The 132,268-nt window shown below is 39.7% G+C and overlaps 3 protein-coding genes and 2 pseudogenes across 6 annotated transcripts in view; 4 read left to right on the forward strand and 1 right to left on the reverse strand.

Annotated features, from left to right (window-relative positions):
• LOC113425812 (ribonuclease pseudogene) overlaps window positions 1-3,791 on the forward strand; it is a 3,976-nt pseudogene extending 185 nt beyond the window's left edge. Inside the window, exon 2 of the transcript XR_015746111.1 lies at window positions 3,067-3,791. The product of XR_015746111.1 is annotated as a ribonuclease pseudogene (transcript). The remainder of the gene's footprint in view (window positions 1-3,066) is intronic.
• Window positions 3,792-6,396: 2,605 nt separating this feature from the next.
• Window positions 6,397-13,783, forward strand: LOC113425811 (ribonuclease-like). Its single transcript, XM_026688086.2, has 2 exons — window positions 6,397-6,658; window positions 11,303-13,783. The coding sequence occupies exons 1-2, from the start codon at window positions 6,451-6,453 to the stop codon at window positions 11,752-11,754; spliced, it is 660 nt and encodes a 219-aa protein (XP_026543871.1). The 5' UTR covers window positions 6,397-6,450; the 3' UTR covers window positions 11,755-13,783.
• Window positions 13,784-30,591: 16,808 nt separating this feature from the next.
• METTL17 (methyltransferase like 17) lies at window positions 30,592-52,683 on the forward strand. Of its 3 annotated transcripts, none has more exons than XM_026688090.2 (14): window positions 30,592-30,667; window positions 33,011-33,164; window positions 34,721-34,876; window positions 36,412-36,496; window positions 36,852-36,933; window positions 39,337-39,410; window positions 40,022-40,116; window positions 41,358-41,428; window positions 43,538-43,645; window positions 44,313-44,381; window positions 44,985-45,026; window positions 46,481-46,573; window positions 49,236-49,420; window positions 49,572-52,683. In XM_026688090.2, exons 1-14 carry the CDS (start codon window positions 30,602-30,604, stop codon window positions 49,726-49,728), a joined length of 1,437 nt encoding a protein of 478 aa, XP_026543875.1. In that variant the 5' UTR covers window positions 30,592-30,601; the 3' UTR covers window positions 49,729-52,683. The 3 variants fall into 3 exon arrangements, with proteins under 3 accessions (XP_026543875.1, XP_087804345.1, XP_087804346.1); XM_087948219.1 differs by having other exon boundaries at window positions 33,014-33,164; window positions 49,572-50,602; XM_087948220.1 differs by lacking the exon at window positions 33,011-33,164 and having other exon boundaries at window positions 49,572-50,602.
• Window positions 52,684-56,395: 3,712 nt separating this feature from the next.
• Window positions 56,396-88,191, forward strand: SLC39A2 (solute carrier family 39 member 2). Its single transcript, XM_026688093.2, has 4 exons — window positions 56,396-56,993; window positions 72,366-72,496; window positions 73,402-73,458; window positions 86,638-88,191. Exons 1-4 carry the CDS (start codon window positions 56,879-56,881, stop codon window positions 87,232-87,234), a joined length of 900 nt encoding a protein of 299 aa, XP_026543878.1. The 5' UTR covers window positions 56,396-56,878; the 3' UTR covers window positions 87,235-88,191.
• Window positions 88,192-96,725: 8,534 nt separating this feature from the next.
• LOC148129238 (vomeronasal type-2 receptor 26-like) lies at window positions 96,726-107,701 on the reverse strand (annotated as a pseudogene).
• Window positions 107,702-132,268: the final 24,567 nt, after the last annotated feature.

The raw sequence follows: 132,268 nt of genomic DNA on the forward strand, positions 1-132,268 counted from the left end.
AGTAAAATCAAGAATCACAGGGGCAGAAAATGTTTTTGAAGGCATCTAGGGTGGACTCCTAGTCAACCTTGATAATCAATCATTAAACCAAAACTGGAGGGGGCATTTGGATTATTGCATTCAATCCATTCCACAGGATCCACAATAAGATCTTTTTATCTTCCACTTCACTTTTTCTACAGGAGCTGCTCCTTCCCTATTTTGATGTCTAAACTCACTTTCCAGATTTGGCTCAAATCTGTTCCTTATAATTTCGATCTACTGTTTGGAATTATTGATCTCTTGGATCTAGGAAATCTGGGAATTTCTCTTCTCTTTTCTCTGGAACCCTGAAAGCATGTTCAAACTCAGCCTTTCCATTCTTTTGTCTTCCTGTTCATTTGATTCTTCTTCAAAGATTCTCCTGAAAGCTAGGAATTTTTAAGTTAAGCAAACAGTGGCTGATGGGAGTCACCTTAGGAGTAAATAGGTAAAGATTTTATTTGTTTCATTCCAAAGGGTGCTTGATATCTACTTTTATTTATTCATCTTTTTTTTTCTTTTGCTGGTTTGACTACTGTTTTATTGTTCTTGCTTTTTGATACAATCTTGAAGATTGATAAAGAATGTTGAAGGAAAATCCATCTGGTTCAGTTCCAATCTGGGAGAAAGGCACTGGAAATAAAATGGAGGCTGGAGACTGATTGGAAAGAATGATTCCCTTTATTGATGAAGCAAAACATGTGATTCAGGGACAGCTGACAAAATGGAGTTGGGTGGGTTTTTATACCTTCTTTGGGCTTTGTATTTGAGCTTCCTGTTCCTGTGTAAGAACATGTCCTTTAATATTCTATTGGCTGTTGTCTGATTCCTATGGGATCATGGCTGGCTCTACAGGCAAAATGGGAAATGCAAATCCTAGGTGCTTCTCTGAGCTAATCCTCTCAATCCTTTTGGCTTTCTAATTGCTTATTTAGAGTTTCCTGACTGACCCAGTCTTTCTGAATGGATTATTGAATCTGCATTTGTAAAAGCTGGCCTCCTCAGTTTCTGCTCGGGGGCACGGAGACTGCTGCTGGTTTCTGCCTCCCTTAAGATTTTTTTCCCATTTTTCCTTTAAGAGAAATATTCTAGCCTGCCTTTTTTTAATATTTCCCAAAATATTTCATCCTTCTGGGGTAGGAGGACTTCCCACAAGAATATTTTATAAAAGGAATATTGTAAGACAAACTATTTTGTGCAGTTTAACCTTAAAGGGTTCACAGAAAGGGATGAAATATTAATCAAATATCCTTACTCATGTCCTTTTTTCAGTCTTTGGCCTTCTTTATCTGCCCACACTTCCAAATCACAGGTTTACTTTGATATAACATTGTCAGCAGTACTTCAGTAAATAGTTAAGGGGTTTATTGTCTTTGTTATTTTTGATACTAAATTGACAGTTTCATCCCTGTCCGTTAGAGAGAGAACTTAACTAAACTGACTTTTAATTTCCTTCAAAGAAGCTCTTCTATTACAACATTCCAATCATGGTTTTTTTTTAATGTCCATCTAACATACATCACAGCAGCATAACCAATATTTGGAGAACATGATAGTGGTTTGCACTTTGCCACTTAGGGATAGCCAACCTTCAAAGTTTATCTAAAACACCTTTCCTCAATCTAGGTCTCTTCAGAAGTTCTGGAAATCCAAAACCATATAGGTTTGTGCTGATGGATAGTTTGAGATGCAAATGTCAGTCTGATATAACTTCTAAGAACTGTATTATTTTCTCTTATAGGGATATTTGATATTATATCTCAGGTGCCAGTCTACTCGGCATTAGTCTAAAAGTCCATTTCTCCTATGTCACCTTTGGAACTGACTAAGGAAGTAAGGAGGGTCCTTCTGAGAAATTTGCCTTGCTTCCATTCCTTCTCCAAGTTCAGCTGCCTCTTATCTAACCATTGCCTAATCTGTGGCTCTTTCTTCTCTCTCCCAAAGCCATTCCCACATACCAATACAATATCTAAAACACCTTTCAAGGATGTGTGAAGAGCCCTTCCATTCATCAGCAAGAGAAGTCAACTCTTAAACTAATGTAGCTTTTATCTGAATATGAGAATCTGGAAAACTTTCAGTTGCTTGTTTCCACGGCCTTCCTTAGAAATTCCCTGGGCAGATTCTGAAGCAAGTTTCCTCCCTAAGCCTAACATCCCTTAGGACCTCTTGCAAAGATTTAAATGCATATGTCTCTAAATATTATGTCATGCCCCTGTCAGAGTCTGAATCTGAAGAGGAAGACAAACAGCTGACAGAGATTGGGAGTGTGGCTCTGTTGGCTGTGGAGGAGGCTGGGGAAGGGCAAAGTCTGGCTGGGCAGAGCAGGGGAGAGATAGAACAAGGGAGAGGGAGTTCAGAGGAAGACCCAGGCCCACCCCTTCTTCATCCTATGGCACACAGGGAGGAATGGAGAAGAGAACAACATGGGTTGTGTGGCTCATGGAGGAGGAAAGGGCCATGATTCCCTTCATTAGCCACACCTGGGAATGAAAGTTTAAAAGAACTGAATGTTGACTGCAGCAGCTGCTAGGAGCAAACATGACTTTATCCTGTGTTGTCTTTGCTTATCTGTGTTCCTGGCATCTTCCCAACCGTGTGAGTTTTGCCATGCGTTCATGTCTGGAATTCTTGCTCCTGCCCTGCCAAACTAATTATATCAGTTTGGCTTGATTGGATTTATAGTTACAGTTTGTGTTGACCATGTTTTGGACTTAATTCTCTGCAGTCAAAGGCTGTTCCTGGGAGAGTTTTTCTCCAGCCCAGAAGGTAACCTGGACATTGGGGGCAAAGTTGGAGCTAATAATGGGATTCTTGTTGATTATCTGACTGTGTTGCCTTTGTGCCATGACCCGGGTCATCACATATTAGCTTTAAACTATACCCCAATGTGTTTGAAATATATTTCAAGTGTCAACTACTACTTGTCAGTCTGAGGTGCCTTCTCGATATTTTCCATATTGGCAAAAATAGAAAGGTCCAATTTTAATGACTATTATCAGATCAAGATATTCATGCATCTTCTCCCTTCTTTCTGTGGCAGAGCTGATCATGCTGTTCAAGGGATTTGGCCTTGGGTTCTTCGTAGTCCTGGCTGCGGTCTTGATCCTGGGCATCTTCGCTACCAATTATCCAACCTTCCTCAGGCAGCACTACGATAACCCCAAAAGCAATGTGCGCAAAAGTTACTGTAATGCCATGATGCAAAGCCGAGAGATGACTAACCCCAACTGCAAGCCATTGAACTCTTTCATCCATGATACAAAGAACAGAATCACTGCTGTGTGTGGAAGCGAAGGGACACCTTTTGGAAACAGATTGCAGCGTAGCCTGCGGCCGTTCCGGGTCACCACCTGCAAAATGAGAGGATCCTCTATTCTCCCTCCATGTGAATACAGGGAAAACACTTCGCCCAGATATATTGTCATTGGTTGTGACAACGGGTTGCCTGTGCACTATGAGGAAGGCCAGATTTAACAGTGTTTGAAGATGTTCTGAGTGGATCAGGTAGAGTCATCCTCAGGGTGGGTTCTCTTCCATGGAAAAGATCTCGTTTTCTTCCGACCCCGTGGCTCATTTCCCGCAGGCTTCTTTTGGTGATTGGTGCACCATTGCAACCCATTGTAACCTACCTAAACATTTGCCCTACTTTCATTTTGCCTCTTTACCCTCCAGCCAAGCACAAATAGCCTGAATAGCCTAAATGTTACATAAGCCGGCAAGAATTCTTCTACCGCATGATTTTAAATAAATGAATAAAAAAGAGTTGCATTGTATCTCTGTTGTTTGTATAGCCTCATTTCTTTTTAAATATTTTTGCTTTTGTCAAAGAGATGATTATTGTTGACTCTGCATTAACGAGAGCAAAATTTCTGCTCTTATTAAATCATTCTTGATTTATTCTCTCTGAACACATCAGGGTCCTGTTTGTGAAGGCCACCAAATGTTATTCTTTTTCTTTAAAACATGGAACCACACAGCAGCCTGATGTCACTCTTGATTCTTTACTTGGAAGGGATGCAAACCCAACCATCAGAAGGAGAAAGTGTAGTACAATTAACATGCTTTAGCTGTATAGAAGTCCTGGTGAACCAGTGTCAGGCAATCTTAGACCTAGTGGCTATTTTAGAAAGACACTCAGATATCACAATGGCTGACACCACTGCAAACAGAATTGGGGCAGATTTACCTATTGTAACTCCATCTTTCCTTATATTATGCAAGGTGCAAAGAACCAAGGGCAACACAAGCAGCTACTTAGAACAGGGGTCTCCAACCTTGGCTACTTTAAAACTTGTGGACTTCAACTCCCAGAATTCAGAAGCAAAGCTGGCTGAGGAATTCTGGAAGTTGAAGTCCACAAGTCTTAAAGTGGCCAAGGTTGGAGACCCCTGACTTAGAATAGTATCTTTATTATTGTTCACCTACACAAATCTGCATCAGAATTACACACACACACACTGAAAAAGGTTGGAGAGTGTCCTCCTTTTGCTTCATACCAAGGACTCCAGACTGAACTGCCTCTTTGCTCTTTGGGAAGTTACTTTAAGGAGTTACTTCAGAGTAGTTTATTGTTGTTCAAGCTTGGAATCTTGCCAAGAAAAAAGATAAGCTGCACAAGTATTAGATATAACCTTAAAAGGGTTATGGAGGGTTCTGCTTTGTACCACCTTCCACCACATATCACCTCTGTGATGTAGTTGTAGGTGAAGGGGGTAGAAGAAACAGGGTTTTGAACTATTTTCTCGTTTGCTTCTGTTCCAGCTTGGCTTTTTAGGGACTATCTCCAAACATGGGCAGTTTAGGGAGCTCACCTGTTCCCTAAAACACACAAAATTAAATTAACCCTGTTGCTTTAGCACCAAACAATGGATTAGCCATTCCATCTGGACTAATATAATGTGCTGACTATATATTAGCAATCTACAGAGAATACTAAGTAGTCTATAGCACATAACATCATAATAAAATTATAACATCATCCCTTGCTAACCAGTACAGTAGAAATGCTGTTTATATATAGTGCCACAGAGCAAACAAAGAGTCCAGTCACCGTGTGCTTTACTGCTCAATTATTTTAATTGTAACAGGAAACAGGAAACTCTACTTAGAACAAAAATGCATAAAGTATATACCATAGATCCAAATTTGGAACACTACCATCTACTGGCTGAATACTACCATGTTTCTTTTCTTTGAAAAGAAGCCTTATCACATTTTTGAGTGCATGCAATCAAATTAAACCCCACTCACAAAATTAGCCCTAATTCAGACTTTGCCCACCCTGGGGTGCACAGTGTAGGGTGAGGCACACAGGTAAAAAATAAGCTAGGGTGGGGGTAGGGGGCATGGAGCTGCCCTACTTACCAGGCCTCACACACCTTGACACCTTCCTCGGCTTCTTCTGTGGCCACTGCTTCAGGGGCCGCTGCTTCAGGGGCCGCTGCTTCAGGGGCCGCTTCTTCGGTGGCTGCTTCTTCTGCAGTTGCTTGCCACCTCTTGCACGTATTGCCCCAACTTCCATTTTGTCTTCCAAAGCCTTCCAAGAAAGCCCTCTGCAGCAGCTAACAGAACTCTGCAAATGCCTTCCAGAAAGCCCCCTGCAGCTGATAGCAGGTCTGCAAATGCCTTCTGAAAAGACCTCTGTAGCCAATTACAGAGCTCCTGATCGATCCATAGCTCTATTATCGGCTGCAGAGGGCTTTCCAGAAGGCATCTGAAGGCGAAACAGAGGCTGGGGCGATGTGTGTGAGTGGCGCACTCATAAGACCCAGCCTTCTTTTTGAAGAAACACCATTCTATAGTTGGTGCATAAAAATACATTCCAACAATGAATTCCAACAAAGCCCTTGACTTGGAACCATTTGTTTGGTGACCATTCAAAGTTACAATGGTTCTGAAAAAGTGACTTATGTTTGTTTTCACATTTACAACCATTGCAGCATCCCCATGATCATGTGATCAAAATTGGAGTGTTTGGCAGCTGGTTCATATTTGTGATGGCTACCATGTCCTGGGGTCAAGTGATCATCTTTGTCCTCTATGCAAATTTACTATTATTTTCATCCAAAGATGGAGCTTACATTTTTCTCAATGTTAGCTGTACACAAGTCCCATCCCCAGCAGTCCTCCTAAAATTGGCACATAACAACTGTTAAGTAACAAGTTTTCGTGTTTTATTTTTTCCTCACCCACTAAATCACTTCCAGATGTTTTTTCTTTCCATTGTTAAAAGAGAAAACGTTAAATTAGCATGTTTTCTTTAACTTGAACTTTGTCAGTTGCAGAACAGACCATGATTATTACCTAATTTATTATTACAGAGTTAACATTCCAATACATCAAGGGAAATTACAGAAATAATGTAATTATTTCCCAGATGTTCTTGATAACAAGCAATAACTTTTTTAGAAACAACTTTTCTCTTTAATGGTCTTGCCTTCCCACAAGAGGCCCAATTGCAAAATATTTTGGCATTTTAGGATTTTGGGGAAACTTGTTTTCTTCCTTTCTCTTTGTCTCCACCCACCTCTACAAAGGAGAAAAAACAGCTCACAGAGAAAGCCGTGCTTGCTTTTTCCCTGCAAAGCAACTGAGAAAAATCAAAAAGGGGAGCAACCCAGCCTCAGAGTTTTGGGTAAGTTCCTAAAATGTCTAAAAGTTTTTCTCTGAGACATGGTGGATAAAACGGGAAAATAAATCAAGAATCAGAAGGGACAGAAAACATTTTGAAGGCATCTAGGCCGACCTCCTGGTCAACCTTGATGAACAATCAGAAAAGTTGGAAGGAACATTTCGTTTGTTGCTTCCAATGCATTCCATGGGATCCCCAACTGCATCTTTCTGGCTTCCACTTCAGTTTCTGTAGAGCAGAAGTTGCTTCTTCCCTATTTTGACATCTAAATGCATTTCCCAGGTTTGGTTCAAATCTATTGTAATTTCTGCCCACAGTCTGGAATAATTGGGCTAGGAGATCTGAGAATTTCTTTCTACCCTTTGTTTGCTCTGCAACCATGGGGATGCATTCAAATTCTGCCTTTCCATTCTTTTTTTCTTCCTGTTCATTTGATTCTTCTTCAAATACCCTCCTGAAAGCTTGCGGTTTTTAAGTGTAGGGAGAAAAATACATCTGGTTCAGTTCCAAGCAGGGAATAAAATGGAGGCTGCTTAAGAAAGGAAGTTTGTACAAGTAGTCCTTGCCATTTGAAATATATTTCAAATGCAGTCAGAGGTGGCATTCAGCAGGTTCTGACCAGTTCTGGAGAACTGGTAACGGAAATTTTGAGTAGTTCGGAGAACCAGCAAATACCACCTCTGACTGGAGATTTCACAATATCCTTCCCCTACCACACCCACCAAGCCACGGCCACAGAACTGGTAGTAAAAAAATTTAAATCCCACCACTGAATCCCACCAGAGTGGGGTATAGTTCAGAGATATATATTTAGGCAAATAGACATTTAAATCCCTGCAAGTACTCCGGGGGAATGTTAAGCAGGGAGGGCATTTGCTTCAAAATCTTATGCAGGGAATTTCTAAGAAAGGCTACTTCTAAGGAAACAAGCCACTGACATGTAAATGTCTATGGAGATTTTTAGTCATCCAAGAAAGGAAGTTTACTGAAGAATAGAATCACAGCACGTAGTGAACAATGCCTAATGTGAGCTATTTTATAGGTTAATAAATAGAATTTTATTTCTTCTTTTTCAAAGGGTGTTTGATATCTACTTTTATTGATTTTTTCCTTTATTGCTTTGATTAATGTTTTTAATTGATCCTGCTGTTAGACATATTATTGAAGATTGATGAATATTTTATAAAGAAATGTTCTGTAAGACTAGAGATTTTGTGCAGCTTAATCTTAAAGGGTACAGAAATGAATGATTAATAGAATAAACTTACTAGTGTCATTTTTCTTTTTCTTTCAATCTTTGGCCAACTTTCTCTTCCCTCCCTTCCAGCTCAGAGTTACTTGGATAAAAAATTGTCAGCAGTGCACCAGCAAATACTTCACTTATCTCAACAACAAGATCAAAGCCAGTAAAAATAAAATTTTTGCTAACGTAGTACTGCAATAGTAGAGTAGTAAGGAAAATATCAATGCCGCTCCCACTATGGTGCAGGAGGCTGACTAGGCCACGCCCACCTTGGCCATGCCCACCCAGCAACCAGGCAGAGAACTTGTTGCTAAATTTTTTGAAACCCAGCCCTGTTTTTGCCCCATTTTATGAACTTTCTTGTCACCTTTGTTAAGTGAATCGCTGCAGTTGTTAAGTTAGTGACACAGTTGTTAAATGAATCTAGCCTCCCCATTGACTTTGCTTGTCAGAAGATTGCAAAAGGGGATCATATGACCCCTGAACTCTGCAATCTTCACAAATTTGAGTCAGTTGCCAAGCATCTGTTGTGGTTAGCTGGCAGCAGGTGTGGACGGTGGAGAAGACCGAGGACAGATGAGGGGCCAGGACCATCAGGGAGTGGACTGCTGCCTTCAGAGATTGTGGGGGCTGGCAGCAGCGATGAGGAGGTTCCCGAGGAGCCTATGCCAAGTGCGCATGTGCACAGGATTGCTCGTAGGAGAGAGTAGATACAACAGCCTGGGCGACTGGGGAGTAAGGCTGCAAGATAATGGCCCCTCCCTCAAGAGGATAAAAGCCAGGTTTGAAGAAGCGTTCTTTGCAGAAGGCAAAGACGCTCTGAAGCTCAGCCTTGTTGACATCATAGTTAGTATTTGCAAACTCTTGTAAATTAGTTCTTATCTATGGGTTTTTGGCAGCCTTGAAGAACAGCTTGACAAAGCTCTTTCTTGTCAGAGCTAATTACAGCATCTGAATTTTAATCACTTGACTGAAGTGATGCTGCAATGGACATAAGTGTGAAAAATGGTCATAAGACACTTTTTTTGGTGCTGTTGTAACTTTGAATTGTCACTAAATGGGCTGTTGTAAATCAAGGACTACCTCTAATCAGTTGTAATTTTTGGCATTGTTTTGTTTTTGCCACTGTCCATTCTAGGACAAAATATTCTCCAGTGAATTGATTTTTCATTTCCTTCCTAGAAGCTATTCTGTTGTAACAATCTTTTATTGAATGTCTATCTAAGACGAAGAATATCGGAGCAGCTCAGCCAATGCCTGAGGAACATGGCAGTGGTTTGCATCCAGCCACTTAGCCACCATTGCACCATCTAAGCCTCTTAGCCACCATTGCACCATCTAAGCCTTTTCATAAATTCTGGAAATCCAAAACTATCTGGATTTATGCTGATGGATAGTTTAAGGTACAAACCTCACCCCAATATCTATAGAGATTCTCAGTCATCCAGCATTTCATCAGAGATGCTATTCAGCAGGTTCTGACCAGTTTTGGAGAACCGATAGCAGAAATTTTGAGTAGTTGGGAGAACCAGCAAAAACCATCTCTGATTGGCCCCGTCCCCATCTATTATCTGTCTCCCAAGTCCCAGCTGATCAGCTGGATCTTCTCTGGTTGCCCTGCACAGGAGAACAGAGCTGGAAAGCAGGTTAGTGAGGTGGGGAGGGGATTTTACAGTATTCTTCCCCTGGAGTGGAGAGGGAATGGAGATTTTGCAGTACTTTCCCCTGCTATGCCCACCTAACAATGCCCACCAAGCCATGCCCACAGAACCAGTAGTAAAAAAATTTGAATCTCAACATTGCAGCTCATGGTTTTCCCAAAGGTGCTTTTTCATGAGGCAACTGGACTTTCTGATGTGAAATTAATCTCTCTTATTCTTTCATTGAGAAGTTGGAGCGGCACTTTCTTGCAGGATGTTTTCTGCTCTGTGTCCCTTCACTGTTGAGCCCAGACACAACCTGTTGGGGATGAGTCTGTGCTGTCTGCATCTCAAAAGATGTTAGCTGTACACAAGTCCCGTCCCCAGCAGTCCTCCTAAAATTGGCACATAACAACTGTTAAGTAACAAGTTTTCGTGTTTTATTTTTTCCTCACCCACTAAATCACTTCATGAGTCTGTGCTGTCTGCATCTGAAGTGCAAAATGGTTCCTGTAGTCTGTAATTTTTCTGAAAATCCGTTCATGCTCCTGCACCATTTGAAGGGTGTGCATCCCAAAGTGCATACTGTAGTTATTATGGTCCGCCAGCAAGCTCGGACGATGAGGAGGTTGGGGAGAACTTGTGCCAATTCTGGAGCCTGGGGAAGGCTCTGATGGATGCTCAACATCAAACACCAAGATAGAGCCAGAGCCGTCCGGCATTTCTCAGCCGCCAGAGAGGCAGCTGCCTTTGGAGTCAGAGATGAGTGAGGAGGAAGAACAGCTGGGGCCTATTCCAGGTGCACGCATGTGCAGAGCAGATAGGAGAAGGTGAACAACAGAGGACAAGGAGTCAACTCGGGAAGCAAAACAAACATGGATGCTGAATGGCCCCTCCCTGGCTGGAGAATAAATAGAAGGGGAGTGGTGGTCGTAGGAGACAACAGTTTACATTTCTAGAGATTTTAGAATAGCATAGCATAGCACTGGGTAGCATAGCGTAGCGTAGAATAGAAAAACAGAGTTGGAAGGGACCTTGGAGGTCTTCTAGTCCAACCCTCTGCCTAGGCAGGAAAACCTACACCACTTCAGACAAATAATTGTCCAATATCTTTTTAAAAACTTCCAGTGTTGGACCATTCACAAGTTCTGGAGGCAAGTTGTTCCACTGACTAACTGTTCTAACTGTCAGGAAATTTCTCCTTAGTTCTTAGGTTGCTTCTCTCCTTGATTAGTTTCCATCCAGGTTGCTTCTTGTCCCGCCCTCAGGTGCTTTGGAGAAGAGCTTTACTCCCTCTTCTTTGTGGTAGCCCCTGAGATATTGGAACACTGCTATCATGTCTCCTCTGGTCCTTCTTTTCATTAAACCAGACATACCCACTTCCTGCAAATTTTGCTCATTGTGTTTCAAGCAACAAAGACTGCCTTGCCACAACTTAATTTGCAGCCTTTTGGCTGGGAGCTCCCTGGCCTTGCAATTATCATAATAAACTGATAAGGTCTATTGCTGCAGTTAACTCCTTGTTGGACTCTTGCCTGGACTCTCAGTTGGTGAATGCAATTAATTCACAAGAGGTAAATAAAGAGGGGGATTTCTTTGTGAGGAGTCTGTTTCTTGCTTCTGCGAATGCTGGGTCAGAACAAAGCTAACTGTCTATGGAGATTCTCAGTCATCCAGGTCATAGTTGTCCCAAAGGTGCTTTTACAAGAGGCAACTAGACCACCCCAATATCAATTATGTGATCTGTCTTCTTTTCTCTTTTAGGTGTAGTTGACACCATGCCTCGGATGTTGGCCTATTCGGTGTTGGTGCTCTTTGTGGCATTGCTGCTGGGATCCTTGCCAACTCTTGCCCAGAGAGAAACCCGTCATGGCAAATTCCACCGGCAGCATGTCGCTGCCAGTAGCGGATTGGATGCCCGGCTCTATTGCAACCTGATGATGCAACGAAGAGGAATGACAAACGTCAAGTGCAAACCTTCCAACACCTTCATCCATGGGGAAGCCACAGCAGTGGATGCCATCTGCAACTATGGGGGGATTCACTCAAGTGATAATTACTACAACAGCATTAGTGCCTTTGAGCTCACCGTTTGCCGTTTGACAGGGGGAGGAACCGCGCCTCCAAACTGTAACTACCGAGGCAGGGTTAGCACTCAGCGGGTCCAGGTTGCCTGTGTACATGGCCTGCCAGTGCATTTCAAACAAGCTCTTTAGAAATGCCATTGGCCATGGTGGCTAGTTAGGGATTATATATCTTCTGCTGCTTTAGAAGCCAAGAGGATTCCAAGTCCTATTTTTAGTGCAATGGTATATTTCAGTTACAATTTGCTCTTTTTTCTCTCATTTCTTTCTACCTGCCTTCCCTTCTCCTTTCAGTCTTCCTCTCCAACTGTTTTAGACAAGCTGGGGATGGGAACTGGGGACATGGCTGACAGGAACTCTGGGAGATGTAATCCCAATGCAATTGTGGGGGGTCTGAGCTATGGAAAGCCTGCATTTGAACCTGGTGACCAAAAGATGGCTGCAAAGTGATATAGAAAATCTTCTGGGGAATATTAGGTGTTGTAGTTTACATGTCTTAAAATGGCCAGGTCTGAAAAATAGTCAGGTCTGAATTTTTACTATGATCTAATACAGTGGTTGCCAACCAGTGGGCCGGGGACCAATGGTGGTCTATGAGAAAATTTTGATGGTCCACAGAGAAATGTCACCCCCAAAACACCCCCCAAGCTGCACGGGAACACAAGGCTGCGCCACCCACATGGCCTGTGGGAACACAAGGCTTGCATCACTTGAATTGCAAACAATATGAGGTAGTGAGGGAGGAGGGAAAGGGCAGATGGGGGGAACTTGCCCTTCTCGCTCCACGCACCTGGCCACTGGGCTGCTTCTTTCTTCTTCTGCTTTTGACTGCATGCAAGGAAAGCAACAAAAATATCTCTTTCTCTCCCCCAAACTCTGCCAGAAATGGTCCTTGGGACCCTGCAAGGCATCCTGCTCCAAGAGGCTGCGCCAACACAAGTCTCACAAAGACTCATTTCTGGCAGAGTTTGGGGGAGAGAAAGAAAGACTTCTGCTGCTTCTGCTGCTTTCCTTGCATGAAGCCAAAAGTCTCTCTCTCTCTTTCTCTCCCCCCGAAAATGGAGCTGGAGACGGTATCCTGTGATCCCAAATAAAGAATGATCAATTGGTAGGAAAACGGGGTGGGGAATTTTCCTGCAGACTTTTTTGGTGAGATTTAAAATTATGAGTTTGGTGGTCTCTGAGATCCAAAAGGTTGGCGACCGCTGATCTAATAGATGTTCAACCCAAATATGGCAACAATATATATCAATCTCTCTCTTTTTTTTTTGTTCTGTACTGCCTTCTAGTGGCTCTGAATCAAAATGACTGTTGTATCCATCAAAATATTAATATACAGTAGCATCTCTAATCTCATACTTTTAATTTTTCTGCCTTGTGAAGAAAATTGAGGCTAGTAATTCTGGAAAGAAAACTGAATATTGGAGTATTTAGCAGCCACCCAAAACTAGCATTCTTCAGATATATAACTTAAATATCATGACTTCTCACATGATATGTGAGATGTCATGATATTTAAAGTGCTACATGTCCAAAATATGTTTATAGGATCAGAATTTTTGCTAGGAAATGTTTTGCATAGCCATCTTTCATTTTAAAATAAAGCTTTCCTTCCTAGGGAAATATCTTTTGAAGCATAATGCTGGTCTGTGATTGTAATAAAAATTGATTGGTTGAATTGAAGTATAATTTTAGGTATCTGGAAAAACAGGTGCTCTGAACTTCTGTTATAAATATAAAATGTAAAAAGCATAAATTAAATTAGAATTAAATTAATTTTATTTTAATTCAATTAAAATATATTAGGTAAATAAAATTAATTGTATTAATTTTAAATTTTCAAATTAAATTAAAATTTAAGGCAGTTTTCTTAAAAAAAAATTTTTTCTTAAAGAAATAGATACTTTAAAAAAAAGAGAGAATTGAATTTATGAGCCATTTCTTCCTCAGATTGATTCCTGATTAACCTAAAGTTTCTATAAGATTATCAGTCTGGATGTTTTCATCTCTATCGCCAAATGTTTAATGGAAAATCAAGAATGAAACTGTATGTTATTATTTCTGGGATTGATGGAAAGTGGAAAATATCAATTTATAGCTTATGCCTGAATGTCTTTCCTCTAGCAGCTTCATGCAATAAAGTCTTTGTTTACAAACAGAATGGCATTCTATTATGACTATTACTATTACTGTTGTTATTTAGAAGTAAATATCTTTTTTTATCTGCTTTTTCATTCAAAGTTTTAGAAGTCCCTGTTGTTTTGGGCAATAAATATACAACCATTAATAACATTGTTAGTTTAATGAGTTTTTATATTCTCTTTGGATGACTTAGGACAATTTATTTACTACAATTCCCATAGTGATACCCTTTCCTTTAGGGAAAAACACCTTAGATCCAGACTTCAGAAATGAGCTGAAAATTTGCAAAGAGACCAATAGGGAAACCATGAGATTATTTAAAAATAGGGCTACAGATTTGGCTTGCAAAAATATAACCCATCACTAGAGGGCACCACTATTTTTGAAATCCTGTAAAACAGCATGGAAATTAGATACAGGTAGTCCTCGACTTACAACACTTCATTTAACGACTATTCAAAGTTACAATGGCACTGAAAAAAGTGAGTTATGAGCCCTTTTCACACAAGCAAAGTCAATGGGAAAACCAGATTCACTTAACAACAGTGTTACTAATTTAACAACTGCAGCAATTCGCTTAACAAGTGTGGCGAGAAAAGTCATAACATTGGACAAACTCACTTAAATGTTTCACTTAGCAACATAAAAGTTGGGCTTAATTGTGGTCATAATTTGAGGACTACCTGTATTCACTTAACATCTACGCAAGTTAACCTTGAGAATCCCTGGAGAGAGGAATGGTGCCTTCTTCTGGCCTGACCATTAGTGATATCTCTACCAACCACTTGGTTTTAACCTGCCTTGCTCTGTCTGGTCGAAATTGAACAGAATTAAGTGTGATACTGGAAGAAGTGCCTCTATCCTGTATCAGTGGGGATGGAAAGATTTCCTCTTGTTGCAGGGGTGGACTTCAATTTTTTTTTAAGCAAGGGGCTCTCTGCCCTAATGACTGGCTGGGTGGTCATATGGCTGGGTGGGCGTGGCCAACTCAATTTTCCTTCTTTGCCCTAATTACCTAAAAAAAGATATATACCAAAAAGTTGTTTATTATTTTGTGCATTTAATACTTAAATAAAAGACTGGGTGAAACCAGGCTTAATAGCAGTGACTGTGAGAGGGATCTTGGAGTCTTAGTGGAGTTTCTGGTGAGTTACGTCATTCTTATTATTTGGGAATTAATCCCCTCCAAGGCTAGTGGCTATGTTATCTGATTTTCTCAATGGCTCTGCCTCTGAGTGGATTGTTTATCTAGCTTGCAACACTTTTACAAGGTGTGAAATGCTCTTGGCTGAATGCCCAAAAGTTCAATTAAGCCTATTAAGAGCTTTCCCTTGCTGCTTGTCTTTCTGAGCTTATTTGGGGGCTCTCCGAGCCCTGCAAAGTCTTAGCTAGGGGCTCTCCTGAGCCCCTCCGAGCCCCCAGCAGCCCACCCCTGCCTTGTTGCAACTGTGCTGCTGACATGCACATTGTTAAACATAGTGTGCAAGATTGCCTACCACGAGCATTCTCTGATTCTCTAGAACAGGGCTGCCAAACTTGCAGCCCATGGACTGGATGTGTCACACTCCGGCCACACTCATGCCCAGTTTAGCGAATGGGGAAAAAATCACGATATGTCACATGTTGACACGAGTTTGACAGCCCTGCTCTAGAAGATATGCACAAAGCCGCTGCCAGAGGCGATTGCCTGGATTACTGAATTGGGCATCCAGTTATGAGGCCACTGCTATATTCCTGTAGAAGTTTTGTATATAATTATGAGGATTGGGCATATATATGTTTACTTCTCTTTTGTCATGTTCTCATCCTTTGCTAAATAAGAGGGCATATCTGCATTACCATCTTCTATTTCACTTTCCTGCCATCTGGTGGAGCTCGGGAACATTGCAGTCCAGTTAGGTAGCCTTAACACAAGGCTGCAGTGTGGAAAATTAGCTTAGTTTAGTTTACTTTATTGTCATTGCACCTCGTACAATGAAATTAAATACCATTAAATTAAATACAATTAAAATCCCCACTGTCATAGTATAACATAACACAGACTAAAGAAAACAGAGTTGCTTACCTTAAACCAAGACGAGATTAATATTAGTGACTATGTTTGAATAAGTCACATGCAAAACAAGTTGCTTTCCATGATGGACTGAGCATACATAATGTGTTTGTATATGTGCACATACACACATATTTGTGTATAAAAGAAAAAGCTACCATAATTGTCCTGCCACGGCATAAGAATCCACTGGAGGGAAGGGTCACAGAAAGACAAGATGCCAATGAAGCTTCAAAACCTATTTAACATTGCTCACAAAAACCAGAGTTTTGATCATGTAAGTACAAATTTTAATACTGTAAGTGCCATCTTATTGTAGTTGACCATCCCTTCCCACCCCAGAGATGTCCTGCATGAATATCTTACATTTAGAAAAGTTATCTACTGTAAGTAAGGTCAAATATAGTTATAGAGGTCATCATTTTCCCCACTGGCCAGACTCACTCTTTTTTACACATCCTCTCCATAACCAATTTCCCTTTTTATCTTCTGACAGGAGACTTCGAAGTATCCAAAGCAGAATGTCTAGAGATACACTGATAGCTTTGTTCCATATAGAGGTAGTCCTTGACTTATGACCACAATTGAGCCCAGAATTTATGTTGGTAAATGAGAAATTTGTTAAGTGGCTTTTGCCCTATTTTATGATATTTCTTGCCACAGTTGTTAAGTGAATCACTGCAGCTGATAAGATTAGTAACCTGGTTGTTAAGTGAATCTGGTTTCCCCCATTGCCTTTGCTTGTCAGAAGGTCACAAAAGGAGATCACATGATCTCTGGGACACTGCAACCATCATAAATATGAAAACCAGTTGTCATGCATTTGTATGTAAATCATGAGACTGTGGGGTTGCATTGTAACTTTGAACGGTGACTAAATGAACTGTTGAAAATCAAGGACTACCTGTAGTATGAACCTTGTGAACTCTCAAGTCTCTTCTTTCTGCTATGTATACAAAATGGACAGTGAGATAGATGGATGGATGGATGGATGGATGGATGGATGGATGGATGGATGGATAGATAGATAGATAGATAGATAGATAGATAGATAGATAGATAGATAGATAGATAGATAGATAGATAGACAGATAGAGACAGAAAGAGAGAGACAGACAGACAGACAGAAAGACAGAGAGATATAGAGAGACAGAAAGAGAGAGACAGAGAGACAGAAACAGAGAATGACAGATAGAGACATAGACTGAGAGAGACAGAGACAGACAGACAGAAAGACAGAGATAGACAGAGACAGAGAGAAATACAGAGACAGAGAGAGACAGAGAGAGAGAGAGACAGACAGACAGACAGACAGACAGAGACAGAGAGAGAAAGAGAGACAGAGAACTTTTTGTATATATGGCTTTGATATATGCCTTTTGAGAGTGGGCACCAGAATTTCATTTTTAATGTGTGCCAATGTGTTTACAGAAAAAAATATGACAATAAAGGTTATGAAAATTCTACTTCTGTGGGTTGGGTAAATGGAAGAAGTTGAATAAAATGTTTCAAACTCCTGTCCAGTTGAGCTGAACTACCATGAGCCAAGCGTGACTCGTGGCTTGGAAAAAAGTTCGCAATCTCTCATTGCCTAATAAAACCCAGAATGGCATGTGGGAGAAAATATGTTCACAACTGAAAGGAGTTCCAGATTTTGCAATCGCTCATCAGCTAACCAAACCACAATGGCATCTGGGAGAAAATATTTTCACAAATCAAAGGAGTCCCAGTGATGACTCTACATCGGAAGAACATTGCTCGCCTTTCTTTGGCCAAGACCTTTGTTCAAGAAATAAGAAAGGTACTTGACCTATGAAATTCGGTTTTCCTCAGACATAATCTTTAGCATCAGAGTAAGCAGATAAGGAAATAAACACTAGACTCAAAGGCGGCATCAAGAGCTGGATGAACATTAGAGGTGAAAACCAAAGCTGTCCTGCCTTCACTGGATTGTTCCTGTTGCTGTTCTACCTATGACCAAATATTGACTAGTCCAATGGAAACTGACCGAAAGAATAATATGTGCCTTTCTTAAGATAAAGGCTGGGATCATCAGCACTTGAGGTTATTCACTCCAGAATGTCAAGAATGTACTGAATAAATCCCATCAAGTAGGCTGAGAGTTGTATATAATGAAGATCTTCCTTAAGACTCCCTTAAACAGGTTTATCGATCCTGTTCTGGGGAGTTGTGTGAAAACAGCCATATCCAGTCGAGTGCCTTCAAAATATGTGCCTCTGATGGGGGAAGCAACTAAGGGGGCCCCACCGTTATTTTAGGAATGTCATCTTTTCCTTTGCAGTCCCTTTGGCCACACTGGGGGAAGGGGCAGTGAAAGAGGGGCACAGAAGGATGAAGAGTGGCTCCCAATTTTTCTGAAGCAGTTCCAACCTTGATAGAATCATGATGATGATTAAAACTGCACGAAGTGACCCAAAAGTTCTTTTTCAAGAGACAACTGGAGTTTCTTTGAAGACATGTTGCTTTTCATCCATAGACATGCAGGAAGTGACAACCTTCAAATGATAGCCACCTCTCTGTTGTGCCAGGACACATGTGGTTATCAATTATGTCTTCTCAGATGTTGTTAACCTAGCCTTGCAAAGGCCATAAGACATCTTCAATGTGTGGTGAGAAGGTTTAATTTGGAGAAATTGAAGAAGTCCAAGTTTTGGGCTATGGCTATCTGACGTTGATGTGTTCCTATGTTCAGTCTCTAACAAGCCTCCATTCTGCCAGTATTCCCCACCTGGTCATCTTCATCTTCCATAAAAGGAAAGGAAATGCTACCACTTCTCCCTCCATCTTTCCCCCACCTTTCTCAAGAGCAGGGATTTCTAAAATTCTTTACCTTCATGTCTCCCATTAGAGCAAGGGTCTTCAAGCTTAGCAAGTTTAAGTCTTGTGGACTTCAACTCCCAGAATTCCTGAGCTAACATGACTGGAAGAGGAATTCTGGGAGTTGATGTCCACAAGTCTTAAACCTGTCAAGTTTGAAGACCTCTACATCAATGTAATCATACATCTCCTAAAATTCCAAATATCATAATGAACTCAAACGGACAATGAAGAAATACAATAAAACATTGAGAAAGAAGGTTTATTGTAACAATGCATAGTTGAAGGTTCTTCACACCTCCTCTAGACTCTGTCTGCACCTCCCTAAGGGAGGTACTGTCATACTTTGGAAAACTTTAGAGAGATGTTTAACCTGACCTCTTGCAGAAGACTTTGAAATTAGGCCAAGTGGTGCTTGCCAGGTGATTCCACATCTGATCCTTTTGTACAACTTGACACAAATGCTCTGAAATGGTTTATACTTCAGGAATTCTTTATGTGCCTTTTTTTTTTTGCAGGAAGACCCCATTCAGTCCCTCCCCACCCTATTTTTTGACATGGCAAGCTACCCAACCAAGGAAACAAACTCACATTTTTTTCCAATCAATCATGGTCGCCTTTAGCTGAAGGATGTCCAATTCACATGGGCTATGAACACACAGCCAAATGCTGAAATCACCCAGGAGCTTTACAGGTGCTGTAGTTACTCTTTGATGGGTTGCAAAATTATTTCAACAAAGAAGTGGTTTTTATGTAGAAATGTGGTGGTTTTTCACAACCTCCCTTTCAGTTGCTCTTCCATGTGGTTAGAGAATTGAGAAGTATTAGGGAAATCATCCTGTTTAAAAGAAACCACACACATTGGTTCGTTTAATAAAACAGAACAAAGGAAAAACAATGCAACACTGTAAGAGAAAAGAAAGAAGATGAATAGAATAGAGTAGAGTAGAATAGAATAGAGTAATTTAGCATAGCATAAAATAGAATAGAATAGAATAGAATAACTGAGTTAGAAGGGACCTTGAAGGTCTTCTAGGCCAGGGGTCTCCAACCTTGGCAACTTTAAGACTTGTGGGCTTCAACTCCCAGAATTCCTCCTCCAGTCATGTTAGCTCAGGAATTTTGGGAGTTGAAGTCCACAAGCCTTAAACATGCCAAGTTTGAAGACCCTTGAACTAGACATACTCAGTTCCTGCAACCGTTCTTCATGTTTTAGCCTTCAGTCTCCTTATTATCTCTGTTGCTCTTCTCTGCACTCTTTTTAGAATCTCAACATTTTTTTTATGTTAGTAGTGGAAAGAATACAACATCAAAGCATGTATGCATGGAAGTCTTTTCATACATGCTTGGATGTCTACAATGGAACCGCAACCTTGACAAACAAAGCTCCTTCCCTTTTAAAGAGAAGAGATGGTCTTCGATCAACTGGTCACGGTTACCATATTGACTATTTTTGACTCTCCCTTGAGGACATCATGGCATATGTGAATGTGAAGATATAATTTTAATATAAGGTGACTATACATCGTCATAACCATCCATAACCTACACAATAATTTGCACATGTAGGCAAGCTTTCTCATAAGTCACAAGGAACTTCAGAGCTTCAAGCCACTAAGTAATTAGGCAGTGGTGGGATTCTATTTTTTTTACTACTGGTTCTGTGGGTGTGGCTTGGTGGGCATGCCATGGCTTGGTAGGCGTGGCAGGAGAAGGATACTGCAAAATCCCCATTCCCTCCCCACCCCACTAACCTGCTTTTCAGTTCCATTCTCCTGTGCAGGGCAACAAAAGGAGACCCAGCCGATCAGCTGGGACTCGGGAGGCAGAGAATAGATGGGAGTGGGGCCAGTCAGAGGTGGTATTTGCCAGTTTTCCGAACTACTCAAAATTTCTGCTACCAGTTCCCCAGAATTAGTCAGAACCTGCTGAATACCACCTCTGTAATTAGGGCTATATTTGTTATTTTCCCAGTCTTGAACGACTAATTTCATAGCAATAGGAAAGATTAAGAGAATCCATTTCCATTGTCCAGGTATCAATATTCATGTACTGTAATAAATATGTGGATCAAAAGAATATGGACATCTGAAAATATTTCACATTGCCCTAAAGAAGTCAAATGTATACATGTAATTAATCTTCCCATGAAATGTTATTTCAGATTACAAACTATTTATGTTAAAGAGGTATTAGCTTCATTGCATTTCCAAAAATAATTATTTTCAATGCAATGCTGTCACTCCAGTGGTCACAACTGTCTCAGTAGGAATGACTGACTGCAAATTTTATTATCTCATTTTTGTAACTTTGCCCACTGCTACTATAGTTGTGTTGGGAGCTTCTGGGTTGAAAGGATTGAATGGTGACATCACAGTTGTCTACAGAAACATCCAGTTGTGGATTTTCATGTCCCCATTAAGTTGCCCACCAAAGTGGTACGTATTAATGCCTTCAGGGTTGCCCACTTTCAAATTCTGGATTGGCAGAAGCTGGAGCATGTGACAGGAGCTCACCCTATTCCATAGCAGCAACAGGTTCTTGAATGAAAGCCTGCCAATTGTCAGTCCAGCGTCCTAACCTCATTTGCCCACTTGAATTTATATAGCTCTCTCTTTTTCCATCTTTAAAATTAATTAATCCCATGCTTGCATTATTATTCCTATTAGGCACACATTTTTCTTTGTGACATTTCCCAACATGCACATTTTTGTTTGTACTTCCTTCTAATGTGCACCAGGTTTGTAAAGACTTTTGCTAAGCGTTGCTAAAGTAGTAAGCGGTTTATTACTTCCACCAATATTTGTTCATGGATCTTTCCCTACTAAACTTGGGAGAACTTTTTTTGAAGCGTCGATTTTGAAGGACACAATGAGTTTGGGTTTTTTGAACAACGGCTTGGACATGAACATTACATACCTTATTATTCAAATGCAAAGCAAATAAACATCCTTTTAATTCTCAACCTCTTCATCTTGATATGTAGCCCTGGTCATAAACAGCCGGGATTGACTTAATTCCTTAAAAACGGAGTCATTGACTTATTTCTTAAAAAAGGAGTCATTGCTCACATTTCTTCATCAGCTGAAAGGTCAAAGAACCCAAGAATCACATGCCTGGAAAACAAAATTGAAACTCAAGAGAAGGGTGACTGACGTGTTTACTGATTAAGAAACAAACCCTTGAATAATTTGTTCTTCTTAATCCCAATCCTCCTCCTCCTTTAGCCACATGGTATCCACTGGTTCTGTCCAGCTCTAAGTGATCACTGAAGTCTCACCCCAACCCTTGGCCAAGTGATGTATAAAGAGGCCCAGAAAGCAGCAGAAAATGTAGGCATCATTTGGCTTGACTCCCAATTGTGCGAATTCTTTGGAGGTGAGTTCCGTGGGGGGTTGGGGGGTGGAGTGGGGGGTGCTTGCAGCCTGAGAACTCAAAATCAGGAAAAAGTGAGCTAGTGTTCTTCAGATGTTTTATGTTCCTAAGCCTTGGATGTCTTCTACAGCAGGGAGGAGGGGTAGGCGGAGAATACCTGCCTTTTAAAAGAATGTAGAGAGGACTAAATTGTCACTCCCTGGGTTCAAAAGAAAAGTCTTTGTTTCACATATTTAAAACCCAGTTTCATTCAGCCTGGCTAATGAAACGAAACCTGGAACACAGTTATGGTTTCAAAATTTCTTTGCTTGGAGGAAGGGAGAGACTATTTATAATGAATGGGGCATTGTTACAGGATTTTATTTATTTAGATTTAGGTGTTGCCCTACTCCCAAACAATCCTGGGCAGCTCATGTATTCAGAGAAAGAGCAAGATTAAAAACACAGTCCAATGTACATAAAGAAGAGAGTGGCTGCAGTCTTAAGAGTTTCAGCTCTTTCTGTGTGGCCATTACTCATGCTTACCAGAGCCTTTGTAATTGGAGATAGCAACTGTATCCATGCCACCCTTTTTTGGGGTGGGGGAGGGGATATCTTTTCTGTCTGGTCCACCAAGCAGCCAGAGCCCTGTTGTGGTTAAGGTGTTGGACCAGGAATGGGGAAACTCCAGTTCTAGGCCTCCCTCAGCCCAGGGGCTTGATAGCTTAATTTGAGCAAATTTCTCTCTCAGTCCAACCCATCACACATAGGGATGTTGTTGAGAGGAGAGAATGGATGGAGGGAAGTCTAGGCATTGCAATTAATCAAATAAAGGGGAATATTTGTAATGGTTGAAATGAGGGATCCTTGATGCTCTCTGAGATTGGTTGTTTTCTAGCAGATGTTTCATTACCCAAACTAGTAATATCATCAGTGCACTGATGATGTTTCTTTGTTTGGTAATGAAACTGTCTGCAAGAAAGCAACCCAGCTCAGAGAGTACTGCGGGCTCCTCATTTAATCAAATAGCTTGACAAACTTTCCTATTTTCCTCAATCTGTTTCATGACAGATAATCACTTATTCACTGTTGCTGTCCAGCATTAATCATCACAAGGCATCTGTGCCCTTGCACAGACACATTTTTTCATCAAATAATTTTACATAGCATAAAAAATATTAATAATAGCAATAGGTCTTCGATTTACACTGCTTCCCAGTGTTTGACAGTCCTCTCTAAGCGGTTTACAGAGTCAGCCTATTGCCACCAACAATCTGGGTCCTCATTTTACTCGGAAGGATGGAAAGCTGAGTCAACCTTGAGCCGTTCAGGATCAAACTCCTGGAGTGAGCAGTGAGTTAGCTCTGCAGTACTGCCTTATAACCACTACACAAGATAAAGAATAAAGAATAAAGAGAGAATAAGGACAGAAATTTGAAAAAAGTAGAAAGAAAAAGAAAGGGGGGGAACAAGATACAAAAAATGACTTATGACTTCTATTTAAAGAACTCTTACATTTGATTTTTAGTCTAAGTCTATAACAAAATGTTCATGGGGAAAATGCAAAGACACAGTTGTTGTGTGGTGAAAAATAGATTAGGACACCTAGGCAAAATGTCACAGAAACAGATGGCTTCCTCAAATTATTCTCCTCGAATCATGCACCCTGCAATCAAAGATAGTACTTTCCACGCTAAAGAATTTTTTAAAATTATTTTGCACTTTTGGTAAATGACTTCCCTTTGGCTTTATTGCAACAGTGTTAATTTGAAAGCAGGACTTTTGCAATTGATTTTGCAAGGGTTGAAGCCCAACCAAGCATGCACATTACTAGATAGCGTATGTTTGTAAGCTGCCTTGGATGCATCTAACAGAAAAGTAGACATGTCTCTTGTAGGCAATTTTCTGTGTTCACTGTAGTTATTCACTGTGTCGAATAAATTGGTACAGGTAATCCTTGACTTACAACAGTTTACTTTATGACTGTTCAAAGTTACAACCGCACTGAAAAAAGTGACGTATGACCATTTTTCACCATTATGACCGTTGCAACATCCCCGTGGTCACATGATTTACATTCAGATTTCTTGACCACTGACACATATTTGTGATGGTTGCAGTGTCCTGGGATCATCTGATCCCCTTTTGTGACCATCTGACAAGCAAAGTCCATGGGGAAAAACAGATTCACTTAATAACTGTGTTATTAATTTAACAGCTGCAGCGATTCACTTAACAAATGTGACAGGAAAAGTCTTAAAATGGGGCAAAACTCACTTAAGAAATTTCTCACTTAGCGACATAAATATTGGGCTCAATTGTGGTCGTACATTGAGGACTACCTTCACTGTTAAAATAGCCTTCCTGGTTTTGAAGTGCCTAAGAAATACCCTGCCAGAAATACATTAAAATAGGTGAAGCTACCCTTTTCACCCTGTTTTGCTCTTTTTCTACCTTTGCACATCCAGTGGCCCCAAAGGTAGATACTTTAAACTCAAATTCAATTTATCTTTTTGTCGAATTTAGATATTGTCCATTTCACTCACAGAGTGACTCAGGGTGGTGTACAATGAAAACCTAAAAACCACATTAAAATATACTACTTCAGAAAAAAGACAAATATAGCAATAGCAATGGCACTTAGACTTATACACCACTTCACAGTGTTTTACAGCCCTCTCTAAGCGGTTTACAGAGTCAGCCTATTTCTCCCAACAATCTGGGTCCTCATTTCATCCACCTTTGAAGGATGGAAGGCTAAGTCAACTTTGAGCCTGGTGAGATTCAAACTGCCAAATTTCAGGCAGCCGGCAGTCAGCAGTACTGCCTGCAATACTGCATTCTAACCATTGTGCCACTGTGGCTCTTAAACAAGAATTACATTAAAAGGGCATTTGCGTTCAAAGATAAAAGGCAGGGTGAAGACCATCAATCTGTTCAGTGAGACTCATGCAATTTGTCAGCCAGGTGTCCATTTATTAATAACCTTAAGTTCCTATTGACCACTCAAACATGTGGATATAGGTAGTCCTCAACTTACAACAGTTCATTTTGCAAACATTCAAAGTTACAACAGCATTGAAACAACTGACATATGACTGCTTTTCACTTATAGCAACCTCCTGGTCATGTGATGAAAATTCAGACACTTGTAAACTGTCTCCTATCGTTGCAAAGTCATGTGATCACCTTTTGCAACCTTCCGACAAGCAAAGTCAATAGAAGGAAGCCAGTGTTACAAACTTAATAACTGCAATGATTCACTTATTAAGTGATCACCTTTTGCAACCTTTTGCAACCTTCCGACAAGCAAAGTCAATAGAAGGAAGCCAGTGTCACTTAACCACCGTGTTACGAACTTAATAACTGCAATGATTCACTTATTAAGTGTGGCAAGAAAGGTCGTAAAATGGGGCAAAATTCACTTGATAAATGTCTTGCTTAGCAACAGAAATTTTGGGCTCAATTGTAGTCATAACTTGAGGACTACCTATACCAAAGTTCTTCACTAAAATGTTTTTTATTTACTTTTTTCTACTTATCACTATTGTTACCAGCTGTAGTATTTCCTAATGGTCTTCACTCTGCACTAATCGGGTCTGACATTTCTTAGTCTTTTAATAATAGTCAAAGTGAGTTAAATGCTGCCATCTGATGGATATTTATATAATGGAAAAAGAAAAAAGACATTTTGCTTCTCATCCAAACCGTTTTATCAGTTGTGAGAACTGATGAAGCTTCTGGGATGAGACGTGAAACATCTTCTTTGTTTTCCTCAAAAAAATAGTCCAGTTGCCTTTTTTTGGGGGGGGGGAAGGCACTTTGGAAACAACTATGACTTGGATGACCGATAATCTCCATAGACATACAATGGAAGAATTTTTTAAAAGTCTTCTGCTATCACATTCTAAAATAAAGGTCACCCACTGCAGACTTTCTATCACCTTATTCTGTTGCATATATAAATCCCTCAAGTTGCTTCCTTCCAGATGTTATAATGTCTTAGAATTATGGAGGAACTGGGGATGCTCATTCTAAAGGAGATAAATCTCATTGTCTCTTTTGACTTCACAGTTCAATGATTCTATGAGTTGACCTTCAAAATAGAAGGCGCCAACTTTGGGAAAGATCATAAAACCTGTCCCAAAATTAGCAGAAATTTACCCAGTTTCACAGTGCCAGACTAATTCATGCTTATTATCTCAGAATACTATAAATCTTAAAGTAGCACAGATATCCTTTAATCTTTGATCTGCACAAATGTTCTATCAAATGGAACGTGATGAGCTTGATAAAATCATCATTGCTATAGTGGGATATGACCAGCCATTTTGAAGGTCTCAAGGACAGTTGTTTGAATTGTTTTTATTTTAAGGTAAAGGTAAAGGTTCCCTCGCACGTACGTGCTAGTCGTTTCTGGCTGTAGGGGGTGGTGCTCATCTCCGTTACAAAGCCGAAGAGCCAGCACTGTCTGAAGACGTCTCCATGGTCACGTGGCCGGCATGACTAAACGCCGAAGGCACAGGGAACGCTGTTACCTTCCCACCAAAGGTGGTCTCTATTTTTCTACTTGCATTTTTAACATGCTTTCAAATTGCTAGGTTGGCAGAAGCTGGGACAAGTAACAGGAGCTCACTCCATTACACGGTGCTAGGGATTCGAACCGCCGAACTGCCGACCTTTCTGATCAACAAGCTTAGCGTCTTAGCCACTGAGTCACAAATTAGGCAGCTCTGTCCTGATCCTCCTCTTTTTTTTCTCTGGTTTCAGGTCCATCTAAAATCAGCTATGCTTCTAGTCTTGAAGAAATGGGGCTCCCTGATGTTCTTCCTGCTGATAGCATCTCGTATGATTGTAAGCGAAACCTCTGAGAATCCTCGGCACAAGAAGTTTCTAAGGGAGCACCAAGACTTCCCCCAAACCAAAGTTGTGGGTCAGGATTATTGCATGGTTATGATGCTACAAAGGGGCATGACCAGGCCCTGCAAAACCACCAACAGTTTTGTCCATGCTCCTCATAACCAGCTGAAGGATGTTTGCAGCTGGGCTGGGACCCATTATCGTAGAGCTTTACGGCTCAGCAAAGCAGCCTTCTCAGCCACCACCTGCAACCTGCAGGGAATATCACAAGGCCAGTGTCGTTATTCATCTCAGACAGGACAACGGCAAATCCTTATCAACTGTGATTCTTCTGGTTGGCCTGTCCATTTTGAAGAGAGCAACTTCATGTAGAGTTGACCCACTTGAAACTACGACAACATATTTTGGGCAGTTGGGTTATTTCGTAGAGTCGATGCAATGCAATCCATAATCCTTCCTTCACTTTTGTACCTATATCGTATTAGGATGCAACATTTCATACTCTCATGATATAATGAATCGGCAGGCTAGGTTATCCAATGGATTTCTGCAAAGTTCCACTTCAGAACTGATCTCAAATTTGACATCGGGATGGAATTGACAATTTGGGTTGAACCATCATATTCAAATGTACACCTCTGAATTAACATTTTAAAAAAAGTTGTGCCAAATTGATCCAAAGGATCTCCATTGGTCCAACTGATTTGATGTATAATATGGAACTTTCCACAAGGGCTCACCCATTGGGATCAGTCATTTTATCAGTGATCAGTTTAGGAGAAGCCTGTCATATAGGACCCACTACATTATGCAGCCCACCAACTATAGTTGGTATTAGAGACACTGCAATTCATAATAGTAGTTTAGTTTGGAAAAAAAATGGAATGTATGCATGGTAGGATGTGCACCATACATGAAATTACCTCTCTCAGGAAGAGTCCATCTCTATCCTGAGGAGTTCAAGGACATTTTAATTATCTCCCCAATATTTAAATGTATCCTTTGTAAAATAACATCTAACTATGAGAATTATGACCTCTGCATGTAAGAAAAACCTCAAAAAACTATTCTATTGCTTATCATGATGGATAAAGAAGAGGTAGGGATCTGAGAATTAAATAAAGCTTGTTTGGGATGGAATTGAACTCTTCCTACTCAAAAAAACCTACAAGTTCCCCATTTGGGAATCTTCTCCAATTCCAAGTTTCACTAGATTTGTTGAGAATTTATCAATATGAAAAAATAAGCATTGTACTGCAGACTCCACCCTTTAATAAATACAAGTCACATCACAATACACAATACTTTTGCAACCTTCTGACAAGCAAAGTCAATGGGAAAACCAGATTCACTTAACAATCACATACTAATTTAACAACTTTAGTGATTCACTTAACAACTGTGGCAAGACAGGTCATAAAATGGGGCAAAATTCACTTCACAAATGTCTCACTTAGCAACAAAAATGTTGGGCTCAATTGTGGTCATAAGCCGAGGACTACCTGTAATATAAGAAGCATAACTGGAGGAAAAACAAAGCTCTCTTATTTTTCTAGCTGTACACACATACCCGGAATTCCTAACTGCTCAAGTCATGGATTGTTTTTATGATTTGAGAGGTCATGATTTTGTCCAATTCCAGATGGCTCAGTCTTGGCAAATAAATCACTCACTCAAGCAGCTGATTGCCAAGTTAATTGCACAGGCAGATTCCACAGCAACAGATTACATCAACCTCCTCCAATGCTTATGGTATGCAATCACTTTGGAAAACTAGGTGGTGCAGCTCATTTTCAGAAGTAGAATAGGTCAAATCTGCTTTACAACTTGAAATCCTCTCCCTTTGCCACCCACACCTCCTCTTTCCATAAACATAACTCACATGTACACAGGCTTAACCTTGTTACCGCATTAGCCATTTTTCTGGTTTTGCACAATGCGTTGATCTAATCTATTCGCTCAGGTTCCCACAATCCACAAAACCATTGTGGGAAGCCCCCACCCACAGAAGAATGAAATATTTTGGGAGATATTAAAAAGAAAGGTTAAAATATTTCCCCTGAAGGAGAAATTTAAAAAAAAATCTTAAGGGAGACAGAAAACCAGCCCCAGTTTCCCTGCCCCAAGCAGAAACTGAGGAAGCCAGCTTTTAGAAATGCAGATTTGGTAATCCATTCAGAAGTACTGGGTCAAGACAGAAACTCAGATAAGCAACAAACAAAAGCTTGACTAGATTAGCTCAGACACCCTAGGGTTTACATTTCCCCTTTTATCTATAAAGCCAGCCATCACCCCACATGGTCCCATAGGAATCCAGAAGATATAAAAACCCACCCACTCTAAAATCCATTTTGTCAGCTGCCCATGAATCATATGTGGTTGGTGGTTCTACTTCATCAATAAAGGGACCCTTCCTTTCCAATCAGCCTCCAGCTTCCATTTTATTTCCAGTGCCTTTCTCCTGGCTTGGAACTGAACCAGATGGATTTTTCTTCCAACACCACCAAAGGTGAACTCCTAGGAAGCATAAGCCAGGATAGCATGTTGTGTGAAGGTAGTGGCTAGGTTTTTAATGGAGAGGCTTAATTGTGTTCATGGGAACAAACTTTTAAGAAGAGATCAAACAGATAATCTTTTATCAGGGCTGCAATTATCCAGGCCACAGTTAAGAGGTACACAAATCTCCAGTTCTTTGCTGTCATCTAATGATCATGTCTATAATGGCCAGAATTTAACATGTTTTCTTGGAAGAAATACAGGAAACAGCATACTGTCATCTTATTCCACAATTTTGTTTTGCTTTCTGAGCATGCACTAGATATGGGCTTTTCCTAGTGGTCTCCCATCCATGTATTAAACAGGTTCTATCTTTCTTAATTTTTTTTCTCCAGCTAGATACTATGACAAAAGGTCCATAAACCAAGAAAAAAATCCTGGAAACATGTCCAAAGTGATGGAAATATTTAATTATTCAGAGTACATTGTTCATATAGTATATAGGAGTGCATAGTTTTGGTATATAATTTTTGAATCATAAACTAGTTGTAATTAACTAAACGTCAGGTGACTCAAAGATAGTTTGGGAGATTCATATTATATGGGGAGGTTTCACACAACACCTAAGATCAAAGGGCTAGTTTGTGAATCACTCACTGGAGAATTCAGCACTGCAATATTATTATCTTGAATTGTTTCAGAAAGAATCCTTCTTCCCCCCAGAAGCAAAGAAAATGAGGGGGGAGGCGGAGAGAAATTGATATTCCTCCCTCCCCCCTTCATCCACATCTGCTGAAGGAAACAGAGGGAAAAAAAACTTTTCGAGTTTTCTCCAAATCAACTTGAAATAAATTGCGCGCTTAATATGCAAATGAAGGGGCAGGATATATGGTCTGAATGCATCGGGTCAACCAATAGAATGAACAAATCTGAAAGCCTTATGCAAATAAACCCCTTTGCCGTAGCTTAAAAAAAACCAAAACAACCCGCCCGCCCGCGGAGCCTTAGGGAAGGACGCTGATGACGCAAAGGTGGTTCGACAACCAATCAGCCGTTCGGGAAGCATTTGAGGCCGCCTCCTCCCTCAAACGGCAAGGCAACGTGAGCGAAAGAGATGCCCAGACGTCTTTTCTCCGTCTTTCTTTGATCCCTTCCCAAGATGGCGGCCGCGATGGGTTTCCAGAGGGGCGGTTCTAATATTGCGCCTGCGCGCTGGGCAGCAAGTTCTTGCAGAAGATGGCGGCAATGAAACATTTGCGGGAAGCGTACGCGCACGCTGGTTTTAATCCTTTAATAGTCAGAGTGAGACTTTTTTAAAAATTATTTTTCTCTCTCTCTTTGTTTGGTCCTTATACGTTATGATGAATTGGTCGGGTGAAGGAGGAGCGGGCGGGCTCCAGTGCGTTTTGATCTGGATTCAAGCGAATAGTAGTATATCATTCGAATGAATTCAAAAGCGGGAACTCTTAATCCCAATTAATTAGGGCTGTGCAAATAATAACCATTAAAAGGGAACAAGCGGTATCCGCCACGTGGCTATTTCTACCGCATAAAACGATGTAGTGAGATCAGTCGAGACTATGGCTGATGGGTATTTTAGTCCATCCGTCAATGAAGGCGCTGGTTTGGAAGTGGTGGCTGGGAGGTGGGGAGACCCCAATTTGAAAGCGAATCGGTCATGGAAATCTGGTTCACGTCTGTTCTTTTTTAGAGAAAAGTTGGGATATTAATGCATTATATTAAGTAATTCATGTAATTATGAGAATTACCAGAAACTGGGAGACAGGGAGTTCTAGTCCCTCCTTAGGATGAAAGCCAGCTGGATGACTTTGGGCCAGTCTCTCCCTCTCATAGCCCAACTCGCCTCACAGGGTTGTTATTGGGAAAATAGGAGGCGGAAGGTGTGTTGGGTATATTTGCCATCTTAAGTTATTTGTAGAAATAAAGGCAGGATATAAATAAGTGAAGAGATAAATGGCTGAATGATATTAAGGATGGTTATAAAGGGCTCAGGATTTTTAAAAAAATGTTAAGAGCTGTTAAATGCAGGTATTCCTCAACTTATGACCACAATTGAGCCTGAAATGTATGTGGTTAAGTGAGATATTTGTTTGGTGTGTTTTGCCCCATTTTACGATTTTTCCTGCCACAGTTTTTAAGTGAATCAATGTGGCTGTTAAATTAGTGACAAGGTTGTTAAGTGAATCTGGTTTCCTCCCTGACTTTGCTAATCAGAAGGTCACAAAGGGGGATCATGACCCCGGGACGCTGCAACCATCATAAATGTGAGTCAGTTGTCAATTATCTGAATGTAAATCACATGATGGTCATAAGTGATAAACGGTCATAAGTCACTTTTTTCAGTGATGTAACTTCGAACAGTCACTAAATGAACTGTTGCAAGTTGAGGACTATCTGTATGTTAATCTCATATTTCTACAAGCGATCTTATGTATTAATGTTACTTTTCTTTTGGAGTTAATCATGTGCCATGCATCTGAGAAAGATGGGCAGTTAAGAAATACGAAATATAAATAAATTGGTAGTGCTTTTTTCAATCATAACCTAACATTAACTTTGATTTTTCAGTTGTTGATGAACTCTTTAAGATGGTCAACATGATATATAGTTCTCTATTTTTACATAGATTTTGACTGGTATTTGCTGCCCAGGGTCATGAATTTGACATAGGAAGTTATGTAACTTGGAATAAAAAATTAAAATCATTGATATTTCCAAGGCTTCCAACACTTCAGGTCCAAATTAAGACTATAGTAAATGTTTTGAATAAATATTTTGCCATTCAGTGCTTTCAGGGAGGAATTATTCTTTTCCCAACTTCAGAAGTCTTAATAGTTAATAGGTGGATTAACTATTTTCAGCCCCAATTTTTCACCCTGCCCCCATACTTTTGCCTGTTAAATAAGAATTATTCCAGAAAGGCAATTTCTTAGCAGAACAAGAGTCAATTTTAGTTTCTGTTCCAGAAACATAACAATGTGGCTTTAATTCAGGGAATACAGTTATACTCTAATCATAATTAGAACCACATACAGTACTTGCTGTGATTTGAAAGGTATTTCAAATAATAACTGTTAATTGTTTCTATTGCAACAGAAGTTAATATGTGTGCCCAGTGACACATTGGAAAGTCAGAAAATTAAAGACTGCATATTCTTGTGACAGCTGCACTTTAGAATCTTGTACAGGTAGTCCTCAATTTAATCACCTTACATTTAGTGACCATTTGAAGTTACAACTGCCTTGGAAAAAATGATCTATGACTGTTTTTACAGTTACCATCCTTGCAGCATCCCCATGATCATATAATCAAAACTCAGGCGCTTGACAACTGGCTGATATTTTATGATAATTGCAGTGTCCCAGGATCATGTGATAACTTTTGCAATGTTCTAACAAGCAAAGTCAATGGGGAAGCCAGATTCACTGTGTTACTAAATAACTGCTAAACAACTGTGGCAAGAAAGGTCATAAAATGGGGCAAAACTCACTTAACTATCTTGCTTAGCAACATAAATTTTGGGTTCCTGTAGTCCTTCATGATTTTTGCCATTTTGGGATTTGCCTATCTATGATTAAATCTTAACTCTGTCCTAAGCTTTTCTTTCTTGTCTTCTTGCTCAGAAGTTGGCGACCATTGTTCCCAATGTTTCTCAAGTAGATAATTCTTCAAATTTCCTGAACAACATTCCTCACCGAAAACACCCAGGCATCCTCCATCTCAAATGTGTGAAGCTTCCGCCTGAGTTAGTGCAAGCAGTTTCCTTTTGGGTAGCCCGTGAGTAAAACTCATTAAAGATTGGATTGTCTGGGTATATCAGCTAGTGTCTTAGTTGAAGGTATGCTACAGGTAGTCTCAGATTTACAACCAGCTGTTTAGCATCTGTTCAAAGTTATGATGGACCCCCCCCCCCCCAAAAAAAAAGTACATACCAGTCAGATTTAAAGTTCTAAACATGACCTCTGAAGTTATCAATCAATCAGTCAATCAGAATAGAGCTGGGAGTGACCTTGGAGGCCTTCTAGTCCAACTTCTAGTTCAAGCAAGAGACCCTATACCATTTCAGACAAGTGGCTGTCCAGTCTCTTCTTAAAAACCTCCAGTGATGAAGCACCTACAACTTCTGACAGCAAGTTGTTCCATTGGTTAATTGTTCTCACTGTTAGGAAGTTTCTCCTTAATTCCAGGTTGCTTCTCTCCTTGATTAGTTTCCATCCATTGTTTGTTGTCTTGCGTTGTGGTGCTTTGGAAAATAGCTCCTCTTTGTGGCAACTTCTCAAATATGGAATACTGTTATCATGTCCCCCCAAATTCTTCTTCATTTTAGACTAGACAAACCCAAATCCTGCAACCATTCTTCATATGTGATTACATTTTGAGTGCTTGGCAACCAGCCCACATTTATGGCTGTTTGCAACATGCTATAATCACATGACCACAATTTACAATATTCTTTAGACTTTACTTCTGTAAAGTCTATTGCAGACACGATCCATTAACGACCATAGTGATTCCCTTAAGTGCTGCCACAAAAAAAAAAGTCATGAAATCATATTGGTCACATGATGACCCACTTAAAAACCTGTACAACTGACAACCATAATTCCAGGGTCAATTAAGTCCTACCTGTACAGTTTTTGAAATTGAAATGACAGGGTGAATTCAGTGGTCCTAGTTGTTTTCAGTTTAGAGAGTATTATTTCTCTATTTTTCACTTAAATCTTGATCCATTGCCTCTCATGATGTATTGACAGATGTAACAATGTACCAAATATATTCAATTGTGTTTAATAAAAATAAATAAAATGCATTTGCAAAACACATCCATAAAAATATAGATAGTCCTTGATGTATGACCACAATTGAGCACCACACTTCTGTTGTTAAGTGAAACATTAAGTGTGCCATTTTACAAACTTTCTTGCCACAGTTGTTAAATGAATTGGCTGCCCTGTTGACTTTGCTTGTCAGAAGATTGGAAAAGATGATTACATGATTCTTGGAGACTGCAGCCATCATAAGTATGAACCAGTTGCCAAACATTTGAATTTTGATCACGTGATCCTAGGGATGCTGCAAATGTCATAACTGTAAAAAACCACGTCAAATTTTTCAGTGCCATTGCAACTTTGAATTGTCACTAAATGCACTGTTGTAAATCGAGGACTACCTATATTATTATATTGAGCACAATCCCATGGATGTATCTCTATAATTTCCTTAGCAACAACATTGAATATTGTTTATCATTGTCTTCTGGGACGCTTTTTAGATTCAATAGCTGTTGCAGAGCCCAGTGTTGGTTTCTGCATGAGTCTTGTTCTTTCTCCCAGAATCCCCCATACGTGATATGGAGAAGAAGTCCGAATCTTTTAGCAACTACCTCTGGAGCCGCAAACGTCCAATAGAGTTGAAAGATCTGCGTAAAAAAGCACAACTCCTGGAACAGAAGCTGAGGAAGGATGCAGAAGTCCTGGTCCAGCAGAAAGGTGAAAGGGGGGTATGGATGATAGAGAGAAAATAGGATCAACACACTTCTTAATTTTTATTGAAGTACGATATCAGAAACATACAGGATAGTTAAAAAAAAGAGTTGGAAAGAAAGAAAACTTGAAGAATAGCAATAACACTTAGACTTATATACCACTTCACAGTGCTTTACAGCCCTCTCTAAGCAGTTTACAGAGTCAGCATATTGCCCCCAACAATCTGGGCCCTCATTTTACTGACCTCAGAAGAATGAAAGGCTGGCAGTGAATAGTGAGTTAGCCTATAATACTGCATTCTAACCAATGCGCCACCATATGTCATAACAATAAACAGTTATAGTTCTATGAATAACTGTCTAGTCCAAATAGCATTTATGTACACACTTTTAATATATTTATATGACTTTATTCTGAATTCTATATAAATGAGTCTCATATTTCATTATCTTGCCTATACAAAGGCTACGTCTCTAAACAATCAGTTCAAAGGTGACAAGTCCAATCAGGACTTCAATCCATTGAGTGAATTGATTCATTAATTCATCTTTCTAATGGTGCAATATTAGCTTTTTGGCCATAGTAACGTGCACAGAAAACCTGTTTATATTGTCCGACGGTTAAATTCCATGCACCAGATATATACAGGTAGTCCCCAACTTCGGACCACAACTGAGCCCAGAATTTCCGTTGCTACACAAGACAGTTGTTAAGGGAGTTTTGCCCCACTTTATTACCTTCTTTGCACAGTTCTTAAGTGAATCATTTGATCATAAAGCAAATCTGGCTTCTCACATTGATTTTGCTTGTCGGAAACCATCTGGGAAGGTTATAAATGATGATTACGTGACCAAGGGACAGTGCAACTCATAAATATATGCCACTTGCCAAGTGTCCGAATGTTGATCGCATGCCTGTGGGGATGCTGCAATGTTTGTAAGGTTGAAAAACAGTCACAAGTCATTTTTTTCAGTGCTGTAACTTCGAACAGTCACTTAAGTGGCTGCAATTCATAGACTACCTGCAATTCCAAAGAATATTATTCCTTGAAAATTTTAGATTTTGTTGCACAATTTATGTAATCAACTATTTTTCCCTCAGTATAGGACTTTATAAAAACATGTTTTAAAGAAGCATTATCCTCGTTGCATCTCTAACAATGCTATTTGTGACAGTCCTTTTCTACAAAGATGGAGTCCTGTGAATACTAAATATTAGAATGTTAGTTTTTCCTCCCTTTGAGAAAGTAAATGGAGATATTTGTCCATTTTCCCTCTGTCAAGACAACTTATCTTGGGGAATTGTTGAGCCCCCTACAGAAAAGCTGGGCTGTGTATAGAGGGGCCAGAATTCCAAAACTCCATCTTGCTGAATGGTCTTGGATTGATCAATGTGCCTTAACTGATCCCACCTGTCAGGGCTGATTGTGTAGGTAGACTGTAAGAGGCTGAGTAATGATGTATCCTTGGGAAAGGATGAGATAAAAATGTAATAATTGCAACAATAGTCCTAGTATACTTTCCCATACATCTTTTTAGGTGGATCTCTAGATGAAAGTGATAAGCTGAAGCAAAAGGTTTTGACTGCTGTTCGTCAAACAACCTTCCACTGGGAAGAATTGAAGTGAGTGTTTAAAACTCAGGATTCTGATTACTGGAGGAAGACATAGTTGACCCTTCTCGTTTTACTCTCTTTGAATCATTAAAAAAAATACAAACCTCTTCTATGTACGATGAAACAAAAGTGGAAAGGGGCTTCTAAAGCACTCTCCCAAGGCCTGAGAGAAAAGCCCAATGTTATCAGAATGAGAGCTACCTCACTGTATGCTCTGAAAAAAGTCTGCTTTTTGCCTCCACTTTATGGTGGCGATTCTCATGACTTTAGATGACTTCCATTTGGCTGGGGAGTTGGAGTATGTGTGTTTGGGGTGTGTGTTCTTTTTTTGTACTGACCACAATTGTAATTTTTCTTTCTCAAGATATACTAAAGAGCTCAGCTTTCTGTACATGGTCAGCCGGATGGATGCAAACTATGCAGCAGTGAGTCGAGCATTCCATGAAGTAAGCTACAGCTATAACTTCAGTGGGCAAGATGACGTAGAGAAGACAATCCTGCAGGGCTTCATGGAGTGGGCCTGGACATAACACCAGGCTTAGAATCCTGTCACTCTTCTGGATTTGAATATTTACTCATTCTTAACACCTCAGCTTGGTAACAGCAACAGTAACAGAATTGGAAGGGGACTTAGAGGTCATTCAACTCCCTTCTCACACAGGAGACCTATACTACTTCTAACAAATGACTGTCCAGTCTCTCCTTAAAAGCTTCCAGTGATGGGGCGCCCACAACTTCCAAAGGCAATTCACAGATTTACAGATTAACATAGTCAAAAGGGATCTTGTAGGTCATCTAGTCCAACCCCCTGCCCCAGCAGGAGACCTTACACCATTTCTGACAGTCCGCTTTTGTTTCATTGTTTGATTGTTCTCATTGTTAGGAATTTTCTCTTTAGTTCTAGGTTGCATCTCTCCTTTATCTTCTTTCTTTGAAAAAGAGAGGTAGATACTTTTAGGGCGCAACCATTAATTATCTGCATTGTTCCAATATTAACCATTTTATAGGATAAGCCAAAATTACTACCGTGTTTCTCCAACAATACGGCCTCCACCAATAGGAAGGCCCAGCATGTTTTTGGGCATAAAATCAATTAAGCCCCTCCCCCAAATTTAGGCCTATTTTAAAATATGCAAAATAAGGGGGAAGGGGGACTTGCCGTTAGGAGCGCCCGGCGGGCCGGAATTCCTTGCCACCAGCCGCTCCTAACGGGCGATCATGGCCAAGCACAGAGAGCTCCCTACTCCCACCTTTGCTGCAGACACCTTTGGCACCCGCCGCTGTTGCTTTCCCTTCTGCCCATTACGCCGCCACGTTTGGAGCTGCCGCTTCCGTGTTTGGAGTGCCGTCGCCATTTGGAGCTCCAAACGCGAAGTGGCAGCTCCAAACATGATGGCGGGCGATCTTTATTTTGGTCCATGCGAAGTTCAAAGCGAGCAAGAGAGGGAGACTGCGATGCGTCCATCCGAGATGGCAACCTCACTAGTGGATCACAACGTGGCTGGAAGCCCGAATCGGCGGGATACGATGGCGATCTTTTGGAGCGAGAGGAAAGGGAGAGAAGAGTTGCGAGGCGTAATTTGCAGGAGGAAGTGGGTGTACCCCACGGCAGGGAGCCCAAGGAAGAAGGGCTGGTAGGCAATGGAGAGCGTCCCGTAGCTCCGGAAGCAGCCTAGAGACGCGCGCCGGGAAGAGGCGCAGATGCTGCCTTGTAGTCCCCAAGCCAACTGCGTGCGCCGCCGCCTTTAGTTATGTGCGCTCCGTGCTTTGGGCATCTCCGTGTGATCGCGACCCTGTCCTTTCCACCTGGCGCCCTTGCTGCTTTCTGGCTCTTTAGCAAGGCATTGCGGTCTCCCTCTCATGCTCGCTCTGAACTTCGCGCGGACCAAAATAAAAAGATCGCCCACCGTCATGTTTGAGCTTCCGCATTTGGAGCTTCCGCCGCCGTTTGGAGCTCCAAACAGCGGCAGTGCTCCAAACACGAAGCCGGGTTGCTAAAGAGCCAGAAAGCAGCAAGGGCGCCAGGTGGAAAAGACAGGGTCGCGATCACACGGAGATGCCCAAAGCGCGGAGCGCACATAACTAAAGGCGGCGCACGCAGTTGGCTTGGGGACTACAAGGCAGCATCTGCGCCTCTTCCCGGGCGCGTCTCTAGGCTGCTTCCGGAGCTATGGGACGCTCTCCGTTGCCTACCAGCCCTTCCTTGGGCTCCCTGCCGTGGGGTACACCCACTTCCTCCTGCAAATTACGCCTCACAACTCTTCTCTCCCTTTTCTCTCGCTCCAAAAAGATTGCCATCGTATCCCACCGATTCGGGCTTCCAGCCACGTTGTGATCCACTAGTGAGGTTGCCATCTCGGATGGAGGCATCGCAGTCTCCCTCTCTTGCTCACTTTGAACTCGCGCGGACCAAAATAAAAAGATCGCCCGCCATCATGTTTGGAGCTGCCACTTCCGCGCTTGGAGCTCCAAATGGCGGCGGCACTCCAAACACGGAAGCGGCAGCTCCAAACGTGGCAGCGGAATGGGCAGAAGGGAAAGCAACAGCGGCAAAATACCCCATTGGTTTTTTGGCCACGAATATCAGGTAGTCTGTCTTCTTGTGGGTGCTCATTTCTAACAATTGAAATTGGGATGATGTGGACAGAGCCTGTACTGCAGCAGCTTCTCTTCTTTTGAAATTCAGTGAAAATAAGCTTATAAGTAGCACCTCTGCCAAATTTAAAGCATAAGGTCTTTTTTTTTAAATAAATAAATTGTGATTTATCTTATTAAGCTTGGCAAATATTACACTGTCCTTCCAAATTGAGAAAGTGGCCCCTTTTTCTCTGCAACTTTGTTCCCTTCAGATCCAGAAGCGAGTGCCAGATTTCCAGCCCAAAACTTTGCTGGATTTTGGCTCGGGTACCAGTGCTGTCAGCTGGTGAGTATCCCCTTGGAAAGGAGAAACTGCCTTTCTCTGCAGCAGCAACAATGAGACTTATGTCCCTAGTAGAGGGAGTGAGTACCTAAAACAAGGGAAAGAGAGGGGAAGGCGATCTTTTGTTGGCTGTGGCTTCAGCATAACATTTTTGAAGGGTATGAATGCTATCAAGCCAGCTGTTTCGCATGTGAAGTGGGCAAGTTTGGGTTAGGGCTCCTAGTTTTCTTAAATAGGGACATTCTGGAAGTGGAGCTTCCCATCTATTTTGAAGAGGATCATGCTTCTAAAATGGGGGAAAATCTGCAGCCAGGTCTCCGCAGTCAGTATAAGAGGGGGAACACAAGGCTACAGAAAAAGAGGTTCAAGAAATATGCTTGTGACAGAATTGGCTTCCCATTCGGGGAAGCCAACAGACCTGGTGGGAGATGGGGAGGTAATGTGTCTTCATATGTAAAAAACTATCTATCTTATCCATCCAATCTATCCATCCTTCTTTTCTATCTACCTACCTACCTATCATTTGTCTGAGTCTATCTGCCCATCTTTCCTGTCTGTCTATCCATCTGCCCATCCATCCATCTAATCTATTTTGCTTTTTTTCTACACCTTAGGGCAGCCCATAGTATCTGGGGCGAAAGCTTGAAAGAATACATGAATATTGATTGTTCTGTTCACATGCTGTCCCTGGCAGAGAAACTGATGAGAGGTGAGATGGGAAGGAAAATGCGTAGGGTATTTTATTTTCCCAGGCTGATGTTATCTTTCTCAAGCAAAAAGGTTTTCCTTTTTAATTTTTAGACCAGCAGGTAACTTCCTTTGAATTACAGATAACAGATAATCAGAGTTGGAAGAGACCTTATAGGTCATCTAGTCCAATCCCCCACCCAAGCGGGAGACCCTACACCATTTCTGACAAATGGCAGTCCAATCTTTTCTTGAAGGTCTCAAGAATTAGGCCCCAAAGGTGATTGCTCATCACTGTTCTCCTCCTGACAATCATACGCCTAAATTTAGCATTATTTTTTGGAAGACACATCCGATTGCAGTTGTGTTTATGGAGCCAATGTTTTATCTTTGTACCTGATGAAAATTCATGAAGAAATGTTACAAAACAAAATCCTCATATAGTACTTTCCAGAATTGCTGGGTATCAGGTGGCATATAAGTTTACTAAATAATAATATGCATCCGTGGGTTAGCACAACTGGATCATGATTTTTCCTTGGATGTTTCCTGCAGGATTGTTTCTGGGTTTTGTTTCGTCCCTAGTTGGGTCCTGTCTACAATGTCAATTTCCACCAGAAACATAGTTTCTGATGAAACTGGAAACATTTTAGTTCATTGCAAACTTAAGGAAGACAGAAGACCTGAGTCCAAAGCATTAAACTAGAAAATTCACATATTGGAGTATGTCTTGTGTCTCTGCAGTGCTTCTGTAGTTCATATATCAGCAAAAGCTGTGCATATAGGATATATAGTCAACTATCTTACACATTTTACCATATTACATATGGCATACATATTGAAGCTTGGGTTCCTGTTCAGTGTCATTCTTCTTCCAGCTAGACTTGTGTAGGATAAATCTAAGCACAAGGTGGATAATCTACCCTGTCTAATCATTGGAAATCTGGTGAGAGCCATCATGGTATGTTATGGCCTCTTCCAAGGTTGTAATGAGCGTCTACTTTTGATCATTCAGAACTTCTTTTTTTCTTTGTTTGTTTGATGCCAAGTATATTATTGTGATGGATGTTCAGTAGAAAGTATTTCGCTTAAGTAGAATTGGTAATGCTAACATTCTTGATTGAGATATAATGCTGGTTTGTCCCATGCCCCACCTTTACTTGTGGTTTCCCTGTGTAACCTTCAGGATCACCTGTTGGATTTCCCCCTCTCTCCCCCTCACAGGCTCCCTTCTCTGGATTTACCTGTCTGTTTTCTTCCTAGGCATCTCTGAATCCCAAGAGCTCTGCTTTCCTGGTGTCTACTTCAGGCAGGCTTTCCCCGTTGGGCCACAGGTATGCACAACTCACACAGCTGCATTCCAAAGAGATTGAATCCCAGAAGGCTTGATGAATATACCATGCCAACTCTTGAGGTCCCTGTTGATCTCTGGGTTGGGGATATTCAGTGCAATATCTTCCCTATGGAAACTTTCTAGCACTCTCACAAGAATTTACTTCGCTGACTTATTTACAATCTCCACCTGATTCCATTGTGGCTTAAAAGTAATTAAAACTGATCTACTTTGGGTGCATTAATTTATAGGCTGGAAACTTTTATGATAGTATTAGAAAATGTTAGAAACTATCCATTTGGCTTGGACTTAAGAAAAAAGGACTCATATGCAGCATATAAAAGAGAGATATGTTTCCCAATATACGTAGATACCTCATATAAATATTTTTGTCAGCCTTCAAGATCTTCTACCTTTGCTTTGCATCTTTCGGCTGCCATAAGTAACGGGGGGAGGAGGGGGGAAAGTATGGGAAGCGAGCTGGAGGTGATACAAACTAGTATTGTATAAACTGAGGAGAGGGGGGAGTACATTCTTGCTTAGGTTTCTATTTCTTGCTTAGCTTTTTCTTCTCTGCGCAGCTGCAAACCTTTATCAAAGTATGCCAAGGTCAACGGACAGAAACTTCATCATCACCTGAAGATGTCCACATGATGATATTCACAACTTTTAATTGGAAGAACCATTTGAACTATTGGGGGTGGGAACATTTCCATCACTTTGTATATGTGATTTACGCACCTATTTCCTCAGATTCAGAATCCTCTTGTTGCTACCACTTCATTTCCAGTAAAAGATATCTTTTCTCTAATTAAAAGAGTCTAAGTATTTCTTTCTTGGATTTTGAATGGAGCACCAGCTGACAATTTAAAATAAATATATCTATAGTTATATATTTTATGTTTCTGTGTACATACACATAGTTGCACAGTTGGAAGAGACTGGACTGCCATCTGTCAGAAGTGGTGTAGGTCTCCTGATTTGGGCGGAGGATTGGACTAGATCAATGGTCACCAACCAGTGGGCTGCGGACCACTAGTTTGTGAGAAAATTTTGGTGGTCCGCAGAGAAATGTCACCCCCAAAGCACCTCCCAAGGCAATTAATCCAGGCTTGCATCACTTGCATTACAAACAACACAAGGTAGTGGGGGGAGGGGGGAAAGAGCGGAGCAGGGGAACTTGCCTCACTCGCCCCACGCACCTGGCCTGAGCACTGGGCTGCTTCTTTCTGCTTCTTCTGCTTTTGCCTGCATGCAAGGAAAGCAGCAAGTCTTTCTTTCTCTCCCCCAAACTCTGCCAGAAATGAGTCTTCGGGACCCTGAAAGGCCTCCTGCTCCAAGAGGCTGCGCAGGTGTGACAAAGACTCATTTCTGGTGGAGTTTGGGGGAGAGAAAGAAAAACTTCTGCTGCTTTCCTTGCATGCAGCCAAAAGCAGAAGAAAGAAGTGGAAAAAAGCAGCCCGGTGGCCAGGCAATCCCAAATAAAGAATGATCGATCGGTAGGAAAACGGGGTGGAGAATTTTCCTGCAGACTATTTTGGGGATTTTGGTCCGCGGGATTTAAAATTATGAATTTGGTGGTCCCTGAGGTCCAAAAGGTTGGCGACCCCTGGACTAGATGATCTACAAGGTCCCTTCCAACTCTGTTATTCTGAAGAGCCATTTAAGGCATGAAGAATAAAGGAAAGGGAATTGGCAATTATTTTAGTGTTGTACTTTTCCTCATGGTTAGAATATTTTTCCAATAACCAACCACCTACAGCAATGTTTTCCAAACTTGGCAACTTTTAGACATGTGACTTCAACTCCCAGAATTCACCAGACAGCATGTAGAGTGATTGAATAAAATGAGAAACTCTTACAAGAAAGACTTTTAATACAAATGTGTTTGTCCTACCTTTAATTTGCTAAGGATGCTGGATGTAGCACCTCTCCCTATACCTTAACTGGACCCTCACGTTAGGCCTGTGAGGTATATGGATGAAGAGAGCATGCCGTATTAGAGCCCAGACTTTAACATTTGATCCTCAAACCAGGGACTCTGATTTCTACCAATAGAATTTGTAATTGGAGAATGGTTTAATTTCCATTTTTATCTTTTCCTCCACAGATGACGTTTGATCTCTCAGTATCCGCTTTCTCTCTCAACGACCTGCCAACTTATGCTCAGAGAATAGCAAAAGTGAAAAACCTATGGAAGAAAACTAACAACTTTCTGGTAAGGAAGATGCCCTGAATTGCTTGAATGGATTCAGTCAGTTGACTACTCTGCTCTGCCTTGAAACTTGGCCTGGTTCTCACATGAAACACTCTTTTGATGACTGTTGTGGGTTGAGAGATAGCAGCCTGTTGATCATGGATTGCCCTTATAGCCTCTTTTTGGATTCTGCTGAGTATTGCTGGCTACAAGAAAGTCATCCCCTCATTCTTTACATGGTGGTTGTGCTCCATGCTATTCTTGATGTTGCTGCCTGAAAGCTTAACCCTCTTAACTCTAGCCCCTTAACCCTCTTAACCGCCCCCCTTTGAACCTTTTATCCATTATTATTGGAGTCTCCCTTCTTGTTAGATCAGATTTTCATGTGATAACAAGGATTTAATTTATCCTGTGTGTGGCCTGGATAAATATTAGAACAAGAAATCAACACCCTTTCCTCCCCTCACTCTGTTCTGTCTTTCTCAAAGAGGCAGTAAACAATGATAGTCTGTTTCTGACTGCATGAAGAAGGTGTCTTTTCAGTACTCTGAGAAAGAGACCAGTATGGAAAGAAAGGTCAGGATTTACCCCCAAAAAGGAAGTTTTAAGAGCTGAAGTGACAACCTGAGTTGCATTTGGTCTGCAGACCCTCCTTTATTTGTCTACCCTGTTTTATATCCTTTTCTAGGTTCTGGTTGAAAATGGAACTAAGGAAGGCCATCAGATGCTCATGGAGGCCCGGGATGTTATTTTGAAGGTGAGTCACGTTTCTTCGGTTAATGGCCTGCTTAAAAGGTGGAGGGGAGGGAGGCTGCAAAATGATGGTAAAGGAACATTAATGCATCAGATATATCTCATTAGATGGTTCTTAAGTTAGGGATAATTTTATGTGGTTTGTTTGAAAGCAAGGATACAATTAATAAGTATCTGTTTGGGTTTTGGTTCTCTCCCACATGCATTGCAGTGTCATTTAATTGTTCCAGTTCTTCTTTATGTGTTTACACATGTTCTCAAAATCTGATTTAATTAAGCAGTGAATGGATTCTTCTCTCCTACCCTAATTGCAGGGAGAGTTGTCTCTATTCTGAAGTGTGCATAAGGTGTGAGCTTTCAGGATTCGCCCCCTCCAACTTTGAGGGGATGTGTTTTTGTATTTACTGCAGCCTTAATTTAATTTAAATGTTAATTTCCCAAATAATTTGTTTTGTTTCTGTCTCTGTTTATCCTCCAGGCTTTGAATAAGTTGTAGCAGTCACTCAAAAATTGTATATCAAAGCCTATGAGCCTCCATGTTAAGGTTATAGAAAAGTTTGGAGGTCACCATTTTTACTGATTGAAGCTTTTTTCATTTTGTTCTCAGGAAGCAGATAAAGTAAAAGAAGAAGCTCATGTGTTTGCTCCAGTAAGTACTGAATTCTATCCAGAGTTACATTTATTAAAGCTACATTAGAATGTAAAAAATGTCTCATCTGCTGTGTTGGATTTCAAGCAAATCTTGTTTTGCTCTTGGGTAAATATTTCTGGAGTGCTGTTTTGTTTTTTAAGTCAGAATTCTTTTCTGCCTTTGACCATATCTTTGATTGTGAGCCCAGAAAACATGCAAATTTTGTCTTTTGATCAGAACTTAAGCCATATTTTTTGTCATTGGCACCCTGAAGATGAAGAAATGTTGATGGGGGAACAAAATGGAGGGTGGGAGAACACATAGCGTTGCTACACTTGATTGGTGAACGGGAGCAGAAATGGTATAAAAACATATTGTGCGTGATGAAGCACAACAGAGAATGTGTGTGTTCATCAAGACTCAGGACTACTGAAACATACAGTAGTGGCCAAAATTGTGGAAACCTTTTGGGAAAAGTGTATTTTTATGCCATCACTACCAAATGGGGATCTTGGTTTCATCACTCCAAATAACACTGTCCCATTGTTCCTCTGTCCAGCTAACATGGGTTTTAGCCCAGTTTAGTCTTTTCAACCTTTGTTTCAGAGGTAAAAGTGGCTTTTTTCATGGAATTTTAGGCCAAATTCCTGCAGTCTACGCTGAACAGTTCTTGCATTCAACTTCACATTGCATTGTGCCATTCCATCTTGTATACACCCAGATGATTTTCTTCTGTCACAAAGGCACAGTCTCATAATTCTATCATCACTTGTTATTGTGCACCTTTTCTTGCCTTTATCTGTGTGGTTTTGTAGTGACTGAGTCTCCTTATACCTCTTCAAAAACTTATAAATGCCACCTTTGGTTAAATTTCCATCAATTTTTCTTCTAATTTCTTTATAACTGTAGCCTTGTTCACTTAATAATACTATTTTACATCGCTTTCTGAGCCACCATTCAACTCTTTGTACCATTACTTTAATTTTATTATGTTTTACAAGCTCATTAAGTGAAAGAACACAAAAAACCCACCAACTTGATAGTGATCACATAACACACTGACAAATGTCCTCCTCTCAGCTTCAAGACATGACATCAATAACTGAATCCTACTGTGATCTGATTGGCTCATTGCCAAAACAAGATGACACCTGATTGCTCTCTAAACACTCATGCATACTGGCTACAATCAGATGAAGGAAAACTACCTGATGTCAACCTAAGAAAGTTGCGCTTCCTTTGTCTGGTTATTTGGCTATAACATTTCATAGAATATAGATAATTGAACAAACTTCGTAGCATTGCATTCTTTATTAAATTATCTTTCCATAAAATATTTAATTTTATGGTGCTACTCCAAAAAAAGTGATGTTATTAGCCATCAAACCTCAAAAATACACGTTTCCCAAAAGGTTTCCACAATTTTGGCCACTACTGTAATAACAATTGACTTCTCTCCTTTACTTGTTTAGTGTCCACACCATTTGCCCTGTCCTCGCATGTTACGGGATAATCCTTTGCCATGCAACTTTCTCCAGCAGTATGAACCCCTGCCTTTGTCTTGGGTAAGTCTGCCTGCCTGCTTATCTTCCCTTGAGAAGAGATGGGGTGATAAAGCTATGTCTTTAAAGCATTTTGCTCCCCTGGATATTACAGCAGAGGACTGGGTGAACTAACAAGGTCTGAGAAGACCAAATCAAGTCTGCTTCTTCTATTTCTTGCATTGTGCTTCTAGCATCCTTACATAACTATGGGAACCATCTACAGATAGTCCTCAACTTATGACCAGTTGCTCAGCAACTGTCCGAAGTTACAGTAGACTTTCCCAAAGCTACTTAAAAAAGACCTGAAGTTCTGTCCTCCCTCTCCTGTGGGCCCATGACTATATTTTGTGTTCTTGGCAACAAGTCCATATTTACAATCGTAACCGCTATTTATGATTTTTCTCCCCCTGTAAAGCAGTGTTTACTTCCAATTTTTAGCAGAATTAGGCTAAATTAAGTTCATTTAATGACTATGGCGGTCACAACACACAAAAGTGAAAGAATTGGGTGTGGTCACGTAACTATATCAGCACATGTTAAGACCATAATTTTTGGCTGAGTTATGGACGAACCTATACATAAATATTTGGAGCATTTCAGAACACAGCAGTCCCAATAAATACTTGATATTTATGCAGGACGTATTCATACAGCATGGATTGGGAGAAAAGCAAATTACCAGAGCAGATAGTAGCATGTGTTCAATTTTTGGCACTATTTGACATAGCTACATGACCCTTGCACCTCCCAGTTCATCCCCAAATTATAGTTTACTTACAAAGAGGTAAGAGTATGAGATATGTGGGAAATAGTAGCTGTATTTTTATGTAATTTAAATCATACATTTTTGTCCCTGGTCCTTCTCACTTTGCTTTACAAATCCTCCTACCAGAACACAATTTTAAGATTGTGTGAAGCCTGGAAAAAGGTAACATTTTCCTGTTTGAACCGGCAGGCTGAATTTTCAGAAGATGATAACTAGGAAGTTGTAAAGTTTGTGGTTCAGAGTATTGTGAAAAACCCAGGCCAGGTCTTACCACATTGGATAAACCATATTAAGCCATAATATGCTTTGTTTGTTTTGGATTGGATGCTGTCTGAATAAAACTTTGTCTTGGGATTAAGGTTGGGGTTAGAGTTTAGTGGGTCACAAGAGCACAACCTTTGAGTAAGCAAGTGGTATTCTATGTTGCAAGAAAAGCAATCCAAACATAGACAAATTGAATAAAGGACACCGCCAACAGAAACTCAAAATACATAAAGCGTAAAGTTAAATGGTTGATTATTGCCGACATACATAAAGACTTGAAAACAATGACCCTGCTCTCGAATACAGGTAGTCCTCAGTGAACTACTATAATTGGGACTGGGAACTCTTTCGACACAATGGTACAGTTTTTTTTTTTAATCATGTGATCACAACTTGAGAGTAGTAGTTCTGGTTGTGGTTGTTATGCAGATCACAGGCAATCTTTAAGCATGGTGTGACTTGACTGCAAATTTTACTTGCCAATTTCCTCATTGACTTTGCCATCAGTAAAGGTCCCAAATGGCAGTCATGTGACCATGAGACATTGCAACCACATTGAAATTGTGTGCCATTTGCTAAGCATCTGAATCGCAATCATATGACCATAGGTATGCTGCGATCGCCATGTTAATGAACAGCCCTGCCTACTAGTTTCATTGCTGTCATAACTTCAAACTATTGCTGAATAAGTGGTCACTAAATGAGGACTACCTGTACCTTATTCTTTCTGCTGGATTGGCCGATGAAAGCCCCTAGGAATAGTCCATGCACCAAATCAGAAAATAGCATTTAGTACTTAAAACTTATATATCGCTCCTTATGCTGTACAGCCCCTCTCTAAGCAGTTTACAGAGTCAGCTTACTGTCTCCTCCAATCTGGGTCCTCATTTTACCGACCTCAGAAGGATGGAAGGCTGAGTCCACCTTGAGCTGATCAGGATCGAACTTCTGGCAATCGGCAGAATTACCCTGCAGTACTACATTCTAACCACTCTGCCACCATAGCTCAGCACAAAAAAAATAATCACATAGCAGTCTACTTCTGAGAATATTTCTGAGTTCTGGAGACAAACTGCACCATTTTGCACCCCTGTTTGTTTATTTGTTTATTTTTGGGGCCACCCATCTTAGTCAATGACTCTATAAATGAAGAAAGACCAAGAGGGTCTTAATCAGCTTTCTCTAACCTAGATGGATTGCGTTACAAAGCCCTTATAATGAAAGTCATCCTGTTTGGGAAGCTGGACAGAGATAGTTCTCTGTAAATCATACAATATACTGGGATACAACATAAACCTTGGGATGAAAGAAATGGGAAATTGCTACATGATTCCTAATGATACACCCCAAGGCCAGTTGCCCTGGTCAGATCTTTTTGTTGGCTTATAGATGGAAGTTAAAGTTTCTGGGGAGGCTTTACAATCCCTACCCTACCCCCATATCCTCCCACCCACCCCCAGATTTTACACTTTACACAATTTCAGTTAGAATCTATATGTTGCTGTTTCCTTATTGGACTTATTGGAAGAAAATGTGGTATCCTCAATTAGTGTCTCAGGGTAATGTTTCTGCTAGCTTTTCTTCCCTGGATTGTGATAAGGGGGCTAACTTTTTAAGTTCATTCTGTCCTAATGTGTGTGTGTGTGTGTTTAGAATCCTCCACACAAAACCGAGAGATTTTCTTTTTTGATCCTGAGCCGGGGATCGAGGAAGTCGATGGAGCCCTGGCCTCGCATCACCCAGCCTGTCCTTTGCCGCAAACGCCACATCCATGTGCACCTCTGTTGTGCTGATGGCACCCTTCAACATGCTGTTGTGACATCAAAGAAACATAGCAGGTATTCAATTCCCCCTCGAGGCATAAGAAGCTCTAGATCCAGGCTCCACAGCCCTGAAACCAAGATTAAGAAGGTAGCCCTAGATCCAGGGCTATATTCGAGTGCCCATGAATGTAGCCCTGGGGTCATCATCTATCTTTGCTTCTTCCAGGGATCTCTATCGATGTGTCTGGAACAGTAATTGTGGGGATCGGCTTCCAATTTTGACTCCAAATATAGAATCCATTTTGGAGGACAAGTCAACTCTTGAAGACCAGAAAAACGATTCTCAAAAAGTGAATACTGCTCCTTGCCAGGATCAGAATTGATGAGGTCCCTTCTGGCATACTTTGATGCTTCCTTTTGGTATGTTCAGACTGGATGTCTATCTCAGATTGATAGTTTCCAGAACTGGAATTCTTTATGCTGTTTGGAGCTATAGACCCAGGTTTGTTTCTGCTTGGCGGTGTGTGTATAATTAACAGAATCAAACTATGGTACACCTCAGTTCATGATCTGTGGATACTGATTTTCTTGGAACAACTTTGGCCAGTATCAGATGTGATGGATTTAATTCAGCGGTTTTTCTCTTGGATATTAACAGAAAGTCAAGTCAGATATCAAGAAATTTAATTGGCTGTGGTTAAATTGGTGGACAGTTTGAACATTCTCACAATACACAGAAACAAGTCCTTTGGTTGACTTTTTCAGTCTTGTGCTCTACAAAGAATTCGGATTACAGATTCCATCTCTAGTCTTTGGCTGTGAGAGCCTGACAAAGAACACGAGGGTGCCAGAGTCTACACTGCATATATCTCTGGATTATTCCATTTGGATTGGAAATGGACTATTTAAATCTTCTTATCCTTTAAAACACCATCTATAAGATTAACTGAAGATGATAAAAATTAGCTTATTAACATTTTCACATACAGTAGTAGGAGTGTGTTACACAAGAAATGAATAACGGAAGTAGTAGAAGCTAAAGTTATATGGGTCAGCATAATATTTTTCTGTTCTGAGTGACACGGGTGCCCTGAAACTCAAATATGTCTCCTACCTAATTTGGCATTACATGTAAATGTTGATGAGCAGTTTCAAAAGCTTGGATTGGTTGTGGTTATTCCTTCCTTGTTCTGCCTTCCTATGTGTTTGGCTAAAGAAGAGAACAAATGTTTTCCAACTTTTTATTTTTTTTTTAAAGAGAAGGCTAGGTAGCATGTGTTCAAATAAAGTGGCTCAGAGAGCCTGAGTGAAGAGGAAGTGGGAGACAGTTTTGGCTACACGATGAAGCAAAAGGATGTGTGTTTATGACCACTTCAATCCCAGCTCTCAAAAAGATACCAAGTAAATTGAAATTGGAAAGTGAATAACGTAGGAGGGATCCTGGGATTAGTAGGCTTGGGATTGGGTTGCTTAAGGAGGAAGATTTGAGCACTTAATAGTTTTAATTGTTTTTTAAGCTCCCCTGCATACAGGCATGCTCCCAGAGGCCTGTGGGGTCCTTGCTTCCTAGCACTGATGATATTACCTAGTTGGGTAATGAAACATCTGGAAAAAAACAAACAAGCCCAGAGAGCACCAAGGACCCCTCATGTCAATCTTGTGCTACAAATATTCTCCTTTACTGTGGTAGTACCCAGAGGCCTATTTGTCTATGGAGATTCTCAGTCATCCAGGTCATGGTTGTCCCAGAGATGCTTTTTCAAGAGGCAACTGGACTTTCTGGTTTTTCTATGAAGAAGTTTTGCTTCTCATCCAAGAAGCTTCTTCAGCTCAGAAGCTAAACATCAGAAGCTAAACATCTTCAAAGAAAAACCAGAAAGTCCAGTTGCCTCTTGAAAAAAACAAAAACATCTTTGGGACATTCCTATCCATTGTTCCTGAAGTCCAAATCTGGCTGCCCCATTTCTACCACTTCGATTTGCATGGCAATAAGGAGAAATTGGAAGTCCGGTTTCTTAAGCAGAAGAGGGTGCAGGTTCTGTTCAGTGATAAAGGCAATTACATAGTGTAGCTTTGTAGCTGTGATAGCAGTGATTTTTTTAAAAAGCCTGCTGAAATTAGAGTTAATTATATAGTCTTTCTTGGTGAGAATGAATCATCTAGGTCAGGAGTGTCAAACTCACGTCATTATGTGGCGTATCAGGACTTTTCCCCCCTTGAGGCATCCAACCTACAGGCCGCGAGTTTGACAGTCCTGATCTAGGTCAGTATTTTAGAAACCTGGCAATTTTTAAAATGTGTGGATTTCAATTCTCAAAATTGCTGGCTTCAGGATCTCTTGCTGGTTGGGGAATTCTGGGAGTTGAAGTGCACACATCTCAGAAGTTGCCAGGTTTGAAAAACATCAGCATTTGAGGTTTAACTGGATTTAATTGGTGATCTATCTTATCCAGTGATTTGGTTTTAATCTAGGCAACTCAAATTCCAGTTAGCTATTGGATGTCTATAAAAAAAAGATGTTGAGACTCTAGAAAGAGTGCAGAGAAGTGCAACCAGGATGATTGGGACTGCAGGCTAAAACATGATGAATGGTTGCAGGAACTGGGCATGGCTAGTCTAGTGAAGAGAAGGACCAGGGGAGACATTATAGCAGTCTTCCAATATTTGAGGGATTGCCACAGAGAGGAAGGGGGGTCAAGCTATTTTCTAAAGCGCCTGAAGGGCCAGATAAGGAATAATAACTGATCAAGGAGATATTTAACCTGGAAATGAGAAATTTTCTGACAGTGAGAACAATCAACCAATGGAAAAGAAGAGAAGCTAGGTTAAGATTAAAAATGGATTTAGATTAACTTTAAAATTAACTGAGGTGAGTTAAATGAAGCTAATATTAGTCTCTTTTTTGTATCCTTTTTGTCACAAATTACTAATAGTAAAATATCAGTTGAAGGGCTTTGGGGAGGGATTATACAGTATAATTGGAATCCCCCCATTCAATCCTGAGATTTTTATCAGTTAGAATAGTGCATAACAGCCATCAAACAGAAAAGAAAGAGCATCCAGTGGGCACATGTCCAGCAGTATCTTCACCCCAATTGATTAACCATTACAATTCTGCTAATACGTTGCTGAGTTTGATAAATACAAAAACTTATCAGCTTTTATGCTGCAGTGTATACATTAGCCTGAAACTTGGCCACTGGACTAGAGCTGTGTGGTTGTTGATCGGACAAAAGGTAAAGTACACACCATTTAACTGCTTTGTCAAGTATGTTTTTTAAAATGGGTGTGATAAAGTTAGAACAAATATCTCTGAAGGAGATAGTAAAAAAAACAAACCCTGACTTTTCAAGTCTCCTTCAGAGGACAGTTACATTAAAGGACAATGTTGTAGCCCTGAAGGCAAGGAATAAAAGACCTGCATACGCTTTGGGAAGAAGCTTTGACTTAGGTTTAAAAGTTATGATTTGATACGAGAGCAACCTGATTCAGGATTAGACTTTTTTAAAAGCCCAAATTTATATGGGGAGAAATTTAAAGCAACCATTAGCTACTGATGCTTTTTTTCTGGGAGAAAGGGGAAGAACTCAGCTAATTTTCTATTAGCTCCCCATAAAGGTGAAATTTTTATTTTTCCCCTACATACAACACCTCAAAATAGCCAATCCATCCATGCCTTTTTTCAGGAGAAAGAGCAGAAAAGAGGAAAGGACAGCATAGCAGGCTCCCATTCCGTGAACCTACATGGAATTTGGTTGAGCCAAAACAAAATTACTGAAACAAAGCAAGGCAAAGCCACTTTTCTAGACTATCAGAATACTGGCTTGGCATGAATGAAAAATGCTAGAGTGTTTCTCAACCTCAGCAACTTGAAGGTGTGTGTGTGGACTTCAACTCCCAGAATTCTCCAGCCCGTATGCTGGGTTTCTGGGAGTTGAAATCTACGTATCAATTGACGTTGAAAACACTGCTAAACTATGCCTTGTACATGGGCGATTTTGCTTTCCATCTGGGAAAATGTCCATCCTCCTCACCCCCAACAATTGATAGGATTCTCTTCTGTCTTCATTAGCAAACATGGGATAATGTTCAAAATGGAGGGAGCCACCACGGAGAAGGCCTTTCTAGGCAAGGATGAGAATCGTTCCTCAGCTGCAGAGCCTTTGTTCACCAGCACTGATCTTCCCCAACTACAGATAGTCCTCCTTTAGCATCCATAATGGGGATCAAATATTTTGGTCATTAAGCAAGGCAGATGCTGAGTGAAACCATGGCTGCCTATGATCTTACTTTGTGTTAAAGACCTGTGAAGGTCGTAAATGCAAGGCTTGGTCAAAAAGTTGTTTTTTATCACCATTGTAACTGCAAATAGCCACTGTACGAAACAGTTGCTAAATGAGGACTACTTGTAAGTATGGCCTTACAGATTTGGGCTTCTTCATCTCATGCCAACATGAGAGTCTAGGAGTTGTAGTTCAGATCCTTTAAAGTATCAATCCAGGGAAGTTCGGTGCAAGTAACCCTTAAGCTTTAGATTGATGTTGTAATTTTATAGAAGGCAACCTCCAATATTTTTTTAGGAAAAAGGCAGTTGGTTCCAGTTATGACCCAAATGATTAATTTGTTTCTTAACAGTACAATTGGCCAGAATAGTGTTAAAACATGCCATGATCAAGTTTTAAACAACTGTTACAAATTTTTTTTTAAAGAAACCCTGTCACTCAAATAGAGTTGTCCCAAGCTTAGGACAAAATGGTATTTCATTTCAAGGTTTAAGTGTTCCAACAAAGGGAATAATAGAAATTCAAGACATTTTTTCCCCTCTCAGAAATACAAAAGTAGCTAAAGTAGTGATCTCTGCTATTTTGTTTATTTATTTTGTTTAATAAAATGTCCTTGGCAAAAAATGGGAAAATAATTGAGTGTGTTTTAAATCTTTCTGCCTATTTGCTATCGATATTTTTATTGGGGAAAAATTATTCTTTTAGGTTTTTTTTCAGTAGGTTATGTTGAAAGTAGCACTCCATTGGACCACTAGCCTCACAACTCTACTGATTTTTTGTTAAAGTTAAACTAAACAAATTATCTGGAACATACACTGCTGTTTTTCTGTAGATTAATAGTGAAGGTGTTTCCATTGCAATAATAATTCCGTGAACAGGTTTGAAAAACAGTGTTTCTTTTTTTATGCAAACAATTCAAAGTTTTGCTTTTTTTAACTGCTCTGTCCAATACGATGTTCCAAAAGGCCACAGTTTCTACCTGAAGAACTGAGAAGCAAAGTAGGAGTAATCTCTAATAGTAAACTCTAAAATGGTTGTTATTAGAGTAATTACTAATAGTGATTTGATGTTTATCCTGACCATGGGTGCCCAGTAGGGTTATGCTATCTAACAAATGAGGGCATTCAGGTTGTTGCTTTCATTAACAGCTTTGGTATAAGTCCTGATGCTGCTGGATTTTTATGCTGATGGAGCAGTTTGGTTTTACCTTGAATTAAAAGGGAGGGGTCAGGCTAGAAGCTGTAATCTTGAAATAGTTCTGCATTAACATAATAATTGAGCCCTGTTTGCGGTTCATAGAACCAAAAGGTTGGTTGTAAAAAAGTGACTCAACAAACCAGTCTTGAGCCCTGAATCACCAGCTGCTCACCTGCATGATCAGATTCCGTAAGGAAAAAAAATTGATTGATTTAGCATTGAACCTCTAATGCATTTTCGGGTGAACCTGGTTTGCTTGCAGAATTTGCAGCTGATATCACCACGTGATTATTTAGATTCTTAATTTTTTTAACCTCTCTTTTTGGATAATTAAAGGTGGCTACTGCTTGTATACGTTTACACTGGAGGGTGGATTCTTGATCCGGGCTGGGACTTCCAATTTATGTATTTATTTATTTCAACTAGCTATTGGTGCTTCAATGGATCTTCACTGGCAGAATGCAATTATTCAGCTTCAGCCGGTGTGCTGCTAATTAAGTTGCTGGATGCATATTGCACCAATCCTGCTTAGGGAATCTTTCCAGAGGAGAGGTCCAACCTGCTCATTCACATACCTATGTATTTAGAAGAGGGGTACACGGGCCTGCCAGGAACTGTTGCATTCCAAGACCCATCATCCTGAAACCACACGTCCAGTGATCAAAGACGAAGAGTGTTGTTATCCCTTACCTCTTTTGTAGGAGTTGGCTGTGAATTACTTTATTGAATAGGTAGCAGACTTGAAGAAATCTTTCAAAGCTTCATTTGGCAATACAATTGCTAACTTGAAAAAAATAATAATCTATTTTGCAAAGGTGGTAGTATAACCTTCAGGGCTATATGCATTTTTTTTTACCCCATATATAGAACAGTCCATACATGGAACAGTTAGCATAACTAATTATTCCCATTCTCACTGTGGCTTTTGCAAAAATATTAAGGCCGGTCCCAGCCACTCAAATTTTATCCTTCCTGTCATGGTTTTAGCCTTATGTTGAATAATTCCACAAAGAATTCTAGTTAGCAATATAAGTACATGCACTGGATACATGCCAAGCTAAGCCACTGGGTTGCTCTGTGCTACTTTGCTGAATGCTTTGTAGAGTTCACATTTTTCACATTTTGAAAACTATACTTACATAGCATACTTAAACAAGCATAGCTTAGCATCCTGAATCTGTTACGTTATCAGAACTGTTGGGACCTGTACTTGATATTGATTTTGTGATTTCTGCCCAATTTTTCCAGGAATGCAGACTGCCTTAAATTTATGATCTTTTGTTAGAACTACTATAAAATTGGGCACATTGCATAGTAAATAACATGATTCATGCATTTATGGATTCTGATCTAGTTGGAGATCAACAAACTCCAATTTTAATTACTTATTTTATAAGCTACTCTGGCCCAGTGACCTTAAGTTTCTGATGAAAGTTTCCCTGGCAGGCTGTTTCCTATAAGTGAAGTGTGGTGTTTTAAAGTTTAATAGAGTAATTGGAATGGGCTGGGACTACCCAAATTGGTGGGAGGTTCCCTTGTGGAGTATCAGGGTGATTATTCACAGACATCCAGAGAAGTGTTAAGAACTGAAGGAAGATGGAATAGAAGCAAGCAGAGGGGGGAAGAACCTGGTGAGAAGGAGACCGAAAAAAGGAGGAAAGATGGAATAGAAGCAGCAAGGCTTCAAGAAAACTAGGATAGTGGGAGAGCAGGAAGAAATTAGGAGAATGGGAATCATTGTGAACTGGAGCTAAAAAGAGACTGAAGGTAAAGAAGAAACCAATACACTTTGGAGCTTTCAAATTTGCAGTGAGTGGAGGTGGCCTTCATGATTGCACAGAACTGGATGTCTTTCCTTGATCTTTGGTCTACTAAACGAAGAAAGTCTGGAGAGTGAGAAGGACCCATTGGATTTCTTCACTCAAGACTAATTAATTGGTCCGAGAAGCTTTAGGAGCAGATTGGCCCGAGAAGAACCAAAAGCAATAGAAGGTGTTGCCTTGGCTTATTCTTCAACAGTTGCCTTTTGCCCTCTTCCTAAGCAGTTGCAAAAATGGATCAGTTGTTGGCTGTGAAAATTGGCTGCCTGGCAGGGGTGCTGCTCATCACTCTTCTTTGCGGCCTCATCCCAGCCCATGTCAAGTGGTTCCATATCAACATGGCCAGAGGTGAGACATTTGTGGGTGTCATGATTTCCACTTAGGTCTGAACTAGCACAATAGAAAATGATGGCATCCTAAAGAAATTGGGATTCATTCCTTGCCTCATTTTTGTTATGAATCCATTCATTTAGACCAGGAGTGCCAAACTCGCGGCCTGTGCGCAAAAAAAAAAGTCCCGATACGTCACGTGACGCCACCATGACAATGCGAGTTTAACCCCCCTGATTTAGACAGACCCTAATTTGTGATAGGGGTGAATTCTTGATGACTCAGTATCCTTATTTTACCTCTTGGGTTTTTAATGACAACATTGGCATGTATGGCACTTTATAAATCATAGGATTATGGGTTATTACTTTCAGGCAGAGGAGCACAATCTGAAGTTCAGTGACTTAATAAGCTTTCCCAAAGCCTTTAATTTAGCTTCCATTACCTTTATGTGAAGATAAGCTATTGAATACTTCAAACGAGTCACATTAAGTATAATTAATTTTAATAGGTTAGGGCAGTGTTTATCAACCTACATCATTTTAAGATATGTGGATGTCAACCCCCAGAATTCCCCAGCCAGGACATATTGACTGGGAAGTTCTGGGACTTGGAAGTCCACAGGTCGTTACGTTACAAGCGCTATATTGAAGACATATAGAGTAGATACAAATCCAGATTGTATTCAAAAATGTCTTTAGGAGTCTACGCACAAGAAGCGTTTTATAGAAAAGAATCAGCAGTTAACCTATTCATAATTGTAAGAACAAGTGGATGGAGAATATAAAATGAAATCAAAAGGTCAATTGACTATCTGTTTGTTTGTTTGTTTGTTTATGTTTGTATGGCCATCACTTAATGATGACTGGGTGGATTACAAAAATAAAAACTCAATATGCAAACAATAAAAAACAGTAATCACCCACTTGTCCTGGTAACAACGATCAAACAAACAAGCCACTTGATGGGCTCCATCCCTTTCTGGGTTCTCCAGACTCATTGGCAAAACCAGGTCTTCCGAGCCTTGCAAAACAGTGTCAAAGTCCCAAATTACCACAGGGATGATCTTCCAAATGGGGAGAGTGGTGCGGTGGCCTAGAGTGGAGCTCTTGCCTCACACAACCAGGAAGCTTTGAGTTCGATCCTAGGTAGAGGCAGATATCTGGGCACACTGAGAATATATCTGCTGAATATAACTCCGCATTGGCGAGAGGAAGGGCATCCGGCCATTAAAACATACTGCTAGCTCCATTCAGTTTCCTAGACTCTACTCCACAAGGGATTATGAGATCATTAAATGAAGATGATAAGGAAAAGGCCCTTTGGTGTTCTTCTTAGGAGTGGAGATTTGCAACATCCCTGTTCTCTCCCCCCTCCCCCCCCCCCTCATTCAGTTTTCAACATATTTCGTTAAAGAGAAAGTTTTGAAACATATAATAAGATATTTGGAAAGCAAACAGCATAAGACAGAATTTGAAACTGCAAATTTTATACATGTACAAATGATGAACATGTAATTTCTAAAATGTGTAAACTTTTTTTGAAACGTGAAATGGGAGAACAAGTGAAAGACTTATCTTAAGAATGGGCTAAGAACTTTGGACATAATATGATGAGAGAGCAATGGTAAAATATGTGGCCAAAAGGCTGAAATTAACATTTTATAATTCAAAAGAGAACTTTTATAAAATGGTATGCCATTGCTGTATGACTCCAGAAAAATTATCTAGAATGTACAAAAGTACTTCAAAACTATGTTGAAAATTTGGAATAAATGAAGGGTCATTTTGTCCTATCTGGTGGACTTGCAAAAAAAACCCCCAGAGAACTTTGAGTTTAAATGCATACAGGTGATACAAAGAAGTTTAAAGGTTGATATTCAATTAAAACTGCATCTTTTCTTGTTGAGACTAATGCATAGACACAAAAGAGTTCTGTAAGATTATTTTTATATATGGCAACTGCTGTGAGGTTATTATATAGACAAAAATGGAAAAAGACAAATACCCCCAAAGGAAAAATGGCTAGTGGAAGTGACGGAATTAGCAGAGATGGCAAAATTGACTTGCTTGATTAGAGAAAGGACAATGATCACATTTATTAGTCACTGGAAATCCCAAAGGGACTTTTTGTTGAAAGAGAGAGAGAAAAAAAATGTGATGTATGGATTTGATGACTAGAAAGAAGAGTAGATTATGAAAAGAAGGGAATTATAAGAGTGGGGAGGGAGGGAGGAGAGAGAGAGAGAGAATGTAAATATAACTGCTGTTAAGGAAGTCAGAAGTTGCTTCTTTATTTTTCTTCTCCCTTCCCCTGTTCCTCCCCCTCCCTTTCTCCTTCCACCTCTCCTCCCTCTCTCCTCTTTATTAAATGTAGGTACTATCCATAATAAATACGAGATTCTTTTTTTCCACTTCTATGTCTTTGCATTTTTTCCTTACTACCTTTCTTGCCTTAATTTTACATTTCAAAATGTGTATGGTTTATGCCTTTAACAATATTTAATAATTATATATAAAATTGTCATTCATTTTAATCTTGTTGAAATGAACATTAAACCCCTTTTCATTTTTTTTCCTCCTGGCCCTTCCCATTTCTTTGTCTTATTCTTGCCTACTCTTTGGAATGAGTAATGTAGCTTTACTACTACATTGGTTTTTTTTAAAAAAAAACAAAACACAGCCAAGTATCTCTCTAGGTCAGAAAGAAATCCTTCATCAGCTAAAGTTTGGCACAGAAACTAACAGCGAAACAAGAGGATGGAAGTGGAAGAAGGCATAGATAGATGAATATGTATGAGTTAAAGTAACTAGAAGTTTCAGGTTTGCACAATCCCAAGCATAAAAACTTGGATGCAGAACAATAGGATGATGTAAATGCAGTCAGAATCAACACTCAATGGTGTTACATGGTGTAACCTTGTTTAACCTTATGGAAGTCCAGATGTATTGATCCAAATGCAGGACAGGTAGTCCTCATCTTATGACAAAATGGAGCCTAACGTTTCTGTTGCTAAACAAATTGAGTTTTGCTCCATGTTACGACAATTGTTAAATGAATCACTGCAGTTGATAAGATACTAGCACAGTTGTTAAGTGAATCTGGCTTCCTCACTGGCTTTGTTTGTCAGAAGGTTGCAAAAGGGGACCATGTAACTCCAGGAACCGCAGATGTCATAAATAATGCCCAGTGTCCTGGTTTTGGTCATGTGACCATGGGGGAATGCCGTGACAGTTGTAAGTTGAAAAATGGCCATATGTCACATTTTTCAGTGCAGTCGTAACTTTGAATGGTCACTAAACGAATAGCTGCAAGTAAGGGACTACCTGTATAGTGTGAACAGGTTATTGATTAGATTTTAAATAAATAGCTTTGAGCATTTCTTCTTCATTGGGTGTTGAAGTTGGGGTGATAAGCTTAATTACATGCTAACCATTTTATAGCCAGCAATTTTGCAAGCCAGGCAGCCAGGAATCTTTTATTTCTCTTTTCAGAATTTTAAAAAAAGTAGTAAAATCTCATTAAGCTAGAATGAGGAAACATTCTGCTTTTCTTACCTTTGTCCTCCTGATAAAAATCTGATTCTACATAGATGTATGTGACCTGAAATGAAGGAATTTTTATGGGATGTTCACAGCAAAACTTTTAGTTCTCTAGAAGAACAAATAGTGGAGAAAATAATTCATCTTCCAGATTTAAAATTAGGGAGAAAGGTTCTCAGCCTTGAACGGGCTTGCAAAAATTAGTGCAATAAAATAAAATAAAATAAAATAAAAATGGTTGAGCCTTGTCCTCTCATATCATGTAAAATGATGAGATGTTATTGTATTAATTCCTTGTTGAAATCTTCCTACAGTTTCATTCAAGGTTGGTGGAACAGGGTAGGCACAATGTCTCAAGACTCCCTACAATTATCACTTAGTGTAGGCTGTGTTGCTTATCTTGTCACTAGGCAGTCTCACCTTGTACAGGTAAGTCTGAAGAATTGGATGCCATCCATAAACAGCTGTTTGCGACTAGACAATCATTGGAGAATGGTCTCGGATACATTGAAAGAAGCAAATTATACAGAAGTACCTGCTCAGAGGAAATTTTGTTTTTTAATAATAAATTTTTTATTTTTTAGGTTCAAAAGTACAAACATTTCATTTTTTCTCAAGCAGTGTGCCGTCTGCGCACCAACATCTCTGTGCCACATCCTTCACCATTTATAACACCATTCACATTAATATTTCTCTAAGCTTAAAGTTAAGATACATCAAACAGCTAAACATACAGCTCTTCTGGTGGTAATATCTTATTAGCATTACATCTCATTGTTCTCATCATATATATATATTGACATCATATTTGTATCACTATTTTACTTTATTTTCTATTCTTTTTTATTTTTCCTCATTTCCAAATTCCTATTTAATTCTATAATCATTGATAAAATATTTTCCATATCATATAATACTCAGTTTGCTCTTTCTCCTCAATTGCTAGTGTTAATCTGTTCATTTCCGCACATTCTTTAGGCAGTTAGAAAGTACGATGGATTTTTAAATGTTTATGACCCATCCTTGAAGTTACTACTGCCACCAATCCCGGTCATGTATTTGTGTTTCAGGTATTTGGGAACCAGCTTGCATTTACAACCAGTTGCAGTGTGCCACAGTCATGTGACTCTGATTTGTGATTTTTTGGGGGGGGGGGGGCAATTTCTGGTGTTTTTGCTATTTCCAGCAAAAAAAACACCCATTTGGAAGAATAAATTTGCTTAATGACCATGTGGTTCACTTAATAACCACATGATTTGCTGTATAGAATAGAATAGAATTCTTTATTGGCCAAGTGTGATTGGAGGAATTTGTCTTGGTGCAAATGCTCTCAGTGTACGTAAAAGAAAAGATACATTTGTCAAGAATCATCAGGTACAACACTTGATAATAGTCATAGGGTACAAATAAGCAATCAAATCATACTAGGAAACAGTCAATATAAACCATAAGGATACAAGCAACAAGGTTATAGTCACAGTCACAAGTGGGAAGGAATGGATGATAAGGAGTGATGAGAAAATTAATAGTAATAGTAGTGCAGACTTTGTAAATAATTGAACAGTGTTGAGGGAATTATTGTTTAGTAGAGTAGTGGCATTCGGGAAAAGGTAACTTACGTTACACCATTGTAAAAGTTATAAAATCAAGTCTGGTCACGTAATACCGTGACTTACAGCCACAAAAACTTAACAGTCACAGTTCCAGGCTCCATTCTAGTTGCAAGTCAAGAACTTCCTGTACAATTCTTTTTCTAGGAAAGGACTGCATATTTAATTTTCCTCTACTGAACATCTAAGCACTGTGCAAAGTTTCTTAAGAGTTTTTTTTTTAAAAAAAATACAGGTAATGGAATGATTAAGAAAGACCTAATTTATTCAGAACAAAAAAGATGGAATAGATTAAATATAATATCCTTATGCTGCCAAATTTCAGCATGATCCTGAGAGAACTGGAGAAACCAATTTGGTGCCTAGGAGTTGCCCAACCATAATATAACAATTCAGGTTTGGGTTTGGTAATAAATCTCATTTCTCTTTTTCACACTTAGAGAATTTATGGGTGGAGAATAAGTGCCTGGGGACTGAACTAAATACATAAATTGGCTTTTTAAACCTATGTTCAATTGAAGCATGTAGTGCTTCAATTTTGCTACAAAATATAACTTTTAATTTCGCAATATATTGAATACAGACAAAAATGCAGAATAACAGGCAGTTTAGCAACTGCTTCATTTAGTGACCATTCACAGTTATGATGTTGATGAAAAAGTAACTTTATGACAAATCCTTAACTTTTATGCTAAATGTGTAAACCAAAGGAAGCCATTTGTAAGTTTAGTCACATCCACAGCAGAGTTCCCATTTTTTGTTATACCAAATCTATATACTGACCAACTCCTGGCAACATTGCATAGCTCAAAAGAAAACGTGAGAATTATACATGTTGTCCTTGACTTATGACCACAATTGAAACCAGAATTTCTATTGTTAAGTGAGACATCTGTTAAGTGACTTTTGCTCCATTTTTACGGCCTTTCTTGCCACAGTTGTTAAGTGAGTCACTGCAGTTAATGTTAGTAACTCGGTTGTTAAGTGAATCTGGCTTCCACATTGATTTTGTTCGCAAAAGGGATCACAAGATCTTGGTACACAGCAAGAATCATATAAGTATGAACCAGTTGCAAAACATCTGAATTTTGGTTACATGGTCATGGGGATGTTGCAAAGGTTGTAACTGTGAAAAACGGCCGTAAGTCACTTTTTTCAGTGCTATTATAACTATGAACGGTCACTAAATGAACTGTTGTAAATTGAGGACTACCTGTAAAACTAAAAATGCATTTGTTTGTTTAGCAAAATTTATATAGCTACCTACTCGTGACTTTAGGTAGCTTACCGAAAATAAAAACACAATGTAGAAGAAATAAAAATAATTTAAAAATAATAACCCCATCCCACCCTCTGCTTGGCAACAGCACACAATCAACACACAATCAAATCATCTGTTTAATGGGCTCCATCCCACTCTGGATTACCCAGGCCTGCTGGTAAAACCACGTTTTCAGGCAGAGTCTTCTGAAAATATCAGTCTAATTTCTGGAAGGATGATGTTCCAGAGGGAGGGATCCAATAATAGCAATAGCACTTAGACTTATATGTCGCTTCACAGTGCTTTTACAGCCCCTCTCTAAGAGGTTTACAGAGTCAGCCTATTGCCCCCAACAGTCTAGGTCCTCATTTTACCCACCTCGGAAGGATGGAAGGCTGAGTCAACCTTGAGCCTGGTGAGACTTGAGCTGCGAACTGCTGGCAGCTGGCAGTCAGCAGAAGTAGCCTGCGATACTACATTCTAACCACTGTGCCACCGTGGCTGTTAATGCTATAATAAAAGAAGCAAAGATGGATACAACCAAAAAAGCTCGGGGCTACAGCCTTCCTAGTTTAGGTAAGGAATTAGACCTTCAAGATCCTTTGAAATACTAGCGGGGTGGGGCAGGTTGGATCTCCAAGGGAACCTCATTTCAAAGGGATGAAGGAGATGTGACAAAGGAGATGTGCTTCCAAGGTCCTGAGATTTGGCGTTGGACCTTGAGCACACCAATTCTGCAGATGGAAGCAGCTGGGCAGATACTATTGTGATTCCTCAGGAATTCTACAGTGCTATGTTGTTCTCATAGAGTCTAATATCTCATCATAAATTACCATCTTGCACATTTGATCAGGAAAAAAAATCCCACTTCAAGGGAAATGTACCTTGCTGTTTAATCTCATTGTGATTAGGTATAACTTTGTGCTTAATACTGTATATTTATAGACCTTTGATTGCAGTGGGAATGAATGTCTGTGGGAGTGAGAACGAGGTTCATTTTGAGCAATGCCTTTTCAGCTTAATCCTGGGCATGTTCTTCTTCAGTCAATAGTCTATATTCAAGGCTTCCTTTTCCTTTCCTTTCCTTTCCTTTCCTTTCCTTTCCTTTCCTTTCCTTTCCTTTCCTTTCCTTTCCTTTTCCTTTCCCTTCCCTTCCCTTCCCTTCCCATCCCATCCCATCCCATCCCATCCCACTCCCGAAAACTAATTATTTTACAGTGTTTAATATTTATATTGCAGGCCTTATATAAAAATGTGCTTTCAGGAAATTCTATAAGACGGATGGATCAGTAAGGCCCAGACAACTCATAATTGAAGAAACCCCCCACACACACACACACTACACACACACACACACACACACACACACACACACACAAACTAAAACAAAAATCTATGCAGTGGCTTCCACAGTATCTTACTACTTTGTCAGAATGATGACAGTGGTGTCACATGATAAGCTACACTTCTTTGTGATATCCACGTGACATGACATGTAGAAAACCACAATATAGCTTGTACCATCCTGCTCTTTCCCACTTCCAACAGATGCTGGTCTTACTATGTGTATTATGTCTCATATGCCTATTTTATATAATAAAGGCTATATACCAAACTTTGAAACTGGCAACTTATAGCTTTAAATCTTCATTTGTCTTTGTTCTTTTTTTTTTTTAAATCAACTTCTCCCTAAAGGCTATTTGCCAACATCTATGAAACCAGAGTGATATTAAAAGATTTTTCTGGTCTTTCTTTCATGATAGCACCGCTTCACAATGCTTTACTGACCTCTCTAAGTGGTTTAGAGAATCAGCATATAGCCCTCAACAATCTGGGTCCTCATTTTACCAACTTCGGAAGAATGGACAGCTGAGTCAACCTTGAGTCAATCAGGATCGAACTACTGGCAGTTAGCCTGCAGTACTTCATTCTAAGCACTGCACCACTGTGGCTCTTATCAATTGTCTAGCAGCCATTAATAGAAAGCAAGCACTTATGTAACAAGTTTCCATTTGCTCCTCTGAATGCCAATAATGGAGTTTATCTAGTTATTTATTTCCTATTTCAATACAATCCTTTGAATTTGCACAATCCTTTGAATTTTCATGTAGGACTACCCCAAATGTAAATATTTTCCACTTCTGATAACATCCTCCCTGATACAGATACTCCTTGACTTAGGATCATTCATTTAGCAACTGTTCAGGATTGCAAAAGCACTGAAAAAAATGTGAGTATTTGCAATTTTGCACATCTCAAGGTCATGTAATCGCCATTTGCAACATTCCCTGCTGGCTTCCAACAAGCAAAGTCAGTGGAAGAAGCCAGATTCGCTTAACAAGGGTGTGATTCATTTAATCACCCTGGCCAAAAAAAGCTGGTAAAATTGGGCATGGTGATATCATGACTCACTTAACAACCCCTTTGCTTACCAATGGATTGTAGTCCTGATTGTGATTGTAAATCAAGGATTACCTAGGCCCATGATGGTGAACCTATGGTAGGCATGCTGGAAGTGGCACGCAGAGCCACTTCTACCGGCACACAAGAGGTTGCCTGGAAAAGCCCCACTGTGCATGTGCGTGTGCCACGCACCCAACAGCTGATTGTTGGGTATCTGGTGTGCATGCATGCATAGGAAAATGGGGATATGCGGGAGCCGCCCGTGCAGAGATGCGCAGGGCACATGGGTTGCGCGCGTATGTGTAGAGATGCATGAGGCGCAGGGGAATTGTGCACGCATGTGTAGAGATGCATGGTGTGCACAGGGGGTTTGTGCGCATGCACGGGGGTTGGTGGGGGCTGTGCGCATTGCCTTCTGGGTGCTGGCACGCGAGTGCAATTTTTGGCAGGGGAGATGAAAAAGGTTAGCCACCACTGACCTAGGCATTTGATTGAGTACAAAGATTTGGATCACTGCACTGTCCATGGTGCTAGAAATTAGGACTGGAGGTGGCGGAGGCGAGGGAATGATTGATGCTTGCAAATGGATGATCACCAGAACAAATGTTATATATGCTGACGGCAGCAAGACTATGCACAGAAATGGAAGGTCACCTCAACCCCCCACAATGGATAAATGGCTGCAAAAACTGGTGGATTTAGCAGAGATGGCTAAATTGATCGCTCTGATTAAAGAAAAAAGCACAAACACCTTTACTTTGACTTGGAAACCACTTCTAGACTTTGTGCTTGAGGTGGAAAAAGATGAAACTGATCTTGGGTTTTACCAATTGGATAGATTTGTTAGAGAAATGGCTTGTTTCTATTAAGAAAAAATAAAAAGTTGAGCGTAGACCTTAATGCCTTATTCAACTGCACCAAAGGAGTTGGAAGTCAATGCTTTTTTTCCCTTTTTCCCACTATTAACTTCCCCGTTTCCTTCCCTAATTTCCCTAATATTTGCTTTTGTATTCTATTTATTTGTTTATTTGATTTGATTTGTCAATCGCTTACAAGATAATAGGTATAAGTATATGTCGCGTCGAGCGACCGGTCTGTTGTTTCGATCTTCTGGTTTGATTGCTGAATTCCTCTCAGAACGGGACCCTCGCAAGAGTGAGATACAGAGAAGCCCTCGCAAGGGCGAAGTTTGGCAAAAGCAGGACCCTATCCAGGGTGATTGCGGGACTCTCGCAAGAGTGATTGCAAAGCGGAAAGAAAAAAGAACACAAGACGAAGATTTCTTTAGGTGAGGCAGCACATCGCCTAGGGCAGATGGAATTATCCCGGCTGAGCCTGAGACAGATGGGATTGTTCAGGCTGCCAGCCTGCTCTGCGCTGTCCTCTTTTATTGTACTGAATAAAAGAGGGAGGGTGAGGGGGATTGCAGGAAGACAAAGAAGTTACAAACTTTATCTTTGAGACCAGGCTACGTGATACAAGTAACGAACTTTTTGACTGTTAAACATGTTTTACCGAATACACATCTTTTATCTGACACAGACCTCTGTGAAACTAATCTTATCAGCTCCTTTTTCCTGTCAGCTTGGTGAACTTTGCTCTGAGAGGTATACGTGCTGAGCAGGATTTGTCTTATGGAAAAATACTGAGACAGAATAGCCACAATTCCTCCTTTTCTTTATTTTTGTGCTCAAGATTCTAGGTAGAGTCCTTTCTCCTCCCGAGTAGTCCCACAAGGTGGCAACAAACCCTTCGGTTTGTTGATGCCTTGCAGAACCAACTCATACGAGGAAAAGTCCTCTTCCCCCAAATCATGGCTTGGCAGAGTTAACAAAACTTCTTTGGGAGAAAAGGAGTTATTAGTGTCTATTTCTTCCTCTGACTCTTGGTCAGAGTACCATTCCAGCAAAGGTTTTTTGACAAGGTCTTTTGATTCAATTACAGATGTGAGAAAGCTAACTGTTTTTGAGTATTGTTAACTTCATTGTCAAGTGTTTTCAAACTATCAGTTTTAGATGAATCATTAAGTGTAATTGCTAGCAATGTGTAAGAAGAATTGACCAACTGTACTAATGGATTCACCTGGATATTGGGTTTTTGTAGAAAGTTTGATTTCAAATTGGGATTGGGACCAACATCATAAGTGGACATGGATATCGAGAGACGAATTGTAAAAATATTCCCTTCATCTCCTTGACCATCCCACTGACGTCCTCCCCAAGTAAACCCAACCATCCATTGTTTTCTTGCAATTGTCTTTCCTTGTGCAGTAAAAGTGATTCTGAGTGGATTTATTCTCTGTCCACAACAAGGCCATTGAGAGCAGGGAAGATGTGCTTGAGCACGGGTAATATGAATATAGTCATTTTTGGTAGGTGCTTCCCACCAGATATGACCTGTGGATACACAACTCCATTTTTTACAATATCTGTCAACTACCCCACCGCAGGCAGAACGAGAAGTACCAGTATTGTGAGCAGGACAAAAATATAGTCTATAGTTGTCAGCAGGTGCTGGAGAACAGGAGCCTTGCTTGTCCCATGTATCAGCTTGTAGTTTTTTGTCTGCAAATTTTTCTACTCCTGTTCCCATTTCAGCAAAATCCATGAAAAGCTGAGGAAACCATGGCCATCTAGTATAGTTAGTGGTGGTATTTAAATTTTTTCCTTGAAAATCAAGGATAGTCCAGGTGTAAGTTTGAGGTTGATGTTCATTTGTAGAAGATGATTGTATGCTTCGAGGAGTGCGACGATAGCCAAATCTTGGAACAACATGAGATGCAGACTGCTTAGAGATGGAGTTGTCAGCAATGAAGGCAGGATACCCAAGATGGCGAGCTCGAATGAGAGCTGTAGTCTTGCGATGGATGTCATCAGGGATGAGGTGACGTCTTCGCACGACAGGTGGTTTGTAGCGATCAGGAACCCAGGAAGATGAATGATGCAATATGCATTTGGTGACATCACAGGGTGGAAAGCAGCAGCGAAGATGCCAGCGTAGTTTATCTCCAGGAAAAGTTGTCTCAGAATTAGCTTGAGATGGCAATGTAAGTAAAGCAGAGGATAGTGGAGGAGATGCCACTGAAGAAGTGGAAAGCAATAGAACAGTGTGATTGAAATAAGTGTGATTGTGAAAAAATCCTAAGCAAGAATAAGAACCTATAGTAAGTGGAGTAACATGTATAGTTAAAAATATTAAACAAGGAGAATAGTAATAGTGAATAGTTATGTCAGAAGTACGAGAAAGAAAACTACCGTTGTGTTGGGAAACATAATCACATGCAGGAAGAAGATTATCTTTAAAAATAAAGGTAACAGTGTCAGCAAGGAAAGCAAAAATAGCATCAGGAGATGCCTTAAATTGAGAAAAGACAGGAAGTATCGATATCAGAAGAAAGATTAGAATTAGAGTCAGGTTTGCCATGGTAAGGTCTGACACAGCGAGCAGGAACCCAAAGCACTCGATCAGGAAGTTGGACAGCAGCGTAACCTTTTCCCCAGGTAATGAGCTGTGCAGGACCTTTCCACGCAGGATCTGGAAGCTGTGATTCGTACGAAACCTATGCCAGGTGCGTAGCAATGGGAGTGAAGGCGATGCACCTCTAGCCAGAAGTCACACCTTGGAACCAGAAAGTCGAGAAGAGATCCCCGGACGAATCAAGGGATCCCGGACGAGCCCCCAGCTGTCGCATCGAGCGACCGGTCTGTTGTTTCGATCTTCTGGTTTGATTGCTGAATTCCTCTCAGAACGGGACCCTCGCAAGAGTGAGATACAGAGAAAGCCTGCAAGGGCCGAAGTTTGGCAAAAGCAGGACCCTATCCAGGGTGATTATGGACTCTCGCAAGAGTGATTGCAAAGCGGAAAGAAAAAGAACACAAGACGAAGATTTCTTTAGGTGAGGCAGCACATCGCCTAGGGCAGATGGAATTATCCGGCTGAGCCTGAGACAGATGGGATTGTTCAGGCTGCCAGCCTGCTCTGCGCTGTCCTCTTTTATTGTACTGAATAAAAGAGGGAGGGTGAGGGGGATTGCAGGAAGACAAAGAAGTTACAAACTTTATCTTTGAGACCAGGCTACGTGATACAAGTAACGAACTTTTTGACTGTTAAACATGTTTTACTGAATACACATCTTTTATCTGACACAGACCTCTGTGAAACTAATCTTATCAGCTCCTTTTTCCTGTCAGCTTGGTGAACTTTGCTCTGAGAGGTATACGTGCTGAGCAGGATTTGTCTTATGGAAAAATACTGAGACAGAATAGCCACAAGTATATACATAGTTATGAATACATGAAATGGATAAATATAAGAAAAATAAAAGAAACAATAGGACAGGGATGGTAGGCACGTTGGTGCGCTTATGCATAATTCTTAGGAAAGAGGTGAGGTCAATAGTAGACAGTCTAAGGTTAAAGTTTTTGGGGTTTGGGGAAGAAACCACAGAGTCAGGTAGAGTATTCCAGACATTGACCACTCTGTTCCTGAAGTTGTATTTCCTGCAATCAAGTTTGGTGCGGTTAACCTTGAGTTTGTATCTATTGTGCGCTCTTGTGTTGTTATGGTTGAAGCTGAAGTATTCATTGACAGGTAAGACATTGCAATGTATGATTTTATATACCATACTTTGATCAGACCAAAGACAGCGTAATTCAAGGTTTTCAAGGTCTAGAATTTCAAGTCTGGTGGCATGAGGTATTCTACAACAAGTAGAGGAGTGGAGAACTCTTCTTGTAAAATATTTCTAGACTTTCTCAACTGTGCTAATATCAGATACGTAATGTGGGTTCCGGACTGATGAGCTGTATTCGAGTATTGGTCTAGCAAATGTTTTGTATGCTCTAGTTAGTAGTGTGATATTACCAGAGAAAAAGCTACGTAAGATTAGCCTAACAACTCTTAATGCCTTTTTGGCTATGTAGTTACAGTGGGCTCTAGCACTTAGATCATTAGTAATGAGTATTCCAAGGTCCTTTACAGAGCTTGGATCATCAATAAGGTCTTGACGATTCAGCTTGTATTTTATTTTCTGATTTTTCTTTGCCAATATGTAAGACAGATCATTTATTTGTTGAGATTTGAAGTTGCCATTTGTTTGACCATTCTGATACACAGTCGAGGTCTTTTTGAAGGGTAGCAATATTGTCTGTGGTATTGAACAGCTTTATATCATCAGCGAAGAGAACGCAGTTGCTCTTAATATGATCACAGAGGTCATTTATGTAGAGTATGAAGAGAGTTGGTCCTAGAACACTGCCTTGGGGGACACCACTATTGACAGGTACAGAATTTGATAGGACACTCCCAATTTTGACCATTTGTTGTCTGTTTGACAGGAATGCTTCTATCCAGTTATGCAGGTGCCCAGAGATACCATAAGGTTTTAGTTTTAGGAGTAGTTTGTCGTGTACCACTGAATCAAAGGCTTTACAGAAGTCTATGTAGATTGCGTCTATTGTTTTGCCCTGATCGAGTTGTGTAGTTCATATGTTTTTGCAGTGTAAGAGTTGCAGATTACAGGATAGATTTTTTTCTGAAACCAAATTGTTTATTAGAGAGTAGGTTGTTTGTCTCTAAGTGGAGGATAATGGATTGGTTAATAATTGATTCCATGACTTTACAGGTGACGCAGCATAAAGAAATTGGTCTGTAATTTTCAACTAGGCTGGGGTCTCCCTTTTTGAAGATGGGGATGACAGTGGCTTGTGTGACCATAGGTTAGGCAAGGAGATGGTCCTGAAAGATTTTTCAAAGATTATGCTTAGAGGTTCTGCTATGGCAGTGGATAGCTTTTTTAAGAAGTAGACACATATTCCGTTCGATCCCATAGATAGAGATGGTTTTAGATTGCGCAGTGCTTTTACAACATTGTCTTCTGTAAAATCGATATGTATTAGATCATTGTAGTTTTCTGTGGTTCGGCTAGGAAATACTGGGCATGATCCATTGCTGTTTACAAATACTGAGCCGAAGAATGTGTTAAAGATGTTGGCTTTAATGGTGTCATCGTTGCAGTCTTTACCATCAGGTCCTATCAAGGAGGGATGGACCTTGAGTCTTTAGTTTGTTGTTTACAAAATTGTAAAAAGCACAGGTGGAATTGGTGCGTAGAAGGTTTTCCTCTTGTTTAATGTGATAATTGGTGCATTCAGTCTTTATCTGGTGGCATAAATTTTTGTATTGGTTTTTGAAATTGGCAACGTGACCAGATTTGTTTTTCCGCCAGAGTGATCTCTTTTTGGATTGAAGTTTCCTTATTGTTATGGGTAATCTGTTGGGTTTTTTTTTTTTGTTTTTTTTGTTTTGGGAGTTGTTATTGGTACATATAGTTTGATGACTCTTTTGACTCTAAGTAAAAATATGTTGTAATGGTCTTCATTACATTGCATCCAGTGAATAGAGATTGGCAATCAAGGGATGAGAGATCGTTGTCTATAAGATCATAGTTTGTATTTTATTCAATTCTGTTTGTATTTTATACAATAGACTAATAAAACTATATATAGAGCCCAAAACAAAGACTTTCCTGGGCAGATGATCCTTAAAAATCATTTTCTCTTTCATTTATTTTCAGGGAAACATCGGCGCATCCTCAGTTTTATCAGCTGCTTCGCTGCAGGGGTCTTCCTGGGTGCCTGTATTATGCACATGGTGGCCGATGCCCTGGGAGACATCGAAACAGAAATAAGAAAACGACAGCACATGGTGAGTGCTGTTTTGAGAGTTCCATTTTTGCCATCCTGGGAACAGGATTGTGCTTTCAAATGCCGAAGTTCCATGATTCATCATTTTCTATTAGAAATAAATAAATAAGTCTCCTTACAGGAAACTTAGGACAGGAAAAAATTCTGAACATTCTGCTAGCTTCTAATTTACCAGTTACTGGTGTTATTGCTATTTCATTGATCCCGTCTGCGAGTCAATGCTATAATCTCCTTGGCTATTGCTTACTCTCATAATAAGAAACTTATGATGTAGATTGATCTGAAAATGGCCCAAAGAATTGAGTCTGGATTTTCCTGTTCACTGGCCTGTCCTAATTTATAGGTTCCATATAGTTTAAAAAAAAAACACAATAACAAACTAAACCTTCATACACAAGATCTCTTGAAACCTTATTATCTGTTGAGATTTGGAACATATTATTATAATGATAGTGAACTAAATATAGATGATGCTAGAAAAATTGGTCAAATCCTCCTTTGACCGAATCAACCTCCTAACTAATTGTTGATAATTACTGCAAGCAATTCGGGACCAGAGTTAGCAATAATCTTATCTGGTAAGACAAGTAACTTAAGACTGTCTTTGTTAAGATAGTAAGAAAATTTGATTTTCTTCTACCTTCATGTGTATGCATATCTTCTCACCTGCATCTGACAAAGTGTATCTATCTAAAAGGAAGATGCCTTTTGCAGCTGATTCTTAAAAGTCAGTATGAACAGTGATGTTGCAAAAAGATAAATCGTTTGGAAACAATTTAACTTAACTGCCAAATTCAGAACATGGAGATGCATCACCTTCAAATTGATACTTTCATTTCATTTCTGCAGTAGATTTTACTGAATACAGGTCTTGTGTCCAAAACTCTGGTGTTATGTTTTTTCTAGGAGAGTGCCAGACATAAAGAAAATAGCACCTACATGGACATTGATAATGATTCAGAGGTAAGAGTCCCATTGTTTAAGAACTTTGCTTTCCCTTCATCTTGGCACTTACTAACCGGAAGAGTTTACCTGTAATCTTCCAGATGTTGGGTTCCAACTTCCATTGACCCTTCCAGGGATGATTGAAATTGGAGTTTGAAATCACGTTTGACTCAAAGAAGTCCTGACATCATGGTCCTCAAACTTTCATCGTGAGGAGGAATCTGTGAACTTCTAGTATTCTTGAATTCCACAGAGTCCTCATCATGATCAAGATTTGAAGACCATGATGTCAGCAGAAGGAGGCAATGCCTTCTTTGAGTTATACATGATTCCTGGTGACCTCAGGGGTATAGCTGTATATCTTTCTTGCAAAAATACAGAGTGACTTTCCATTGCTTTCTTTTGGATTAATAATGGGTTATTGGTGGTCATAGTGCAGGGGTGGGCAAACTACGGCCCGCGGGCCACATCCGGCCCGTTGGTCTGTCCAATGTGGCCCGCCCCTGAAAAAAAAAATCGCTGGGGAAAAATTGCCCTGTGCCGCGTGGGCCCCCAAAGCTGCAAAACAGTGCGGAGCGATCTAGGGTAGGAAAGAAAAGAAATTTGCAAAGGCCTCGGCTGGGAGTTCAAATCACCTTCGAGTGCGATCGAAGGTGAGTCCCCGCCGATCCCCTTTTTTTTTCCGGGACTTCCAGGCTTAAACTTTGCAAAGGCAAAGCTTGCAGGCTGGAGCGCCTTCCCGCCGAGGAGCGGGAAGGGTTCGCCCGGCGGGTGGGGCGGGCTGCTTGAGCGGGCTGCCGGGCGGCTCAGGGCGAGGCGCGAGCACCCGCAAGTTAAAACGAAGACGAAAGTTGCTGGAAGTTACTCGGTTTTCCGGGGCTTCCAGGCTTAAACTTTGCTCGGGCGGCACTTTAAAAGCCTGCTCCCAGCACCCGAGCAACTTCCCAGCAACTTTCGGCTTCCTTTAACTCGCGGGCGCCACGCCTGGCCCCGAGCCACGCGGCGGAAGGGAAGCCGGCGGGCGGGTGGGCAGGCTGCTTGAGGAGGCTCCGGGCTTCCCTCCACCAGGCGAGCGCCGCGAGTTAAAAGGAAGCCGAAAGTTGCTGCTGGGAAGTTGCCTCGGGCTCGGGCTTCCAGGGCTTTGCAAAGGCAAAGTTTGCGGGCTGGAGCGTCTTCCCGCCGAGGAGCGGGAAGGGTTCTGCCCGGCGGGCGGGCGGGCTGCTTAAACTTTGCTCGGGCGGCACTTTAAAAGCCTGCTCCCAGCACCTGAGCAACTTCCCAGCAACTTTTAACTCGCGGGCGCCGCGCCGCCCGAGCCGCATGGCAGCTCGCTCCAAGCAGCCCACCCCACCGCCGGGCGGAACCTTCCGCTCCTCGGCGGGAAGACGCTTCCGCCTGCAAACTTTGCCTTTGCAAAGCCCTGAAGCTCCGGAAACCCGAGCAACTTCCCAGCAACTTTCTGACTTCCTTTTAACTCACGGGCGCTCGCGCCTGGCCCCAAGCCGCGCGGTGGAGGGGAAGCCCGGCGGGCGGGCGGGCGGACTGCTTGGAGGAGGCTCCGGCTTCCTCCGCCAGGCACGAGCGCCTGCAGTTAAAAGGAAGCCGAAAGTTGCTGGGAAGTTGCTTGGGCTTCTGGGGCTTCCAGGCTTAAACTTTGAAAAGGCAAAGTTTGCAGGCTGGAGCGTCTTCCCGCCGAGGAGCAGGAAGGGTTCCGCCTGGCGGGCAGGCGGGCTGCTTAAACTTTGCTCGGGCGGCACTTTAAAAGCCTGCTCCCAGCACCCGAGCAACTTCCCAGCAACTTTCGGCTTCCTTTAACTCACGGGCGCCGCGCCTGGCCCCGAGCTGCGTGGCAGAGGGGAAGCCCGGCGGGCGGGCGGGCTGCTTGGAGGAGGCGACCCGTGGTGCTCCGGCAGCAGCAACAGGCAGTTTCGCCCGGCTCCGCTCAGGTGTCCGGCTGGGGCTGTCAGGAGTTGCTACCGCCGGCGCAGCTCCGTGCGGCTCCAGTCCCGCGTTGCCTTGGGAAGGAAAAGGCAAAACCAGGAGCCGCTGAGCCTGAGCCTCCGGTGCCGCTGTTCTGTTGCAAAGCACCGCCGCGGCTCTTCCTTTTGCCTTTCCCTTCCCGAGGCAACAACTCCTGACTCAGGCGGCCTCCGAGGGGAGGGGAAGGAGGAGAAGGGGGGCGATTCCCAAAAATCCTGTACTGACCCGGCCCGCCTGTCAAATTTTAAAAGTCAATGCGGCCCCCGAGCCAAAAAGTTTGCCCACCCTGTCATAGTGGGTGTTTCATTTGATTTTTTTACCTCCCAGTTTAGTCTTGAATTCCTTGAATTCCTTTTTTTTCAACAACTAACCAGGCCTGTTCCTCTTTAGCTGTTGGAGATCTGCTAAGTGCTGCTACATAGTTGGGTAGAGCAATGTCTCCCAATCTTGTCCTTTTAAGATACATGGACTTCAACTCCTAAAATTCCCCAACCAGCAAAGCTTTTTAAAGTTGCCAAGGCTGAGAAACACCAGGCTAGAGAGAAATAAATTCCTTGACTGTTACCTTTGCAAATCATATTTTATATCATTCTACTTAAAGTATAACCACCAACTCCAATAGTTGGCCCGAATGTTCCAATTCGTAACAGAATGGGTGTGGATCACTGAAGATTAAATTTTGTATTGGTTTCCCATTTTGCAATATTTTCAATTACTTAATCTCACAAGCTCAAGCTTCCACTTGGTTTTAGAGCTTCCAAAAATAGCAATACCTACCTTTGATTTTTTTTATTAGATTAGACAACTTTAAATGATTTGTTATAACTTGTCTTAAAGCTCTTCTAATCATGGCTTTTATCTCACTGCTCTAGCTGGTATGATAACTTACCATGTAAGTAGAAAAAGAAGTGTTTTTGATTTGCTGTCCTGTTTGAGTTTTAATCTTCTTTTTTTAAATTTGTTTGTTGTCATTTTTCTGGAACACTTTTTAAAAACCAAGCTTTAAAACAAAGACAAGTAAATTGACATACATAAATTTTGAACAATCGCACTTAGGGCGATGTAGTACTTTGGATTTAAATTTGAAAAGTTGTTTCCAAGTATGCTGGCATATATATGTTTCATTCACCAGATCCTCATTAAATTAATGATACTTTATCAGCATCATGCAGTAATTATGAAAAAAACATGGCTGCTTTCAAAACACACTAAAAGATACATTCCAAAATACAATACATGCCCAACAGTCATATCTGAAGCATTACAAAGCCTTTAAAGCAGAAGTTGGTTTTAAAACAACAATCTTGGCTACAGGGATGATTTGGCAAAAGAAACTCCTCCCTCAAATCTAGTTTACTTCCTAGAACATTTGCAGATGCAAAGAACCAGGATAACGCAGGTAGTTAATAGCAATAACAATCAAATTTAGACTTATATAGCAATAGCACTTAGACTTATATACCACTTTATAATGCTTTACAGACCTCTTTTTTTTTTAAACAAATTTTATTAATTTTTAAAAGCATACAAAACATACAAGATAAACATAAAACCTTTTTTCTAAAAATTTCTAAAATTATTTGAAAGTTTTACAACATTAACACATTTCCTTACAATCACATATTTTCCCTTTCTAACTTGCTTTATTTTCTTCTATCTTTCTCTCCATTGTCCTTTTCTAACCTTTCTCCAAGGTTTTATTAACTCATTCAAACATAAACACATAAGAACACAAAACATATAAACATAAAAAAACATCTTTTCTGAAAGTTGCTTAATCCCGGTCAAGACTCTTTGTACAGACACCAACTCAAATTCATATTCATTTTATATGCCATTCCATATCAATATTACCATTTTCAATTTTTTATATAGCTTTTCTCTCTTAGATTCTCTTAATTTTATTTTATTTATCTCATCTCAATTCAAATCATAATATTTATTATTCTTTGTCTGTTTATTTCCAGCTATCGATTTATCTTTCTTCTTTAAAAAAAAAAGCTTCTCCTAATTGGAGTATGACGCCTTTACCTCTTTCCCCTACATTTATAATACTTAATATAAAATACCTAACTTACATTGGGATTTTATTTGGTACATTCTAAAATTATACAATATTATCAATACCAATACTAATCTATTCATTAATATTCATATTATTTTATATCATAAACACTTAGCACATTACTTTTCAATTAATTAACATACTTTTGTGGGAGCACCTACTTTCCATAATTATTCCCCCCCCACGTCACATATTTTAAATCATTATTTCATTAAGGTATTCCTGCTTCTCCTACTTCAAATCTCTCCTTTCAAAAAAAAAAAATTTCCACTGAAATAACACAATCTAATTAATATTGACATTCATTTATATCTTTCTCTCCAACTCCTTTATATCTTAACCATTTTATCCATTTCAATTAAATAACATGCCTTTTGGGAATACTTATATTTTCCACAATTATTTCCACCACCCCCCACATCATATCTCAAATCCTTATTTCATAAAATGTTCCCCTTTTCTTAAGACAAGTTTCACTAAGTTATATTAAACATTTTATCACACTTTAAATTGCACATTATTTCCAACTTTCTAAAGTTATTTCTAAATACAAATATAAAAAACAATCTTATGTACCTCTAGAATCCCTTTATCAATAAAGCTTACCCATTATCTCTAAAAAACTTTTGTTTCTTTACATCTTGCTCTCTACTATTGAGGCTTCTCGTCCCCTTTCTCCCTTGCTTATTCTTCTTTCTGTCCTCTTTACCCCTTTGCCTCTCCACCTCCCTTTTTCTCTGCTTTCCTCCTTTCTGTTGTCTTCTAACATAATATCTCTTTTTCATCTTGTTTTTCTCTTTTTTGATTGCTTTTATAGGTCTTAAAGTCTCTTTTTCCTTTTTCTCTTTCTCCTTTTCTTCCCCAGCCAAAGTCACTTGTTCATCAAAAATGGCTTCTTCTTTGTCCCAGTCGTCCTGTTGTCCATTCAATTTTACATAAGTGTAGACCGCCATTTCTAAATACTGAAAAAGTATCAAAAACATCCTGCCTTCTTGCTTTTCTTTCTCATATTTTTGATATAAAAGTTTCAATCTGTCCACAAGTAATGCCACTATAAAGAGAAAAAGTTTTCCCAAGCCACCACCCAAGTGCTTTTAATCAGAGATAATTCTCAAAAGTAGTAAAATCACCAAGCAATCCAAGTAGGTTAATTCTTTTAAGCACTTTCTCCTTCACTTTCTCTTTCTGGGATTGGAGTTTGATCACAAAGTTCCATTTAATATATATCTTTCAGAAGCCTTGTTAGTATTTATAGCTCTTTAAAAATCCAGGCAGTCTTCTCCTTATTTTCAAATTCTAATCCAATTTTTCCCTCTCCCTTCCCACTCACAGCAAAAAAAAAAATTTTTAAAGTCTTTTTAAAAAAAAAATCATTCAGAAATCCTTATCTCTTCAGTATTTAATTACCTAGATTTTCAGATTTCTCTTGTTATTCCATCCGCTGTCACGTTAGGAAGGAGAGTGAAGAAAAAAAAAACTTTCCCTTTTAGAATTCTGTGCGCCGCTTGTAACTCTCTCTGGAAACAATGTAGCAACTTCTCCGTAACAATTTTCAAGCCCCAGGAAACTTTCTTATCCCTTGACAACTTTATCCCGGTCCAGAAACAACTCTCACAATTTCTCCGATTTTCTTCCTTCTGCACAATCTTATCCGTTTGCAGGTTTCTTCATGGCGGCCATTGCTGACCGCCGCTCCTCCGCCTCGGGAAAAGGGGGTTTTGCTGGCTGCGACACCCCTTGCCCCCTTCCAGATCCCCTGTCTTCAGCTGCCCCTGCAGGGCAGCTATATCCCCAGATCCAAACGGATCGGGGAACCTTGGAGTGAGCTCGGCAGGGATCGCGCTGGATCGCAAATCCCTGCCGCTGTCGAAGCCTCGCAAACCGGAAGCGACCGCTTTACAGGCCTCTTTAAGCAGTTTACAGAGTCAGCATATTGCCCCCAACAATCAGGGTCCTCATTTTACTGACCTTGGAAGGATGGAAGGCTAAGTCAATCTTGGTGAGATTTGAACTGCCAAATTGCAGGCAATTGGCAGTCAGCAGAAGTAGCCTGCAGTACTGCACTCTAACAACTGCACCACCGCAGCTCATACCATTCCATAGTGTGCTTTATAGCATCCTCTAATTGGTTTCCAATGTTACCCTATTGCCCCCAACAATCTGGGTCCTCGTTTTACTGACCTCAGAAAGATAAAAACTGTGAGTCAACCTTGAGCCAGTCAGGATTGAACTCCAGACCGTGGGCAGAGTTAACCTGCAATACTGCATTCTAACCACTGCACAGTTGATTAGAAGGACAAGTCTATTGCTGCTCACCTATTGAGAGGAATCTTTCCAAACTGATGCATTTGTGACAGAAACTACTAGATAAGTACTGCAAGCTTTAGGGAGGATTTGCTTTCCATCACCTCTTTTCCCTTAATAATCCCAAGCTAGTTAGTCTTTTCACTCCTCCCAGATTCGCTTCATCTCCAGATTCCACTACGTCATTGGACTTCAATCTCCAGAATTCACCACTTAGTAAGAACTTTGTCAGTGTGCAATGGGTTGGGCTAGAGTAGTAAAAACTGTAAGTTAATGTGTTCACATGGTATTTAAGTGATTTAGGAACCAACAAATGTGTAATCCTTCACAAACTGTGGGATTTTTGACTCAATGATACCCTATCCATAGATCATGAGAAGGTAACTGGTGGTCTTTCAGGTGTTGCTGAACTACAGTTCCCAGCATTCCTCAACATTAGCTATACTTCCTGCTTGCTTGCTTGCTTGCTTTCGTGTCAGAAGCTCCTAAGGCACTTCCAGGTTGAAATAATCAACTGGTGACATCATAGTTCCCCAGGGTATGCCTGATTCAGGGCTGACCAGCTCAAGATTGACTCAGCCTTCCATCTTTCCAAGGTCGGTAAAATGAAGACCCAGATTGTTGGGGGCAATGGGTTGACTCTGTAAACCGCTTAGAGAGGGCTGTAAAGCACTGTAACAGATCATCAGAGTTGGAAGGGACTTTGTAGGTCATCTAGTCCAAACCCCCCACCCAAGCAGGAGACCCTACACCATTTCTGACAAATGGCAGTCCAATCTCTTCTTGAAAGTCTCAAGTGAAGTGGTATATAAATCTTAAGTGTTATTGCTACTTGCAGTCACTCTCTTCGGAACTGCTAGGTGGGCAGGAGCTGGAGTGAATAACGGAGTAGCACTTGGGTCTTGAATGGAGAGAGGGAGGAGCTTGCTAATTATCAACCAAACATTCTAGTCACATGAGCCACGGAACTCTTTCCTCTTTTCTTGTTTATTCTGACAGATAACAGGAGGGAAAGAGGCAAACCCAGGGAAGAGAACCCATTTCAATGACCAGGAATCAGCCAAAAAAATTTGAGAAATGAGGCTAACATGGGAGGAAGAATGGGACAAAAAGAGGGAGGGGCATGTAAACATGAGCAGGAACTGAACTTTCCTTATTTCCAGAGTTTTGTTTTTCCCCTGAAAGCAGAATGACGTCCTTTCCTTTATAAAGACCATTATTCTGCGGCTGAACTAAGTAAAAAAGACTTTCTTTTATCACAACTGGCTTGTCCCTTCTCAAGTTTTTCTTCAGAACTTGGTTTCTGGCATCAAGACAATAGGTTACACCTTTGAGAGGCAAGTATACTGATTCACGTCAGTCCAAGACCAGTGAGATCAGATTTGAGATCTAGGAAACTGGGAGACTTCTCAACCTCACCTAGCTCATAGGACTATTGAGATAACAAATGAGTGTTAGAAAAACCGCACGTTATGTTTTTTCATTCTTGTTCCACAGGGAATAAAAAAGCAAGATTAAAATTTGCTTCAAACACATACAAACACACACATCCTTTAAACCAGTTGTCGGCAACCCATGGCTCCAGAGCTGCATGTGGCTCTTTGGGCCCTCTGCTATGGCTCCCTATCCCATCATTAGCTGGCTCCGCCCCTTGCCCTCCCCTCCCAGTCACTCCTCACCTGGCCTGAGAAGGTAAAGCCAACGGCTGGGGATGGAGAAGCAGCCAGGACTGATTCTCCGGCGCCTCACTTTTGCTGGAGCTTCTTTCAGCCCTTGTTGGTGCTGGGTGTGCCTCAGTCACTTGGGAAGACATGCAACCTGCTCTCCACCCTGAGACACTGGCCCGACCCAGCTGTGACCGACACTGGCCTCACTAATATGAGGGCTAGTGGGATGAGAATGGGCTCTGGGAGGAGGGGATGACAGAAAGGGGGACAGGCCCTCAGCGCCCAGCTGAGGATTTAAGAAGCTCAGGGAAGCAGGAAAAGGGGTCTTGCCCTCCGAACCTCACATGTCCACCTGGGGGGTCAGGCTCAGAAAAAGCCAGGGCTCCCTCACCAGAGGCGCTCGTCTCCCCCTCTGTGTGTGTGTGTGTGTGTGTGTCTATGTCCGTGTGTGTGTGTGTATGTGTGTTGTTTATTTCTCTCTCTGTGTGTGTGTCTCTTCTCTCTCTCAGAAAACCGAAGCTGGGCCAAGCTGGCGAGCTCTCCTTCAGGCTCTTCGCTACTCCTTTTCTTTCTTTTTGGCAACTTTTTGGAAATCCAGGCTGGCTGAGGAACAAGCGCAAGCCACAGTGGAGGCTTTCCTTTGGGTGACTCTCCTCCTACTCTTTCCCCTCCTTTTGCGACCCCCTGGATGGCTGTGGCAATGCACGAGTGGGGAGACCCTCCTCAAGTGAATGGCCACCTGCTCTGCGCATGCCTTTGGCTGAGCAGATTTAATGCAGATTTCTCACCACCTAGCAGCAGTCTTCAATGAGGCATCTTTCCCCCATATAACGACCATGCTCGGAGCAATATAGTTAGCATTACTGGAGCAGGAATGCAAACAAGGGCAGGGTTTTTTCAAATGAGGTTGCACAGAACCTGAGGTGATGGGATTCCACAAGAGACTAAGCCCGAAAGAGAGAGAGAGATACAGAGATACACACACACACACAGAGAGAGAGAGAGACAGACAGACAGACAGAGATACAGAGAGTGGGAGGGGGAGAGGGGAAGATAAAGAGGGAGAATGGGAGAGAGATACAAAGAGAGAGAGTGGGAAAGAGGGAAGATATGGAGAGGGGGAGAGAGTGATACACAGAGAGAGAGAGAGACAGAGAGGGAGAGGGGGGAAGATAGAGTGAGGTGGAGAGACGGGTAGGGGGAAGAGAGAGGGGAAGATAGGGTGAGGGGGAAAGAGACTGGGAGAGAGATACAGAGAGGGGGAGAGAGAGATACAGAATGGGAGAGGAAGAGGGAGAGAGGATGATAGGGGGAGGGGGAGAGAGAGAAAGACAGATACAGAGAGAGATGGAGGGGGGTTGTGGTTCCCGGTGTTTTTTAACAACCGGTTCTCTGCCCTAATGACCAGCTGGATAGGCATGTCTAAGGGGTCATGTGACTGGGTGGGAGTGAGTGATGTTGAGTTGGCCACACCCACCCAGGTTTTGTGGCTCCCTGGGTGATTTTTTTTTTCTGTGGGAAATGGGTGCACATGGCTCTTCCAAGATTGCATTCTTGGAAATGTTGATGTACCTTTTTTAAAATGCCTTTCTGTACTATGTGAGAGATCTTTCCTTTGTTCCCAGTAGAAATGTTGATAACAGAAGAGAGTAGGAAATTATTATCTGTAAAGGAAGAGTTTCTGTTGAGTAATCCTTCACTGCCACCTGCTGGCCCAACCCTAGTATTGCCACACACCAATTCTACAGAATAAGTAAAAGCACTTTAAAATATATTTATTTACCAAACAAAAATTACAAATTCGAACAAGCATAATAAAAAAAAATGTGACGGGTTCTAGGCACATTAGTGCACTTACACACTAGGGACCTTAGGAACCTCTTAAATATGGGATGAGGTCCACAGAAGTTGAGTTGGAATTAAAAGTATGAAAGTTAATAGCTGAAACAACTGCTAAATATAAGATTTTTTTAGTTTGGGAGGGGGACTCTGAAAAAAATGTAACAACAAACATTTGCCTGTTAATTTTGAAGGATTTGAAAACTTTTGTGCACCTTAACAACTGTTTAGTCATGCAGACTGATGAGTGACCTTTGAAAAGTCGCATAGGTAAAATGGGGGTAATTATCCAGATTTTCCAATGTAGGGATAAAACTATAGTTGATCATGAATAAATAAGTCTTCCTAGTCTTGGATCCTTGGAGCAAATGGAACATAGTTATGGGCAGTGGTGGGATTAAAAAAAAAAATTTCCAGTTCTGTGGCTGTGGCTTGGTGGGCGTGGCATGGCTTGGTGGGCATGGCAGAGGAAGGGTACTGCAAAATCCCATTCCCTCCCCACCCCACTAACCTGCTTTCCAGCTCCAGTCTCCTGTGCAGGGCAACAAAAGAAGACAAAGAGATCAGCTGGGACTCGGGAGGCAAAGAATAGATGGGGGCGGGACCAGTCAGAGGTGGGATTTGCTGGTTCTCTGAACTACTCAACATTTCTGCTACTGGTTCTCCAGAACTGCTCAGAACCTGCTGAATACCACCTCTGGTTATGGGGCCAGCAAAATCCAGATTCAAGACTCCATTCAACAATGGACATTCGTGGGTCTCTCTGGATGGATCCGACCAGCCTAAAGTCCAAATTACAGTAGCTTGGTGGTAGTAATGACTAACGTTTTGTCCATTTGGTCGTCCAGGCCAAGGTGCCAGTGTGCATCACTGTTGGTCAGAGATAGTCATGGATGCCTCTATTCAGTGTTGAGGGGAGCTGCTGTTTCTTTCACAACTGAGTGTCATATGTAATACAGGTCCCCATTCAGCAGCTTGTGTTCAAAAGCAGCTTGCATTCAGTCAGCTTGCCTTTGACTTGGAACAGAGGACTTCCAATATCCAACCAAATTGTTTCAACCTCCAGCTAGATTTCTTTCTTCTTTCCAACACCCCAATTTTTGGTTAGAGTTCTGAAGAACTCATGTTTTTAAGAGAAGGATGAGGGGGGACATGATAGCCTCCTAGTACTTGAGGGACTGTCACAAAGAAGAGGAGACTGACTCCTAACACTGAAAACAATTAACCTGTAAAATGTCTATGAAAATTCTCAGGTTGTCCCAAAGGTGCTTTTTCAAGAGGCAACTGGACTTTTCTGGTTTTTCTTTGAAGACGTTTTGCTTCTCATCCAAGAAGCATCTTCAGCTCTGACTGGAATAGAAGGATTTATACTCCTTGCAGAAAGCTGGTCATTTGCATCCTTTTAGAAGGTCATTGAAGCACTTGGAGCAGTGGTAGGATTCAAATTTTGTTAGTACCAGCTCTGTGGGTGTGGCTTGGTGGGCATGGCAGGGGAAAGATACTGTAAAATCTCCAGTCAGAGGTGATATTTGCCGGTTCTCCGAACTACACAAAATTTCCGCTAATGGTTCTCCAGAACTGGTCAGAACCTGCTGAATACCACCTCTGATTCCCACCCCACTCCATGGGAAGGTTACTGCAAAATCCCCATTCCCTCCTCACCCCACTAACCTGCTTTCCAGCTCCATTCTCCGGTTCAGGGCAACCAAAGAAGACCCAGCCGATCAGCCGGGACTCGGGAGGCAGAGAATAGATGGGGGCAGGGCCAGTCAGAGGTGGTATTTGCTGGTTCTCCAAACTACTCAAAATTTCCGCTACTGGTTCTCCAGAACCAGTCAGAAACTGCTGAACACTACTTCTGCTCCACACCCCACTAACCTGCCTTCCAGCTCCGTTCTCCTGTGCAGGGCAACCAAAGAAGACCCAGCCAATCAGCTGGAACTCGGGAAGCAGAGAATAGATGGGGGCAGGGCCAGTCTGAGGTGGTATTTGCCAGTTCCCCTAACTATTCAAATTTCCACTACTGGTGCTCCAGAACTGGTCAGAACCTGCTGGATACCACCTCTGACTTGGAGGGTTACCTGTGTCATCAGAGTCACCTGAGTGGTGCAATGGATGTGAAGCTTTTTTGGAACTGTTGAAAGGACTGTATTGTAAACTGGACATAGATGATGTCCTATCCCTCTCCCTCTGTTGAGAGATACAATATCACCTGTATTCATTGAACATCATCATTGATCTCCAATCTACAACACAGAAAAGAAAGTCCAGTTGCCTCTTGAAAAAGCACCTTTGGGATGACCAGTGACATGGCTTGCCTTCAGAGGTTGCTGATGCTCCATCAGTGGAGGTTTTTAATAAGAGATTGGACAGCCACATGTCTTCTGATTGAGCAGGAGGCTGGACATGAACACCTCCCAAGGTTTTTTCCAAATTATTTGTTAGATTCTGTTATGTTACTCTCTAGGGTACCAGGGGGAGAACAATGGGGGGTGGGAAGAGAGCTACAACCTAGAAGTAAAGAGACATTTTCTGAAAGCGAGAGCAATTAATAGCAATAGCACTTAGACTTATATACCACTTTCTAGTGCTTTCTAGCCCTCTCAAAGCGGTTTACAGAGTCAACCTATTGCCTCCAACAATCTGGGTCCTCATTTTACCCACCTCGGAAGGATGGAAGGCTGAGTCAACCTTGAGCCGCTCAGGATCAAACTCCTGGCAGTAGTTAGCTATAGCAATAGCACTTAGATTTATATACCACTTTCTAGTGCTTTCCAGCCCTCTCAAAGTTTACAGAGTCAACCTATTGCCCCCAACAATCTGGGACCTCATTTTACCCACCTCAGAAGAATGGAAGGCTGAGTCAACCTTGAGCCTGGTGGGATTTGATCTGTCAAATTGCAGTAGGAGTAGCTTGCAGTACTGCACTCTAACCACTGCGCTACCGAGGCTCCCTAGCTTGCTTCCTGCAACTGTGGCTTACATCACTGAAGGCTTACAAAAATAGACTTGGATATTATAAGACCTCCAGCCTTGAGCAAACTGATGGATTAGAAGACCTTTAAGATCCCTTCCAACTCTATGATTATTTTAGATAGTTTAGACCCAGGTTCACCCCTAGCCAGGCAAACTCCTTGAATGGATCTTTCTTCCTCAGTTTCATGAACTCCACAGACTGTTGTAAGAAAAGTAAGAATGTGCTAATGGGAGAAAGAGGAGATTCAACCTGAATTAATACATTGTACAATGATGAGTGCCTTAATTAATAATGATTATGTTTCAAATTCATTCTCTCTCTCTCTCTCTTTCTCTCCGCACTCTCTTCCCTTTCTCCCTTTACAGCGGTACCCATATGGAGAGCTCATAATTTCATTGGGCTTCTTCCTGGTGTTTTTTATCGAAAGCGTGGTACTCCACTGTTGCCCCCAAGCTGTTCATTCGCATGGCAACCAGGAAAATCATGAGGAACACAAGGAGCCCCCACCTTCTCACAGTTCCTTCCGGGCATTTATACTATTCCTGTCGCTGTCCTTTCATTCGGTCTTTGAAGGACTTGCCATTGGTGTGCAAAAGGAGACTACAGACACCATCCAACTTTGCCTGGCCGTGCTCATCCACAAAGCCATCATGAGCTTCAGCTTGTCTTTGAAGCTAGTGCAGAGTAGCACCAAGCTCCAATGGAGGATACTTTACCTGGTGGTCTTTGTTCTGATGTCTCCAATTGGTATCAGCATAGGCATCGGTGTGTCTCTTTCCAATGGGGATGGAAGCGGTTTGGCTCAAGCTGTCCTTGAAGGGGTGTCAGCAGGAACTTTCCTCTACATCACATTCCTGGAAATTCTTCCTTACGAGCTGGCTTCGCATGAAAGCCCTTTCACCAAGTTCCTTTTCATCAGCCTAGGCTTCTCTATCATGGCTGTCATTGCCATTTGGGCATGAAACATTGCTCATGCCAAGTAACCTGGGAAATCTGCCTCCCATCAGCCATCTTCGATACATGGACCCATTCCTGTTTGTCTTCTCTGGCATTTTGTGTCTATCCATGTTGCATATGCTATTATACTTGCCTTAAGTGCCACGACAAAAATGTAGCAAGAGGAGAAACCTATAACAAGACTTCAAGGAAGTTCAAGAGTAAACTAAGTGATCTAGATAAAAACAGTTGACAGATGAAGACATCAAATAGACTCATTTTCACTTCTGGAGGTACTGGAAGGCTATAATTCAGTTTTCTCAATTTCTTGTCCTCCATAAAATGGAAGACTATAGATTAAAATAAAAGTTAACAACAAAAACATAATGGAAGAAATAGAGTGTTCTGCAGTGGAGGTCAACAATGAAAACATTGTGTTGTGTTGTCTCAACACAAGCCCACCTTTATCTACATGTGCTGGATGGAAACACGAAAGGGGCATAGCTACAACTATCATAATTCTGAGAAACATTGATTCCTGAGAACATCTCTGCAAAGAAGTCAGTAACTACCATCTTCTTATTGCTAAGTCCATGACTTGGCTCAAAAAAATCTTTAAGGGTTGGGGATGGAATGTAAGTAACAAGTTGAATGGCCTCTTCCTTTTTTAGGAAGTCAAATAAAGAGAACTCAGGCCATTATATCTGGATTGAGGAAAGGAGAGGTAAAATGTTAATTCAATATACTTTGAAAAATAACACAAAAACATATTCTGGTAACAAAACAAATATTCATCTGTAATTAAACATAAGGACATAGCCGTGTGGATGTCCCTCTTCCAAACAAAACATCTTACTATATATCTTACACACCCATCTAGGATACTATACTACTAGGAAAAGAACTGATGCAACTGACAACTTCAAACACTAATGTATAAATTTTATTATGTGGGCTGGCATTGTTATCATAAAGAATATTCAGCCTTCCCAAACTTTGGAAGAAATAATGTTTCTTCTGTCCAATAAACCTTAGTTTGCCATATGGACCCCCATCCTTCCATTCCTTCTTTTATTTTAGCTGGCCATGTATTGTCAATCAGCACCAAGTAAGCACCCTGTCACTCATCATATCTACATCTACAACAGTATGGTTTTAATGAGTGACAATGGTTTGATATAAGGTCACTCTTAGTAAAACAAGCAGTTATAATCTGATAGCAGCAGTCTTTCACAGTTCAGGATAGAATACTATCAATTTGTCAAACACTGAATCTAATCCTTCACCATTTATTTATTAAACAATTTTATATAGCCACCCAATGCACATACCATGACTTTGGGTGGTGTGCAACTGCCTATCCCATGGCAGTAACAAAAGATTCAACTAAGCCCCTTGATTAGCCTCAAAATGGGGTACCAGGCCCACTGACAAAACCATGTCTTCAAGTATTAGCAGAAAAGCAACAAGATGGAGGTGAATCTTACCTCTGGGGTAATGATATTCAAAAGCAAGGGAGTTTGTAACCATTTGGGCCGTTGTATTTTAAGACAACTGAAGCTTCAAGATGCTCTTCAAGAATAGCCCCATGTAGAATGCATTGTAATAGTCCAGACCAGAGCTGACCAAGACATGGGTAACTGTGACAAGGGCCCATTGGTCCATGAACGGGCATAACTGATGCACAACACACAATTGTGCAAAGGCTCTCCTGGTCATGACTGCCACTTGCTTTTTGAGCAAAAGCTGCACGTCCAGGAGAACCTCCAGATTACACACTTGATCTGTCTAGGACAGTGCAATGCCAACCATGATTAAAGATAGTAATTCTGCAAGAATCAAGGAGCCCAGACCCAAAGTCATTCTGGCTTGTCAGTTTTAAGTTTTAATTTATTGCTCCCCATCCAGACCTCAAAAGTCTCAGGCATTGAGGAAGAGTAGTTGCAGCATCACTTAACTCACTTGAGACTAGGCTATTTAAATATGGCTTGGTTGATGCAGAACAGAGCAGAATTGGGACTGGGACAGAGGTTTACAGCTGAGTATCATCATGTTGATGTTTTGTCCCATGGCAGCAAATGATCTCATCCAGCAGTTTCATGTCACCATCATAGCATTTGTATGTCAAACCTATCTCAATCCATCTTTTAAAAATATGCACGTCTTCTACATCGCTAACGGTTGCAGCAGTCAGCAGCAGTCAGGAGCTGTGAGCAATAGACCAGGAACTTTGGGAACTTTGTAATTTAAATGGGAATACTAAATTATTCACATATGCCTTACAATCTCAGTTTTGTACCTATTTGAAGTGCTGTTTACTTATAGGTGCCCAGTTTTTATTATTATAAAATAACTAAAATTCTATGAATTCTAAATGATGTAAAAGTAAAGGGAAATTTCTTAAAAATATAACGATAACAAAACAAGGAATGAAAGGAAATGAATCGGAAGAGAGGAATAATATTTAAAAAGTTCCAGATAGAAAGGAAAACTGGGCTGACACAAAAAAAATGGGTAGGTAATTGGCATTGAAATGTGGGTTAGATTAGATCAGTGATGGTAATCTACTTCCCAAATGCTAAATTTCTGGAATCTTTTCTGGAAGGAGGAGGAAGAGGAACAAGTTATCTCATAGGACTCTAACCTTGCTTTGGCCATGTTCAGATTTTGCAAAAAACATAATTTCTCTAGATCTTCAGGGACTAGGGAACTTGAGGGAAAGTTATTATTTTGCCCTATAATTAAGAAAACCACTATGTTGCATTTCTTAGTCTTTGGAGGTATCAAAGCTAGAGAAAGATTACTGGGCAGAAAATAGCTAGTTACACTTTGTAAAGGCATTTCGTATTTCCTATTTAGCACAAGCTAAAAACAGTAGCAAGTCAGGAGCATTCTATGGAAATTTTAATAATTCCTCCTTTTTCTTTTAACCATCTTCAAGCTTTTGCACAGAGATTTCCTCTTAGGTCTCATTAATATATGTTGCTTGAAGTGATCACAGCTATTTTTTATGTTAGTCATGTATTTGCTGAGATGGGGCAATAGGTCGAAAGTATTGCCAGTTCAAAACTTTTTGCTTTTCTTCTTCCTTCCTGAGAATGTCAGTGAGAGTTTCAAATCCATGTGCCACCAGCCTGCTAAAGATCCAGAGGAACTGTGTGGCAACTAAGATGATATGCTTCTTGGGGCATTTATTTCAATCGTATTTAGAAATTTAAGTTTAGTAAATTTCATAAAACAGCCAAAGCAGGATTGTAAGTACCTCTTTCTTCTTTGTTCTAACACATGATATGATTCAAGAAAGCAGATAGAATCCAGGAAAAGAAGCAGATAATTCTGGTTCAGAGGTTGTAGCATTGAGTGGTTTTATCCGTTTAAAAACTTTTAGAGAGGCGGTGCTTAGAATACTCACACAAGTGGCATTTGCTTATAATTAGCTAGCAGTCTGAAAATGAATTTTTAGTGGGGGAAATGTCAGAAGATTGAATGTCTCAAACACACTCAAAGGCTACAACTCCACCCACCCCATGAATGACAGTATAGAGCTCAGTTAAAATAGGACCATTGATCTACCTGTCTTTTTCAACAAAGCAAATAGTGGGGACTTTCATAACATTTATCTGGGGGTGGGAAGCAGAATTCAGACATTTAAATAAGGGAAAGTAAAATTGTTTCCAATAACCCATTAGAAGCAGAATGTTAAATCAAGAAATTCCTTTATGAGAATGTCCAGCTTAAATCTTTCTAATAAATTTGTTCATCTGCTGATGACAATGAATGGAAAGGATTTGAAAATGTACTGTGAAAATTGAGTTCTATGTTGAGAATTAACATACATTGGTTTAGGCTTGTAGTTCTACTTGAATATTCATGTCAGTACTTTTTTGTGAGCCAAAAGTTTATTTTACATATTTGATTGAGTAATTTACTGCAGTTTTTTTTAATATACATACTCTCAGTGTTGATTACAGAAGGTTATATGTTAATAGATAGTATCCACCATCTATCTATCGTCTATTTAAAACTTTAAACATCATAGGATCTAGAAAAGGACTTCCAAAAAGCCCCTCCAACATCTTTGCCTGGATATCTTGCTAAATGTCTCATCCCAAATTATTTGAAGAGTTGTTTACCTTATTATGAAGCTGATATTAACTACATGATTAACAGCAAATTGATTGTTTTGCTATATGTGTTCTAACAAAGAGTAAAACAGATTTATCTTGTTTTTTCATTAACAAACTTGCTTTTCATATGTATCTGTAGGATAGAATCCAAAGGATAGAAGTTAGCAAGTGACAGAGTGGATTACATTCTTGTGATGAGAAAGAAACAAGATAAAATGACTGTCCATTCAGGCAGAAGAATTCTTGTTCATTTACAAGGGGTTGATATGCACTGTTCTACTCTGTTGTTAAAATAGCACCAGATTTGATATTGTGAGAATCATGTGAAAAGGACAGAGTTTCTTTAAGTAAAAATATAAAATTAAATACTAGCACAAATTGCTGAAATTACATACATTTATAATTGGTTTTGTGATGACCCAGGGTCAGGCATGAAAGCAACACAACCAGAGAACAGGTCTAACTCCCCTTTATTGCTCCAACTTTGGCTTCAAACATCCCCACATTCACTAAAAGTCAAAGCTCTCACATGCATCTTCAGAAGCCTCTGGCTGAGAAGGCAGCTGATGTCACGACGAAGCGGTGCAGATGAGCGGAGCTCTGCGATGTCCCGCTGATTTCTTCAAGCCAGAAGGCTTTACAGGGCCGAAAGTCACCCTGTAGGGGTGATGAAGGTAGAGGGGGTGCTCCATTGGTTGCAGGGAGAGCGCAGTCTCCCCGTTTGACCCTAAGAAAGCCTTTTGAACTGGCAGAAGAGAAGACAGCCATTGTGGCTGAACCGAAGCCGTGACAGCTTAAATGGAAGAGAAGAAAGAAAAGATTCTAACAGTGTGCTTGATCTGGGTAAGAAATGATTTTCTAACTTTGACCATGGAATTTCCCCTAAAACACCCCCTTTGGAAAGTGGGACTCAACTGAGGTGAATAGCAGCAACTAAGACCCGGAGCCACTGTCCAAATCTGGAAAGGAAGGGGAAAAAATTGTAGACAGAAGTAACCTTAAAAATACAGGATAGATTAGACTGGCTTGTTTTTAGCAATTTAAATTGTTTTAAAATATTGGATTATATTTTTATTGTCACTTGGATTTGAAGGTTTGAAGTTTTGAAAAATTATTGAAAATATTGAAATAATTTAAAAAATGGAGACATTTTATTCACAGCAACTGGAGACATTTTATTCACAGCAACAGTGGAGAAAAAGAGTAAGAGAAACCTACTGGCTGGGGAAGTTATAGAGTTGGAAAAAGTGAAAGAAAAAGTTAAAGTTGTTTGGACTAGGACTAGGACAGATAACTATGACAAGGAATCATACGGAGATAAATGAATTGATACATGACATATAGTTGTGAGACCAGAAAACTATGAGCAAATGACATTGAATAATGAACATGCAATCAAGTAGTAGAAAAGAAAATAGAACAGAGGAAAGGACAGGGGAAGAAATGATACAAATGATACAAAAAGATAAAAAGGAAGAGACAGCAAAAGCGTATGAAATAAAAAAAGGCAAACTACACTTTAAGAGATAAAAAAAACAGAAGAGGATGGACAGAATGACACCCCTGAAGTGAGGAAAGGATCAGTGAAAGGTATATTGAAGACTCAACAGAGTGAAGAAGCTGTAGAGATAGAGAAAATACTTAGATCAAACATGAACGATATAAAAAGATACAAGAACCCAAGGGAATGGGAGATGTGCCAAGAAGTCAATAAGAGTGGGATATGAAAACAGACAAAAGATGAGGGATAGGTGCAGCAATAGGAGTTGTTCTATTAAGAATTAGTATAGAGGTAGAAACTAGAAATGAGGAAAATAGTACTTTTTTAACTTGGGAATTACTCTATTAATGGTTAAAATATAGAAGCAGAAGTTAGAGGTTTAGAATTAAGGAGGATATGTAGATAAAGATGAAGTAAACGTAATTAAACAATGAATATTGAATAATTAGGATAAGTAAACATGATTAATAGACTTGGAAGATAATGGTTATAAATGTGATGTTTATATGATGTTTATAATGTTTGATATTATTAACTGACTATGGATAAAGCTGAACTGAGTGTTTAATTAAATAACGAAAAATGTTTAATAAAGATAATTGAGGACTATGGCGAACAGATTTTGAAAATAATACTTATAATTATTGTGTGTATAAGACTTATTATTTGTACTTAAAAGAGATTGTACCCAGACAGTGCACTGTTATTGTGAATATGGAACTTTTATATGTAACAAAGAAAAATGCATAATCAAAATTATTATTATTATTTATTATTATTATTATTAATAATAATAATAAGCCTCTGGCTGTGAATAGTCCAATAAGCCAGGTTAACCAAACAGCAATCGGGACCCGCAGTCCAATAAGCCAGGTTAGCCAAACAGTAACCAGAGCAAGAAGTCCAGTGAAGCAAGCCTCACAAAACAGCAATTTCCAGGCTTTGGCAAATGCACACAAGTCTCCATAGATTCAATGCTTGTTCCCGACAAATGCCCCTCCCACCAGCACCTCCTTATATCTCAGTCCCCAGGTGTGCTTTGTGAAAGGGGGTGAGGCACCCTCATAGCCAGCTCAATCTGTGTTGATCTCATCTTCTCTATTCCCTCCTTGTTGTAGGATCAGGAGGGGGTAGTTCTTGCGTTTCTCCTGAGCTCTAGGATCTCTCCTGCTCCTCTCTGTCTGCAGACCTTACTAATTCAGAAAAGCCTTGCCCGGATTGACTCTGCCCTTCTTCAATTTCCTCCAAGGCCAACGTAGCCACCCTCTCAATCTCTGTCGGCTCTTGTTCCAGCTCATCTTCCCCCGCAGATTCAGATTCCAATGGGGGCATGATAGGTTTGCTTCTTTTTCTGAGAATAATGATGTGCATTTATCCTTTCCAATTTCAGAATGATCACCAAAGACTACCAACATGTTCTTTCTAAGTATTTTGCTATTCATGAGATCAACAAGAACATTAAGCTGTTGCCCAATACTAACCTAAAACTTGAGATTTTTGAGCATAGTTTTGTAGTAAGTTTTGCCATTCAGAACATTCTAAAATTACTTTTTTTTTTAAAGCAAGGGAATGCCTTAAACTACAGCTGTGTCAGAAAGATAAAAAACAACCTCTCAGATGTCATCTCTCACAGCTCTGTCCACATAACTCACATTTTGAACAGCTACAAGATTCCACAGGTAGGAGAACTTTTCCACAGGGCAGCTTGTAGTTGTGAAATGATCAGTCTCAGTAAATTAAATGGCACCTCTTGTGCTATCTTGAACAGTTACTTTAATGGTTTATTTAAAAAAAATGAAGCCAACTTCAGGGGGGAAAAATCCCACAAAGTCTACATAAAACAGAGGATAGGTAACTAGAAGTTCTTAATTCCAAGATTCTAAACTGGGAATCTTTCCTAGAGTTTAATTGCTATATACACATTCCCTTAGACAGCATTTTACTGAATCATCCAAAGGAGAAATATGAAGAATTCAGTATGGCAGCTACAACTATGGAATTAAAACTTTTCCCCTTTATTATGTGCTTCATATGTGTGGTGCACCTAATAAAGTACAGGACTTTGAATGCTGAGTCACAACTTCTATTTTCATTTTTTTAAAAAGTAAGTAAATAAAGAAATGCCACTAAAATGAGGATTGCCAAAATGAAAAGAATAATTTAGTTTGATGAAAAAAAGGATTAGGGGTGACATGATAGCAGTGTTCTTATAGCTCAGGGACTGCCATAAAGAAGAGGGAATCAAGCTATTATCCAAAGCACCTGAGGGCAGGAGAAGAAGCCATGGGTGGATACTAATCAAGGAGAGAAGCAACTTAGAACTAAAGAGAAATTTCCTGACAGAACAATTAATCAGTGGAACAACTTGCGTCTAGAAGTTGTAAATGCTCCAACACTGGAAGTTTTAAAGAAGAGATTGGATAACCATTTTTCTGAAGTAGTGTAGGGTTTCCTGCCTTGGCAGGGGGTTGGGCTAGAAGACCTCCAACATCCTTTCCAGCTCTGTTATTCTATCTATGTATAAAGGAAATCAGAATGATTCCCAGATTTTCATCAGCGTATAACTAGATGAAAATTTGGGAAGGAACTGGTTCTTTTCTGCATTAGACTAGTGATCTGCTAGTCTGACTTCCTCACATTGGTCTGCATCTGAAACAGATGAAGACAACTTTGTCATTTCTTAATACATAGGATATTGTGGGGTTCTTGATGCTCTCTGAGTTCTGCTGTTTACTTGCAGATGGTTCATTACCTAACTAGGTAAAATCATCAGTGCGAGTAAGGATTTGCTTTCAGTTATTTATCCTATGGTGAATCCTTAATAGTCAAAAGAGAGAACCCCAAATTTAAACAATACAGAGTCCTGAGGTGGAGGGAGGAGGGATAAAGAGATTCAGAGTCATCACACCCTAGGATCTCTCATGGTATACTAGGTTAGAAGACTATACCTTTAGTGTAGGAAGATTCTGTCTATTAGGTACAGGCACATAAAAATTGGACTTGATTGAATTGTGTCCTCTTTGGGCTTAGATCTGACAGGATCAGAATTTGACAATTCAACAGAATTGTCCAGATTAGAAGATAGTGCCAAATAGAAGAAGCCCTGGCAAGGTTGGGAGTTATCCTCACTGGAAAGGTGCTTTGGGGTTCACAAGAACCTTATCTGTACCTTTAATTGACATATCCCCTACAGTCAGGAAGAAACCCACTAAGTTCCAGCTAGCTCTTTATCTTCCAGAAGAGAGTAGAAACCAGGGGCATTAGTTGATACAAACATTACAAGTGTTTCAACAGCTGCATAGTCTGTAAAGCCTTTGTAAAAGATTTTATTCAATTTTTGAATTAAAAAGGCTTCCATTGAACACATCATGGGTGAGTTCATTGCTGATCAGGTTGACTCCAAGAGTCAACTTAATTGGAGAGCAAATGATCTGGTTAAATGGGAGTCAAGATTGCCCACAACTGAAGTATGTTCTTAGAGGTTAAGTATGTTTGGAGGAAGTGCTCAACTAAGTTTATAATTCAAAACTGAAATTTGATGTTTTTCATGTTCAGATCAAAATTCACTTGAATATCTGGTTGTGTGTGCCTTGCTGATTTTCTTATATTGCTATCCTAAAATTTGTAGAATAGCAAAAGACATCTGAAAAGTGAAAGAGGGCTCACAACCAGATTTCTGGAACAATATGAGTGATGGAATTGAATAAAAGATAGTGAGAAATCACCGTAACAAAATTCCATAGCTATAAACTACTAGTGCAAAAGAGGGTTTGATTGCAGAGTTATGACTGGATATCTTGACTATTTAGATTCTCCCCATGGACACTCTGGGTCACCAGCAAAATGCTGAAAAATAGAATATGGATTAAAATTGAATTCAACCATAAAATTATCTTTGGGTAAAATGTTGCTTTGTGTTAAGTTGTGGCTTCAAGAGAAAGATGTAGCACTTGGGGAGAAAGATGCAACCAGTAGGCCTGCAACAGAAGTCAAGAAGGAGAAGATCTCCACAGCCACCATATATTTACCCTTGGTGCTCAGATAGGCTGGGATGAAGGATACCCAAATGTTGCAAAACACAAGCATGCTAAAGGTGATTAGTTAGGCTTCATTGAAAGTATCTGGTAATTTCCTTGCAAAGAAAGCCACAATGAAACTGATGGTGGCCAGCAATCCCAAGTAGCTCAGGACAATATAGAACATGTTATCTGAACCTTCATTACATTGCACAATAATCTCATCAACCTGTGAATGCTTGTCTAATTCAGGGAAGGAAGGAGATATGACCAACCACACTACACAGATAACAATTTGAAGGAGCCAAGGATAATGGCTGATCTCTCCAGACCTTTTCCTAGCCACTTCCTCATTGTGTTCCCTGGCTTGGTGGCCAAAAAGGCTAGGACTACTATAATCATTTTCGCCAAAACACAGGAAATTGAGATTGAGAAAATGATACTAAAGACTGTTTGCCTGAGAATGCAAGTCACTTTCCCAGGCCAACCAATGAACAAAAAGGAACAAAGAAAACAAAGGAGAAGGGAAGAAAGAAGGACACATGTGATGTTCCTATTGTTGGCTTTGACAATGGGAGTGTTCCAGTGAAGAAAGAAAGTCAATGCCATCAAAATGAGGATTGCTGAAAAGAAAAGAATCAAGGAAGTCAGAATGATTCCTAATGGTTCACTAAAAGATAAATAGCTGAAATGTTTGGGAAGACACTGATCTCTTTCTGCATTTGAATATAGATCTTCTGGGCATTTCTCACATTGATCTGCATCTGAAATACATGAAGAAAGTCTTGTCATTTCCAAATAAAAAATACATATAGCTAACATACAGAATCCAGTCTAAAGTAGAGAATTTATGCTAACACAATGTAGAGAAAGCATACTTGGTAGGTCAATTCACATGACCAATTCCACTTACAAGTGGAATTATGATCACAGTTAAAACCAAAATTTCAATTACTAAACTAGGGAGTAGTTAAGTCTGTCATGTCCAATATTATGACCTTTTTCTCTCATGGTTTTTAAATGAATCACTGCGTTTGTTAAATTAATCATATGGTTTTTAAGAGAATCTGGTTTGTCCCATTGATTTGTCAGAAGCTGGCTGGGAAGTTCACAAATGGTAATCATATGATCCTGGAAGCTGCAACCATTGTGAGTTCACACTGGTCTCCAAGGGCCCAAACTTTTTGAACATGTGACCACAAGGATGCTCTGAATCTGAAAAGTTACTTTTTCAATATTTTGGTTTAACTTTTAATGATTGCTAAAAGAATGGTTGACTTAAGGACTACCAATGTACAACAATGGTTTTCTCTTGTCCAAAATATAAAATTTAATTTCCACACTATTTGAAGGGTATTTCTTTCTTTTTCTAAAAACACTGCACAGCTTCATATGAGGAAGGATAATTTAACATAAAAATGAATTCATTTATCCAAATTATTTCCTTTGAAAATTATAATAAGCTACTCTAATGTATCCCTACTTTATTTTGGTGTTGGTTGAATTAGTCTATTCACTATGAAAGATTCAGAAAGAATTAAAAAATGTGTAAGGTTGAAAACATCTGAATTTCTGCATTTATAATTCTATTTTTAACTTGCCAGTTTGGACTGAAATTCTTCCTTCAGGACATTTTCTGCAACTGTAGCAGCAAGATGGTCCCCCCCCCCCAAACAACCCTGCTGTAACCCTGGGGACAGTTGTCCACACATCTGGCCTTAGGAGGTAGGTACGTAGAAATAACCATCAGGAAATCAGAAATTTCTCTAAAAATGACACCATGGGATGATATCCACCAATAACAAACCTTCTTTTTCTTTTCAAAAAGTTCTATGTTAGAGTTCTATGTTACTCTCTTTTTCTATTCATAATCTCACATAATAGAGAAATAGAGTCCATTTAAATGAATAAAAATACCATTGTTTATTTTTTAAAAATATGAGAGAAAATGTTGAAAGATTTGTTTCTAACACTATGTAAAACAGGTGGAAGTTCAGTTCAAATAATTATCATATTATTTCATCCAGTGTCAGAACATTTAAGAAATTATTTTTTCACAGGAACAGAGAAAAGAATATCCTACTTATATTTATTCTGCACATAATACATTTTAATACATTTTAGATATAAATATTACAGTTGCAACCAGAATATCATTACTGTCCTTCACTTTTGTAGTAGTCCATAGTAATCATCAAATAAAAATATCTTCTTCCAAAGATTATAGTTAGTTGACTAAAGTTAAAGATAAAGGTTTCCTTTGTCCAGTCATGCCCAACCCTAGGGGGCAGTTTTCATCTCCATTTCTTAGCTGAGGAAGCCAGGGTTGTCTGAAGATAATTCCATGGTCATGTGGCAGACATCACTATATGCCAAAGCACATGGAATACTGTTATTTTCCCACTGAAGTGATACCTATTTATCTGCTCGCATTTGCACACATTCGAACTTCTAGGTTGGCAGAAGCAGGGACAAGTAATGAGGGCTTACTCATTAAATCAGCATGTGGGTCTTGAACCCGGAGTGCCAACTTTTCAGCTGACAAGCTCAGCATCTTTAACCGATGAGTCATTGTTTAATGACACTATTTCAAAAAGTCCTACCTGCCCAAATTTGTGATTCCACACAAATGGCACTTTTATTGAGGGTGAATATTTTCCCATCAGGAGCTTTGGAGTCCATCCTTCCAACATGGACCCTCTGGAAACATCTGTTGTGAAAGACGAGCAAGTTGAAGATGTCGTACCCTGGATCAAAATCCCCCTTCTCGTCAAAAAATATTTCTTCTCCCACACTGTTATTAAAATGAGTATTTCTCAAAAAGTAGTGAAGCTGGTTGAAGGGAGAAGAAAAGTAAGATCAAGTCAGAATTACCTCAATATTCCCCCAAATTTGGCAACAATTTTATAGTAAAGCTTATCATAATTGTAACCATCTATTCTGGTATGATTTGGACATCTTGTCAACCCACATTCCAAAACTCAGTTTGAATTTTAAAAACCAAACCTGAGATTTTTCTTACACTTACTTGGGAATGTTTTAATAAACAAATTAACATTCTTTGTATAAAATAGTGTTCTTACATAATCAGCCCTTTTCCAACCTGTTGCATAAATTTAAAAAGTAGGAGGAGAGAGGCATCCTATGTAAATAGGGGAGGGTATCCATTACAAATGATGGGAAATAAATAGAAGCACAGGAGAGTGCAGTACTATATATCTCTTGTTCTTGAATCACAGCTTTTTTTTTTTAAATAAAGTTTTATTTGGGTTTTCACACATACAAAATACAAGTAAAACATCTTTTTTGAAAATAGCATGGTCCCGGGTTGAATACAGACACAAAACTCAATTTCATGCTCCTTTTTGTATTCTATTCCATATCTTATACTATTTTACATTTTCTATATAGTTTTTCCCCTCTTTTGACTTTCTCAATTTTAATTTGATTATCTCATCTCAATTCAAATCATTATGTTTATACTTTTGTCTGTTCTGTTTCAATTTCATATTATCTTTTCTCATTAAACAAGTTGTCTCCTGTAGTTACTAATTGGAATATGACACCTTTATATCTTTTAATTACATCCATTCAACTCTTATTTAAACTTCAATATATACCTTAAGGTTATGACCTTCAATATAATACATAATACATAACTTCCAATCGAATTCTGCTTGGTACATTCTTATAATACACACTATATTCTTTTTTTAAAAAAGATTGTAAATATATGTAATTATAAACCCTCATTCCGTTCCAGTTCAGTTCTATCATTAATAATCATTAAAATCTTTACATCTTTAACACTTCTTTTCAATTAAATATCATACTTCCTTAAAAACACATATAATCTCCATAATTAATTTTTCCCTTATTTCTCTTCACATATGTTTTATAAATCATTAAATATACCTTTTGTTACATTTATTTATTGACAAGCATTCCACTGAATTACGATAGCTATTTTATCAGACATTTTAATCATACATTGTTTCATATTTTCTAAAATTATTTCTGTTTCTAATATAACCATACTATCTTATGTACCTTTGCAGAATCTCTTTTTCCATTAAATTTTCACCCTTTATCTCTAAATAGGCCCTGTTTCTCTGTATTTTGTTTCTGTCCTTTATGACTTCTTTTCCTTTCTTTCTTCCTTCTCATCTTCTCCCTCCCCTTTTTAACCCCTTGTCTCTCTATTTCTAATTCTCTCTTCTGCATTTCCCTCTTCTGTTGCTTTCTGATTTTATACTTATTTTTCACTCTAATTTTTTTGGAGTTGTTTTTCCCAATCTTAAACTTTCCATTCTCTTTCCCCCCTTTCCTTTCCCCCCCATCTAAGATTACTTGTTCATTAAAGATGGCTTCTTCTTTGTCGCAATCTTCTTGTTCTGCAGGCATTTCTTTTTTTTAAAAAAAAAAACAAGTTTTATTAATTTTTAAAAACAAACAAATCATCATTAACCATTACATACTTAAAGCTTTTTCCATTATAAATTTAACAAGTCAAATAAAACCTTATTTTATACAATATAATTCTTTTAAACCATTTCCATATGAGCATACAAATACCTCTTATCCAGTTTCTCTTTACTTCTCTTTACTCTTATTCAATTTCATTATTATTATTTCATCTATTTCTTTCTGACTTGGTTACCATTATTCTCATTCTATATTTCTGCAAGGTTTTATTAATTCTCCCAAAAACATAAACACACAACACACAAAACATAAAAAAAATCTTTTAGGAAAGTAACTTGGCCCCAGGTGTCTCTCTCTTCATGGACTTCAATTATATTCATGCTCATCTTACATGTCATTACTTATTTTATTTACCATTCTAAGTCTTCTATATTAGCTTCTCCACACATTTCACTCTTCTTAATTCTATCTTAATTAATCCATCTTAATTTGAGTCATTATATTTGTATCTTTTGTCCATTCTTTATTGTCCCTTTGTCTCGTTCCTTATAATAAAAAAAAAAAAGAATTTCTCCTGAAATCACTAATCAGAGTATGATGCCTTTCTATCTCCCCCCTAAATTAATCAAATTAACATTTAAAATAACACCCAATACCCAATCCGATTCTGCTTGGTACATTCTATCTACTAATTATTTTTTTTCCTAAAATAAACAAAAAATAATAAATCCAAAATGATTAAATACATAGTTAAGCAGTAGATCTAAATATTGAATCTTATAACATTCCCATTGCCTTTTCCAAAAACAAATGCTACAATAAAAATTTTATAATAACATCAATGCCATAATCTTATTAAACTCTTTAATTAAAACTCAATATTCTAAACCTTCCCTTTAATATTATTAAATTTTAAAATCAATCATTACTAAACATTTCAGCATTTTAATCTCTTATTAACTCTTAAACCATTTTAGTTTTCTATTTCTAATACAATGCTACAATATCATCTTATGTACCTTGCAAAATCTTTTTTAAAAAAATTATACTTTACCCTTTGTCCCTAAAAAAGATTCCTTTTTTCCCATCTAGTTTCAAAACTTTGTGGCTTTTCTCCACCCTTTTCCTTCCTTTCTTCCCCCACCAGACCTTTCTACCCCCCCTTCTTCTAGCCTCTGCCTTACTGGCTTCCCTTCTCTGTTGTGTTCCTTTTTCCTTTTGTTTATTATCATTATATTGATTTTGCACCTTATTTTTCCCTTTCTTAAGTGTTTTTTTAAATCTTAAGTCCTTCATTTTCCTTCCTTTCCCTCTTCCTTCTTTCTTAGTTAAATTCTGAAATTCATTAAAGATGGCTTCTTCCTCTCCTTCTTCTTCTTCTGCTGTCTCCATCTGTTGTAATGTTTGTTGATAGTTAGCAAGCGCCATTTCTAAAAAAAGGAAGGCTTCTTTCACACCATCTTTGCCATTTTTCTTTGTTTGCTCATATTCTTTTCTCAGTTCCTCAACAGAAAAAGCCATTATAAATCTTTTCTTTTCTTTTTTTTCCCCCTTCTTTCTTCTTGCAACAACCAAGATATTTCAAAAAAAAAAAAAAAAATAGAACAGTCCCAAAGTCATCTATCAATCCAAGCCAAGGCAAAGGTCTCACTTTCTCTTCCTGGGGTAGTATCAATCAACAAAAAAGAAAGTCCAAATCTGTATCTTAAAGCCTTATTGCAATATATTTCAATCTTCAAATCCTTAAGGCATCTCCTCCAACAAAATCTTAGCATATAATTAATTTTTTAGTCCTCTCCCTTCCCACTTATCACTTAAAGCCAGTTTTTACCTGAAAAAGATAGGTTTCTTAATATCCACTTGTTAATTCCGTAGGGAAGGAGAGTAAACTTTCCTTTCGGCACCTCCAAATTGCCGCTTATTTTCTCTTCTGGAAGGTATCATTCAAAAAGCCATAATTTCCAGGAATTTTGTTAAATATGTCTTAGAGTCCTGGGAACCAAGAAAAACTTTCTCTTTTCAAAGGCTTTCTCCTCTTCCTCCTGCGCATTCTTACCCGGCTGCCAGCTTCTTTGTGGCGGCCATTGCAGACCGCCGCTGCACCGTCTTGGGAAAAGGGGGTTCTGCCAGCCGGGAAGGGGGTCTGCAACACCCCCAAACCCCTCTCCGGATCCCCCCTGTCTTCAGCCACCCCTGCAGGGCAGCCTTAGCTCCGAACCCGTCCAGATCGGAGCACCAAAAACGGCTAGCACAGCAGGGATAGCGCAGTATCGCGAATCCCTGCCGCTTGCGAAGCTGACAAACCGGAAGTTCCTGTTCTGCAGGCATTTCTTGTTGTTTCTCATAATTCCAAATCTCCACTTCTAAAAACTGAAATATGAAGCCAAAAGAACCTCTCCCTTCTTGTGCATCTTCTTTGTACTTTTTAAGTTCCATTTTCAGTTCTTCTAAAAGTGGAGCCATTTTAAACAGTTTTAAACAACCACCCAATTGATTTTAGTCATTCAAAAGAATAACCAAGAATCCAGAAATCATCAAGTAATCCAGATAGTCCTGAGTTATATCCTCTTATTTCTTTTTCGACTTTCTCTTCCTGGGGTTTTTGTTGTGATATTTCAGTTAGAAAGTATCTTTTGGAAGTCTTGTTGAGATTTTGCTATAAGTTCTTCTTTAATTCCAGGCAGTCTCCTCCCTTCCAGATCCTGCCCTTTTATTCTTCCTCTCTCCTTTCCTGTTTTCAAAAGCTTTTAATTATCCAGAAATCTTTATTATCCCTTTGACTTTTTATTTTCAGCATTAAATGCCTATAAATGTCAAAGTGGATTTTTTTCCAATTTCTTACTTAAGTCTCTTAGCTGTCAGTATAGGAAAAGGAGAAAAAAATCCAAATCTTTTCCCTTTTCTCTCTCCTTCTCAGCTTAAAAATCGTCTTAGGGAACAATGTTATTGTTTTTTAATAGTTTCAATTCCAGGGTACCTTATTTGTTGCTTTTGCTGTTTGACCCGGTCAACCAAGACTTTCTCCTCTTATCTTCCTCCTGCACATTCTTTTCCGGTCGAGTTCTTCTTTGTGGTGGCCATTTCTGACCACCGCTGCAACCGCCTTCGGGAAAGGGAGTAATGGCCAGCTGGGGAGGAGAGATGCAGCTCTCCTCAACCCTGCAGGCAGTCTCCCCCCTCTTCACCACCTCTATGGGGTGGCTTAGCCCCAAAGCCAGCCAGCTCGGGGCGCTCCAGCGGCGAGCATGGATCAAAGCCTCATAGAGATGAGGTTTCGGTCTGTCACTGAAAAAGCTCAAACTGGAAGCCCTTGAATCACAGCTTTGTAGAATTTTATTTCAACCTGAATCCATAACTTCAATAAATATTACTAAAATGATTGGATGTCTTGGAAACTTAACTTAGTCTTTCTGATTCTGCATGTCAATCTATCAGATCTGGTTTGGGTCATATAATGCATTCATCATAAAGGCAAAGGTAAAGGTTCCCCTCGCACATATGTGCTAATTGTTTCAGGCTCTAGGGGGCGGTGCTATCTCTATTACAAAGCTGAAGAGCCAGCACTGTCCAAAGACGTCTCCATGGTCATTGGCCAGCATGACTAAACACCAAAGGTGCACAGAACACTGTTACCTTCCCACCAAAGTGGTCCCTATTTTTTTACTTGCATTTTTACATGCTTTCGAACTGCTAGGTTGTCAGAAGTTGGGACAAGTAATGGGAGCTCACTCCATTACACGGCGCTAGGGATTTGAACTGCCAAACTGCCGACCTTTCTGATCGACAAGCTCAGCTTCTTATCCACTGAGCCAGTGACTCAGTGGCTCAGAGGCATTCATAATGTCACAGTGCAAATAAATTCTCCAAATTGGAAGGAGAAAATTTATAAATTAAGGGAAAATCATAGACCTGTTGAGATTATGTTCTACTGGTTTCAGAAAAATGAAAAAAAAGAGTAAAGAAACAGCTTCTTGCTGTCAGAATTACCTCAATATTCCCCCAAATTGGCAATATTCACAATCCCAACAGAGTTTCTATAGTGAAGCTTATCACAATTGTAACCCTCTATTCCGGTATGATTCAGACATCTTGTCAACCCAAATCTCATTTTTTTTTAAAAAAAATCCCAGTATAATGAGGGCAGAAGTTTGTGGTTCATGATCTGTCCTATGTGAATATTATGAGTTCCACACTGACTGATTTCTGAGCCTAGATAGGCCTTACCAAATGGTGATATTGCTAGGAAAATTTTCACTTTTAGAGAGGGGGAAATGGGTCAAATCATTCAAACTGGATATCACCTCTATCAATCAATCTCTGCCAAAACCCATGGTCCTTTTCATAACTACCAGTACAGATCAGAGGCAGTATTCAGCAGGTTCTGACCAGTTCTGGAGAACCGGTAGAGGGAAATTTTGAGTAATTTGGAGAACTGGCAAATACCACCTCTGACTGGCCATGCCCCCATCTATTCTCTGTCTCCTGAGTCCCAGCTGATTGATTGGGTCTTCTTTTGTTGCCCTGGAAAGGAGAATGGAGTTGGAAAGCAGATTAGTGGGGCGGGGAGGGAATGAAAATTTTATCGTCTCCTTCCTCTGCCACACCCACCAAGCCATGGCATGCCCACTAAGCCACACCACGCCCACCAAGCCACACCCACAGAATTGGTAGTAAAAAAAATTAATCCCACCACTGGTACAGATATTGAAGCATAATATTTTACATTGGTGAGCTTCAGTGTTTGTAAACACAATTGAATTTTCAATATTTCTGCAAAAATATGACCCAAAGCATGGGCTGTTCTCTATGCAAGCCTTAAACTAGAAGAGAACCCAAATAAAGATATGAATGAAAAACAATAACATTGTTGTTGTTGTTGTTTTAAGAATTATTGAGAAAGGCTATCCAAAGATAGTATTTGTGCATGTGGGAAAAGTGTGTAGGCCTCTAGGATTTATTTGAAATTTTTTTAGAATCAGGTGTTTCAATTAATGGGATGATAATCATTTGTGAATGTGGGAAGTCCAGCCTAGTATTTTCACAACAGGAGTACAGGAAAATAAGTCATTGTTAGCACAAAAGAGATATGTAAAAACTCCTTAATTGCTGATGTTCACCAAACTGGGAAAGTTTACAAAACTATTTTTAAAGATATTGAATTTCACCTGTCCACTGTCAGGTAAATCTTGTACAAGTTGAGGTAATTCAACCCTACTGTCTCCCTTCCCAAACAGTCAACAAAACACCAAGTGAAAGGCATATAGTACTCTGAGAAGAAAAATGAAGAATTGGGTGAATGGCAAGATTTAAGGAGAGAGCTGCTAGTCTCTAGGAAAAGCATTGATATCAAATGATTGATTGCAAAGTACCACATGGCTAAGTCAGAAGTCTAGTGAAAGAATTATCTGTGAATGAAAAGTTGCAGAAAATTTTCTGGGATCAAAATAAAACCTTTTATCTTCAGGGGAAAGCATGACATTGATAAAAAGCAAACAATGGGATCCTTGCCTAAGAACCGTAGACCATCTGTGAAATTGGTAGAACAAGTTCTGAATTGTATCTGCAAATTCTACTAGTAAATGTCAGAGCATTTGTCCATGAAATGAAGGTCAAGAGAAAATGGTTCATGCAACAAGACAATGACTAAAAACACACAAGTTGTTCTACAAAAGAATGGTTAAAGCAGAAGAACATTAATGTTTTGGAATGGACAAGCAAACTACTAACTTTAATCTCACAGAAATATTGCAGAAGGACATAACTGGGCAGTTCATGTGAGGAAGTCCATCACCATGCCACTCTTAATGCTGTTCTTAAAACATACATGAAATTTTTCAGAGAATAAATCATATTTTAGGTCATACTCAAGGACAAATATCAATGATTTCATAGGGTTGACGAATTTATACACTGTACATGTGAAAGTTGTCATATAAATATAAAATATGTATAAATTGTCTCACTGTAAGATCAGGGAATATAACTGAAAATGCAAGTTGTTTAGTAGAAAGAGATCCAATAAGATTGTGAATATCAATTTTAGTGTTGTCCATTCAAATTTAAGACAGATTTGATGGAAATGTTTGCAAAGAAACTGATAAAATTAATGTGCCATTTATGGAACAAAAACTCATTGATAAACATTACAGAAAAGAACTCATTCTGAATTGGTTTAAATTGGGACACAGCACAACCAAAAGCATGGATAATTGAATTGCAGACTAGTAATTGCTAATAGCTAATTCCTTTCTGAAGAGGAATTTGCCCAGAGTCTTTATACTACTGATTCATGTACCTTCCACTTCAGGCTCCATAAATGTTTCTGGGAAGAGTAAAGACATACCTGCCATGGCTGAAAATGAAAATCAGAATTTGCTCCCTTCTGATTGCTCAATGAAGCTGGTTTATCACTTTTTGAACGCATTGTTTACAGAGCGTGTGCTGCAGAATAAACCACATTGTAGCTATTGTAGCTCTCTCCAGACATGGTCATTTCAAACACAGAGCCAGGGACTCTGCCCAGGTCTTCCCTCCCAGTGCAGCATTTTTCTCTTTTGGAATTTGCACGAAATGAACAGTCAAATATTGTCCACCAGAATCTACTCATGAGAGCAGATGAATTTGCAAATAGCTTTCTCCTCTCAAGAAATCCATAAAATCCTGGCACTGTTTTTGTGTGCAATGCAAAGTATAAGGACCCATTGAAAGTTTGGGCTGGGAAACTCCCCGGTTTAAATATCATAACAGTGAAATCCCACTGAGAGGTCATGATCCACACTCTGTGATATATTTTCTTTTTCTTGGACCTTTCAGAAAGGTATAGAATTATTTGTAAAGCCTCCATAGATTGGATAGTCCCAGAAGCAAGGAACACATCATTTTTCTTCACTAGCATAGTGTCTTGTATGTTGGATATATGTGAAGTAACTGTTCCTGCAGCTAAATCTCCCCCTTTAAAAACTGGGATGAACTGCTTCCAACCAATGCAAATATCATTCTGGAAAAGCTTTGGCTGGATATTTTGAAAAAAGGATTCCCCACTCTCATCCTCTGATGCTATGAGGCCAATCCAGTTCCATCCAAAATGTTTCAGTAAATGAATAATGCCCTCATATTGTACATTATCATTGGGAACCATGCTGAAGAAAGAAGGGAACTGCTCTTTATCATTCAGAACTGGATCAAACTGACCAAACCCAAGCTGTTTGGAAGAAAGATGCATAGAAAATTAAATGGAGAATATTTTTATTATCTTGAAGAACATAGAGCTTTTTCATTCTCCCTAGAATTTTGGATTCTAGTGCAGCAGCATGGCAGAATTAGGAACATCCCAAGTTTCCCACCAAGATCTTCTTTGAGCACTTTTGCTGAAGAAACTGCTCTGTGAAAAATGTTCATACCTGTGGAAACTTATAGCTGTTCAAAATGTGGGCCATCTGAAGAGAGTTTTGAGAGTGGATGCCTGCAATGATAGGCAAGAAGTCTGTCTTCTTCCTTCTCACACAATTGAAGTTGATGGGGCTCCCTTGGTCCAGAAACAGATGACTTAGAATATGTTTACTGGCCTGCCTGACACTGAATCTGTTTTCATAAAATCTCAGGACTAGTGTAGTGTTGGGGAACTTCTCAATGTTCCTGTTGATCTCATGAACAGCAAAAGACATAGAAAAACGGTGCTGGAAGTTTTTTGGTATTAGGCTAAAATAAAAGTGCATAAATACATATAATTATATCTCCAAAATAATTAAATCCAGTTGTGAGCTGTGAGTATAATTTCAGCAATTTGTGGAGAGGAAAGTAATGTTGGATTTCAATGGCTTTGTACATTATCCCTACCACCTCAACAGCCACTGTTATTTGAGCAAAAGAATAAGAGCAATAGATCTCAGTTCTTTGTAAGATAGTATGGATTTTTTCTGTCCAAATCAGCTTCTTGTGCCTTTCCCATTATGAGACTGTAATTGAACTCAACCAGTTATAAAGCTTTGTTGCAGTTTGAACATGTGAAAAGCAATTGCCTTTTTCAGCCTGGATCACAAGGTTGGATCAGATTTACTGTTTTTTTAAATATATGTATTAAAATAAATTAATTTATCCTAACCAATTGATTAGTTGTATTCTTATTAATTATGCAGAAACTATTCAAATCTTTTAGAAGGAGACTTTCAGCAAGGCATAAACTTCCAAGCAAATGATTGCAGAGGAAAGTTAGAAGTCTTTCTTCTGACAGATACAAAGATGTTCTACTTGTTTAGTAAAGCCATCTATTAAGAAGAGCCTGGATTTCAGTGGTGGGATTCAAAAAAATTTACTATCGTTTCTGTGGTATGGCTTGGTGGCATGGTGTGGCTTGGTGGCCATGGCTTGATGGGTGTGGCAGGGGAAGAATACTGTACAATATCTGTTCCCTCCCCACACCAGGTGAAGGATACTGTAAAATCTCCATTCCCTCCCCACCCCACTAACCTGCTTTCCAGCTCCGTTTTCCTGTGCAGGGCAACAAAAGAACCCCAGCCAATCAGCTGAGACTCAGGAGGCAGAGAATAGATGGATATGGGGCTAATCAGAGGTGGGATTTGTTGGTTCTCCAAACTACTCAAAGTTTCCATCACTAGCTCTCCAGAACTGGTCAGAACCTGCTGAATACCACCTCTGCTGGGTTTGTCTTTGAAAGTCTAGGAACACCAGCATATAAACTTCATATAAAATAGAAATGTTGTAACTGCCTGAATTTCAGTTTGTGAATCCTAATTAGTTAAATGTTAGAAATACGCCAAGTAATTGTTCTATTGAAAAAGATTTAGAATCAAAAGATCACATTTTTCATGTATCCAATGCTACTTCCATTCTTGTGGTGAAGGGAGGATAAGACTTGGAGTATTTTTTCAATATTCAATTTTTGAGGGTTTATGTTAAAATGCACCTTCATAATTCTAGATCTCTTAAGATGGTTGTTTATAAGATGAACAGAATCCCACTTTCTATTTTCCAAAGGGCCACCTCTCAGTTGAAGTCATGCTCAAAATGCCAAATTGGGACAGCCAAGGGAGCACTGCCACATTTGACGCAAAATTATGCTCTTTTCTACATTCTATCCCTTTTTTCAGAAGTTGCATTGCACTTTATTCAAAGATGATAGGGGTACTTACTGTCTATTTCTGGAGGAATATGGCTCTTTTGTTAAACTCTCTATCACTTCATCAGTATATATAAGGGAAATAAATCCGCCAAGTATCATTTGTGATCTGGAGGTGCTAATCTTGTTTCGAGTCTTGGAAGGCTGGATGCAGATGAATTTCATATGCTCATTGACACAGTCAGGAAGGAGGAAGAAGAGCAGAATAATTTTAAACACCAGCAGTCTTGAGCCACCACCCCACCTGTTCAAGTATTTGGTAAACAACATATAGCTGTCACCTTTGCAAGGATCTAGACCCAGTGGGAAACATCCACTGAATATGAGAATAGGGACAAAAAGTGCTCTTTTCTGAAATAAAAAGATAAATGTAAACATTTGGATTATTAAATGCAAAATGTTTCAGCTAACCTTTGAGGTTTCAAGGGCAGAAGGTGAATTGTGAAGGCTCTTTTCAAAGAGTTGCACTTTTAGTCTTCTTTTCCAGCAGTAATCTTTATATGGCAGTGTTACTGCTAAAGATACAGAACTGGAATAGAGTCATTTTTGCTAATGAGCAGGCAAATAATACTCTTCCTCCAAGTCTACTAGTCCCTGGTGATTTATAGAAATTTTGTTTGTGTAAAATCTGTAAATATCTAGTTTACATGTTGTAGTTGGTGTAATAGAGTAATTCCAACTTATTTCTCTTGCCTTGCAACCATACGTACTCTTGCTTTGTACAGAAAAGTTTTCAGAAATTTTTGCTCCTCATTATTTGGTTATCTAACCCCATGGTGTACCAAGTAGTTAGTCATTTCTTGGTGTCCCGGAAATATTGAATGTCGTTTTTTTTCTGTTCTACTTTCATTTCTTTTATACTCCTTTTTTTCCTGTTCACACATTTTTATTAGGATTCTGTTTTTTTTTCCATTTTCATTGATGTCAGATGCTAGAGCAGGAGTGTCAAATATAAGGCCCAGGGGCTAGATCTGGCTCATGGGATGCTTAGATCTGGCCCACAGGGCCACACTAGAAACAGGAAAAGTCTGGCCCGTGGTGCCTCTGACAGCAAAAATGGAGCTCAGGAGGGCTTCATGCAACCTCCCAGGCTCCATTTTCAGCTGCGATGGCCTCCTACTGCCCTCTGTCATGAAAAGGGAGCTCGGGGGTGTGTGCCTTTTCATGGCAGAGGGTGGCAAGAGGCCATCACAAATGAAAATGGAGCTCCAGAGCCCACTTTCATTAGCAGAGTGCTCAGGCCACCATAAATGCCCCCAACATGAGTGACGTCAAACTGACCATGCCCACCCTGGCCACACCCACCCCAACCCAAGGTCAAACACAACCCTGATGCCGCCCTCAATGAAATTGAGTTTGACACACCTTTGTGCTAGAGAATATCATGCCAAGGACTTTTCCCTCAAAAGTCACTTTCCTTTGATATGAAAGCAGGGACAATGTTCTTCAAAAACTTATGATGTGGGCATTCAAAAAGGATTGGGCATTTAGGGCAATTTTTTGTCTAAACAAAATTTTTTTGTAAAAGGTATATAAAAACTGGTGAGAGGTCACTTTCCCAAACCAAGAAGATTTCCAAAAAGTAGATTTACAGGAAAGGAAAGAATGATGTTGACAATGCTCAAGAATATAGAAAAAGCCTATATCAATAAATTGGTGTTCCCAAAAATGAAAAATTCAAAAAAAAAATCAATATAATCATTTTTGGCTCTCCCAATAATCCAACCATCTATCAATCAACTATTCCTATATTATGAATCTTACAAATTTCAGTTTTTGAGCCAAGACATATAAATCCATATAATAAGCAGTGTTCATTTCAAATTTAGTCTGGGTGCAGTGGAAAAATCTCTGATATGGAAGTTTTCATGATTGCTACTTATAGGTTGATCTTGCACATTAGATAGGGAATAGTTAGAAATCCTAAATTAGGTTTTCAATAAAGAATCTGTAAGAGACTCACTTTGTCCTTATATAATTTTTATTTACTTTCAAAGTATTTAACATTTCTGTTGTGTTATACTAACATTTTAAAGTTGACTCATTCTGTTTAGTATGGCAACATTACCATCCATGTTTCTTTTTCTAATAGATTCTAATGATCCATTTATTGGATTTTAACGGTTTTTAAGAATTTTATAAATGAAGTCTACTACTTCATATAATCTGAAGGGAGAAAGTTTAAATAACAGGCAAAATAAACATATCTGTCCATATTTATTGTCAGAACGATAATATAGATTTTCAGAACTGCATGAACCAAAGTACAACAAAGGAAAGTAGCAGAGATCTGGTGTTAGTATATATCCATTAAACCATTAAACTCTTGAATTGGGGTAATAAGAAAGAACAATCAGATTCAGTGATTGCATCAAGGACTTTGGAACAGGAGGAAGAGATCATAAGAGATTTAACACTCTGCCTGGAAAAAGAGCCAGGGGGAAAGTGACATATTTCCCAGGAATCACAAACCATAAAAGTAGGATGATGAAGCACTTGCATATTTGACAAACACTTTTGCCAAAATCTAAAGAAAAGAATATTTAAAGATCCTGTGATAGGGAAATATGTGCCCAAAAATCTTATAGTACATTAACTCATGTACCATATGAGCATGGTACATGACCATTCATATAATCCTTTCTTATTACAAGTAGACTTGTACTAGTGTAACCAGTACTGGGTAATTAAATTTGAACAACAAAATATTAACTGAAAAGTGATCTCATGCAAAAGCAGAAACAGGATGTAGTGTAAGCTTGTAAGAGCAAGAAAATAAAGAAAATTGGTTAAGATATAGGTGGTCATCCTATTAAAATGTATGTCTGTTTAGAAATGTTTGCCCTCTTTGCAATTCTTGTTGACAGGGACATTGTGATAGAATGTTATCCAGATTCCCAGGACAGAGGGCATGTATTCCAAAGGAGCAAAAGGCAGTGCAGGCTTCTATTTCCCAGAGTATATGTTTCATAGTGCGAGTATAATGCAAGCTCAATTTCCTAGTATGCGTTGTTTTAACCTAAATGAATAAAAGCCACTGTACAGGATTTAAAAGACATAGTAAAGAAAGTTACAGAAAGTTACAGAACAAGCCCACAATACTTTTTGGAATTGGCTTACTTCAATATGATTGACTTTTGTCTCAACATACGTCCACACAAAAATCACCACAATGATGTAATCCCCAATTGTAACTTCAAAAAAGGCAACTATGATCTTATAGACAACGATCTCTCATCCCTTGATTGGCAATCTCTATTCACTGGATGCAATACTGTTGAAGACCATTACAACATATTTTTACTTGAAGTCAAAAGAGTCATCAAACTATATGTACCAACAACAACTCCCAAAACAAAACAAAAAAGCAGATTACCCATAACAATAAGGAAACTTCAATCCAAAAAGAGATCACTCTGGCGGAAAAACAAATCTGGTCACGTTGCCAATTTCAAAACCGATACAAAAATGTATGCCACCAGATAAAGACCGAATGCACCAATTATCACATTAAACAAGAGGAAAACCTTCTAAGCACCAATTCCACCCGTGCTTTTTACAATTTTGTAAACAACAAACTAAAAGACTCAAGGTCCATCCCTCCCATGATAGGACCTGATGGTAAAGACTGCAACGACGACACCATTAAAGCCAACATCTTTAACACATTCTTCGCTCAGTATTTGTAAACAGCAATGGATCATGCCCAGTATTTCCTAGCCGTACCACAGATAACAACAATGATCTAATACATATCGATTTCACAGAAGACAATGTTGAAAAAGCACTACGCAATCTAAAACCATCCCTATCTATTGGACCGGATGGAATATGTGCCTACTTCTTAAAAAAGCTATCCACTGCCATAGCCAAACCTCTAAGCATAATCTTTGAAAAATCTTTCAGGACCAGCTCCTTACCTAACCTATGGTCACAAGCCACAGTCATCCCCATCTTCAAAAAGGGAGACCCAAGCCTAGTTGAAAATTACAGGCCAATCTCCTTATGCTGCGTCACCTGTAAAGTCATGGAATCAATTATTAACCAATCCATCATCCTCCACTTAGAGACAAATAACCTACTCTCCAATAAACAATTTGGTTTCAGAAAAAAACTATCCTGTAATCTGCAACTCTTACACTGCAAAAACATATGGACGACACAACTCGACCAGGGCAAAGCAATAGACGCAATCTACATAGACTTCTGTAAAGCCTTTGATTCAGTGGTACACTACTCCTAAAAATAAAATCCTATGGTATCTCTGGACAAGTGAATAACTGGATAGAAGCATTCCTGTCAAACAGACAACAAATGGTCAAAATTGGGAGCGTCCTATCAAATCCAGTACCTGTCAATAGTGGTGTCCCCCAAGGCAGTGTTCTAGGACCAACTCTCTTCATACTCTACATAAATGACCTCTGTGATCATATTAAGAGCAATTGCGTTCTCTTCGCTGGTGATGTAAAGCTGTTCAATACCACAGACAATACTGCTACCCTACAAAAAGATCTTGACTATGTATCAGAATGGTCAAACAAATGGCAACTTCAAATCTCAACAAATAAATGCTCTGTCTTACATATTGGCAAAAAAATCAGAAAATAAAATACAAGCTGAATAGTCAAGATCTTGTTGATGACCCAAGCTCTGTAAAGGACCTTGGAATACTCACCTCTAATGATCTAAGTGCTAGAGCCCACTGCAACTACATAGCCAAAAAGGCATTAAGAGTTGTTAACCTAATCCTACGTAGCTTTTTCTCTGGTAATATCACACTACTAACCAGAGCATACAAAACATTTGCTAGACCAATACTCGAATACAGTTCATCAGTCTGGAACCCACACTACGTATCTGATATTAGCACAATTGAGAAAGTCCAGAAATATTTCACAAGAAGAGTTCTCCACTCCTCTACTCGTTGTAGAATACCTTATGCCACCAGACTTGAAATTCTAGAACTAGAAAACCTTGAATTACGCCGTCTTCGGTCTGACCTAAACATGGTATATAAAATCATACATTGCAATGTCCTACCTGTCAATGAATACTTCAGCTTCAACCATAACAACACAAGAGCACACAATAGATACAAACTCAAAGTTAACCGCACCAAACTTGATTGCAGGAAATACGACTTCAGCAATAGAGTGGTCAATGTCTGGAATACTCTACCCGACTCTGTAGTTTCTTCCCCAAACCCCAAAAACTTTAACCTTAGACTGTCTACTATTGACCTCACCCCTTTCCTAAGAGGTCTGTAGGGGGCGTGCATAAGCGCACCAACGTGCCTACCGTCCCTGTCCTATTGTTTCTCTTATTCTTTTATTTTTCTTATATGTACCCATTTCATGTATTCACAACTATGTATACACTTATACTTATTATCTTGTAAACAATTGGCAAATCAAATAAATAAATAAATAAATAATTATCTTATTTGGAATAGGCTTGTTGTGAAAATTGGCTCAAACATTCTTACCTCTTTTGGCTAGTATAATCCTTTTACTGTGCACAGGCCAAAATTTTCACTAATTGCTTTCAGAAGAGTGTACAGCTGAACCCTGTTCTTGTGCTTGATAACCAAATGAGATCAAAAACATCACCAAAAAAGCACAACAAAGAATGTTCTTTCTGCACCAACTCAGAAAGCTCAAACTGCCCAAGGAGCTGCTGATACAGTTCTACAGAGGAATTATTGAGTCTATCAACTGCACCTCTATAACTGTCTGGTTTGGTTCTGCAACCCAGCAGGACAGGCACAGACTTTAGAAGATAATTAGGACTGCAGAAAAAACAATTACTAGCAACCTGCCTTCCATTGAGGACCTGTATATTGCACAAGTCAAAAAGAAGGCTGTGAAAATATCTACAGACCCCTCACATCCTGGACATAAACTGTTTCAACTCCTTCCCTCAAAACGATGCTATAGAGCACTGCACACTAGAACAACTAGACACAAGAACTATTTTTCCCTGAACACCATCATTCTGCTAAACAAATAATTCCCTCAATACTGTCAAACTATTTACAAGTCTGCATTACTATTACTATTTTAATCCTCCTATCCTTCCTTTCACCTATCTCCTCCCACTTATGACTGTATGATTGTAACCTTGTTGCTTGCATCCTAACAATTTTTATTGACTGTTTCCTAGTATGATTCGATTGCTTATTGTACCCTATGACTGTTATTAAGTACCTTATGATTCTTGACTCTTGGTGAGTGTGTCTTTCTTTTACACTGAGAGAATATGCACCAAGACAAATTCCTTGTGTGTCTAATCACACTTGGCCAATAAAGAATTCTCTTCTATTCTATTTTGCTCACATGTTGAATATTTTAATATATAAATCAACATTCTTTACATAAAATAAATACATAAAACACATTCTGCCCTTTTCCTAACTGTTGCATAAATAAAAAATAGAAAGAAAGAGGCCATCCCACATAAATAGGGGTATCTATTGTGTATGATCATGTAAAGTAAATGAAAGCATAGGCCACTGCAGCACTACATACCTCTTGCTATTGAATCACAGCTTTGCATAATTTTATTTCAACCTGAGTCTACCCTTTTCTTCAATATATATTTCTAACATTTTTGTATATCTTGGAAACTTAATTTAGTCTTTCTAATTCTTCATATCCATATTGCCAGGCTATTTGAATGCATGTAATACATTCATAGTGTGACTGTGCAAATAGAATTCCCTGAATTGAAAGGGGAAATTTGATTTCAGAATCAAGGCAGATTCTTTAAAAGTAAAGAAATAGCTTCTTACTGCCTGATTTCAAGATTTTTTCTTCACTTCCTGGTCTAATGAAGAGAAGTGGTAGTTCATGGTTTATTCTGTATGTATATTCTGTGTCCAATCCTAATTGGTTTGTGAGCCCGGATAGGGCCAGCCAGATGGTTACATTGCTTAGAATACAATTTAACAATAGGAAAATTTTCATTCTTAAAGAGGAGAAAAACTAAAATCACATTCAAATTGCATATTTCTTCTGCAGAAACCCATGATCCTTTTCATAACTACCAATGTAGATGCTGAAGTATTGTCAGGACTCCAACAAATCCACCCCCATTCAAATCATAAGTCTCTAGCTGCATCTCAGAGAAAAAGAAAAATTATTTATTAGAAGATAGTCCTTTGGTCTTTTTAGCTGCCAAGTATAATATTTCATACTATGATGATTCAGTGTTTGTAAACACATTTGTATTTTCAAAATTTCTGCACAAATATGACCTAAAGCAAACCTTAAACTAGATAAAGAGAATGCAAATCAAGAAATGAGTGAAAAATATTATACGATATTACAAAATATTTGTGCATGTAGAATTAGAATTCTTTTATTGGCCAAGTGTGATTGGACATACAAGGAATTTGTCTTGGTGTAAATACTCTCAGTACACATAAAAGAAAAGATACATTCATCAAGAGTCAAGAATCATAAGGTACAACACTTAATAATAGTCATAGGATATAAAAAGTGGTAGAAAAAGGGTCTAAGCCTCTAGACTTTATTTGAAGGAGAATGTGGTCAGATTTCAGTCAATGGGATAATAATCACTTATGTGGGAAATGTGGGAAGTCCTGGCTAATATTTTCACAACAGAAATATATAAAAGTAAGTCATTGCTAGAAGAAAGGAGATATGAGAAGACTTCAAAAGATAGTTGCTGATTTCCACCACACTGAAAAAGTTTACAAAATTATTTCAGAAGATATTGAACTTCACCTGTCCACTGTCAGGCAGATCTTGTACAAATGGAGGCAATTCAACATCTTTGTTCCTCTTACCAAACAGTCAAGCTAACACCAAGAGCAATGCATGTAATTGTCTGAGAAGAAAACTGAATAACAATTAAGGTTGCAAGGAGAAAGCCACTACTCTCTAAAAAGAACATTGGCATGTTGCAAAAAATCATGTTGATAAGACAGAGGTCTACTAGAAATATTTTCTGTAGATGGTTGAGATAAAAATAGAACATTTTGGCTTCAATGAAAAGCATAATGTTTGGTGAAAGGTAAGCACTGGATCTGTGCATAAGAACCTTAGACCACCTATGAAAGATGATAATGGCAATATCATGGTTTGGACTTGTTTTGTTGCCTCCAAACCATAAAAGTTTGATCATTGGTGGAACTAAGAATTCTGATTTCTACCAGCAAATTCAACCAGATAGTGCCAGGATGTCTACCCATGAGCTGAAGCTCGTGAGAAAGATTGAAGTGTATTGTAACAAACTACAATAATTTTAGCTTTGATCATTCAAATTTTAGGAGAGAATCAATATGTTTGCATAGGAACTGATTAAATTAATGAACTTTCACAGCGTGGCATAGCACTCAATGAAAAACATCTATATAAAATAGCTCCTTCTGGAGCTGGTTTGAATTTGAGACAACTGTTTGACATGACTGAAATGCACATGTAGCTGAATTGCAAATAGTTGCTAACAGTTTATTGATTTCTGCAGGGGAACTAATCAAAAATTTCTATATTGCTAGTTCACATTTCATTCATCTCAGGACTGATGTATATGTATCTAGGAAGAACAATGTCATACCTGCCATGGCTGAAAATGAAAATCAGAATTTGCTCCCTCCTGGTTTCTCACAAAAGCTGGTTTATCTCTTTTTGAAAGCATAGTTTGCAGAGCATGTGCTGCAGAATAAACCGCATTGTAGATATTGTAGCTCTCTCCAGACATGGTCATTTCAAACAAAGAACCAGAGACTCTGCTCATATCTTCCTGTCCAGTGCAGCGTTTTGCTCCTTTGAGGTATGCACGAAATGAGCAATCAAATATAGTCCACCAGAACCTATTCATGAGGAAAGAGGAATTTGAAAACTGCTTTATCTTCTCAAGAAACTCATGAAAACCTGGCACTGTTTTTGTGTGCAGTGCAAAGTATAAGGACCCATTGAAAGTTTGGACTGGGAATGTCCCTGGTTTAAATATCATAATAGTGAAATCCCACTGTGAGGTCATGATCCACACTCTGTGATATATTTTCTTTCTCTTCAATCTTTCTGAAACATGTAGAATGTATTGTAAAGCTTCCATAGATTGAATTGTCCCAGAGGCAAGGAACACACTGATTTTCTTCACTAACATAGTTTCTAGTATGTTGGATAGATGTGACAAAAGAGTTCCCTCAGCTAAATCTCCCCCTTTAAAAACTGGGATGAACTGCTTCCAACCAATGCAAATATCATTCTGGAAGAGCTTTGGCTGGATATTTTGAAAAAAGGATTTCCCACTCTCATCCTCTGATGCTATGAGGCCAATCCAGTTCCATCCAAAATGTTTCAGTAAATGAATAATGCCCTCATATTGTACATTTTCATTGGGAACCATGCTGAAGAAAGAAGGGAACTGCTCTTTATCACTCAGAACTTGGTCAAAGTGGCCATAACCAAGCTGTTTGGAAGAAAGATGTATAGAAAATTAAATTGAAAATCTTTCTGTGATTCCAAAGAACTTAGAGTTTTTCCCTTCTCCCTAAAATATTGCTTGATACTGTGACATTATGATTGAATTAAAAACACAAAGGTTTTCAATGAAGATTTTCATGTAAGAAGAACTCAGAGAACTCAGAATGAGGAAATGTTGTCCATTGTTTCCCATCACTGGATAGCCTGACTAAAACTGATAGAAGCTAAGGATTAACCTACCCCCACCTCCCCCACCAAAAAAAGTCCAGAGATGTTCTTTGACCATTTTTACTAAAGAAGCTGCTCCATGAAAAATGTTCATACCTGTGGAAACGTATAGTTGTTCAAAATGTGAGCAATGTGGAGAGAATTGGGAGGGTGGAGGCCTCCAATGATAGGCAAGAAGTTCCCCTTCCTCCTTCTGGCACAGTTGAAGTTGTTTGGACTCCCTTCATCCAGAAACAAATGGTCTAAAACATGCTTACTGGCCAACCTGACACTGAAACTGCTTTCGTGAATCCTCAGGACTAGTGTGGTGTTGCGGAACTTCTCAATGTTGATCTCAGGAATAGCAAAAGACATAGAAAACTGGTGCTGAAAGTTTTTGGGTATTATGCTAAAATAAAAGTGCATTCGTTCATATGATTATATCATCAAAAGAACATATCATCATATCAGAAATTCTTGCAGAGGAGATTAATTTTAGTTTTCAGTGAAAGAGATTTTCTGCTTTTTAAATTATTCTCAAATCCACTGGTATTTAAGCAAAAGAATAGGAGACATGCATTTCAGTCATTTGTAAGATAATATAGATTATTTCAGTCCATATCACCACACATTGAATCATGCACATTTCTCATTATGAGACTTAGTTAGAACTCTTCAAGCTATAAAACTCTATGTGCCACATTCTTGACACATATAGCTCTAAGTCAGAAGTCTCCAAACTTGGCAACGTTAAGACTTGTGGACTTCAACTCCCAGAATTCTCCAGCTAGCTGGCTAGAGTTCTGGGAGTTGAAGTCCACAAGTCTTAAATTTGCCAGGTTTGGGGATCCCTGCTCTAAGAGTTGCTTTTTCATCCTAGAACATAAGTTTGGGTGAATTTGTAAATTAATTTCTCTTAATTATTTGATTAGTATTAATCTTACAACATAAAAACTATTCAAATCTTTTAGGAAGAGACTTTCAGCAAGGCTAAGACCTTCAGGCAAATAGTATGAAGAGGATGGTTGGAAATCCTTTTCCAAACAGATACACAGATTTGTAAAGTCGTCTACTAAGAGACCCTGCATTTGCTCTGAAAGTCTAGGAACACCAGCATATAAAATCATCAATCAACATTGAATGGATCTACATTATTCTTGGGCCATAAATTATACCACCAGGTATTAATTTTTATTTTATTTTCACATTTTGCAGCTTCCTTTTCTGCATTCTTGTGGAAAAATCTTCCCCAGAATATTGTGTGAAATCAATTAATTTCTCTAGTTCTTTCTACAACTGCTACAAAAGTTAATTTGTAACTACATACTTCAATTATAATTTGCTTGTTATAATTTATAATAATATTTTTTTTGAGAATGATATGAGATCTTGTTCCTTTAAAATTCTGCTCCTAATAGGTGACTAGAAACAGTTGTGATTGCCTAAACTCCAGTTCGTGAATTCTGATTCTAATTAGATTAATGTTATAAATGTGCCCAGTATTTACTATATTGAAAAAGAAAAAAAAAGAAAATCAAATGACCACATTTTCATTAATTTTGTATATTTTCATTCTTGAGGTGAAGAGGGAAATAGCATTAGAAAGTTGTTTCAAAATTCATTTTTTTCAGAGTTTATGTTAAAATGCATTTTCTTTATTTCTTGATCTCTAAGATGATCAATTATAGTATACGATGAGACGGCACCCCCCCAGGAACCGAGACCGCCAAGCCGAGAGCCGATGGAGCTGAGACGGCCAGAGCAGGCGACTCAACGAAGCGCAGCGATGAGAGGAAACACACCAGACGGTCGTCATCGGCCACTCCTCGACCACCGACGCCCGGAAGGTACATGTGGAGGTAGGCATCGAAGACCAACCCTGCAAAATGGAGGTAGACTCCGGGTCCTACCTCTCCATGGTCTCCTGGCACACGATCAAGCGCCTAGTGCCTACCATCCACCGCCGCGAACTGGATGACCAAAAGCTGACCCTGAAAGACTACCAGGGAAACCGCATCCCTGTAGTCGGCATCGGACACTTCAAGATCACCTTCAAAGGCCACACCGAGGTACTACCGCTCACAATCGTAGACAGAGACCGCCCCAGCCTGCTCGGACTGCAATGGTTTTCCCCACTGGGAATCGAGGTGACGGGCGTCCACCACACTGATGAGGCAGACTGAGAAACGGCGCTCATGAGGGACTTCCAGGAAGTGTTCGATGACACCCTAGGCAAGTACCAAGGGGCCCCTATTTCCTTCAACATTAACCCAAACGTCACCCCCATCCACCTCAAACCGCGGCGAGTGCCATTTGCGCTCAAGTCCAAAATCGATGAGCAGCTAGATAAGCTCATCGCACAAGGGGTCTTGGAGCCAATTGACCATGCCCGCTGGGAAACACCCATAGTCACCCCCATCAAACCGGATGGCTCAATAAGAATCTGTGGTGACTATAAGGCCACCCTCAACCATGCACTGCAGCAAAGCGCCTACCCCGTCCCAGTAGTACAGCACCTTCTGCACTCACTGGGGGGAGGCCGGGTCTTCGCGAAGCTCGACCTGGCGTAAGCCTATCAGCAACTGCCGGTCGACGCTGAAACAGCCGAGGCGCAAACGATTGTTACACACCGGGGGGCATTCTGATGCAACCGACTCCAGGTTGGAGTCAGCGTCGCACCACGAGTCTTCCAAAGCCTCATGGAAAGACTCCTCCAGGGAATAAAAGGAGTGGTGCCCTACTTTGATGACGTGCTGGTGGCAGCCGCCAACAAAAAACAATTGGAAACCCGACTAAGGGCAGTGCTGCAAAAATTCAAAGACGCCGGCCTTAAAATTAAAAAAGGGAAATGCCAGCTCTGCACCGAAAGGGTTGAATTCTTGGGGTACCTCCTAGACCGACACGGAATCCACCCCACCGGAAAGAAACTTAGAGCCATCAAGGAAGCCCCTACACCCACGAACAAGGCGGAACTGCAGGCGTTTTTGGGACTTATTAACTTTTACAATGTTTTCCTACCCCAAAAGGTGACCGCGGCAGAACCCTTGCATAGGCTGCTGGATAAAACAGCCACCTGGACTTGGGGGAAGCAGGAGGAAAATGCATTCCAACAGACCAAAATCCTGCTAACGTCAGATGCCGTCCTGATCCAGTACAGCGAGACCCTGCCGCTGATGGTTACATGCGACGCATCACCCTTCGGCGTCGGGGAAGTCCTCAGTCACACCCTACCGGACGGGAAGGAAGCACTCATCGCCTTCTTCTCGAGAACTCTGTCCAAGCCGGAGAGGAATTACAGCCAGCTGGACAAAGAAGCAATCATCTCCAGAGTGAAAAGGTTCTACGAGTACCTTTATGGTAGGACCTTTTCAATCATCACGGACCACAAACCTCTACTTGGGATACTGGCAGGGAACAAGGCCACCCCGAACATCCTGTCACCCAGGATGACAAGGTGGTCTGAGTTCCTTGCCGCCTACACCTACGAACTGACACACCGGCCCGGCAAGGACATTTCGCACACAGACGCGCTAAGCTGATCCCCTTACCAGACCTGGACGACGACCCAGCGCCCACAACAACAACCCTGCAAATAGAGACTCTACCCAGCCCGCTCCTAACCACACCAGACATTGCCCGAGAAACAAATAAAGACAAATGGCTGGCACGGGTATTGAGCTGGTTAGAGAGGGGGTGGCCGGAAAGCGACGGAAGTGAACAGTTCAAAGCCTTCCAGAACCGGCAAACCGAACTGTTCACACAGAACGGGTGCATACTTTGGGGGGACCGGGTGGTTATACCAGAGACATTACAAAAAAAAGTACTAGCAATGCTGCACGAAGGGCACCCAGGCATGGTCAAGATGAAAGCCCTGGCCAGAAGTTACACTTGGTGGCCAGGGATGGACAAACAAATCGAGACATGGGTAGCCGGGTGCAACAGGTGCCAAGAGACAAGGTCCACCCCCCCCCCCGCCGCCCCAGTACTGGAATGGGAAAACCCCAGAGGCCCATGGTCGCAAATCCATATAGACTTTGCTGGGCCAACCAAGGGACATACATTTCTCATCACCGTGGATGCTTAATCCAACTGGCTAGAAGTAAGCACCATGAGAACAATGACAACAGAAGCCATCATAGATAAGCTGAACAAACTTTTCGCGATGCACAGGCTGCCAGATGTACTAGTGTCGGACAACGGCCCACAGTTCATGGCACTAGCCTTGAAAAATACCTGGCCGAATGGGGAATCAGGCACGCGTTAACCTCGCCAGCTCACCCAGAGGCGAACGGACGGGCGGAATGGATGGTTCAATACACAAAAAAACCATCCAAAAAATAGAAACCGGCGAAATACAGGAGAAAATAAATAAAATGCTATTCATACAGCACATTACACCCTGCATGACCACTAATAAAAGCCCAGCAGAACTATTGATGGGCAGAAAATTAAGATCCCCACTGGACCGACTGCACCCCACTTACAACCCAGAAAAACCCCCAGACTCATCCAGTAGATACCGGGCATTTAACATCGGAGACACGGTCTACGCGAAAAACTTCACGGGAGACCCACTCTGGATACCGGCACAAATAACCCAAGTAACGGGCCCCCAATCATACAGACTGCAAACCACTGATGGAAGGAGCTGGAAGCAGCACATCGACCAGCTACGGTCAAGACTAACCGCTAACAGCTCTGACACCCCGACAGCAATGACTAAAGAAACCAGAGGTGGGGGGAAAACTGCAACAACCAAGCAAGGGGAAGATAAAAGACCTAACACGCAGGCAAAACACCCCCAAACACAAGCAGAACACCCCCGAACTAGAACAAGCCAACCCCAAATAATAAACCAGCCATACTCACCGATAGACCTCGAACCGTTGCAGACAGGAGCTTCACCTGGAAGGAGCAGCCAAGCCAGCTCAACCAGCCCAGAAAGACCAGGCGGGAACAGCAGAAACCGCAGCTCGACCGACCCAAGTAGACCGGGCGGGAGCTGCAGCAATAGGCCCGGCTCACCCTTCCAGGCGGTTCCATCGATGGGGTTGAGAGCGATGAGGAGCCCGTCCGAACCGGCCGACGATCAGACACAGACTGAGCTGCGCAAGTCAACTAGGCAGGTACGGAGCCCCGCCTACCTGCGCGACTACGTCACCACGTTCCGTCGGGCGAGACCAAGAGGGGAGGGGTGTTCTATATTAACATTCTCCAAATCCTGAGTTCTGATTGGTCCACACGGGCCACAACCCGATTGGTTAACTAAACGACTGTGATTGGTGCGCTAAGAATCTACCACGATTGGCCGAGCTGATCACGGTAAATTCGAAGTGCTGTCATTGGCTGCCGAGCCGCCGGCCAGCTGAATAAAGCCAAGCGGCTCGCAGGTCCTGGACCCAATTATATATTCTTCAATAAAGAGCTGAATGTGCACTTTGAGTCTCATGTCTCCATGCAGCCCGATCTACCCGGGACCGAGCTACTCAGACCCGATCTCCCAGACTTAACACAAGGCATGATGATTCTTTTCAAAGCATAACAATTTTTCCTCCCAGTAGTCATTGTGCAGTTGTGATACTCCAAAGAAACAGAATTGGAACAAACTCATTTTGTTAATTAGAAGGCAAGTAATATATTTAATCTAAGTCCTTCAGTCCCAGGTGATTTAGAGAAATTTTGTTTGTATGAAATCTATAGCTGGCTTGTGTAAAAAGTTTCAATTAAGTGTAATAAGAAAGTGTAACTTTCTTTCTTTTGCCTTGCCTTATAGAAAAAAGTTTCAGAAATGTTTGCTCTTCATTATTAAGTTACCTACATGGATGTATTTTAAATCCACCCACCCCAGGCTGATCCTTTAGCCATTTCTTGGTGTCCACAAAGTTTTCCATTCTACCAACACTATTTTGAATTTTGTTTGTCTCTTCTGATTAATTTCTTTTCACTCATCATTTTTTATTCTCATATTATTATCAACATTCCTGTTTCTTCTCCATCTTCCCTGATGTCAGATGCTGGAGAATATCAGTCCAAGAACACAGGACACAGCACTCTTCCCCCCAAACTCTCTTTCCTTTAATATGAAAAAAGGAATACTATTCTTTCAGGTTTAATATTTTGTCTTCAAGAGAAATTCTTTACCCTGAATTTATATTGTAGACATTCTTAGGAAAGGATATGTAAGGTTAGACAAGTTTGTTTTTTCCTCATATGACTAACACCCCAGAATGGACTGTAAAAGATATTTTTTTTAAAAAAATGGTGAGAGGTCAGCTGATCCAGGCCAATGAACATCTAGGAACGTAATTGAAAATAAAAATATTTGATAATGTGAATATTCCAGCGTACAGAAAAAGCTTGTATCAGCACGTTCCTGATAAAGTTTTAAAAAATCAATATTTTTTTCCCAAAAATCCATCCATTTATCACAAAATATATCACAGAAATTTGACCAGAATCAGATTGTTTGAGCTAAAAAAGAAACAGAAACCCAAATTATTAGCAGTTATAGCTTCAAATATATAGCAACAAATCCAGAATATTTATATTGCTGGTTCTCTTCCCACTCACTTTGGAGCTTATATAAATATATCTAAGAAGAGCTGGGAAAGTCATTCTTAGATATAATATAAGAATGAAATCCAGAGGTGGTATTCAGCGGGTTCTGACCAGTTCTGGAGAACCTGTAGCAGAAATTTGAAGTAGTTCAGAGAATCAGCAAATACCACCTCTGACTGGAGATTTTACAGTATCCTTCCCCTGCCAAGCCCACCAAGCCAAACCCACAGAACCGGTAGTAAAAAAAAATTGAATCCCACCATTGGTGAAATCCCACTGAGATTTGATGATCCATTAGGTACATCAGGGCTGTCAAATCACAGCCTGTGTACCAGATTCGTCACATGCTGGCCAAGCTCATGCCTGGTTTAGTGAAGGGGGGAAAGGTCCCAATACTTCACGTGATGCCACCATGACTACATGAATTTGATACCCCTAGGGTACATCATTAAAAAATTGCAGATATGTAATACTCATTGTCACTCATTCCTAGATTTGTCACTACCAGAGACAAGTAGCACAATGGTTTTCTTCACTGTTACCATATCTTACATCGTTTGTATATAAGTATGATTACTAAAGGTCATATTTAACTGCAAACAAGCATTGGAAAAATCATTCTGAAACAACTTTGATTGGAGATCTATGTACTTTCATCCTCTGATACTCAAAGGGTAATCCATCTAAATGCTCCAGTAAATGAACAATTTCATCATATTATAAGTTCTCATTCAGAACCATGCTGAAGAAGAAAGGGAATTGCCTTTTATCACTCAGGATTGGGTCAAAGGAGCCATAACTATTTTTATGGGAGGAAAATTCATCGAAAATTAAATTGAGATATTTTTTTTCTTTTTGTCCTAAGGAACTTAGAGCTGTTTCATTCCTATTGCTGGGTGCTGCTGTGACATTATGATTAGATTACAAAAACCATTGGTGGGCCAACAAGATTTAAATGGAAGGTCATAATCTTTACAATTGAACTGGGACATATTGCGTTATTATGTTTCCTTCTTTTCTCATCACTGGACATGCTGGTTAAAGTGATGGCATTGATGATTAGCAACCAGTAGAGTTTCTTGGATCCTTTTTACAACCTGGGGTCAGGCTTCAAAGGTCCTGCTGATTGGTTCTGTGATGGGAAGCCCTGTTAGGATAATGTGCAGGGTAACTCTTGTATAAAAAGGATATGCACACAGAAAATGGTTTATGAGAACAGTTATGAAGAAATATACAGCCATACAGAGTAGAACAAGTTATATTAACGTTTACTTGAAGAAATAGCACAGTCCAATAAACAGTCCATGCCATACACATTTTTAACAGTCCAGAAATATCCAGTTATAAAGACTTCTTACATCTAGTTATAAAATCTTCTTACCGGTTCTATGTCTTTTACAGCAGACAAATATCAAACCATAATACAACAAATAACCTTCGATATCAACAGAATATCAAAATAAACAGGCTTAGTCAGTATTGGTCTTTAGTCAGTCAGTACCATTATCAAAAGAGATCATCAGTGAAAAAGAGAAAGAGAATCAAATCATGATCTATAGCTCCCTCTTATGGCAAGTTGTAGCATAATTAACCAACCAGAACAGAGCATAATACATTACAGTATTTTTCCTTAAAGCTACAAACATTTATATTTGTAGTTTATATATTGTCAACCCAACTGTTATTTACATATACATAACATTCTCCCCTTTGGGTTGGTCAATATATAATACATTACGTCTTTAATTCTTATTTTTTTCACAATTAATAACTCATACAATTTCATAGAGATTAGAAGATTCTTTATCTAACTCTACATACAATGCTTGTTTGAACTCTGTTATATTTATGACTCTCTCTAATTGACCTTCTAGAAAACTCAATACATGTTGTTTGTTTATTTTCTTCCTCTACCTCCCTTATTGAATCTTTTGCAGTTATAGATGGTTCGTCTTTTACTGATTCATCAATATTCCTATCATTATTCTTTCATCCGGATCCCCCCTATCTTCAGCTGCCTCTACGGGGCAGCTATATCCCCCAGATCTAAACAGATCGGGGGAACCTTGGCGGCGAGCGCAGCAGGGATCGTGCAGTATCGCGAATCCCTGCCGCTGCCGAAACCTTGCAAACCGGAAGTTCTCATTGAAAATGCTAATAAGATATGGAATGGTATGTAAAATGAATATGAATTTGAATTTGTGTCTGTACCAAGAGTTTTAACCCGGGACTAAGCAACTTTCAGAAAAGAGATTTCTTATGCTTTTATGTTTTGTGTTTCTGTGTATTTATGTTTTGTATGTCTTTAAAAATTAATAAAATTTGTTCAAAAAAAAATATTCCTATCATTATTATGGTCAGAGAACAATGGAGTTTTTACAATAATACTATGTTTTTTATTATTATATTCTTGTTTAAACTTTTGCCAGCCAACATGCTCCAGAAATTTAGCACTTGCACTCCAATATATATTAGTTGTACCTGGCTCCCAAAATTTAAATAATCTATGATTAGCTCCATAACATAAAAAATACAATTTCTTAGCTCTATATTGTCCCTTTTGCCTTACTTACGTGGGAATATGAACCCATGCTGGTGTTCCAAATGTATGCAAATAACTAAGATCTGGTTTTCTTCTATGCCAACGAGTAAATGGTAATTCACCAGTTGTTAAATTTATTACATTATTCAAAACATGGTTAGCACACATTATTGCCTCATCCCACAGTTGCTCTGACTTACCAGAATCAGACATCATATTCCTAGCCATAACTTGTAATGTTTGTCTTCTACATTCAATATATGAGTTACGTTGTAGTCTATAAGGATCAGAATGCTCATGTTCAATTCCAGCTTTTCATAACATGGTTTCAAATTTGTTATTAGTAAATTCAGTATCATTATTCATAATTAATCTAATGATTTTCTGTTTCTGTTTTCTTTCAGTAAATTTTAGCCAGTTTACAAAATACTGGTATGTTTCTTGCTTTTTTTTCATTAGGTAACAGAAGCCATATCTGGAAAAATGATCCATAATACTCAATATATAACAGGCTCCACTTATACTAGGTTTTCTAGGTCCAATGATATCAGCAAACACAACCTCTAATGGTTTACTGGTTTTCAGTTCATTTACCATAATTTCAAAAATTACCTTGTTTTCCTTTTTATTACACATATTGTAATCTACATACTTTATACAAGGTTTTAAATCTATACCAGTAGACAACTTCACAGTTTTCTTGATCATTTTGAAATGTATATGTCCCATACATCTATGGTGTAGATGAATACATTCATCACGAGGCTTCTTATTCTCATAAACGGAGTTAACGTTGCTTGATGGATCATAATTTATAATAAACAAACCATTTTCCAATCTTGCAGTAATACTTTTACCTTGTTTGTCTATTAAACAGGTATCTCCCTTAAATGTTACTACAAATCCTGCTTTTTCCATTTCTCTTACAGATAGCAAATTAAACTTCATTCCAGGTACATATAACATTGGTAAACTTTCATTTATACATGAAAAATATGCAGTACCTTCTCCATATGCTTTCATTTTCCATCCATTAGCTAATGATATATGCTGTTCACTCTTTCTCATGTTAATAAATCTCTCTTCACTTTTAGTTATACACTGTGATGCTCCACTATCAACTACCCATATATCATGGTTTACATTTGTAGTTATATTTGATATTGCTAAACTAACATTCTTATGAGCTCTCTGTATATTATTCTGTTTCTTACCCTTCTTACAGTATCTAGCTATATATCCTTTAGCCCCACAAGAAAAACAGTTCCTAACAATATAGGCAGTTGAAGACAGTTTTTTTTTCCTGTGGTTGTCTTTCTCTCAGTTGAATTCTATCTTGCCTTCTTCTTGATTCTTCTAACAGTCTTCCAGTTATGCCAGTCAATGTAAGTTCATCTCTGTTTAAAACTTCCAGTGAAGATACATAATCATCATAAGTTTCATCCAAAGAAAAAAGAATAATGTAAACCTGTTGCAACTCAGAAAAAATCAGTTCTTTTTCTTGTAGCTCCTGAAAAGTCCTTTTCATAAACTCCAAATGAGCTAACATATTGCCACCTTTTATAAGACAAGCTTGAAATAGTTTACGTGTAAGGTATATGTGGGCACCTACACTATATCGAACATAAATCTTCTTTAGAATGTCCCAACATCTAGCAGCAGATTCTTGATCATGAATGTGGACTAGCTGCGGATCACTCAGTGTCAGTCCAATTATACTAAGAACCTTTTCATTATCTTGGTTAAATTCAGCTATTTTTCTTTTTATCTTCATCAATCGATGGATCCAAAGTTGTTACATCCAGTGGATTATTCAGTACAGTCCATAATCCTTCTTTACGCAGAAATAGGCTGCACTTCATAGACCAGGAAACATAGTTTGTTCCATCCAACTGGGTTATCAGGGATAAACTGGTTGACTGTTCTTGTGCCATTGTAACATTGTAAATATGAAACTGTATATTCACACTGGTTCTCAATATCTCACTGGGCCCATAACCAATGTTAGGATAATGTGCAGAGTAACCCTTGTATAAAAAGGATATGCACACAGAAAATGGTTTATGAGAACAGTTATGAAGAAATATACAGCCATACAGAGTTGAACAAGTTGTATTAATGTTCACTTGAAGATATAGCACAGTCCAATAAACAGTCCATGTCATACACATTTTTAACAGTCCAGAAATATCCATTTATAAAGTCTTCTTACATCTAGTTATAAAATCTTCTTACCGATTCCATGTCTTTTACAGCAGACAAATATCAAACCATAATACAACAAATAACCTTCGATATCAACAGAATAAACAGGGTGAGTCAGTTTCTGTCCGTAGTCAGTCAGTATCATTATCAAAAGAGATCATCAGTGAAAAAGAGAAAGAGAATTAAACCATGATCTATAGCTCCCTCTTATGGCAAGTTGTAGCATAATTAACCAACCAGAACACAGCCTAATACATTACAGTATTTTTCCATAAAGCTACAAACATATATATTTGTAGTTTATATATTGTCAACCCAACTACGTTATTTACATATACATAACAAGCCCGACACGTTAACCTGGAAAAGATGGGGTCTACTGCTCCTGTTGTTGCCAAACCTGCTAGATGTCCATGGAACTGACATCCCATTACAGGCACAACCACCTGACAGGAACTGGTGTGTGTGTGGGGGGGGGTTGCCACTCCTCTACAGAGTGGCTTGGCACAGCGCAATGGAACAAAACAGCTGATGAAGAACGGCTATTGGGTTTCTTTTTTATTATTTTTAAGCCGATCAGAGCTTTGTCTTGGTTTTGCTGTGTGTTTGCACAATAGATGAATATGAGGGGGGAGTAATTGGATATGTGGGATGGAATGTGGTGGGCGTGATTAGCGTCAGCAGGTTAGCTGCATTTAGCATTGCGGGTTGGAGGCGAGTGGGATTAATTGGGAGGGAGGATGCTAGTTAATAGAAAGGGGTGGGACTGGGTAATAAAAAGTGCTGAGAGGCAGATGCTCTCAGCGCTGGCTTAATTCGGATTCACCGATTGTTGCTGGGTTGGAAGAAACGGATTATAATAAATACATTCTTTCTCAACAAACTGTGAGT

Source organism: Notechis scutatus, chromosome Z (genome assembly GCF_049901735.1).
Source record: "Notechis scutatus isolate UNSWTSFEM ecotype Mainland chromosome Z, rNotScu1.2, whole genome shotgun sequence".
Classification (NCBI taxonomy): Eukaryota; Metazoa; Chordata; class Lepidosauria; order Squamata; family Elapidae; genus Notechis; species Notechis scutatus.

Coding starts and splice junctions, on each gene's coding strand:
- LOC113425811 (XM_026688086.2), top strand. CDS start 6,451: ATGGTCTTGCCTTCCCACAAGAGGCCCAATTGCAAAATATTTTGGCAT. Junction 6,659..11,302: donor ACCCAGCCTCAGAGTTTTGG/GTAAGTTCCTAA, acceptor TTTCTCTTTTAG/GTGTAGTTGACACCATGCCT.
- METTL17 (XM_026688090.2), top strand. CDS start 30,602: ATGGCGGCAATGAAACATTTGCGGGAAGCGTACGCGCACGCTGGTTTT. Junction 39,411..40,021: donor GGTACCAGTGCTGTCAGCTG/GTGAGTATCCCC, acceptor TCTACACCTTAG/GGCAGCCCATAGTATCTGGG. Junction 45,027..46,480: donor AAGCTCATGTGTTTGCTCCA/GTAAGTACTGAA, acceptor TTACTTGTTTAG/TGTCCACACCATTTGCCCTG.
- SLC39A2 (XM_026688093.2), top strand. CDS start 56,879: ATGGATCAGTTGTTGGCTGTGAAAATTGGCTGCCTGGCAGGGGTGCTG. Junction 56,994..72,365: donor CCATATCAACATGGCCAGAG/GTGAGACATTTG, acceptor ATTTATTTTCAG/GGAAACATCGGCGCATCCTC. Junction 72,497..73,401: donor TAAGAAAACGACAGCACATG/GTGAGTGCTGTT, acceptor TGTTTTTTCTAG/GAGAGTGCCAGACATAAAGA.